Raw genomic sequence first — 134,751 nt, 5'->3', positions numbered from 1 at the left:
TTACTATAGCATTTGAGTGAATGCAGCCATTAGAATAATTTCCAATAAATAGGGCAATCCATGTCTTTTTAGCACTTTCTCCTAGTGCTTTGGTTGCACACAGCTCAGGTTAATATAAAAGGAATAAAAAGCTTCATTTCAGAACATCAGAATGCTTGTCTGCTCTTGCCTTTGTGAGCAAGTTAGCTACCTTAACTTAATTACAAGTCAGTTCAGCTTCTTAAACAAGCCAGACATGACCACAACTGGATTAGCCAAGCTCCCTTGCTCTGAAATGACAATAATGAATTTATGTCCCTGAAGATGAGGAAATGTGTTTTACCTCTCAGAGATTTCCTTCACAATGGGAAGAGCTGACCAGTTATCAGCATGTACCTCTCATGGCAGACCTGTGTGCCCTTCACCTTGTGCTCTGAACAGCCAGTTATTGAAAACAAAATTCAGGGGGGAAATGACTGGTTTTGTGTATCTAGGTGTTCATATTATATAGCTGCTTAACTACAGCTGTGGTGGCCTTTCCACTGGCCTGGACCTCTTGCTGCACTGTGATGTGACACTACAGCCTCTGAGTGTCAGCAGGGTCCCTGTCACTCGGGAGGCAGAAGAACATCACGACCAAGCTGCCCTGTGTATTCAGCAGGACAGAGGAGATGCTCCTCGGGACTCCTCTTACCTGCATCGTAGGCAACTGCCCTACTCTGCAAACAGAGCTGGCCCTGCCTTAGTCAGACTTCTGTCACTTGCAGGTGGCCTTGCAGTAACACATTTATTTTGTGTGCCATTTCTAAAATCAGTGTCAGTATCCAAGTCATTGCCAGAGCCTGGCTTCTGCAGCTGCTGTTGTACTGGTAGCTGGACTCCAGCTGCTGCATTTTGGAAGTAGGAGGAGGGGGGATGTCTCAAAGCACTGAGATGTCTCAAAGCACTGATGTCTCAAAGCACTAAACCCTGTGGCACATCCCTTCCTGAGTGTGGGAAGCTGGCCTCCAGCCTTGCATGAGCTGTGAGTTATTAGCAAGCAAAAGAATAGCTATTGCTGCCTTTCTGGTTATGAAGTGAATGAGTGACATGTCTGTCTCAGGTCTTTCACAACCACCCTGCACAAGGCTGGCAGGGGCATTTCTGTCGTTGCTCCTCTCAGCCTGGTATGATTCATAGAGGGCGGAGCAGCAGGGCACGGGCTATGTGTGGTGCTGTGGCTGTTTCTGTCTCTGGGAAAGAGGAAGGAAACGACGATTGGTGTCTTCACTTGGTGTGAGGTGCTCACTCGCCGTGTCTGCAGTGTTTCTGAGAAGTCTCCAGTGGGCACTGGCTCCCACTGGCACCCCAGCAGCTCTGGACAGTGCCTCAGAGGACACAAGCTGAGCTAGGACAACTCTCATGCCAAGACCTGGGTGTCTCCCTTCACTCCCTTGGCTGTCTTCCCAAAATGCTCCATTGCTGTTCAGTTACCACAGAAGGGTGAGACTTTCAAAAGAGATGGCTTTGCTTTGAAAAGCAAGATCCCAGCTGCTCAGGATGTGGCTGTGTCTGCTAGCTGTCTGCTAGCTACAGTCAGGGCAGTGGTGGCCAAAGCTGCACAGCCACTCTCAGGGTGCAAGGGGAGAGATCCAAGGCTGATACTTCTCAGCTTAGCCAATGAATTAAGTAGAAGCAGCTGGAAGGAGAGGTGTCTTATATGCCAAACCTCTTCTAATCCATAAGCACTGCTGATTTTTCTCTTTCTTAGAAAGCTCCATTTTTAAAATATATGAAATGCTAAGTGTCTTTCTGGCTATTTCCTTATCACTTTCATTTATCTTTCACTGTGACACCAGATCTGATGCTTAAAGGCCAGTCATGCAGTGTTCTACACAGCATGTGTCTGAGGAAGCGTTAAAGGTCACAGGATTCCACAAGAGACTAATTTAGAAATTCTTATGTATCTTGGGCATTGAAATGTACACAGGTATTTTAAATTATTCTCTTGTGTGTGGAATTAGTGCTGGTATCTGATCCATCATAGAATTATTGATCAACTAAACCAGAGCTGCAACCTTGGCTCATAATTAGGGCATTGGCTTAGACAATGATCTTTGCTGTTCAGTCCCTCCCCCATTGTGCAGAGCTTGTCCCAAGCTCAGTCAGGTCAGGTGGGGAGCTTTTGAATTTAACCAGGCTCTGGGCCAGGCCTGTGTAAGCCTGCACAATTAACTTTTAGCTACACAACTCCAAACTGACTGGTGGCATGACTGACCAGTTTAGGATCAGCTTGACCCGAATGAGTTCCTTTGGCCTGAGCCTGCTCCCCGTGGCTGTCTGGTGGATTGCAGGAGATGGACTGCAAGCATGAAATGCTACTACACAGACCCACTGGGTGTCTCTGGCCCCACTTCTGCAGCTGGGTGACACCAGGCAAGCGACAGCTCTAGTGGCCCTCCACATGAGATGGACACGTGGCAGCGACCTTTTTAAAGTACTTTCATTTGGCCATGAAAGATCTTGGTGTTCATGGGTACTTTTGCATTTGTCAGGCCTGTCTGTTGTTCCTTCTGACAGGTTTGACCTGCAGAGTTTGCTCTGAATGGGTCTGTAGCACACATATTGGAATAGGACTTTCCAGAATTTCAACTCACTGAAGCCACAGGGAGTGAGTAAGCATAAGGGACAGAAAGAGAAGGGACAAGATACAACAAAAAATTAATTGCTTTACTACTTCAACAGTTTGTAATTAACATAATGCCCTTTTTGATTTTACAGAACATCAGTATGGGTTGAGCTAACATCTCATTCATCAGTGATATGTTTAGAAATCAAATTCTTCCTGAGAGAGTTGTGCTGAATGCTGGGAAGGTAGAGAGAATGTCCCTCTATGGTTATTCCTATCCCTCTTTTTGGAGCATGCTCTTCCATTCCCTGTAATTACTGGGCTCTGGGCTAGAGTGATCTCAGTGTGTGCATCGTGAACATTCTTACAGCCCTTTGTGATGGTAAAGATTTATTTTCTGCAGAGGGAGCAGTCAAGGGTACTAATTTAAAGTCTCAGGCTCACAATGAGGTACAAGACACAATTTGAGGAGATTGATTCAAGGGGAGGAGCATCTGACTCTGCTCCACATCTTCCACAACTTTCCACCTGGCTGCCAAGAAAACCAATGCAGTGCCCTTGATTTGGAGCATTCTTAAGTTTTTGTCTCCCTATTGTGCAGGGATATATCTCTGTTATTTTTCCCTGAATATCCAGAGACATTTAAAGAAAATGAGGCATCCTTACTGGAGATATTTCCTTCTTTCAAAGCTGTCATGTGCTTCTGGCTCCCACTACAGATAGGTCACAATTTAACTTTTAGTTTACAGATGAAAGAAAACCCATGAGTCTTGCTTGGCAAAAAATTGCATCTTCCCAACCACACCCTACAAAGAATAGCTAGTTCTGGTGCAGCTGATCTCTGCAATAGGTGACAGCCAATGCTGGTGGAGTTGAGTCTTGTGAAACTTCACAGAAGAGACTGGAGGAATACCACTACATTTATTAAATACATGAGGGATATGGCTTTGAGCTAAGAGCACAAATATCATATGTATAGCATTTGCTATACAAATAGCAAATACACAAATGAGTTTAAGAAAGATCCAAGCCAGAAGGGGTTGGTAAACTGGGTTAAAAGACTAAGTCCTGATTGGGATCTGGGACAAATCACTCAGGGATGCTATTGAAGAATCCAGAATTAACAGGGCATTCACCAAGCATAGAATCTTAGATGTGTGCAGGGTAGTGATCTGGTGTGGTGCCTATGATAGAAGAATCAAAACAATGAGAAAACTGAAAGCTAAGGCAGGGTGAAAAAAAAACTGCCTTTAACTTCACAAAATCAGTCTGCTGAGCTGTGTGTACCATGATGAACGTGACAAGCTATAGGAGTGCCAGGCACGATGAGTGAAATACAGAAACAGCAGTGAATCATGTATTTACATCATGAAATTGGAGTCTGCAAGCACCAAGAGAGGACACCTGGCATGGGAAGAGGAGAAGGAAAAAGCCTGGGAGCTCAGAGGTGCTTTTCACAAGAGCAGTGAACAAAGCTGCAGCAGGAGATGGGCCAAGTCAGCATGAATGTGAATGGAAATTACATTCATTTCTGTACAGTGCAGAGGTATGAAAGCAACTGTAGTGCTAAGGTAACCCCTGAAAAAATCCCTAGGCTGTGGAAAAAAAGTTATACAGGGCCTCTGAGGACTTGCAGGTGCATAAGAAAATAGGGAAATAGAAGTCTTTGAATGGAGCAGGGGGTCCCAAAGCTGTTAGTGCTCTGTGGAGGTGATGCTGTGATTTTCTGGTGGGAACTATGGACAGTGAGATTCTGAAGCACAAGCCTGTGCTGGTGTTCCCTGGCAGACACAGGTTACAGAGAAATGAGCCACACTTTCTCTGGAGCCCAATGGGAAAGAGGTGAGGAATCAGCCATTTTGCTGCAAAGGTCTCCAGATGCAGCAGCCTGAGAAACCCAAGCTATGACCAAAACAAAAGAGAGGAGCTGTCTCAATATCCAGGCTGGCAGCAATGGGTCCACAAGGCCCTGTGGACATCCCAGGGCCTGTGGCAGGACCGTGTCTGACAACTGACTGAGTCTAACACATCTCATTCTCTGTCTTGGCTTGGCTGAGGTGGGGGGGTGTGGAATAGAGCCCTTTGAGGGACACCTATAGCCCATGCAGGCAGAGGTGCCTGAGCTAAAGCCACTGGTCCCTGAGGCAGGCAGCTTGTGCCACTGTTGATATGGCACTGAGGGATGGGCTCACCTCAGTAACAGGTCCCACTCACACCTATTTTTAACAGGGTGCAATGGGCTTTGGGACTGGGCTGAAAGACACTACGTGTGGCTGGAGCACCAAAATTTTCAAGAGAAGCTTGCCAGAATAATACAGCAATCACAATAAGAGGTACAAAAAAAGAAACGAAGTAAAATAATGACAAGTTCATTGTGTGCCTCCAGTGTGTGCAGAGCTTTACATGACAGTGAGCAGCTGTGAGGAACTTTGCATCCCTGCAAGCATCTTATGATTTGGTGCTCCCATTAGGGTGTGAGTGAAGGAGCCACACTGGATCAGGCAGTGACTGTGGTGGACAGAAGTCTGCTCATCCTTGACCTCACAGATATTGTGCAGGACAGAGGGAAAACAGGAGGCAGAATCAGAGACCAGCACAGTTAGCCTCAAGTCTGCAAAAATAGGTTTTCTGTCAGTACTTTTTATTCACTGGCAATGTAAATGAAGGGATCTGGTAACAGCTTTAAAACATCAGCTAGGTAGATAGGATTGTCACTTATGGAGGGTAGTGCAAGGACTCCATTTTTCTCCATGGATGGAGGATCAGGGTGCGAAGCTGGTTCCAGATGTATTTGTACTCAACTAAGAGGCAGGAGATGTGCAAAGTCCAGTTGTCATGTGCCTCATCACACCAGCTGGAGGTGTAACACACCCATTGTGCTGGACAACACAGTCAGTCCTATTTTCTGCTTCTCTGTGAGGAACAGAGCGTGGCCTGGGGAGCCAGCCTGTAGTACCATGGCCCCATTGACCATGTTAAATGCTTGGGGAGCAAAACTCCCTTGTGAATTCCTTTGCATTCAGTTACTGAAGGTTGTTTGGGACAAGATGTACAGGATTGAGCCGCATTCTGCTGATATGGTGGCCACATTCTTGGGCTTGAACCCATTGGCAACACGATGTTCAAAAGAGCAATATGCCTTTCTTCTTGCTCCCTGTGTGGCCAGTTTAGCACAGCAGATTCCCATCTATTTCAGTCCAGAGGCCTCCACTGCTGATCTTCCAACATGTGCAGTACAACCTTTGCAAAAATCTTTTCCCTTCACAGGCTGAATGCACGTGTGAATCACTAAGAGTCAGGCCTGCATCTTGTGACTACAGGGTGCTCCAGGTCAATGAGAAAGTTCCCTCTTCATGTTGCAGATATTGATCAGATTGCAAAACCAATTAATTCTGTCAGAGGTGCTGCTTGGACACAGCAGTGCAACTCTCTTAAGACAAATATAAAGTCAGACTTTTCTACTGTGCAAAAACAGTGAGGGTCACAGAATGAAAAATACCATCAAGCTGAAGGATAGAGATGATGCAGTCTGCAAAAGCTGACACAAGCTGGATTTTGTGATCACTTCTCCATGCCCTTTGTAGGAAAGAACAATCGCTGCTGGTGGTGTGATGAGAATTCAGTCATGTACCTGTGCTTTAGGGAGCTCAAGTCTGAGTAATCCCTGGATGATCCAAGAATTCACAAATTTAGCATCAATGGCCACAAAATTAAGCCCAGAGTAAATGGCACAAACAGGAATAATCCTTTTTCTTTCACTGAAGTGTCCAGCAGTTTGATACTTGCTGTGTCCAAACAGCAGTTTGTTTAGCCAACTATTTTTACTGGACCACAAACCTGCACTGAGTTTCAAATTCATGGACAGCTTGAACTTATTGCAAGGAATAATTTTACAATTTTGAGGTGTATATGGCATTGTTAAGGAGAACATAGTTCAAACATATGTAAAATAAGCTTACTGGGATAGTCTGCACACCTGCAGATGAGAACATCTGAAGAGCACTTAGGTTCATAGCTGTGCTGAGACCACTTTATCAAAAAGTAATGAAGAACCATAACAGCAGCAGAGCTCTAACAATGAGAAGACTGTAAGGATGTGGTTTGCTCTCAAGAAGGTCTTCAAAGAAGCTAGGAGGGGGAAAGAGAGGAGAGAGGTGGGCTGCTGTAAGCAGAACGGTAGGAGCTAGAGAGTAGCAAAAGGAAATAGCTGAGGCTGTAAGAACTGAAAAAGTTGCTGAGAACTGAAGAAAGCTGAGAAGAGACCATGTTGCTGAAGGGATCTTTTTGTCAGCCCTGCACTCCTGTTTTCAAAACTGTTCATTATGTGGTTTGCAGCACAAGAATTGATTTGAACAATTTTTTCTGATGTTCCTACTAGGAGAAAACCAATGTGATATCTCAACTAGGAATTCCTTGGGAAAAAAGAAGGCAACATGAGGAATGACCTGCATTTGGTGGTCCATATGAAGGTCTCCTCAGTGAGGTCAGTCTGCCATGCAGGAGAGTGCAGAAAGACATCTAAGGCCAGCCCCAACCCAGCACTCTCAGGCAGAGTTAAAGGCAATGTTTAATATACACCCTTAAAAAAGCAAATTTGCTTTGTACCTGCACTGCAGCAAGCTGAGACACTCATGCATGGCCCTGTGTTCACCTCCCCACCTGCTCCTCTCCCAGACCTTGTCTAGGCCTCAGGGCACGTGTCCTTGGCTCTGGGGACTGGCAGAGGGAAGGCTCCCCTTGGCCTGTGCAGCTCTGCCCAGGGCCAGGAGCTTGGACCTGTGCCCACAAGAGGAAGTCTGAGCTCAGGAGCAGGTAAGGTGGCTGTTTTGGTGGTGCTGGGTCAGGGGGGCTGTGGAGAAGGGACAGAACAACACCTGTGAATGCCCTGGGGTGTGGAATGGCACAAGAACTATGACAGCCAGTGACACCAAGTGGTAGCAGCCAGGGTGCAGTTGTGTTTGTGGCAGTGAAATTGCTGATATTTTCCTTGGTGCTTTGGAGCCTGCATATTTAATACAAGCATTATAGAACTGGTAGGGAAACCCAAGGCTTAGTGGCCTTGTGTTGCTAAATGAAAGGTTTCCAAGACACAGCCTCACCCAAAGCAAGTTTTGCATCTTATGTAGAAGCTTTTCACTCTTCTGGGACTGGAGCTATGGGTTTGCTGCCTGGGTTTGCTGACAAGCAGCCTGACAGGCATGCAAAGGTCTCATTTGCCAGTTGAGTGATTGGAGTAAAAATCACCCTGTGCCTAAGGTAAAGGGACACAGAAAGCAAGCCTTCAGAGCATGTGCTGAGGGACTGGCATTCTCCTAAGATGTTAGGTGGCTTCTGGTGGCAAAGGGTCTCCTTGGAATATGAGCTCTACATACCAATGGTTTTTTGCAGGGTTTGCTTTCAGCACAGCATCACTCTGAGCACAGCTTAGAGCAGAGCTGCTGGCCCAACAGGTGGCATTTCAACATGCTTCAGATCCACATCCCTGTAACACTGCAGAAGCATTGTCAGGAAAGAAGCATTTGCAGAATTGAAGAAATGTGGGGTTAGCAATCAGCAGCTGTTGGCAGTGTGGCCATGGGCTGTGCTTTGTCCTCTCCTTGCAGAAGCGTTCTCAGGGGCTCCATCAGCACCAGCCGTTTGCAGATGTGCTGCAGTGTGGGCAGGAGTCTGCTTCTGCCTCCCACCCACTCTCCCAAAGAGCAAACCCAGAAGCAGAGCAGACATAAATAGGAACCTCTGACATGTGATTCCCTCCATCTGTTCCAGACATTGGTAAGGTGAACCATGCACCTGAAAAATGTGTTGCTCAGTCTCAACTGTAAAAGGAGTCTAAACAACATGCTCAGCCTTAGGCGTCCATACTGTGACATCTGAAGGTGGGGAGATTCATTCCACCCTTGTCTACAGACACTGCCACAGACCACAGCACAGCTGTGGGACCCTCCCTGCCTTTTCTGACATGGGTCTGGTGAGTCCTGACACAGCTACTGCTGCTGTGGTGCCTCTACGTCACAGCAGAATGGGTGAAGTTGTGTTTCCCAGGGATCTGTGTCTCAAAAGTGGATGAGTCCAACTCAGATGACAGCTTTTTCACATTTCCATGACATTTTTAATACCTGAGAATCTCTGAGGTTTTTGCTTCTCCACTGAATTTAATTGAAATTTGCCAATGCATGAACAGGTTATTGAAAAGAAAACAAGCAGAAAGCAACAACATCAGCCTTGTTTTCTTAGGAATTAAGGGGAGGAGAGTGATCATCTTATTTTTGTGCTTAGTCTGATCCCTAGGGAAAAATCTTTCCAAACACCATATTCCACAACATAATACACAATTGAGACACTGCTGTTGAAACTGTGAACACACATATAACGGATTTCTACTTGCTTTTACACCTTATTTTATATTACAATGCCATCAAGAAGGATAGAAGCACTTGTCACAGCTATTGTTTGTCTTTCTGAAGTTAATTGAACTTAAGTGTTCTTTTTTCCCCACCAAAAGCAGAACTATAAACTGCCAGGAATGACTGTGCAAGAAAGCAGCATAAAGGTATGATCATGTACATTTGATGTAGGATCAAATAAAACTCAGAGGAATTAGAGACAGAGATAGGTGGAGCGGTGGCCGGTGGAAAGTGAAACGCCCAGGCTAGATAAATGTCCAGCCAACCTCCAGCCAGTAAGGCACTTCCCCAACCCGGAGTCAGGAGCTTGTGCCTAAGGCGATGTAAAGCCTTGCGGACGTGTGGCCGCAGTAAAGAGCTCCGAAGTCGCAGGATGAAATGAAGAGGCGACCCTCAGTTTCTTCGGGGGGGCGGTTTTATTGGTAGGGAAACGTGCAGGTTCAGGTAGAAGGAGCTGAGAACCCCGAGGCAGGGAAAGCCTTGGTTTTATAGAGGGTGGGAGGGGTGAAAGATAGCAAATCAGAGAGGGATACATTAAGGATTGGCATGATCGGAGAACCCATCAAACACAGTTGCGGGAGGGACCCTGGCCCCTAACCCAATCACTCGACACCCTGGCCCGAACTCTCTAGAAAAAGAGGCAGGGGTGTCGAGTGACAGGCAGGCTGCCAGGGGTGGGGAACAAGAAAGATACATTTGGTAACCAAGACAACTGGGGAGGGGTTTGGGGATTGACACAAACTGGTAACAGGGCAGGACCTTCTGAGAGAACAATGAGGGGAAAACTGAACAAGCATAAAACACACTACAACAGATAGGTATATGGGACTAAGTCTTTGGGGTTCAAATTCTGCATCAAGATCAAGATGGACATTCTGCCCTGTAGATTTGAGGCATTTAATCTCACAGCAGCCACTTCAGAGCTTTCCTGTTAGTGGGGCATAAAGTCAGTTGTGATGACTTGATGTCAGATTTAGGATTTATTGAGACAGGGATGGACATAGATGGGGTGTGAGAGATGTGCAATGTGAAGGAACAGCCTGATGCTAATACAATGGGTGAGCCCTCCCTCTTTAGCTATCTTTTCTCATAAAAGAGTCCCTGTTAACTTTGCAGGTGGAATTACATCCAGAGAGAAATACAGAGTTCATTTTAACACTGAGTTAACAGTGAAATTTGTCGGCTCTTGGATTTTTAGCAGATGTGTTATAAGTCTAACCATTTAAATGAAGAATTGTTTACCACTTACTCATTAAGGTTAAGACTTGAAAATCTTTCACACCATGGTGCACAGTGTTTGGGCAATCACCCAGCTCAAGTATGTCCCTCAGTCCTGAAGGGAATGGAAATTATTAAACTTGGCACAGGTTTAGTGATCTGCAGCATGGAGAGAGGTTCTGGCTCATCTACTCTGCAAACAACCACATGAGGCTGCAGTTTTACTTTTTGATGTGGTCTCATTGCAGAAGAGTATGCCAGCTGAATTATCAAAATGAAATACTATTCCTCTTACCTGGCTAAGCACTTGGTAATTTTACTTGAGGTTTTGGGGGAGGAGAGCTGAAACTGCTGGAGTGGGCATCATACCCACAATTCAAGCAATAATTTAGTCCATAGTACCTCATGGAGGAGCTGAGGTCTCACAACTGGTGTCACTCCTGATCCCCTTCATGGGGAGAAAAGGAGGACAAGACCTAGATCTAGAAGGGATTAGGTCTTGTCCTCTGAGGTCCACACACATAAGAAACTGCAGTGAAATAGGGAGGCCTCTGCTGCCTGCATGCCAGACAATGTTTGCTGTATAAAATCTTTGGTGAGATTAGGGTGTGCTCCTGTTCTTTTATCAGAAGGCTGTAATGAGAGAAGGGGCAGCTCTCAGAATCAGAGTCCCTCCTTTGATAGCAGATGAACTTCCCTCTCTCTTAACTGCATGCACCTGTAGATCACTGTGCTGAGCTGCTGCTTGGATGTGGGAATGGTTTTTATTATAAGCATGCCTGGTATGTACTTATAAATTATATTTATTTTGGCAGCTTTCTTACCTATACCAAGAGTTACTAACAGCAGTCACAGGCTCTGGCTACTGAACACCTTCCCTGTTCTGTGGTCTCCAGCAGATCCTCCTACTGCAAATAGTATTCCCCCAATTTAACATTCACTAGTCCTTACATTAATCTTCTCCTGGAGTATTTCCTGGGTGATGATTTCAGAACAAAAAGTATTTCACTGAAAAGTTTGTCACTGGCATTCTCAGCATTTGTCAACCCTCCTTCAGAGATAAATGCTATTGGGGCAGTGGTGAGATGCCTCTGGGTTCAGTGGTGAAAATTGTCTGTTTGACATAAAAGTGACCTGGAAGTTTCTGACTCAGCCTGATCAATTGCAAGTGTACATCTCCAAGTCTGAAGATAAGATTCTTGACTCAAGATAAGAGCTCGTGCCTGTGTAATCTTACTCCTCTTTTGAATTTTAAGTGCTGGTTCTTACCTAGGATGAGAAGACACACCATCACATAAATGAAACCACTGGACAGCTCTGGGAAAGTCTGAGTTCTGTACTAACAAATATTTGGTTGTTTGGCCCTTTTATCTCCCACTTAACAGGAGATGATAGATCCTATTCAGTGGGAGCCTGACCATTTAAAAAGGAATTGAAGTCTTTTTTATCCTATACCACAGAGCAGAAATATGGCACCCCAAAATAGAGACAGATAATTCGATTAGAGGATGTGTGAAAGCTTTAGCTTTGCCAGGGAGCTAATTCCCTGAAAGGACACAATCTGGACTGGATTAGAGGCAAAGTTTACGTGGAGTAAACTGCATGGTTACAAACCTCTGGGTGAATGCTCTTGCTCTTTGATGAAGTGTGAAGTCATTTACACCTTTTTGCCATATGTTTTGCTGAGTAGGAGTGTGTATGCAAGGGTAGTTACCATGGAATAAATGACATGCTGTAAAGTCACACTGTCAATTAAATTTATTTATGTGCCCGTGCTTTAAGCCAGAGGAACACCCTGTTTCTAGATGGTGGGTGAGGAGCAGTGTGAGGAAAATGCACTGTCAAAATAAAGCTGCCTCTCTGCACATGTAGTAGGAAAACCAAGTGTTTTTGAAACATTATGGTCACAAATAGTGTGCCTACAGGCTTCCCCGTGTTCTTGACTGTCTCAGTCTGACTCACAGGTAGCACATGGGGTCAGTCCTGGAGAGCTGGAAAGGGAAGAGACTGCTGGCAGAAATGGGAGACCGAGTGTTTGAGATGATACCTTCAATTCATGTGCCAATTAAAATTGATGGGCACCCAGATCCCTTCTTCAGGATTTGTAGACACAAAAAGAACAATAAAAATATTATTCCTGGCTTCTGCAGGACAAGGTAGGGAAATTTCGTGAAAAAAAGAAAAATTCTGGACTTGCATCAGTGCTTACTGTATGGTTAGAGGTGTAATGGCAGGCATGCTCCTGAATCTTTGGCCCAAGAAGCCTTCCTTTGTTCTCTGCACTCACACTGGGCTTGGCTGCACTCTGCCTGTGGGAGTATTACCATGTGTTGCATCACTGGATTTTTCAGCTTAATTTTGCTGCTTAGTTTTCCTCCCTTGGAAGTCTCTGGAGCTCTTTATTTTTGCTGTCTCCCTGATGGAAAGGAGATAGGTAGCGACACTTCCACTCAGGTTAGGATGAGCAAGTCCAGCAATGGGGATGTGCTCAAGGGGCTGGGGAAGGCTGGGAAGCTTTTCCTGGCTCATTACAGCTGCTGGCAGCTCTTGATCCACCACTGCCCTTGCCCAGCTTTTGCAGCCACTGTCACAAAAAAAAAAAGTAAATTAATTGTGGGTTTGGGTTTTTCTCAGCTACCTTCTTTGGGTGATATTAAGTACAGAGGCTAGTGGTGGGTGTTAAAATACTCTCATGGTTCTGGAGCTTTTTCACAGGGGCTCAGATAAGGTGGGGGAGTTTCTTGTGTTCGGTGCCGATTGGAGAATAAACTCAAGTATGCTATGTGGCTTAACCACAGGGACCTGTTTTCTTTCTCTGCCGGAAACACCTGCCAAAAAAGCTGTGTTCACTTGGGCTCTATAAAGAAAAGCCCCAAATGAAACTTCCAGCCTTATAGCAACAAATCAGGAGGTGATACTCACAGTACACTTGTTTAAATTCAAAGCATCACTGTGCCAACTGGATATGAAAAAATTATGGCTGTTAATTAAAATGGAATGTCAATATAAAGGAGCTAACAATGCTTTCCCTCTCATAATTACCAAAGAAATACCTTTTATTCTTACTGAATTGGCTAAATTACAAGAAGAATATGGTTGCACTCAGAAAGAGTCAAACTAAATATGTGTGGAGAGTCTCCCTTACATGGGGAGAGTGGTTTATGCTGACAGAAACAGAAGCTGAGGGCGAGTGGGGACCTGGGGTTTTCTTAACCACAGGAAGTAAGAGCTCCCTGGTCCCTCACCCAAAGAGCCACGTATTGGGCTGTGGGGCTGAGTTCCCCTGGAGACAGGCGATCCAATTGCTGCAGTAACTTCTATGGATCAGTTGACTGAAAGAGTCCAAAAGGCTGCCAGCCCCCAGGTAATGCATTGATGCATACTGGAACCTCATCAGGGCTCCCTGATGAGCATGCCAGGGGATCCAGATTCACATTCACAAATATGAGCAAGATGATTGGGACTACAGCTTGTAGTAAAGCTGCAGAAAGAGAGCTACCTTGTGTGCCAGGGAATTAACAGATTGTTGTCTACTATCACAGCTGTTTTTGCAGAGTGAGCCTCCTCTAACTAAAGATCCTCTTGGAAACTAGCTGCAGGGCTGTGGAGTGCAATATGATGCTGGCTGTTTCCTGAACAGCCAGCAGTCACCCTGTTCAGCTGTGCCCTGAACACTCTGATGTGAAGCACTACCCAGGATGCCCTTTCTTCAAACACCCTTAGGTATGAAAGGTGACACTCAACCTTGTTATGATCATGCTTGTCAGACACTACTTGTGTAATCTGTGCTAAAAGTCTAACAAGTGCACCAATTACAGAGTATTATTATTTATGTTAGCTATCTCTTTTATGTCCTCTGCTGCTTTTGAACTGAGCAGGGCCAACTTTGATGTGTCAGCCAGGCTTCAATTAAAGGCTACTTTTGAACGGCATGTATCCAGGTTTGATACATCCTTTCAAGAGGGATCAGTGAAGGATGCTAAGAATTGTCAAGGGGACGGCTTCTCTAGGTAAGGAGACTGAGACTGCAGCAGCGACAGGTGAGGTTGGGTGCAGCTGTGATGGAACTGCAATTTGGACAATGGAGTAACTCCACTGCTGGTGTCACATTATCACCAGCTCTCAGTTAGCTTCACTAAACAGTAAAAAGTGCAGGTTTGTATCAAGTTACATGTCACCACTGCAAGGAATGGCCTTTGACAGGGTGTAAAAAAAAAAAAACCAACAACCTAGAGAAGTTCTTTAAAGAAAACACCATTTAATTAAGATTACACAAGGTCAAAGTGCAATTAAAACAGACATGCTGAATACCACGTGCACTGCCCCACAAGTCCCCATTTTAAAACCATGACACTTCATTTTCAAAACCACCACAGGTGTGAAGTCACCTTCCACTTGTTCCTCCTGTTCTCTCTAGCTTTACGTAGCACTAAAAATTTAGCCTGTATGAAGTATAAAATTTGTGCATTGCAGAAGATACCCTCTACTAAGAAAGTGCATCAGAGACAGAAGTGTGTCTTTTTCAGAGTCTTCACCACCACCTTGCCATTCTGTTAATCACTTTGTGGGAATACCCATGAGAAACTCCTGTTAGGGTTCCTCAGCCAGAAGGAATGCACTGCATACTGGTTTGGAGGAAGTCCAGCAAACCTAAGGCCAGCGCGGAAGACAGTGAGGAATTCCCTCTTGGTCACAGCCCTGCTGTCTGAGTGCACAAAGAGAGGGCCCTCCCCTGGTGGCCGTGCTCTCACGTAGGTACGGAGAGCCTCAACAGGACAGACCCACACCTCTTTGCGTAGTCTCAGTCGGATCAAACACCTCTGTCGGCCCATATGCGATGGATGCAGAAAAAGGGTCGCACTTCCTTCTGTCAGCTGGAGGTCACTCAAGTACAAGAGGTCTGGCTGTGCCATATTTTGGTGATTTGCCACCATATCTCCTATATGGAGTACACCAAAATAAGCTACAGTAAAAATGGCACGAAACAACATACACTCATAAGGAGAGCTGCACACAGATTCCAGAGTTCCCAGGAGAGATCTTAACACTTCAATTGTTACAGGAGAGTAGTCATCATTTGAACGGCTAGTCCTCTGTTTCAGCCTTGACATCATGTAACAGACAAGAGGATCTGGAAGAGGATCAGGATGATTTACCATTCTGGAGATGAAGGACAGTCCTTCCATATACATTATTATTTTCGTGGGAGGCAGATCCTGGGACTCCATGGCGACCAGAAACTTTCTAATTTGTTCAACTGGAATTGGCCAGACTGCAGACAGAGACATGCCTTCTCTAAAGGAAAGAAAGTTTTTCAGGCCTTCATGGTAGACTTGCCATAAATGTCCCTCTCTTGAGTCCTCCAGTAACAGCAGAGCCTTCAGGGGCCAAGGGCCCAAGGAATTCTTCTCAGGAACCTGGCTGAGCTTATCTGCTGAAAGAAAACCATATTAGTAATGGTAAACAAAAGCAGGTAGAAGTTCCCTCCCTTTCAACATGCTTCAGCCTTTACTTGAACTTTTTTGAAAAAAAAAAGGCCTGCCCAATGCATTCTTATGACTCTCATCTGCAGAGTTTTCAACAGCCAGAGCACAGGAGGAGGATTACATTCTCAAAACCCATAAACCCCCAACTATTTGTCTCTTTAAAACAATATCTCAAGCCTGGTGACAGATCTGACACCATATTGCAAGGTTTCTGTGACCTCAGACCCCAACTAATGGGCACGAGTGGCCGGGAGTGCCAAAGGCACCACAAAGTAACAATATATTGAGGAGTTCAAAGTCTTCCAACAGTGTGGTCAGACCTCATGGAAGAACCTGGCAGGACTCTACCCACATCTCCCACCACTCAGCTGCCCTCTGCCCCCCAAGGGCACAGTTACCTGCTCCTTCCTCGCTGCCAGCCTCTAGTCCCCCGGTGCCACCCGATCCGGAGCAGCCATCGGGACCGCACGGCAGCCACTCCATGCCGGGCTCCCGCCGCAGCAGCGCCAGCAGGGACCAGAAGGGTGAAGGGGCAGCCAGCAGCTCAGCTGTTCTCTCCATCACCAACAAAACAGCAGCCTCGCAGCGAGAAGCACGAAACAACTCCTCGATGGTGCCACCGTGCTGCCCTTTTGTACCCTGGCCCTCCAGTGCCAACTGGAACGCCCCCTTTACGCGCCCTTCTGCGGCCCAATCCGAGCCTGGGCCTGAGGGTCCCTGCGGGCTCCCCCATCCTGCCTCCTCCCCCCTCTTCCCGCTTCTCTTCCCTCTTCTCCCTCTGCGGGGGAGTTACCTGGAAGGCGACACTTCCAGCGCCCAGGAACTGCTAATAGGCCCATTATCGCCTCCATTGTGCTGCAGCTGAGGGCCAAGAAAGGAGCAGAGAAGGTGTCCGCGGGTGGCTTAATCGGTCCCTGGCCCTGTTGTTCTGCCCTGCCACAAACCTGTGCCATTTTGTTAGTAAAAGGAGAGAGCCAGCAGCAGGGGGACTTACAGAGGCAGTACAAGTCTCTAGGACGGCCAGGAGTAATAGTCAGATCTTGAGGGGTTGGAAACTCCTAGGGAAGGCGGCCGCCGCCGCCCCTGGACAGCTTTCTTCAAAGGGAGACCAAAAGCTTGAGTTGTCGGCTGAGGAGCCTGGTAGCTTTGGTTTTTTCTTAGGATTTTTCTGGGATAGCTACTGTGGGGAGGCAGCTGTCTCGTTGAACTGTGCAAAAGCATCTCAGCCTGTACTTTACAGCGGAGGAAGGCTGTGGGGTAATTCAGAACAGAGCCAGCTGCCCTCAGCGATTCTCTGCCAAACCTGGAAACCACGTCTTGCAGAGCCCAGGAGAATTACTGGGAGGTAACACAAGTATATTTCTCTCCTTTTTAACCTCGTCACCAAATCCAGACTCATATTTCAGACTCTGGCAGAGTCCTGGCCGTTTCACACCTTCCAGTTCTCAGGCCGCGCCCGGCTTCCCATCCTCCACCCAATCACCCAGGGCAGCGCTCGGACCCCACCGGGGCTGTTCCGAGGAAGGCTCCCGATAAAAAGGCCCCCAGGGCTCGCCTCCGGCAGTCTCCGTCGGGCGCTCCGGCCGCCGCTGCTCGTCCCGCTGCCCGTCCCGCTGCCATGGCCTGCCCTGCCGGCGCTGCTGCTGTCGCTTCGCCTTTCTGGGACATGCTGGCGCTGCTGGCCCGGGAGCCGGGCATGGAGTGGCTGGAGCCGAGCCTCGCCGGGCACGGAGTCACCTCCCCGCCTCGCAGCCGGGAAGCACCGCGGAGCGGTAAGTGCGGGCCGGGGCTGGGGGCACCGCACCGCTGGCGGCCGTGCCTCCTGCCGGGCAGCGCCTTGGTTCTGCTCGGGCTCTTGTGTGAGGCTGGAGGGTTGGGAGGGATGGATGGGCTGGGAGAGTTCTTCCTCCTGGGCTGGGAAATAATGTTACTTACTGGAGGGAGCGGGCTGTGTGACCTTTGTTGTTGTTACTTCTGTAGCCGTCCCTTGGTTTAAAAATTGCTTTCTATTTGTCTTTCCCATTACCGCTCTGCAACCGGAGTGTTACCACATCCAGTGCCTGAAACGGGCCTGATATGTTGCTTGTTTCTTATTTGAAAAATATCTCCGGTGCTCCTGTGTGAGAGCTGCCTATCAGATAAACTCTGAGTTATCTGGAGGTTTAGTGCGCTCAGGAGTGCTGAAGTCTTTATTGCCGCTTAAGCAGTATGCTTATGTCTCTTGTCACCGTGTGCTAATGTGGATCTTCTCTTGCAGGAGGCGAGATCAGTTATCATCAGAAGCATTTCTTGGGACCTTGGCCTCTGAAGACTTTGTCGTTGCTGGAGCACTCAGGGGATAGTAGGCTTTGGCAAGCCTACCTCGAAGGACTGAAGAAATTCCTTGTCTTCAGGGAAAGCATGGGAATGTCTGCAGCCTGGCCAATTCCAGTGAAGCAAATTAGAGGGTTTTTGGCTGTGGAATCTAATTATTCCTCCTCGAAGACACTCGTATACATGGCAGCACTTTCTTATTTATCAAAATTGACTGGTAACTCTGATCCTCTGGAAGATCCTATAACCTGTTGCTTGGTGACAGGGTTGAAACGTCGAGCGGGTATCCTGAGGGATAAATACTTGCCTGTAACAATTGAGATGTTGCGGTCTCTCCTAGGAGTCCTGGAGACTGCATGCATAACTCACTATGAATGCTTGTTGTTTCGTGCATTATTTACTGTGGCTTTTTTTGGGGCACTTCGAATAAGAGAGATTGTGGCAAAGCACCGTAATGTACTGCAGCCCGAGCTGCTGTACCTGAGTGATCTCCAGCTGATGGAGAGGAAGGTGCTGCTTTTCCTGCCTTATTCTCCTGTGGATCACGAGAGACATGTCATCAGCCTGGCGCTGTCTGGAGAGCCGTGGGTGTGCCCTGTGCTGGCCCTCCGGAGCTATCTGGCAGCCCGTCCACGGCAGGAAGGGCCGCTCTTCGTGCACTCGGACTCCAGGCCTGTGACGAGGAGGGAGTTCCAGGCGGTTCTCAGGCGTGCCCTGTGCCTGCTGGGGCTCTCTCCGGAGCACTACGGCGTGCATTCCTTCTGGCTGGGCACTGCCCTCACCGCTGCGCGCTGCGGCTATCCAAGGGAAGATGTCACTCGCCTGGCAAGATGGCCCTGTGTGATCCCAGGAAGATTCTTGCCAAGGAGACCAACAGGAGAATAGAAGCTAAGGAATCATCTTCTTTATGTAGAGTCAAATTTAGCTGTATAGTTTATAGTTTTTGACAGGAATTTAGTATTAACACCTGAAATTAATTTTCTACCTCACAGTGGGGTGATCCTAAATTAACACAGAACTTGTTTGTTCTGTCTGTGTTTTAAGGTAGGGGGAATGTTAAACCCTTGTGCATGGATTGCATTTTTATCTTGTATAGTATCTTTATTATCTTGAGATAATAAATATTGCCTTTTTAAAAACAGTTTCTGCCTACTAGTACTATTGCTGGTATTTACTCAGAAATCATAATCTTGGCTTTGAGAGCAAAGAATGACAAACTGACTTTTCTCAGTTTGTCGTTCTTTGCTCTCAAAGGAAAACGGAACTTTTAAGGTACTCGTTCAAAAGAAGGAAGTTGTTAAATGGTATTACATTTTGGCATAGCTCTACATGTTTTGACACTAACATTTCACTAAGGTCAAAAGGAAAGTATAAGCTACATTATTAGCCAAATAACAGAGACCAAAGGATGATCTTCTTAAAATGTTGATCATCATAAAATGTTCAAAATGATACCTTTTACTGTTTAAATGGATGATAGTAACTTTTCATCAGACTCTGCCTCTGAAAAGATTAAATTAAATCTTCTAGACTCAATTCCCTGTGAGCATAATTAGCTTAATCAGTATTTTAAATAACAAAAATAGCACATGGTTCACCTAACAGTTAATGATTTCCTTAGGATGTGCTACATGCTGGCCTTAATTTAACCTGCTTTTTTCCTGAATTTTAAGTTACTTTTTTAAATTGAGTTTTCAACCGTAACCATAAAGTACAATGGCTTGAATATTTCTAATTTTGGTGCTAATAGCATTTGTAGCACTTTGATAGCCTCTGGTGGAAAATATTTTTCATTATATGGCTGGATAGGGATAGGAGTTGGTGAGTCAGACAGTCCTCTGTCAGAGAACTGTGGTGAGCAAGCCTTTTAGATCACCCTTATTACTATCACTGCTTCAATCCTGTGCTATGATTATAGCTCAACAGGGTGGCTTTGTATCTTGCTCTGCACTACACCCTTCTCTAACAAAATTATGGGGAACAGAAAGATGGTAGCTAGCTGAAATTTAATGCTGGCTTCATCACCACGTGAGTGATCATCTGTGATTTCTGAGACTTTTTGGTTTTAGTTGAAATACACTCTGCCCATGCAGGGCATCCCCTCCATCTCTACTGTGCACGGTGTTGAGCTCACTGTGGGAGTTACCTACAACAGAACACCACTTCTGTGGTTAGGCTGATATCAGAGACAGCAGCTAAAAGCTGTCTTTTTCACTTCTTTCCTTTGTTCACCTGAACAAAGGTGCACAGTAATTTCCATTTCTGTGCATGAAATCTTAAGTGTAAATAAAGCTAAGCAAATGTAGCATCTCCCCAGGAATTATTCTGAGGTGCCCACCAGCTGCTGCTGCTGCTCTTTAGGCCGAGCAGATACTTAGAACACACCTGCCTAAGGAAGTGGTTTGTGCTCTGTGGAAGCTTTGGGTTTTTGCTGTCCCCTGTGTATGTGATGTGTCCGCTCACTGGCTGATGCTCCATCTAGGCAGGCTGGTTTCTGGTATTGTCTGCTCACCTTGCTGTGAAAGGTCTGTGTATTGGCCTTATGTTGCACGGCTTTAGTCGTGGTGGGAGGGGGGACTGCAGGGGTGGCTCTGCAGGAAGAGGTAAGAGGAGCTGCCCCATTCATACTTTGTTTCCCAGTACCTAAATATTTGAACAGCCAGACAATTTAACTAACTGCCAGGACTCTTCCATTTAATTGATTTCAGCAATAAATTGTGTTTCCCAAATGGGGATACAGGAGAGTTTTTTGCAAGCATTTTAGTGGTACGAATAGTTGTCCTAGCAGACAGGAATGGCTGTATTAATGCTCGCACCTTTAATATAGGTGCTGTTATGAAAGCTTTTAGGTAAGTCTGTCTTCTGGGGAACCTGGTATTTGGCAAGCAAATGTCATGATGATTGCTCAGGAATACTTGGAAAATGGATGTCTGCCTTATCTGTAATTTCTATGTCTCTGATACATGAAGCAGAAAAGAGGATTATCTTTGTTCTTATTTCTGCCTACATTTTATACCTATAGCCAGAGTTTTGATCTTGTACCACTCCCAAGTGGAAGTAAAACCTCAGAAGCAGCACCTCCTGCCCCTCCTTCTCCACTGACCTGGGTGTCTGCAGAGTTGTTCCTTTTGCATATTCTCACCCTTGTCTTGCCACACTTATATCTGCACAATAACTTTCTTTCTTCCTCCTTAGATATGTTATCACAGAGTCACTATCACCATTTCTAACTGGCCCAGGCTTGGCCAGCAGCACGGCTGTCCTGGAGCCATCTGGCATTGGCTCTGCTGGACACAGGGGAAGCTTCTGGCAGCTTCTCACAGAAGCCACAGCTTTACCACCCTGCTACCAAAACCTGCCCATGCAAACCCAATACACTAGTTCTTTTCATTTAGCAGTTCTAAAGTATAGAAAAAGAATAGGCAATAAGAAGGGTATTTACTTCAAGGTGTAAAGTAAGGAACTATTTCAACGCACATTTTTCCCTACCATGTCAATTAATGGTTTCATGCATTTTTATCATGTGCAGGATGAAAAGCTAAGTGTACTGACTCTAGAAAAAAAGCTGAAAAACCCTTTGTCTTAGGTTGCAATGCAAGATGTAACCAAAAGTATGCATTCTATCACCATCAGTTAAAACCAGGTAGAGCAGTGTTCTTTATCTCTTCCATGACCCATAACTCCAAGGGGGATGTCCTCTGTGAATAGGCCAGTTATCAAACCCAGGTAGGGTAGTTTTCTTTATCTCTTCCATGACTCATCCTTTGTTTAAGGAAATATCTTCTATTAATAGGCCATTAAGTCTCACTGCATCTACACCACCACTAGACCTTCAGAAGAAAACTACAGCCTTCAACCAGGCCACTGCTTCAACAAAACTACATCTGTCACCCCAAAAACACTACAGCCACCATTTCAATTGGACTGCTACCAATACCTCGACCAACAGGGTGCCAGGTTGTATTCTGACTCTGTCAGTGTTGTTTTGTATTACTGCATTTTTATTTTAATTTTCCTAATAAAAACCTGTTATTCCTATTCCCATAACTTTGCCTGCAAGCCCCTTAATTTCAAAATTATAATAATTCAGAAAGAGGGGGTTTACATTTTCTATTTCAAGAGAAGCTCCTGCCTTCCTTAACAGACACCTGTCTTTTCAAACCAAGACACTCTTGTATTACTGATGGCTCTTCTGTGGGATTTCACTGTATTATGTGCAGATACTGGTGAATCATTCATGTGAAAGTTCAAACTCTTAAAATTTCTAGAATTTTTAATTGTTAATTTAAGTAGCTAGACTCTTCAAGAATAAAGGGGAAGTAATAGAATAATAGAATCACAGAAATTTTTGTGTTGAGATCTTTAAGACCATCCAGTTGCAGCCTCCCTGCCATAGACAGGGACACCTTTACTAACTTACTCAGTTACTCAGAGCTCCATCCAGCCTGGCCTTGAATGCCTCCAGGGATGGGGCATCCACAAGTTCTCTGGGGAAACTCTGGGAATACCTTATCCCTCACAAAGAAAAAAAAAATCCTGATATCTAATCTAAACCTACTGTCTTTTAGTTGGATCCATTTCCCATTGTCCTGACATGATCCTGTAAAAAATCCCTCTCAATCTTTCTTTTAGGCTCCATCCAATTACATCATTGTTAAGCCTTCTCTTTTCCAGGCTGAACAACCCAAATCTTTAGCCTTTCCTCATAGGAGAGGTGCTCCATCCCTCTAATCAACTTTTTGGCCCTCCTCTAACAGGTCCATGTCCTTCCTGTGCTGGAACCCCAGAGCTGGCTGCAGCCCTGCAGGTGGGGTCTCACCAGAGCAGAGCAGAGCAGAGGGGCAGAATCCCCTCCCTCCCCTGCTGCCCACGGGGCTCTGGATGCAGCCCAGGACACCTTTGGCTCTCTGGGCTGGGAGTGCCCATGGCTGGGTCATGTCCAGCCTCTCACCCACCAGCATCACCAAATCCTCCCTGGCAGGGCTGCTCTGGATCTGTGCATCCCCCAGATGGGGCTGATACCAGAGGCTGTCCTGACTGAGGTGCAGCACCCTGTATTGGTCTTGTTAGACCACAAGGGCTCACTTCTCAAGCTTGTCCAGGCCCTTCTGGATGGCACCAGGTCCCTTGGGAGTGTCAACAGCACCACTCAGCCTGGTGTCATCTGCAAATTTGCTGAGGCTGCACTTAATCCCTTCATCTATGTCCTTAATGATGATATTAAGTAACCCTGTCCCCAGTACAGATCCCTGAGGGGCACCACTGATGTCCATCAGGACTCTGAGCCATTGACCACTACCCTCTGGATGTGACCTTTCTACCAATTTCTTATCCATCTAGCAGTCCACCTATCAAATCCATCCATCTCTTTCCAATTTAGAGAGAAAGATGTTGTGGGGTACTCTATCAAAGTCTTTGCAGAAATCCAGAGAAATGATGTCTGTAGCCCTTCCCTTGTACCCTGAGGCAGTCACTCCATTGTAGAAGGCCCCTGGCTTGGTCAGGCAGGACTTGCCCTTGGTGAAGTTGTGCTGGCTCCTCAAATCACCTCCCTGCTCTCCACATGCTTCTAAGAGGATCTGTTCCACGATTTTCCCTAGCTCAGAGGTGAGGCTGACAGGTTGGCAGTTTCCCCTTTCTACCCTCTTTAAAGATGGATACAATGTTTCCCTTTTCCCAGTCATGTGGGAAAGGGAACTTCACCTGACTGCCATGACTTTTCAAACATCACAGAACGCGGTTTAGCAACTCTATCAGCCAATTCTCTCAAGACTCTGGGGTGCGTTTCATCACAGACTTCTGTGAGTGCAGGTTCTTCAGGTGGTCATAAACCTGACCTTCTCTTACAGGTGCTCCCCACTCTCCATCCTGCTGCCCACCTGCTCGAGAGGTGTGGGAAGAAAGGCTGATATTAGAGACTGAAGCAAAAAATTAGTTGAGTATCTCAGCCTTTTCCTCATCCATTTTTACCAATTTTCTAACGTTGTTTTTCAGGGAGGCTACACCTTCTTGGAGGCTCCTTTCCTGGTTTACATATCTGTGCCTAGGGTTTTTCTTTCATTAAAAAGATCAAAAATTTTTTCTTCTACACCTGGTTGGTATGCATTTGATTCCATTCTGATTGTGATGCTTATATCAAATACATATTCCCTAGGATGACAGAACTAATGTCACCTGCCCATTACTCCAGTATTAATCAAACACGTGTAAATCTTACGTCCTTATACACAATGTTAATTTTAATTTTTTAAATTGTTTAAATTTTAAATTAAAAAAAAAATTTAAATTTTTAATTTCTTTTTTTAAATTTAATTTTTTAATTGTTTAGAAAGGCTGTATCCATACTGTTGATTTTCATCTGCAAAATTCCAAGCAATCATCCAAAAACATTATATTGTTTTCTTCTTTTCAACCCATAACAAATGTATTGAAATGAGCCACTCTGCTTACAGATACTTCAGAAAAGTGATGCTGTCTTCAGCTGAAATGGTGGTACTTTGTTCACGAGATACAAATGACTCTCTTGTGCCAGAATGAGTATAGCTGCAGAGTTTGAATAAATCAGCAGGTTTACTACAATGTTTTGCTCAAGAGGAAATATTTTTGCTTAAACCACAGCATAATGTAGGTTGTTCATGCTAGGACATTTTAAAGAATGTCAGTGCCTGTGTATACCACAAGATGTTTCAGTAACTAAACCCATGGTTTATCAAAAGTTCTTTTCCCTCAGAGATGAGTAGCTGCTGCTTGCTTTATCCCACAGGGAGATTTGTTTGGGCCTAAATGCATTGTGGTAATTTAGAGTTGTGTCCTCCCTATGAGGTTGTGCCATATTTTGTGTTGCAAGGTGGATGAGAGTTTACCAGGAAGGCATATGTTTTCAGGGAATGCTAAACCCTCTATGCAGGTACTCCTGTGGCCATGATGAGTTTTGGTAGTGTTTTAAAGGGGTGTTCCTATCAACCTCTAAATTTTGGAGAGAGTGAAACTTCAGTTTTGAATTAGTGTCTAAAATGTTGCCTCTTCAGACATTGGTTTAATGTCTGGGGGTTTTTGTGATGTGCATACAAGCTGGGACACCTAGAGCTGTCTTCAGCCTGCAATGGGAGCTGGGAGACTTCCTTCTGCTCCAAAGGCTGAGGTGGTGTGCTGCCTTCTATGGCTCGAGAGTGACCATCAGGAGGAAGATGTTCAGCACACTTGTAACAGCCTAGAATTTTTTCCCTAATTCAGCTTGGTTTGGAGCATCAGGCTGCCTGTCGGAGCAAACTTGTGATTTGTGTCTAAGCCCAGAGGTTACCTTTGTGTAGGGCTCAGATTCTGCAATTGGCCATTCAAAGGCATGTTCCAAGCTGGAAATTATCCCAATGAGAAAGAGCTGTGTATAAAATAGCTTTCTGATACCTTAAATTATAAACTAGCTTTGTCCTTAACCCTGCCAGATACTGATGGACAAAATACTGCTGAGCATGTAAGCATTGTGCTGGAAAAGGGGTAACCTGCTGCATATCAGATCACATTAAGTAATACCAGATTTCTAGGTTCAGAAAGTTTCTCTTCAGGGGCTGGGAGGTGGTTGGCAGAGCTCCCTGTGTAAGTGCACCAAAAAAATTTATATTCAGAAAACCCCAGAACTGTAACATGCAAATGAGGATTTCCCACCTCTGGAAAATGTGGCTAATATTCTTCATTATCTCATGAGCTAGAATTGTGAACTCTCCTAATGTATTTCCTATCTTCTGTGTGTACAGCAGGGTGGAAGAAAATATGAATGAGTGTGTTGGTTTCGGGTGGTAGGGGATTTTTAGAGAGAAGGAAGGAGGAGGCAGTAGGTGGGTGAGAAAAAATGAGGTGGAGAGGAACATGTTGCATCTAAATGAAGTGCTGTGTGCTCTCAGCTGTTGTTACCCTTGCTGTTAAAACCAGTTAGTCTAAGGAGAGAAGTCTGACTCTGAACAGTTAGTGTGCTGCTTGACCCCATCACAAGATAATATTCAGTAGCAAATGCTGTGAAGAAAGTGAATGCAACAGCTTCTGTGGGGAAAAATTGGCAGGAAGGCAAGTAGAAGCAGACTGTGAGACATTTCTTACAAACTGTGCTTAGAAACCAATCTGTTCTTCTTTATTGTTCTCTGATGAAGGGATGGATTATAAATGGTACAGGCAGCCTTGAGGCCTGTACAGTATCTGCAGCTTTTCCAGTTGAAGGCTGAAAACTCTTAATGGTTTTTATGCAAAAAAGGGTAAGAATCCATTAAAAAATTCTGAAAATGTACATGTAAAAACCTTAGGCTCAAGAGCAAATTATCATTTTATGCAGGAGAAGGATTGAAAGAACAAAATTCTAAATATGTTTTTACACTTCTTACCTACATTGCTTATAGTTTGGCTAAGATAAATATCTAACTTTGGAAGTTTTAATATGAAAGAGATCTCTTTTATGTCATCTCCAGTCTGTCCTATTTCTATTTTTTGATGCTGTCTACATAACATTATACGTGTGTCTAGAAGCACAAAAAGTTTCAGGTGTTTTGTGAGTGGTGCACAAGCTCAGTGCACCAATGAATGCTCCATTCTCGTCCCACTGAGTGTTAATTGCTCTGTTAATAGCCCAGACTCATTCCCACGAAGTCAAATGTTGGAACAAAATACGTGGGAGCGAGCGGGGCTGGCTCTCGTGCCATGTGCCTCAGTCGCTCTCCGCATGGGCAGAAGCAGCACAGCTGTGCCCAGCTTGGTGCCGGCTCCCGGGCATGGCACGGCTGGAATTCCCTCCCCTGGAGCCCCCCGTGGCTGGGCTCAGCCCTGCCAAGCCCGGATTCAGCCACCGAACGGTTTGGTTCCTTCTGCTCGTCTTTCTCTTAAAAGAACGCCTTGGCTCACCGTGGCTTACATCAAATGTAAGGCAAAGGGTCCGCGAAGCCGATGGAAGCAGGCTGAAAGGCGATGGGATTTTTGGGTGATCGGTAGGCTGGGTGACAGGGCCATCTGCTGGCACAGGACTCTGACAGCATCCCGGGGAGCTCTGCTGGGAGCGACTCTCCCTCTGGGAGTGCTTGATGGCTTCATTCTAACCTCCCAACACCCGGCACTCCTCTTAAATTATCTTTGTAAGCGGCTTCGTATCTTGTATTCATTTCTGATTTGATAGCAGAACTTTCTACAGTAAAGAATGACAACTCTTTATAAATTTAAGCTTCATTGAAAAGTTAAATGGGATGTTTGATCTGGGGCTAGTATTGCCTTATAAAATGCCAAAACTTAAAAACTATGTTTTGAGGAAGTGTAGGTTTGTAGAAGAATCTCTCAGATCAACGAGAAATTAATGTTAATGCTCGACATTCATACAAAATATACACATTAGGGATATTTTGATTAAAAATACAAATCAGATGTCTTGTGAACAAACATAAAGAAGCCAGATGGTCTGTCATACTAACATTGTTAAATTTCTTGTGTCTTCAATATTGAAAAGGCTTTTGGAGATGTTTTGGCTTACTTTTGCAAGCACTGTGCAATCAATGCAGCATCTCAAATGTAACAAACATGTCTGATATATGTGTGTGCTTGTGTTTACCTGTCTGTATGTTTGATTGAAGTACATCAGTCCACACTGCTTGACATGTGTGTATTGCTGGTGTAACAGGTCACACTGTTGTCTCAAGCCTGTGGCAGAGCAAGGCTAGTCCTGTTTCCAGCAGTGTTTGTAGCAACTCTCTTCAAGCAGTACCCCTCATCACCCTTGTGATTACAGTAAGAGATGTTGTGCAGTAGCTCCTTGCTGACAGAATGGCAATTTATTGTAGACTAAAATTATCCCCTGAGAAGGCACTTCTCTGACTGTACCCAAAAATCTTTCTTCTGTCCACAACATTTGTTGTCTCTAGCTTCACATACCTTCATCCCACAGAGAATGCAAGTTATTACATACTGCCTAGGGGCTGTTCTGACCTTTTTGACTTCTAAATAGTTTTCTACTTTTTTACTCCTTTGACAATTCTTCAAATTAAATGACAGAGATGGATTTCATTACAGGAGCTTTGACCAAAATTATTTATCGCTTACCTAGTAAACCTGGCCATAAATGTAATTGATTTATAAATCCCACAAAAGCACAAACATTAGCCAGTGACTGCCTGTAGTGCTGCTATACAGAAATTATGTGTATGGAGGGATAACTTTTCTTCTGGCCAAAAGACCGTGCAAGAGTAAAACAACAATATTTTATGACCTCTGTGGATCAGGACTAGTCTGGACCAATTTTTTCCCTGGTAGCTCATTCTATATTTTCACTTTCTGTTTTAGTGACTGTTTTCTGTTATCTGCTCTAAAAGGATGGTAGAATGGACTGCAGTATATCATGAAAGATGGATTGGACTGTGGAGAGGAGAAAGTAATCTCCTCTTGTCTGAGAAACTTGGAAGAAAATGTCTGTGGTACTAGAAAGATAACCTGACAACATGAGTAATACAGACAGAGCTGTTGAAGTTCTGACCATCAGGGTGAGATGGAAAGCCAGGTGAGGTATTGTTTCATGTTCATATTTTTTTCCTGAAACTCTTTTGACTAAATGTAAGTGTGGTCCAGTAAATGTAATTGTTTTTTGTCAAGTTCGCCCGTGAAAAATTGTACTGTATAAGGGAAAGGGCATTTTACCTGCAAAGTCCAGTTTTGCTTCTGATTTACTGTGCTGAGTACTGGTCTCCAAGTTGTCTAGACCTGTTAAAGTTCTTGTTTGCACAGTGATATTGGGCTACTGCAAATATTAAATGTGTTTTCTGACTTTGGTGCAACTGCCTCTCTTCCATGTGGCAACACCTTGGTAATGAAAACTTGGTTTTATCAGCATGGGAGTGGCCGTGGGCATTGGGGTTTTTTTCTGTGTGGCATTGGATGTGTGATGTACACTGTTACTATTCCTATTAAAGTACTGAGATCACTTTCTTGTGAAGGTCCACAAGTTCCATAGAACTGGTTCTGAGAGGGCTATTGCAGAATATAAGTGCAATAAAACAAAGCCCTCCAAAGAACTATAAAAGGATTTGTCATAAATGGGATGAAATCTTGCATTTGTAGTAAAATGGCTATGGAAGACAGTTTTTGCACTGATACCCAATGTGTTGGTTTTCTGTCTCAGCCCCAGCTTGGGAGCAGGCAGCGCTCAGGTTACTCGGAGAGGGAGGGTTCAGCAGAGCCCCAGAGCCCACGATCGCTGCGCGACTCTGACAGCTGCGAGGGACGAACGAGCTGCTTCTGGAGCCGCATCCGTGTATCAGCACCTGGATGCTGCTGTACAGCTTCATTTACTTCGTTGGGTAGTTTTGGACGGTGGTAAACACTTCGGTGCCCTTGGGTGAACAGTTTTATTTAAGGTCCAGAAATGAAGATGGGGAGCCTCTCCTCCTTTTACGTCTCTCTGTGGTTGCTGTTCGCAGCAGTGATACTCAAAGGTGAGAATACTGCTTGCTAGTTAAATGTTGCACTGAAGTTTATCTTATTCACATAGGATCTTGTGACCTGATCTACCCTACCTGGCTGAGCCCCAGAAGTGTTTGATCTGTTTAGTTTAACTCTGTGTTTGATGCATAGACAAAACGATCACGTACGACCAGAATTGCAGCGCTCTTCGGGAAGTTTTGATTTGTTGGGATACCTTTTTAGTCAGGAAGATTTGCTTTGAACTCGTAATTAGTCCGGGAAGTAGGTGTGAATGACCAGAGATGTGCTCCAAAGCACTTGTTCCCTACGAATTGCCACCTGGCATTTGCTCGAGTCCCGCAGGAGCGCTGAAGTGATAACGACTCCAACAATTGGCCATTTGCAAAAGCAGCGGGTGCTCCGGGGAGCCGGATTGCAAAGGGGAGGAAGGTGGGCACAAAGCGGGTGAGCACCCATCACCAGAGATCACCAGGACAAATTAACCCTTGTTTGGCAACAAGCTGGGCTTTGAACCAGATAATGGAGAACATCGATAAAAAGCAGGTCTTGTGAGACGGGATAATGCTTCTTATCATGTATGGTGATATCGGCCCTCTCCATTATCTACTCTCATCCTTTCTTTTTCTTTCTTCTGTATTTTCTTAAGTGTAATTTTTATGCTTTTATATTGTTTCATTTCTATAGCTAATAACCGATACGCCTATGTACCTCTTTCCCATTACTGGAATTGAGGCAACTTTTAAGATTGTTTTTTGTAACTTTAGTCAGGGCTTTGCTCGCCTTTGCCCGGGGGAGGGGAATTGAAGTTAGTCTTCAAAAGACTAACTTCAGCGGGTGAGGTCTGATGGGTTTAACATCTACAGCTGGGGAGTAGCCAGGAGGTACCCAGGAAATAAAGGAACATTAACGGGCATTACTGCCCCGGAGACACTTGGTCTGGGAAAAGGTTGATAAGAGAACCAAGGAATGAGAGCCGAATTTGTATCGGTAGGCAAAGGGATCAATAACCAATAAAATATTGAACTCTAAGAACTGTGTAATTTAAAACTAGTAAACGTGAATTACTTTGGGGTTTTTATGTGTAAATAGGTGAAAAGTCTGGTAAAGAACCATGTAGGATGGAATGATTTTCACTGCACAACCCGGGCATGTGTGGATGAAGTAATTTCCATTGCATGTCCTGCTCAGAATAACATCCAGAATAAAGTAATGTCTAGTTCTCCAACATGGAAAAGACGTTGTTGGAGAGTTTCTGTTTTCCCTGTAGTGACAGCATTGCATCAAATTGTTCTAAAATAAACCTGCCACACATAAATATGTGCATTTATACACAACCAGTTGTTTAGTGTTGTTTCACTCTTACCCATCCCAAGGGATCTACGATGAAGAACCTCAGTTACCCCACCTTCGGGGGTGGCTTGTTACAGAGTGGTTCTGTTGTCCTTGCCCTTTGCTTGCAGAAATTTGTGTATCTATGTAAAGAGGCTACCTAGAGAAACTGCGATGTACAAAACAGTATGAAACAGCAAAAGTATAATTTAAAACCACAAGTTTCAGTCAATTATCTTTAGTATCTAAGTTTGGATAGCAAGCAGCATCTCCAAATACACGGTTTGGAAAAGATGTTGGTGCACAGATGTATTCACACATTAAGCAATTGCCAGCTTGTGAAGAAAAGCAGCTCAGACATTTTGCAGGTGGTAGTTTAAAAAGAAAAATACTAAATTCTGGAAGTAGCAGGAATCTTACCAGTGCTGCATTTGGGGACATACCAAAAACCATTAGCCTGTGAGTAAGTGTCATTTCAGACCTTGCTGACTGGAAGTCAGTAATATCTGCCTGTGAGAGTAGTTCATAAAATGAATTATATTTACTTTCAAAAAATGTAAGGATTGCTATATCCAGTATTTTTCAGTGGGTGTGAAAAGCTCAAGTTAGCTATTCACTTGCTCCAGGTGAACGCTGTCTTTATTTGAATAACTCCATCAGGTACTCTTCTGTATCTGAACTAACGATATTCTACCATATATGAATGATAAATATGGTTATAGCAAATACTGCTTGAAGCAGTAGAAAGAAGGTGTTTTCTGATGCTGTTCAGTGCTTAATCTCATGTACTGAACAAGTCCATGTTTTATAGCTGTAGAATCAGCCAAAGGGAAATACGCTCACATGCTGTTTAATGAACTGTTTGAAGACTACTCCAATGCTCTGAGACCAGTGGAAGACACAGATAAAGTACTGAATGTCACCCTTCAGATCACGTTGTCCCAAATTAAAGACATGGTGAGTAAAAGTAGAGTTCTGTTTTTCTAAAAATATGCAGGAATATACTAGATGGAAGTCTTTCATTTGGAGTAGGAAAAGCAGCCTTCAGTTTGTTGGGACAACTTCAGGAATGCTTCCTCAGGGGCAGGGGAGAGGGCTGAGGGCTTGGGGGTGTGTTCTGTTCTCCAGATTTTGTACATTCTTCTCTGGTTGCATCACTTAAGGCCTCCATTATGAGTCTGGAAACTTGGAGCTGCTGAATTTTTAAGACTTTTGTAGTTAGGTGTTGGTATCACACCCTCCAGGCAACTTTTGCTGAGTTTTAAATATAGCAAATGCTTTTTCTAAGTGGCAATAATTTCTACATAAAATCCCTAAAATTAGCCTTCAGTAATTTTTATAAATATGTTTTTTTTTTTTTAGATACACTTTTAAGGCAAAAGAAAATGTATCTGGAAGGAGAAGGAAAGATTATTTTTGTGACTTCTGAATTATAATTTCAAGGCCTTGCCAAGCTCTCAAAGAATTTCTGAGCCTGGATCTGTTAGCTATTTGCTATTCTGAAGCTTGCAAATGGAAATTAGGAAGAATTGGGAGCATTAGATACTGTGATTATAATTAGGGAGGGTGCTGAGAGGTGAAGGTTTGCACAAGTGAAAGTCCAGACCAGTGATTTTCCTGTACAGTGTACGGGCCTAGATTCCTGTCTGAGAATTATTTTGTGTCCTGTTAGTATTCTGGCCTGTTTTGAGCTCTACATCAAAGGCACATCACAAATGCTGTCTGTGTCTAAGATGTGATTTTGTCACCTTCAGCTAGAAATATTTCTCCATTTTTATGCAGGATGAAAGGAACCAAATTTTGTCAGCTTACTTATGGATTCGACAGAGCTGGTATGATGCATACCTCAGATGGGACAAAGATAAATATGATGGGTTGGATTCCATCAGGATTCCAAGCAATTTGGTTTGGAGACCAGATATTGTCCTATATAACAAGTGAGTGTGGCTGGAGAAAATCAGCTTGCATATTTGAGGGAGGGAGGGAGGGGGTTAAAGGAGAAACTGGCCTACAGACTCTGAACTTTCCTCTCTACCTTACCTTAGCAAGGGGTATGTTTGTTGTCTTAACATTTGTTGTTGACAATCTAAATATTTTGCAATAAAGCTATAGACAAGATCTGAAAATTATGCTATACACCAAAGCTTTTCTGAATTTCTCTGCACTGGGAATTGAATACCCTGGCTGTCTGAGGTGCTTTCTGCTAAGGTTCCTAGAGAACTCTGGAGGATTGTCCACAAAAAGATGATACATAAAGGCTGCACTTCTGTCTGCTCTCCCAGGCCAATACCAACCTGCAGACTGTTTTCATCTTTTAATGGACTCTTATCCTACTGTGTTCTGTTTGAGGTCAAGTTTGAAGGAACTATGGCCAACAAATGCAACATAACTCAGCAGCATTGACGTTTGGCATTCATGGGCATTCATACCTGTAAATAATGGTTATTAGTAAGTTCCTACTAAAATTCAGTGTAAATATGATTTCAGAAACATGCTTTTAATGTTGTAAAAGGAGGGTCTTCCCCATTGCCCACCTTCTCTGGCCCTCACCCTTAAGTTTTTGTCTGTCAATCCTGACTGCCATTTTTCTGTCTTTTAGGGCTGATGATGACTTTTCAGAACCAGTAAATACTAACGTAGTGCTGAGATATGATGGAAAAATCACTTGGGATGCACCTGCTATCACAAAGAGCTCTTGTGTAGTGGATGTGTCTTATTTTCCTTTTGACAGCCAGCAGTGCAACCTTACCTTTGGGTCCTGGACCTATAATGGTAATCAGGTAGACCTCATCAATTCTCTTGATAGTGGTGACCTCTCTGACTTCATAGAAGATGTGGAATGGGAGATTCATGGAATGCCAGCAGTTAAGAATGTCATCACTTATGGCTGCTGCTCTGAGCCTTATCCAGATGTGACCTTCACGCTGATTTTGAAAAGGAAGTCCTCTTTCTACATATTTAATCTGTTGCTTCCCTGCATTTTGATCTCTTTCCTGGCCCCACTGGGATTCTATCTCCCTGCAGACTCTGGTGAGAAAGTGTCTCTGGGTGTTACAGTTCTTCTTGCTCTGACTGTGTTCCAGCTGATGGTTGCAGAGATCATGCCCCCATCTGAAAATGTACCTTTGATAGGTGAGCTTTACACACTTTGTCTTTAAGCATGACTTATTAATAGCAGAGTTGTATGTCAGGGAATCTTCATGTAATTTGTGATTTCTGGGAAGATAAATTTGCTACATTTTTGAAACATAGTGAAGTACTTAAAATATGTGTGGAATCTGTATAGGTATGCTGCAGTTTTTAGAAGTTATTTTGTGTTTATTTTAAATTATACATTAGCTAGCTGTTTTATATTTATTAAATATAGTTAGAGATTTCAAATTATGCTATCACATCTTGAAATAAAGCTGGTAATGGAAAACAATTTTAGAACTAACACATGAGGTATAATCAAAAGCTATAAGCACGAGGTCAGACTGTTTCAAGATATGTTTCTGTCAGATCCAGACGGTTGGATGGCCTGGCTGGCACACTCACAGTTGACTTAATATCTGACAATTGCTACATTGGATTATAGTTCCTGGGAATTCATTATGCTGAAATTTAATTTCAGTCTGGGAGTTCAGGAAAGTTCATGTGCAGAGAAAGGAACCTAGTTCAGTCTGTTGTCTCTATTCCCACTCTCTCCCTTGCCATCCGTCCCAACCCCTTTGGAACTGGGCTCAGTCACCCTTGTCTGTGGCACACTTGTCTGTGCTGCTGCTGTCAGCTCTGCTTCTCCTGCAGAGCTGCAGGGCTGGGAGCTGCTTCTCTGCACAGGTTGGTTGGGTGCTCAGCTGTGTGCTTCAGCTGCCAAAAGCAAGGGCAGAGGAGCACAGCTTGTGTTCTCCCCAGCTCTGTGCTCTGACCTCGGGGCTGGCAGCACACGGGCTGGGGATGCCAGCAAGGTCTGCCTATTCACATGTTTGAGTGTGAGAGCATGGATCTGCTGCTGTGGGCTCCATCAATAGCTCAAACAAAGTGTGGTCATCACTGTTGTTAATACCTGAGGAAATGGGATCTCCAAGGTGCTGTTTGAAGCCATTGGCATGGGGATTTTGCAGATACTATGAAAAGAACAAGGCTCTTGAGAAACATTTTTGAGCTGCTTTCTGAATGGATGTGTTTCAAGTAGTCAGAGATTTTAGCTCACAAATATTTACCATGCTAATACAGTAGTCATACACTCATCTGATAAAGACATGCCAGTAATGAGTATGAGATTTTATTTTAATGGCTTTTATCTTTGTTTTTAAATGGTGAATCATGATCTAAGAGAATTAGGGTGATTAAAATTTTATTTCTCTTGCATTTATGCTTAGCACCTGTTATCACACTGTTGTGTCTCATTGAATTTTTTTTAATTAGAGTAATATCTTTAATATAATTTTATTTTGTGTTCTAGGGAAGTACTACATAGCAACGATGACCATGATCACAGCTTCCACTGCATTGACAATCATTATAATGAATCTCCATCATTGTGGCTCAGAAGCAAAGCCTGTTCCACAGTGGGCCAAGGTGGTTATTTTGGACTATATGTCAAAAATCTTTTTTGTTTATGATGTGGGTGAAAATTGCACAAGTCCGAAAAGAGAGAAGGAAGAAGAATGTAGGTTAGAGGGGGATGATGGGGGTCAGAGGAGGCACAAAGAGGTAAGGAGTCCTCTTTCCACTAGGAATGATGACTGCAATCTCAAGGAGAAGCTCAATGGAAATTGGAATAAAAGCTATGGAGTCCATGGTGAAAATGCTAATTGCTGTTCTTGTTACAAAATGCTGATTAAAAATATTGAGTATATTGCTAATTGTGTTAGAGATCATAAAGCAAACCGGGCCAAAGGAATTGAGTGGAAAAAAGTTGCAAAAGTGATGGACAGGTTTTTCATGTGGATTTTCTTTATCATGGTGTTTTTTATGAGTGTGCTGATCATTGGGAAAGCTGCTTAACTGAAAATGAATATGTTCCTTTTGTAAATCTGAATATTCTATGTTACTTTGTTTAGGAGGAGTTCAGTGATAGGGGTGCTTTTGAGATCTCTGTCTTGCATTCTGTAACAATAAACAAATAGATTCTGTAGGCTGTGACAGTGAGTTGAGACACAGCATAACTGAGGACTTTGCTGGTGACTGAGCTTGCCTTTCAGTATGTGTGTGTTGATGAGGCTGCAGGATAAGCAGTCAGTGTTCCACCTTGGTGGGTGGTGGCCATGACTTCAGGCTGTCTGGGCCAGAGTATTGCAGCAGTGGAGCAAACAGCCTAGCAGGGAGCTCTGTGTTCACAGGGCTGCATCTCTGCACCTTGCAATTTGATCAGCCCTTTCTCTCTTCCAGGGAAGAAAAAAGTGTATTTGTGATATGGTGACATTTTCTGGAGATCATCCCTTCATGGCATTGCCTTTTTCCCTTTTATTTTAGCCTGACTTGAAAACTTATGGTTTTTGTTCCAGCTCACTGATCACTGTTCATTTCATAGGCTCTGCATCCTGTGCCTTTAGTTTCTAATATGGTTGAGCTTACTGAATATGATCTTCCTCTTTATCATTTTCTGCTGCAGAATATTCCTGTGTTGTCACCATGGCTCAAGTAAGCCAGATTCCCAGGGTTTCTTCCTCACTGAGTCAGAGAGCATTTTTTCAATTCTTTCTCTTGAGCCTAATAATAGGAAGAACTTCTCCTGTCCTTCCTACATGTCTCATTGCCCTGGGCACTTGTTCAAGATGTGCCTTTAAATGTTACTTGAGACTGCTAAAATAGGAGGCTGTGACTTCTGTCTTCTCTCACTGTATTTACCTGCCAGTGTTCACCCTTTGTGTCCCTTGTTCACTCTTACAAGCTCTTTAATACTTAAATTTTAAACAGTTTACAGGAATGCCAAGGTTGCTCTGTGCATTACTTAGCACAAAATTATGATTTACAGATTCTTTAAAGTAGTGCCATAATCAACACTCCTTGGTCAACATCTTAGTTCTTGCATATATGGGGAAATGTTTGTTGCTGACAACACCAAAACCCCCTGTTCTGTGCATTAATTTCTGTTAACCCTCTCAGACTGATAGAGCTCTGGAGGATGTCTCTTGTAGTAAAGTAAGAAACCAGTACCTCGGGCATGCCCATGGCAAATAAATTGCTTTTGCAAAGCACCCTGAACTTTGAAACCATGATATACTAGATGCAGTGGGAGAGGCAGAATGGCATTGTAATGGATCCCAGTCAAAAGTTCATGTGATAGAACTAATTTTCATAATTGTTGCAGTTAATAGGAGCATACCTGCAAATCAGTAACTTAAAAGCAAGGAGCTAAACTGGTAAAGTGATGCAGTTGTTATGCCCAAATTTATTAGAAGAAAGGGAATTGTTCTTTTTATTTTGATGATGTAAATGATGCATTGAATTGCTAATGGCAGGTTTTCTTTTGTGTGGAATAATTAGCACTGTAAACTTATCTGGATTCTCATACATAATGCAAGCCCAAAGTCCAGGTTTTAATGTAAAGCTAAACTGGGTGTCTAGCCAAGAATAAACTCAGTATGTGGAAAAAGTCTCAAGTGTGTTCCCTGTGTATTATCAGTTCCCACTCAACCAGGGTAACTTTGAGTGGCTCCTTTAGAAGACAAGCTGTTCATTTTCGTTCACTGTGCAGAAAAACAATTGCATCCCTTTGCCACACAGTTCAGGGTCTGGCACTTACACTGCCTGCTTGAGGAAACTGGTTTGCTCTTCCTTGTGTAAAAAATTATTGTCTGGAAACCTGAGGGAGTAAGGTATTTAAAGATAAGGGTAAAATATTCAGAACAGGAGCCTTCAGCATGGAAAACTGATGACCAAGGGTTTATTTAAGGCTTATGGGTGGCATAAAGAGCTACTATTCACAGTCTCTTACAATATAGGAACAGGGTACATGAAATGTACACAGTGTGTGGCAGTGGAAGAGTCTGTACAACGTGATAAGGCTGAAGAATTCTTTGCAACAGGATGGGTGGATGCCAAAAGATTACAAGGATTTCAAGATTTAAGGGAAAAAATAAAAGAAAAATCTTCTGGCATACTTCTAAATAGAGTCACCAAGCATTTAAGGAAGGAGCAATATTTTAGGGATTCATGACTACATGTTCTTCAATGCTCTTCATCCCACTGATGACATCCACTGGAGGCAGCTTCAAGATTTTGACAGCTCTTTAGTCTGACTCAGAATATCTTTCTTAGAAATTCAGATTTTGTCTATGTCACTCTGCTCAAAACAAGCTGCTGCAGTTGTGGGCTTTCCATGTGTAAGGGAAAGTTTGCAATCACAGGTGGATTGTGGGCCTCCCTCATGCTGGTGCTTTTCAGTACTCTGCATGCTTGGATGATGCTGTTGAAATCATGCTTTGCAATTCCCTAATACTTGTTATGTGAAGATGTGATGGTATAAGAAATACCTTCCTTGCAAGAATATGATTTGAAAAATAGTTCTAATTATTCAAACTTATTAACTATTAAATTTGCTTTTAAATTTTTATCCTTTTCTTTGGATCATCAGACATTGTCAAGTGTTTCTTTCACCCTTTATTTACATAAGGTGATTTTTCTTGATCTTGTCAGAAAGACTTTTCCATTTTTAGTTCATAAGAGCTCTGGATTTGATAGATTGTGAGCAGCAGATGATGAGTGCCAGTAGAAGCTGGTCCCTGAATTTTTGTGATGCTATGACCCTTGACTCATGTCCCTGGACTTGATCATCATTCAGGGTAAAAAACATGATGTGACACTGCATGCCATGATTCTGGTGACAAGGCTGACCCAAGGCCATGACCCATGCTGCTGCCATGCAAGGGCTGCCTGCTTTAAAGCTAGCTCAGGAGTTTCTGACTAAACTGTAGGGACAGTAGCTTAGATCTTAAAGTTTGCAGAATCACAGAATCATTTAAGTTGGAAAAGACCTCTGAGATCATCATATAATGTCCAGTCATTTCTGGAACACCTCCAGAGATTGTGACTGCACCACCTCCCTGGGCAGTTCATGCCAACCCTTTCCATGAAGAAATTTCATCAAGAAGAAACCTGTTCTAAATCAGTCTTGTGTGTGACTAGGCAGAACTGTACATGGGAGCTGTAGTGCTGAGTGAGACAGGACTGTTTAATCTAATTCTATCTGTCTTGGTCTCTTCCTCTTTCCTTTGTGTGCCTCATGCTCAGAACCAGTAATCTTAGAGGAAGATGAAATCCAGAAATTATTAATAACTATGATTCTAGTAAAAGAAAATTAGCTATTTATGCACTGAGTAATCATTTTTCTGTTTACCATGAAGGCAGCAGGGTGACTATATTTACTGAGGAGAACAATGATGCTGTAAAAATACTGTTTTAGGTCTGTGCGCTGCAGAGGCCTTCGAGGGATGAGCTGACAGATTCTTTTGCTGCACCATCTCTTGCCAGAGAGATCAACTCTCCTTTCGTGTACTGAGTCACTGCAGTGTTGAAATGAGGAAAAATAGAAACTGTCTCTTGTAATGCCTTCACTGCTCTTTTCACAAGCAGAATTACAGAGCTCAAGTGTAATGGGATGTTGGGGTGTTGAATTTTCAATGGTGCAGAAAGGCAGATGGTCTTTCCTAACCTAAGAAATCTGTTTGTGTTCATGGAAATTGAAGCAAGAGGGTTCAGACTAAACCAAAAAGGATCATCCTGAACAATAAATGACATTCTGAGAGAGAAAAGGTTTTTCCCATGCTTCAGGAATTCAGATGTCACATTCTAAGTATCTACATCTTTTGTCCACTGGTTAGCAAAGCTTGGTTCTCTGACACTGCCAGGATTATGATACATGTCTCACAGTCATTTCTCAAGAAATGCAGGACTGTGCAAGAATTCCTGATTGTGCACCAGTCCCAGTTTGAGGAGCTGGTGACCTGAGTATGATTCTTTTGGAGACAGGAAAAGGAGACTATGGGGTGAAAGGTAACTCCTCTCATTCTGTTTAAAAAAAGTATGAAGAATCCATCTTTTCTTACAAACTTCTGTTATTCATTGAAGAAAAGAATATATTGACTCTTGTTTTCTTTCTTAACATGTTTTCATCAGTGGCAATATATAGGACCAAAGGTGACCTCTGTAGTTTGTGTGCAGCCACCTCCTTTGTACCTGCAGGCACAGTGGGTGACCTAGAGCTCAATTAAAGGCTGAACATCTCTTTTCTCACTGTTCTCTGAAGTCTACTAAAAAGGAGAAATCTTTCTCCATTGTTAGAAACAAGTCCAACTCTGCGGAAGGGACACAGAAGGTAGTGAAGGTGTTTGTATCTATTTGTGCTGTGCAAATTAGGGCTTCATTGTCTCCAGACACTTTTTAAAAACTCCATTTCACCTTTGCAGTAAGGAGTAACAGAAGTAGTGAGTACCTAGCTCACTTTTGTTCTTATGTCTGTCTTTCTAAACACTTTTGTGCATGTGATTCCTAGTCTGCAGGCCACAGACCACTAAAGATCTGCAAGGCCACCTGGAGGCCACTGCAGCACAAAGGTGAGCACCAGGCGGTGCCTTCTGGTTACCTGGGATGCAGGTCTCTTCTTGGGTATTCCTGCTTCAGGGTAGAAGTCCATCTACTGAACATCCAGAAAATGCAAACTGAGATTTAAAAAGGGCATCTGCAATTTCAAGTAGGGTTTCTATTTTACTTTCTGAAAACATTTATTTAAAAAGTGGTCCAGTACTACCCTTTAAGTAACCCATCTAGGACCATGGATTTTTCTGGGGAGCAGGTATTTTTGTTTTTTCCTCTGCCATTATCATGTTCAGTGTCTTGGCATTCACACAGCTACTCACAACAAAACTTTATTTTAAAAGAACTTGAAACAGATTTTCATAGGTCATTATTTTTATTCATATCACTTTTCACTGAACAAGATTTTATCTATGGTGTTGTGAGTGCTGGGGAGACTGCACACCACAGTCCTTCCTACATTTCACTTTTGTTTGAAGAATGCACTAAATTTGATTAATTTAAATGCAATGCCAGAGATGTCAAAAGAAGAGTGGAGCAAAAAAATCATATGCTTTAAAAAAATGACTTAAATCTAACCCAGATTACTGTAGCAAAGTGTTTCACTGGATAGAATTATTAAACTGGATTCACTGGGAATTTGCTTTCTATGTGTTTGTCATCACTAACAGACAACTTGATTAATAGCAGTCTTAAATGCTGAATAATCACATCATACTCTGGTTTTGTTTGCTTTTGAATTCTCCATTAGCATGCTTAACAACAAGTTAGCAGGAAATTTTTTTGGGGCAATATAATATGAACAAATAAAGAATGATAGCATCATTTATGCACTCCTCTGCATGCTTCTGTTGTTAGTGTGCCATAGATAAGTCATAGATCTGGCTGTTTTATTCATTCTGTGTTTTCAGTTCTAGCTGAGCTCTACCAAGCTGCTCAGGACATTTCAGTGACAAGAGTGCCATTTGTTAATGTTACACTGGAGCAAAAGCATACCCTAACAATAAAGGTAAATAGATGGTAAAGTCATCTGGAGCAGTCTCCAGTAGTTAGAAAAGACCTTTACAGAGAAAGCATTTGGCTAGAATGTGGAATCCATGTTCCATGGGGATGGAAGTGTTGGTTTGGCTTCCACAGGGCCACAATTGCTTAGGGGAGGGTAGCAGACACAGCTGTGCTGCAAAATAATGCCACAGAATGTTAGCAAAATGAAGAGGAGGAAAGAGATGGGAAAAGCTGACTAAACATGAAGTGAAAAATGTAAAATTACTGAGACTATTGCTCAGCACCTGTGGGTTCACTAAAGCTGTTCAGGCTGTGGGATAGCTCCTTTAATTCTACATGTGCCATTCACTGGGCAGCCTGTGTGCAGGGGTGGGCTGTGGCAACCCTGGGGCTGCATCACAGCAGGGGCTCTGTTGTGGGGTAAGGGGTGACTGTCTCAGTCAAGGACAAGGCAAGGGTGCCAGCTTACCCCAAATCATGATGATGTGTCCAAGCCTTCACTGGCTTATGGATTGGTGGGACCCTGAGGACCCACAGTCATCACCTACTGGTGAAGCACATCTACTTCATCTCTCTGCTTAGTTCCCAAAAGTGTCTGGTGGCCTTCAGCAGGAAAATGGTCACTTCTACAGTCTGGAAGGTTGGCTTTCTCTGGGTTACTTGATGGCACTAAGTTCCTTCTGGCACCATGATTATTCAAATAATTTTCTGTCCAGCTCACCCACATTTTCACAGGAACCTGGTAGCTTCCTCCACAGGAGGCCTGACATGGTTCATAGCTGTTATAGGTGTATTTTCTTGTCCTGCAGGTTGTGCCTACTTTTGATTAGCATTTTAATATTCTAGGTGAATGCCAGCAAGATATCTGTGGTAAATTAAACTTCTGTTGCTTTTATCTACTGTTTTTAACATAGCTGCAAACAGAATGGTGGTCACAAGATAATCTCTTTCCTCATAGTTAAAGGATGAGAATTTATGAAAACCTTTATGAAAAAGGCTTACCACTAACATCCCAAGCCCAAGGGTGAACTGGCTTCTTACTCCCTCACTCTGAAACAGTAGTGGAGTGCAAATGACCTCAGGGGTATGCTGCTCAGTATGGGTATGGGCGAAACTTGGTCACATTCAGGTACAGTGTCTCAGTTCTGCTTTGGAGTGCCATGTCCACTACCCTGCAGAGGCTGTTTCACCTTCAGCAAAGAGCATTCTCAACACCTTGGTTCAAAGTGGACTGGGCTGGATAAGTGAGTTATTTGGGACAGCACCCTTGAGCTGCATGAATCCTCAGCAGTGCTTCAAGCCAGCAAGTTTTGTGTCTCCAGGAGCATTATGCTGGGACCCTAGATTGCTGAGGCACCAGCAGCAAACCAGTCTGGGGGTCCTGCCCTCAGGGGAATGGTAGAGAGGTGAAGGGTGTTGGAAAGAACAAGTCCGGGGCCCAAGTGTCTGCTGTGAAAGTTCCTTCTGAGGAGTTAGTTCCTCATCTGAATCCTGAGACCTCTAGGGGTCATACAAGTACTGTTCTAGTTGCTGGGGTGCCTCAAGGCCATGCTTGAAGGCAATTAAAAAAAACAAAAAACAACAAACCACCAAAAAAAACTGGCTCTTTTTTTTAACCCTAAATGTGCTGTTTTCTCCAAGATGCAACAAGTGATGCAGGCTTGCTAGCCCAGCTGCTCCTGTTAATCCTTTATTAAGGACTAAGTAAATGAAGAATTCTATTCTATGGTTAAGAGCAAAGATTGCTATTCTGAAAGGCTCCTTCATTACTTCCTCAGAAGCCATGCTTTAATTTATAGTGTGATTCAGGGGCCAACAGTCTCAGGAAGAGATCTGATTTGAGGTAGGCTGTTAGTCCTTGAAGTACTGCAGGTTGGAGGCTCCTCGAGCAGTGGAGGTTGATCCCTACACTTGGTCAGAATAGTCTGGTATATTGCTGGGACCAAGAGAAAATGCCTGCTGGAGGCCATTGGAGCTATGACAGGAGAAACCTGAGCCCTTGACCAGGTTGTGGAGGTAATTTTCTCCATAAGAGCCCTCACAAAGCTGTGTTTTGCATTGGTAGCTAGAAAAGTGTGGCTAACACCCCAGAGCTTCACTGAGCAGTGCTGCACTGCATCGAGTTGGTCTCCCCAACATTCCCCTTGCCAAGGAGGCCAGAGCTGGGCATGATTTTGGGAAAGGACACACCCAGGACAGCTGACCTACTGATCAAAGGGTATTTCATAACACAAGACATCTGCTCATCTATAAAAGCTATGAGAAAAGAGGAAAGGAGGGTGGTGGTAGGGAGGGGGTGGGGAATTTTTCTTCCATGGCAACTGCTGTGTGTAGTGAAGCCCTACTCCCCAGGCAGGAGCTGGATATCATGTCCTGATGGGAAATAGAGAATAAATCTTTTTGTTCCCTTTGCTTCCATGCACAGCCTTTGCTTTTGCTTTATTAATCTGCCTTTATCCTTATCCATGAGGGTTTTTTTTCCCCAGTTTATTTTCTCCCTCCCTGTTCTGCTGAGGAGGGGAATGGTAAGAGTGACTTAGTGGGTACCTGGTGTCCAGTGAGGGTCAACCCACCATACCAACTTAAACTTTCATTGTTGCCCCAGGTTACCATCCTCTGGAGAATTCCTGAAGTGTAGAGACTGTGCAACTGCTCCTGTGAGGTAACAGATGTAATAAGACCGTGTTGGAGGTAATCTGGTCCAGCTCAAGAGACCCAGAGCACTCTAACTGCTGCCTGGGCCTGGTTTATGCTCTAACCTTCCCCCATGACACTGTTTCCACTTTACCTGCTGATGTGCTTTGCAGGTGGTGCTCTTGAGCCCAGCCAGGCAGGTGACTCCTTCCCCTTCCCTCTCCATCCCAGAGGAGTCACACCTGGAGCTCTCTGTGCACATGGCAGAGGGGAGAGGCAGTGCTGCTGAGCAGGCAGAGTGGCTGCAGACACTGCCAGACCCCGTCACCAGTCCAGCTGTATTTGTTGGCATGGTGATATGACCAGCCTGGGGGCAAGGACTTCATCTTCTGCAGCAGCAAAACATCGGTCACTGTTCACTCCCACTGTGCTGCTGCTGTGACTGCTACATTGCTCTTCTGTAACTTGTATTTTCTTTAAAAAACCCACAAACAGAAAAAAATAGTGGGAATAAGAAGGTAAACATTAATCAGACCTGTATCAAAATTGTCTTAAATCCATTAAACACACAAAGCCTTCCCTATAGAGAAGGAACATGGCACAATTACTGATTTCAGAAATTCCTGACATCAGAAAAGCAATTAACTCAAAAAAAGGAAACCTTGTGAGAATGCTGTAGGACATAAAAATTGCAGGTTCTGCACACAGGTGATGGGGCTTTATCACAGACTGGAGAGAACCAGTGGGCAGATCTGCAGTGGTGTGGCATCTAGTTTTAATGAGATGCTTGTTTAAAGATGAGGCAGCAAAGTATTATAGCTCTGGGCCATGGTCCTGCTGCTGCTTGTCTTGCTGTGACTGAGGCCTGCTCTTGTGGCTTGTACATCAGCAAGCAACCTATGTTTTTTTCTTTGGCAGGATGTATGAATAAATTGCTCTAGATGGGGGTGAATGCAAGACAAAACAGAATGATATTGGTTTTTTTTTCATTGCCTACTTCACTGTGTTTAGTGGGGGTGCTTAGCTAGGACACTGTGTATTGGTAGTGATTTCCCAATTCCTTTTACTTAATGACTGTAGCTGTTTTTTCTTTCAAAATTAAGTGTCTCTTGACAAGTTTAGAGATGGCACTGTGCTAGAATAGCTGCTTTGGTTAAGTTCTGGGTCCTGCTGAGGTGCTTCATGCCTTGGTAGTGGGAATTATCTCAAAAGTGTGGCAGGCTTTCCTACAGCTCTGTAGCTCTCAGTGTCGACCCTTCAGGTGCACCCAGACATTACGGATGAATAAACAAACATAGGCAATTTCTATTAAAGAGATAAAGATTTCTCTTAAAAGAGATTAAATCTGTAGGGAAAGGGAATAGGGACTTCATTTAGTCCAGGAAGAGCTGTGGTGGGGAGCGGGTGTTGAACAAAACAGAGCTTTGTAAGAGTTTTCTGGTAAGACTTTTCTTTGTAAGACTTTTTACCTGGTATGTGAGCCTCCCCTCTTTTTATTGCTCCTGTGGCTCATGCTGTCTCACTGTAAGTAAGATCTCTCCAAAGAGCAGCTTTATCTATACCAGGTAATTCACCTAATTGCATGCTATTGAAAGAAAAGGGTTTTACTCTGGTAGGGAGCTAGAAGTTCCAAGGTTCATGGCAAAACTAAGAGAAAAAGTATCTTATCAAGGATCTATACAATCACTTGTAGTTTACTTTTGTTCTCTTAAATACTGTCCAGCAGCTCTGGATCCCATGTGAAATAAGTTTACTTTTATGACCTCAGTATACTGCAAGTGGTGTTTTGGATACTTCTTCTGACACTAATGCTAATTCCTTTTGCTGCTCTTGGTGGATGTTGCACAGCCTAACTTCTGTCTTGCCTTCTTTGCTTTCAACCTTGCTGACTTAAATGCCAGAGGTTTATTACATGCTCTCTGTCTGAGTTAATTTTTTTGGCCTCTGAATCTACTAATTGCCATTTGTAAATTTTCCTGGTGGTAAAGGTCACAGAGATAAAGATTGGCCTCCATAGCTCAACCTCTTGGCACATCTCAGGTTATGAAAGGCAGTGTTGAAGTCTGCTGGTTAAATTAATTACTCTTCTGAGGTTTCATCATAAAGAACAACTCTTTTGCCTTTGTAGTTCACTTCCATAAAATTTTTGCATCATATCTCAGAGCTGGGTTAGAAACCTCTTATTTTACTGGAGCACAATCAGATGGTAGAAAGAGTTTGTTTGTCAAACATAAACCTGATCCTGAACTGGGTGTTGCATAGATGCCTTCCTCTGCTTCACAGGACTGGAAGGCATGCTGCTGCTTTTGCTTTCCCTCTAAACTTTCTGCCTTTGCTAGGAACATCTCTGGGCTGGAAAAGCCTGAGAATAACACTGGAAAAAAAAAAACCTGAGAATAAAACAACAGTGCTTTATTGTCTAAAGCCATACAAACCAGCATTCATTGTTCACTCTATCCCCTGCAGAAAACTCACCCATGAAAGTGTGTGCTTCTGAGCATAAGATACGCTTTCCAAAGTTATGCCTGAGTGCCAAGAGGGGATCTGGTGCCCTAAATTAACCTATTCCTATTTGAGGGGGCCAGGAGCAAGCTAGTACCAGAATGTTGTCATAGAAAGCTGGTGTCTGGCAGTTCCTTACATCCAGCACTCCTAGTTAGCCTTTGCTCCCTTCACTGGAATGCCATCGCCACTGCTGTTCCTGACAGCCAGAGTCCAGCAGGGTGGGGACAGCTGAGTTAATACCAGATCATGCAGAATAGCCCTTGATGTGAGCTGTTGGGGAGGATGTGCAAAAGCAAGTGCCCCTGTCCCTTCTGCAGGCTGTCCCCTCCTGCCGTTCTTTGCTGGGGTGGTTCTTACTGTGCTTATTCACTGGGTACAGCATTGCAAAGCTGGCATTGCAGCTCTTTGGAGCTGTTGGAGTATAGCTGATTGTGATGTGCTGACACTTACTGAAGCTTAGAAAGCTCCCCAGAGCCACTGCAGCAGAGAAGGCCACTGCCTGCAGAGGTAATCAACCCAGGGACATCTCAAATATCTCCTTGCTGTATTCTCGTGTCCCTATGGACCAGCACTGCAGCCTTGCCCTTCCTACCAAGATCATCTCCAAGACAGTTGCAGCAGAGCTATTGTGGTACCTCTGAAATGTAGATTATAATTTTTAAAATAAGCAATACAGTACACGTGTGGCTATATAAACCACAAGGCAAGATACAATCATTGCATTTATAGAATTATAGAATGGTTTGGGTTGGAAAGGACATAAAAGATCATCTACTTCCAAGCCCCTTCCACAGGTAGAGGCGCCTCCCACTAGACTAAGCTGCTGAAGTCCCTATCCAGCCTGGCCTTCAACATTTCCAGGGATGGGCCATTCACAATTTCTCTGGGCAACCTGTTTCAGTGCCTCACCACCCTCATAGGGAAGAATTTCTTCCTAATACCTAATTTAAATTAAGCCTTTCTCAGTTCAAAGCCATTTCCCCTTTTCCTGTCACTACATACCCTTATAAAAAGTCCCTTTACAGCTCTCTCGCTCATCCAGTTCCCAGTGCTGAACCCCAGCTCAGGCAGAGGGGCTGGGGCCAGAGTGTTGCAGCTGCCTGGCCACCCCTGGCTGCTCTTCTCCATGCAAGTCCAAGCCTTTGGGGGTTTTGCAGAGCATTTGGAGAAGAAACATACCCTATAACATCTGTGTCCTGTTGTACTGGGGAAAAACTGACTTCAGCTGTTTCCAGGGTCTTTGCTGGACTATGTTTTAGCACAGAATTTATGAATACAATAAATTAAATGTACTTTTGAAGCAGCTTTTCTGGCACTTCACTGTAGTGAAAATAAGGGCAGCTTTAGAAAAAAAAGGCCCTCCAAGCAAGATCTAAAGGCAACATTCAAAATTATCCTTAAGATGCAACTGCCTTCTCTTTCCAGAACATCCAATCCTCATGTCTCCTCCTTTTTTACTTAGTCACTGAACTTAATTTTTCCAAAGCCCAGCTTCACAGTTCCTCTGCTCTATCATTTCCCAGCTTGGAAATCATTTGCAGCATTTCCTTGATCCTGGATATGTGAGATTCCCAGCTGGAGCCAGACTTTGTTGGCCCTTGTGCACAGGACATACTTGATACATTAGCAGTACTCTGCCCAGTCTGTCCATTACATTTGCTGTATTTCTGCCAGATGTCAGGCTATGTTCCTCACCAGTACAGTGTTTGGGCATGATCTGAACAGCCTGAGCACCTATGGCAACCTCTGGCACTGAAGTTGCCACCTGCCTGCCAACACAAATTGCTTTTTGCAATATTGGGGCTGTTGTAAGCTTTATTTGCTCCTGTGGACTGTCTGCTGTTTCTCAATTTGAATTGCCTTGTGGAAAGTAGCTCTTTCATCCATAACTCCTTCCTTAAAATCAGTGATAGCAAATACCAACATGTTCAGAAATGCTCAAGATGAGATTTTTAAGGGCACATTGCTCTAAACTGAGTTTAGTGCCCCAAAAGCCAAGACAGAATGGGGGTTAAATCTTCAGAACTGCAGAGGAAATGCTGCTGGGTCAGAGTAACTGCCACAGTCTCCAAAGGTGAATGTCCCTTCCCACCTTCCCACAATGAAACATTATTCTCCTTCTGTGTTTCAGGCCCAGGAAAGTCATGTATAGTTTAAATGGAAGTAATGACAGAAGGTAGAGGGAGTGTACTAAGTACCTATGCAAAATAAAAAGGAACAATATCTGGTTGAGCTTCCATCTGTTTTATTTGAGAGGGAGAGTACTTGTGTGTTACAATTACTAAATAAACAGAACACACGTTCATCTGCAGAAATTCCCCAAGCTGGAACTGCCTGGAGGTAGAAGGGATGCTGGGGAACAGTAGATAAACTTGTCCTGTTCCTTCAGTTCTCTGGTTATTGACTTCTGACAGTGGTGGACACTAAATCTTGGGCTAAATGGATCCTGCATCAGGCTCAGCACAAATGCCCATAAATTCTAACTGTGCAGCTGCTAAAGAGATGGAAATACTTTCCTGGAGAGTTAATATATTTCCTCCTATGTTGTAAAAGGTGTGGAAGCAAATCCATCACTCCTGCTTCTTCTCCACAATTTATCTTGGGCTACTCTGAAATACCATCTCCTCTCTTAGCATTCCTTTTAGTAGCAAGCAAGATGAGTAAATTCAAACTGCTTTGCAGTTTGGACTTAGCAAATGTAGAAATAAGAGTTCAAGGTAGTCACAGTTGTCTCTGTTCTGGCAGAGAGTACACTGGACCAGAACAGCCATTGCATGAGGCTCCTTATAATGGGAATGTCCAACCAAAAATCAAAATTTCACACTAACAGTTGCTTTGGCAACAGCCTGTTAGCAAGCTGTCATCTAGCAAGCTGCCAGGGTAGCTCTTTACCAAGTGGGGAGGTGTTGGCAGCTTAAGCCCATGGGAGCAGAAGTGATGGGTCAGGGCTGCAGCACGGGGGCCGATGCTGTGGCTGCCCAGTGCAGCACTGCTCACTCAATGTGTCTGTCCTGATTGGGATGCAGCTCAAGTGGATGCCTCTGAACAGCTTTTTGTCAGAAATTTTACAATGATTTGCCCAGCTTTATCATTTGTATCATAGTTCCTGTATCAGTTTATCCTTGTTATTGAGACTTTAATGTCAATTTAAATATATCTATTTCTAGCTTTCATCAGTTTGAGCCTCTTATGCCATCTGCTAGATGTCCAAAAGTTGCTTTCTTACTAGAAAATTGTGATCTGCTATATTTACTCGTCAATCAGATATTAGCTCATTTGGACTTGGTTTTTGTCTTTGATCAATAGATCCTATAAGAGTCATCAAAAGCTTTTGTTCCTCCTGATCAAAGTGAAAAAGTAAAACGTAGAGAATCACCTCCATTTTCCTTAGCATTCCTCTGCTTTTTGAGAAGAAGAGCAAGAGCCTTATTCCTTGTCTATTTTCTCTCTTCTCCACCTTCTTTAGCTTCATCACTATTAAATCTTATATTTTGGGTTGCCATTATCTTCTTGGATCAAGCAAAGCCCTAATTACATTGAATTTCTATATTAAAAACACTGGGTAGCAGCTCCTTAGCCTGCTCTGCCATTTCTGGAGTGAAATTGCTTCATAAAGCTGTCCTTTGTTTTCATTGTTGACCTCTTGCAGGTTTTTCCACTCTGCCTTCACTTTTTTCCTTCCCCTTTCTGATTTCATTAAAAGAGTAGCTTTCATCTTTTGTTTTGGGAGGTGTGTGTTTCCATGGGCACTCATGTGCTGGCTCTTTTGTGCTGCTTTCCCATCAAACTCAACAACAGCAGAAAACTTGCAGGGGACAAGACCTGAGACCTCTAAGCCCTGTCCAACCCTGTGACATTGTCCTGCTCATTACACTGAGGTTGTAATGTCAGACTGCAAGGAAAAGCATTCTGGAAGAGCACATAGACAGAATTTTGTCAGATGATGACTATACTTCCACCCCTTCTACTCATTTTGGGGCTTATCGATTGGCCAATTAAGAAATAGCCAGGTAACAACTAATTAAAAGAAAAAAGAAAAAGGACTCTACTGGTAAGACTGGAATTGACAATGGGGAAACAGGAAAGACCCTAAGAAAGCCTGTCAAGATTAATTTATAACAATGCTTTTAAATTTATAATTGAAGTATCAGAAAAGCTCTTCTGAACATCTTTTTGGCAGGCATGTTCTCCTTTTTCCCCAGCATAACATGTGGTGCTAGGATGTCTTAGTAATCTCTTCTTAAAGACTTGTCATGAAATACACAAAGTCATTGAGTTATGTGTATATAAGACTATTACATGTGATCCCTTATCTTATACAATCTGTTCCAGGGTGTTCCTAAGTTCTGCCAAAGTCAAATCCTGAAATGCTTCTTGGTAGGAATTTTCCACGGTTGTGGTAAGATGAGAAGGATGTAGCTGTGCGCAGGTGCAGTCTGATATCCCAGTCAAGTCAGACCCACGGAGGAGCGATGCCCCAGGAGGCCAGCTCATCCTTTGCTTTTCATTAATATTTTTGTCTGTTCCCTATTACAGGCAATGTAGCCTCTGTGGATCACAACAGCCAGGCCAGGTCTCCCCACAGCTTCCCCTGTTTGCAGACATGAAAATCCATTTCTCAAGTGAACTGGGGGCGAACCCCTCGCAGGTGAGCGGTGGTCGCGGTGTGTGTGAGCGCTGCCATCGCTCGGGTGCTGACACCATGGCAGGAGCCGTGGGGGCAGCAGCCGCCGGGGCAGCGCCCACGTGTGAAAAGCTATTGGTGCTCGATCTTTCTCTCACCGGTGGCTGCTGCTGTGGCCCCTCCTAAGCCCTGGGGAGATGTGTAATGCCATTGTGCAAGCAGCGGGCGAGCCAGCAGAAGAGATGAGAGGAGCCTGGTGGAGTAAGTTGTCGGGGAACGGGGGCTGTGTTGGGCCCAAGAATTATCCTAGCAATAAACCTACTCACAAGAATAAATGGGAGCAGGAAAGCTGCCAGTTCATAAAAAAGGCTCATAGCAGAAAATATTGGGCTGAGCACCAGAAGCAACCTGGCAGGCAGAGTCACAGTGCGTTGTGGCGTTGCCCAATTTTATGTACAAGATGTTTTCTGTGCCAAAGGTGGGGCTTTCACACTGCTCTGCCGTGCCATGCCTACCTGCCAGGGCATTGCTCGGTGTGCTGCTGCTGCTGCCGCTGCCGTGCCCTCAGCATCGCCCTGTGGATGCAGGCAGGCTGAGACGGGAGCAGACGCTGGGCTGATCCTGCACAACTCCCTTGGGCTGCACAGCTCAGCCCTCTGCCTCCTGCAGTGGCTCCTGTGGGGACGTGGCATCGGGGAGCTGAGCCTGGTTAAACACAAGCCCTCGCTCCTCCCCTTGGGTCCTGCTGGCCGGTGGGAGCTGGGGCAGCCACACCGGGGCTAGCAGAAGGGGTTCCCGGGGCTGGTCACAGGCACTTGGAGTGTGGGGCTCACCTGCCACTGCTCTGGGCTGGTCAAAGCTGAGCCAGCTCCAGTCTGGAAACCTGGATGTCATTCTCTCATAACACCTGAGATGAAAAGCCCTGCTTAGCCTGTATGGGTGTCCAGCTGGCAGGTCCCAGGAGATTGCAGCAGTGCCTTTACAAAGGTACATTTCATCTTTAGCTGTTATCACGCTTGGGCCAACATTTCCATGGATTGAGTGGACTGCAACAAAAAGCTGTTTAAATAATATGATGAGACCAAGGTTGTCCTAAAGAAGATGTGAGCATGTGTTAGCATGTGGGAGTGAAGCCAAACAAAACCCACCAAAAGCGAAAAGCCACAGTCAGAAATCACATCACCCTAGGTGCTGAAGAAGACAATCTCCAGTGCCCAGCACTCTGACAGCTGCCATTGCACCCCTCAGTCATTTGAGGTCTGTTCTTTGTGCTAACAGGAAAATCAGAGCATACCCTCCAGACTGCACCAGGGCAAGTCATGGGCACAGTCTGCAGAGTTTCTTGAACATCTTTTGTCCCCATTAAGGTTTCCCCAGCCTGCGTCCTCATCTCAGCTGACAATGCTGACTAAACATTGCCTTGCCAAGGGCTCATAACCACACCTACTGTGTCTCAGGGGCCAAGACTGCCCTTGTCCCTTCAGAGCTGCATGCTGGTCCCTGGGGATGCTCCATTAGGAAGGAGTTGCTGAGTATACCCTGGCATCTCCACACATTCTTGGAGCATGCTCCTGATCCAGGGTGGTGACAGACCTGTGCCTCTGGTTGGTCTGAACTGGATATCCCTGTCACAGTATAGCAGAGTGTGCAGCTCACCAAACACCCCGCTGTCATTTCAACAGTTTATGATGTTCTGGAGATGAAGCAGAAGTTATAGTAGTTGTGGCTGCTCTATCTCAAAACATAATTGGCTTTTGGGAAGTTGGAAATGGTGGGCAATCCTCACCTGTGACGAGCTGACATGTCCCTAAATGCCACAGCCAGGGAGAAATAGTGAAGCTCATTGAGAGTTTTCAAGGTAAGAAAGAGTATTTGGTCACAAACAGATGCCCAGTCCCAGCCTTACCTATGTTAACCAATTCTGTAATATTTTTTTTCTCTCTTGTGGGCAAATAATTTATTGTAATTTAACAACAACCTCATGAAATTCACTTCCTTCTGTTGAAAAAAAAAAGACAAGAAAAATAGGATTAAATATCTCAGTTTATCTTTCCACATAGGTCGCATGGCCAAAGTTGATTGTAAAATGTTGAAATACCAGTTTGAGGTGTAGCCAGTGCCAAGTGTTGTACATTTCCGTGTTCTCCCTCCCCTCCTATTGCTCACAAAGATGTCACAGAAAGACAAGGAAGTTCATTTTCTCAGGAGGCAGATTTTTTTTTAGTGTAAATTTAAAACACCATTTATTATCCTTAAATCTAATCCTTTTAGACCTTGTTGTTGTCCTAGTCCCAAATTCAAAAGGAACAGACTGAAAAAAACTCATACAAAAGCTAAAGTGTGTAATGAAGTCACTTCATCTAAGTGTGTCTCAAAACCCCAGATGAGCTGCAAGGAGTGGGCCCAGAAATGTGAGGTGAGACCCTCATGCACCATGTAGCCTTTTGTGAAAGAGCAGTGCAGGTCCCTGTGTTGTTGGGGTGTCTACAGACCCAGGCAGGGGGTCAGGCAAAGGCGAGCTGGCTGAACCTGGTGAACACCTGCCTGGCAGAACACTGAGGAGATTGGGGCTTTGAATCAGCATTTGGGAATTTGGCTCCTGAGGGTCATGGATGTGGAGGAGTTTGGGACTCAGAGACAGTACAGTGCCATACAAGACTTGATTTTTCTTCCCAGCTACAAATTCCAGCAGACTTCCATGACTTATTTATCCATGAGCAGCAGCTTATGTTCACTATGGTGGAAGCAGCTTTGGTGCTTCAGTGCTCTGCCAAGCTCTCCTTAGCTGCCTAATTGCTGCCTGGATGCTAGCATTGCAGCTCCTGACTAGGATTGTGTCCCTCTGCATCCTGCACAAAGGCTGATGAGCCAAGGGATCCATCTATTGGAGTGAAGCCAAGCTTTGAGGGAATTCTTAGCTTATCCACATGGCCAGAAAGCCTCCTGCAAGGGACAGTATCTGAAATGTCAAAGACTCAAGAAGTTAAGGATGCCCTGTGTGCAGCCAATGCAGGCATAACAAATTTAATAAGTAATCCCTTGTCATTACATGCCCTTTGGAGTGACTGTAAGACACCTTGGTCCATAACCTATGGATTTGTTACGGGAGTGAGAATTGCTTATTGTAGTTATTGCTTCAAAGATTTGGAACAAAGGACCTGCTTTAAGGGTAGGGTGTTTTGCCTCTGACTGACTTAAGTACATTTTTCTCTCTACTAGTTAGCTTAGGTCACTTCTGTGGGTTGTGTAGGCTGTTTGCAGGGGTTTATTTCATGCTTCATGAAGATCTTTGGGCTTACCTGTGGCTTCCTGCTTCCCACCAGTGCACAGATTGCAGGCAGTGGCTGACCAAATGAAGAGCTTCTGTGACATTGCAAAAACATGCAAGGATGGGCCCAAAGTGCAACCTAGCTTGCAGAAGTTATGTGTGTGTGTTTGGAAAGAGGTGAAAAAAAAAAAAAAGAACACAAACATATTTTTCTTCACAGTAAAAGTATGATTGTGTCAGCCAAAACATGAAAAGTGACCCAGCTCCCTCCAGGGCAGCCACCACCCCACAAACCAGCTGCATGCAGAAGCACAGGAACAGTCAGGGTGAGCACCAGGTTTGTGATGGTGTGTCTCCAAATGCCCTGGGGAAAGGTGGCTGTGGGGAGCCCTGGTCAGGGGAGGTGAAGCCCCAGGGCCCACTGTGGGGCAGAGTTTTAACTTTCAGAGTCTGTCAGATGGAAATGTCTGACAACTGACACAGCCTGCTTAGACAAAGACATCTGACACTATGTTGGGAAGACACAGGCATGGTACATGTGGGACAAAGCTGAGCACACCTGAGCATTTTTCCCTGTACAGTTTTCTGGTGCAGACAGTCCTTGACTGGTCATCTCCCACTTGCAGGATTTACAGTTTTGCCTGAGTGAGGACTGTGAGACAGAACTTCTGTCTTCTTTGATTAGGAACAAAGTGAACTCCAGTTCTTGTCTTCTGGCTGGAGGAAAAAAAAATCTGGTCTAATTCATCAGCTTGACAGAAAATGTTTCATGTAGAAGTACTTCTACAGTTCCAAATTTCTAAAACTTTCCATTGTCTCTTTCCTCTTTGGCAACTTGAACAATCATAATTGCATGGCACAGTCTGTCTTTGTGCCAAAAGGGAGGGACTTGGGGCCACAAAACTACCTTTTTTTTTACTCCCTAGCTTGCAGCTTCTCCCTGCAACACCATCCTGACCATTTTGCTGCCAGGCAGGACTTGGCTCTAAAACTCAGTCAAGTGTGATTCAGCATTTAATTGACACACTGGAGCATAAAACCTGAATATTGCTGGCTTTTAGATGCACAGCAGAGGTAGTTTCTCTTGTTACAATGTAGGTCCTGGGTTTATTTATTTTACAGGTCAGCATGATGGGCCAGTTTTGTGGCTGATTGGCATCCAGGGAGCAGAGAGTCCTGTAAGTGCTCAGGACTCATTCAGACCAGAAGTGTTAGGGGTGTAACACCAGCCACAGAGAAGGAGATGAAGTACTGCCTCCACCTTTTTGTATGTATGAAAAATGCATTTTACATGTACTCTGAGTGTTTTTATAGATGAGATGTTTCCATATCAGAGTGGTGAACTTGGATTTCTTCTAAATCTGTCCATGTAATAGTTGTATCACAGTTGTGCTATGGAATGGTGTTTCCTGAAGAAAGCCAAAGCTGGTTTTTAGCATGGTTTTTAGGATGATACTGGCCAGGGAAGAGCACATCTGTTCTTCAAGACCATGAAGAAAGACATTGAAAAAGGGAACGGGATCACCTTGATACCAGCATTCTGAGTTGTCACAGTGCCCAAGGCCTCAGCAGAGCTCCTGACATTCCCAAGGGAGCAAGGTCATCTTGAAAGCACAATTGCATTTCTCTGGCGTTGTTTATGTTAATATCCTGAGAATGACTTGCGTATTTCAACCTTACGATGAGTTAATAATTAATTAAGATCTTACAAAACTGAAGACAGAAACCAGCAGTCTAGAAAAATAAAGAAATAATCTTGTAAAGTGTATGTTTAGAAAAAGTTGTGTAGATTAATTTTCTTGGGTAGCTTGGGTAAAGGGAAAAAGGAAAGAGCAGAAACATTTCAATGTGGCAGAGTTCATCTCATTTGGAAAACTGCTTTTTGTGAAGGTCATGCCTCATGTTTAAACTATAAAGGGCTGGGTTTTGCTGGTAGTTTTTTTCTCATCCAAGTGAATTATTGAATCATTAAGGCAGGAAAATACCTTTGAAATAATTGAATCCTGCTAACCTAGTACTGTCATGATCCCTAGTAAACCATGTCCCCTGGTGCCACATCCATATGCTCTGTTATGCTGATTCCACCACTTCCTTGGGCAGCCTTTCCAATGCCTGACCACCCTTTCAGTGAAGAAGTTTTTCCTACTATCCAATCTAAATCTCACCTGGCACATCTTCAGGCCATTTCCCCTTGCCCTGTCACTTGTTACTTGGGAGAAGAGAACAACCCCCACCTGGTTACAATCTCCTTTCAGGCAGTTGTAGAGTGATCAGGTCTCCTGTGAGCCTCCTTTTCTCCAGGTGCTTCTCACTGGGAGCACCCCCAGCTCCCTCAGCTGCTCCCCACAAGCCTTGTGCTCCAGACCCTTCCCCAGCTCTGTTGCCCTTCTCTGGACTCCCTCCAGCCACTCCTCAATGTCCTTCCTGTGGTGAGGGGTCCAGAACTGGACAGGATTTAAGATGTGTCGGTGTTGGGTATTGGGGGAACAATCACTGCCCTGGTCCTGCTGGCCCCGCTATTTCTGACACTGGCCAGGATGCCATTGGCCTCCTTGGCCACCTGGGCACACTCTGGCTCATGTTCAGCAGCTCTCAGCCAGTGCTCCCAGCTCCTTTTCCACTGAGCCACATTCCAGCCACTCTGCCCCAGCCTGTAGCACTGTCTGGGGTTGTTGTGACCCAAGTGCAGGACCTGGCAGGGAGCCTTGTTGATCTTCATAGCGTGGGCCTTGGCCCATTGATCCAGCCTGTGCAGGTCCTTCTGCAGAGCCTTTGGCCCTCCAGCAGATCAACACTCCCACCTGACTTGGTGTCATCTGTGAACTGACTGATGGGCACTCAGTCTCTTTGCTCAGGTCATCAACAAAGACATTTAGCAGGACTTGCCCCAGTACTGAGCCCCAGAGAACACTGCTCTTGGCTGGCTGTCAGCTGGATGTAACTCCATCCATGGGTCTAACTCTGGGCTTGGCCATTCAGACAGTTTTTTACCTAGTGAACAGCATGCTCCTTCATGCCATGGGAAGCCAATTTCTCCAGGAGAATTGTGAGAGACAGTGTCAAAGGCTTTACTAAAATAAAGTTAGACAACTTCCACAGCCTTTGCCTCACCAACTAAGTGGGTCACTTCTGATAGTTCTCTTTTGGAAGGTTTCTCCTTCCACTCCTTCTTGTAGATAGTTGTCAGATTTGATATCTTCCAGCAAATGGGACCTCTCTGGTTAGCCAGGACTAGTGTCTCAGACTTCTCCACAGACTTGGTATTTGCAGCAAATTTTCTCCAGGTGTATTTACACCAAGGAAACAGCCAAGGAGTGTAGAACACTGCAAATGAGGTGCAGCTTAGCTTTCTGTGTGTTTGAACCATGCTGAAATGAAAAGGATGGATGAACCAGTTCCCAGTGCTCCTGCCTGGCCGCGAGGACATACAAGGAGATACAGGAATTTGTGCACTGGGTGGATGGAAAGCACAGAGAGATATTAGATCCAGCTCCATCCACATCTAGGCACTGACTCTAAACTGCATACAAGGAGAGATTTAGGTTGTTCAGAGGATGCTGGAAGAATGGAGAAATGCCCAGTGGGCATGCTGGGAAGGTCACTGTCCTCTGCAGGTGGTGGGACAGAGGAGTCAGTGGGACAGTTCATCTCCCCTCCCTGCAGGAGCCTGCAGGGATGCTGGCTGCAGTGCCCTGCTTCCCTCCTGCCCTAAAACCCTCTTCCCAGCTTGGAGGGGAGCACAGCCTTGGCAGAGTGGGATGTTGCAATGAAGTAACAGTCTCTGTTTTTAAAGAATGCTTTATTCACTACATCCTAGAAATGTACCATAAATGGAGCAAGAACTAAATAAACTCAGAGGCTTCTGACAATACAGAGAAGAGAGATACAATAAAATATCTAAAATATCAGCTTTTTTGAGAATAAGGCACACTAGCTTTGTTTTTTTTTATATATACTTTTTTTCTTAGAATAGTTTGTTCTTAACCTAAAGATGTTCACATTTCAAGTTAATAGACTTACCTCAGTAGTAGTGTACATGAAATGGTTTAAAAGTAAATGTCAAGACAGGCATGGGCAGGAGGCTCAGCATGACCTGGCTGCCTGCATGCCTGGGTCCTGCCTCCATCCCTGGGTACTGCCTGCTTCTACCCTGGCATGGGCAGCATCCACTGTTGGCTAGGGACACCTCACGGTTTTCCCTCATTGGCTCCTTTCTCTTCCTGCCATCTCTGTGAGCAGCAGGTCCCTTGTCCTGTTGGCAGGGAGAGGATTAGTGGGAAGGGAGCCATCACCCTTCCCCTCTCCTCTGGGGGTCAGCCATGGCGTGGGGCTGGAAGGGCCAGCAGAGCCAGACCACTGGAGTGCCTTGTCCTGGCCCCAGGGCTGTTTGTGCATGGCCCAAGGACCCACGCTGGTGTTTAGTGTTGAGCCACGTAAGACCTTAGACTGGAGGAGGCAGTGCTGGACTCTGGCCGGGGGCTTGGCCCTTGGGCTTTGCCCAGATCTCCTCCTCTCTCACCCTACACAAGGGCAGGACCTTGGGGCTGAGGTCTGGGTGTGCTTTCAGATGTGCAGGTACAGACAATAAAACTTTCCTGGGAAGGGGCGTGGAGGGGCAGAGTCCAACCTAATGGGTAACCTCACAGTGCTTTTGTGAATGGGTTGGCAGGGTCAAGGGGAGCTCAGATTGTCTGAGCAAGAGCACCTAAAATACAACTGCTCAATTTTGAGGCAAGCAAAAGCAGTGTATTAAAAAGGTCACTTAACTGAGCTCAACGTGGTCTGGAAGTGGTTCAGTTGTCAAAATATGGCCAATGTGAAACTCCTTTGGTATGTACTTATACCTCAAAAAGTAAAGGAATATTGTTTACTGACTCCCTGCTTCTCACCTTTTGTCACCAGACTTGTGTTTGTAGAGCTGATGCACTTCATACAAAGGGCAAGATATTTTTTACCATTTTACTCTATTTTACATTCACTGTACTACTAAATAAAAGCCTTTAAACAGGCCACAAAACACTGCAAGAATATATTTACTTCTTAATAAAACAAACTTTTTTATAACATTGCAATAAAAGGTTTTTGTTTTGTGGCAAACCACATACCATGTAAATTTGCAACATAAAATGACTTTAAAAATGTATATTAAAAGATATTTACAAGGTCTATGTCTTAAAATCATTGGGTCTAATCACTCCCAGCCCTGATGTGCATGTACAACTCCAGTTGTGGAGAAGGGGAATTAAGAGTGGAAGGGAAGCTGGGAGGGAGGCTAGCCCTGTTTCACTAATTCCAGTATCACTACCACCCCTAGTACCTTTGAAATTTCTCATGGAGCATGATGGAGCAATGAGTAAGTAATGCTGCACATCCTCTTGGCGAGAGCGTGGCTACTCTTGCTAACAGCAACACAAAGTGTTCTCAGTCACTACAACATATACTTCAAAGAATAAAATGAAGAGCATTGAGAAAAAGCCTTGGCTTTATACTGGATGAAGATCTAAGTCAAGACACCTCGCGTGAAATGTCAGCTACTCGTTTCTGTACGTGCTGCAACTACAAGTAGCTTCAATAAATAGAAAATCCAGTTGCTAAGGAAAACCTGGAGCCTTTCTTTAGCTAAAAACAAGCCTGCAAATCACACTGTGAAGAGGTATGTGTGAAGAGGCTTTTTTTCTTTTCTCTTTCTTCCAAACAGGCAATATTAGTTACTTGTGATTTCAAATGAGAATGAGCAGATTGTATTAATGCCAGCAAAAAATGCAGAGGTCTTGCACATTTTTCAAATTGCACTTTCCAGTATAACTTTTAAATAAGATACTCGTTGTTTTCTTCTTAAAAAACAAAAAACAAAACAAAACACTAAGGTATGTATTTAAATATTGAATATACTCTTCAAAATATATTGTTAAAACTTTCCCTAGCTGCTCAGGTGTGCTTTTTAATATATAGCTGATATATTATTAAAGGCACTACAAAATAGACATCTCTGGAGTGCAGAAATTACTAAAAAAAAACCTTCATACCACAAATATATTGAAAATATAACTGCTAAAAAAAAAAGACCCTGTGCAACCCTACTGCAGTGCATATAAATGCGTGTCAGTGGTGGGCTGGATGCACCGAGGTCCTTTGGAAATGTATGAATACAGGCATGTTAAATTTTTAAAAATAGCCTAAAAAAGTTAGTGAAAACTTCAAGCATAGAAAATATTTCAAACACGTTTTTCTATGACATTCTTCACTTCCTGCATTGTTTTACCAAGCCCAAACGTTTACTCTTTCGCAGACAGTTCTTTCTTCATAAATAGTAAAGTATTCCTTCAGTGTGTGTTTCTCCAGCACCCTCCTCTGCCGACAGTTTCAGTACGTCTGGTAGACGTCGTGGATGGGCACCTGGATGGCGGCGGCCGGGAATGCGGGCGGGATGTAGCCGGCGTACCCGCCATAGGCCGCGGCGGCGGCAGCGTTCTTCTGTAGCGTGGCTATTGTCGCTGTGGCCGCCGCCGGCGCCGCAAAGGGCACGTAACTTGTCCCGTAAATGCCGGCGGCAGGGATCCGCTGCACGCTGGGAGTCATGGTGTACACCGGTGTGATGGGGCGGCCCTGGAAGGAAAGGGTTCAGACCTCACAAAATGCGCTTTGTTGTGGCGCCCCATTTCCATGCCCTGAATGGCAAACGCCCAGAAGGGAAGGGGGTAATGGAGGTGGTAGGCAGTGTGTGCCCTGTTGATTGAGAGTTATGCTGCCATGGGAGGCTGCTCCCCCCTCACAGCTTGGGTCCCCACAGCAGGGAAAGCAACAGCCCAATGTGCAGATGTCTGACAGGTCAGATGGACTTCAGGGCTCTTGGGCACTGTGACATCCTCAAGAGCCTTCCTGAATGGAACAGGGCAAGAGACCAGGCTTTCCCCCACCCTGGGTATGCATAGCAGGATACATGGGAAGCAGGATTTCTGTGCTGAGCTCACCTGGAAGGGAGGAGGCGTTGACACAGCTGGTATTACAGCTGCGGCTGCGGCTGCTGCAGCAGCTGCTGCACTAGCTGGGTCCTGCTGGACAGCTATGGGGTTGATGATGTGCTCAACAGTGTGGATTTTGCCATCTTCCATCATCTTGGCTGGTGGTGCGGCCTGAAACATGGAGTACTGGGCACCAATGGCAGGGATGGCCACTAGGAGAGACCAGACATATCAGATACATTGGGAGAGAGTTTCCAGGACCTCTTGTCAAAGACTCTCCCTCCCAGCTGTGCCAACTCTCCAGCAGTGATCCTGGGCTGCTCTTATCAGGGGAGGTAGCCTTTTATGCAGGCAGGGGAGCTGGGGCACCTCTTCCCTCCCATGTATGGGAGCACCATAGCTGCTGCACAGTGCACAGGCTCAGTGCTGCTTGGTCCAGCATTTTTCCCCATGCTCCTGCTATGAGTATCCTAGGGCCAGAGTCCTCCTGGGGACTGGGAGCTGTGACCCAGATTTACACAACCCCTTCTGACCACTGCTGTCCTTCTCTCTGGCTGAGAGTGGCCTGAGCACAGGCAGTAAGAGTGTGTAATGTCCCAGTGAGTTCCTGCTCCAGCTGTTGACATCAAGGAATATGTAGCTGCCATAGGAAGAGCTGCTCCAGGACAGAAAGTTGTGGTTTCTACTGCAGAAAATACAGGCAGCAATGGGTCTGCTTTACATGCCATCCTTTGGCCAACCCTGTGAAAATATCAGCTCTTTTACCAGCATTTCCCAGGACTAGCTTGGCTAAATATGTTTTATCCCATCTGTCTGCTACTGGAGTGCTGTGTCCAGTTCTGGAGCCCCCAATAAAAGAAGGATGTGAACCTGATGGAGCAGGTTCAGAAGATGTTAAACAAGATGGAGCACGTCTGCTGTTAAGTCAAGCTGGGAGAGCTGGGGTTGTTTAGCCCGGAGAAAAGATGCCTCTGGGATAAAGACCTCTGCTGGAGCTTTTCAGTACTTAAAGGGGTCCTATAAGAAAGACTTTATGGTAAGGCCTGTAGTGATAGGACAAGGGGTAACAGGGTTAAACTGAAAAAGGGTTGGGCATGAGAAAGAAATACTCTATAATAAAGGTGATGAGACACTGGACTGGTTGTCCGGAGAAGTTTTGTGTGGCTCATTATTGGAAGTGTTCAAGTTCAGGTTGGATGGGCCTTTGAGCAACCTGATCTAGTTTAAGACATCTCTGCCCATGACAGGGGCATTGGATTAGACGATCTTTAAAGTCCCTTCCAATGGAAACCATTCTATGATGCTGTGATTTCCATCATTGCCTCATATTACACACTTCAGCATTCAGCTTGTTAGCTTTTTAGCAGTAAGGCTATCCACAAGGAAAACAAAGAAATCCATAAATAATGGATTATGGACTAAGAGGTGGCATTGGCATTTATGGGAGGTGCAGCCACTAAGCCAGAATGAAGCCTAATACGTACACAGGTTTATTTCTGTGCAATGAAACTTTGCAATGTTAAAGTGTGCAGTTATGCCTGGTGGAAGGAGGTGACAGCAAGCAGTACTCTTGCTCTGATCCTGGAGACTGCAGCAAGGAAGCTGATCAGATATCTTTTAGGCAGAAATGTGTTCTCCACCAGTGGTGTTCTCCACCACTGTTTCCTCAAGCAGAGACCCCCAACACATGAGGTTTTCCAGTTCTCCTTTTACACAGAGTCCACCTGGTCAGGTCAAACCGGTTTTATCTCTAGTTTAAATATCCTGGATAATTTCTCACCAAGCCAAAGAGCTCACATGCTCCATTCTGCAATAATTTCTGGCAGAAAAACCGTAGCAGGCATCTGGGGTATTGGGGTGACCTCCCAGGAGTATTCCAACAAGGTGCAAAGAAATGAGCTTTAAGGTTGGTCTAAACAGTAGGCAGGAAACTTTGCAGTCAGTACATTTCTACTCCTCTGTTCTGGTAACGTGCTTTCAAAGTCATACCCTCTTAATAACAGTGGTAACTCTTGCATGAGGTACCTCTTATTAGATCAGCTGATGTGACTGGGGAAAACAGACCAGGTGCTTCTGTGCTCAGAGGCTGTGCTGGAACCATACCACAGGGGAAGGTCTGATAAAAAAACCCTGAATCTCAACATGCTTCAAGTGTAGAAACACTTTGACTTGAGCTTCAATCTTTTGTTTGGCAGACGAATGAAGTATAGACACCACTAATTAGCATGCATTTCCAAGCTCACTTTTCAAGCATCCTTTAGTAATACCTGGAATTCCTAAAGTATCTTTGCAAACACACGTAGCAGTAATATTTTCTGGTGGTGAGTGGGTAGTTTTCCCAGGATCTTTCCTGATCTTTCTCCAACTCTAATCTTAACAGCCTTCCTTTGTCTCTAGACTTCTCATATTATCTCATCCAGCTGTTATGAGGAACTCTTCACAGACTTCATTAGATGCAAGCTGTAATTTTCACTGACATAAATGAAACATGTTTTGGGAAACCACAGTAGCTCTATTATTAAGCAATCTTGCCATTTACAGTTTACTTGGAAAGAAAAATGAAGGAGAAGACATCAGGACTTCAGGATGGGGTCCCCATCCCCTTTAAGGACCTTCTTCCTCAGGCTACTTTTCCAAATAAAAGTCTTTCCAAACAGGATCTTGAGGAATTGCAGAGCTTCAGCTTTCCTCTTGTTCACTTGGGAACGGCAAGGGCTGGGTTCTCAGCTGATAAAGCAGCAGAAGGGGGCAATCCCTGCCCCAGCCCTTGGACTGGCCCAGCAGAGCCCAGCAGAGATGAGAGCACTCCTGTAGGCACTGCACACCTGCAAAGATGGACCCCGAGGGCTCCCTGCCTTGCTCCTTCCCCATGCCACTGATGGAGATGGAGGAGCTTGCCTCACCCAGGGACTTTCCTGCAATGGGAAAGCCCCAGATCCTTTTCTCAGCCTCATACCATTGGAGTAAGATGGACTAAACAGGGCAGGGCTCCAGCCTGGCTGGAAATCTAGGCTAGGAATCTCCCAGGGTGAAATTAGCATTGAAGACCTTAAAAGAGAGGAAGATTGATCTTAGTCACCACGTTCTGGTTCCCAGGACTAGAAGGAGAGGAAAGTCTGCTTCCTCATAAACAAATGCAAAAGGGGAGAGGAGGAGTGAGAGTTGCTTTAGTCCTTTTTACTTTGGCTTGAAGAACTCCCAGATATTTGTGTCCCCTATTAGTCCTTTTTACTTTGGTCTGAAGAACTCCCAAAAATTTGTGTCCCCCTATCCTGCTGTGTGCCTCTTGTGTGAAGAAAGTCTGGCCATGGCCAGGAGGCACTCAGCACAAGGGAGCACTGAGCCCCAGCCCTGGGGCCACCCCCACTGGGGCAGCTGCAGTTGTGGAGTGGCCCTGGAGGGGTTCTCACATGCTTGAGACAGGGCTTGGAGTGGGGGCTGCCCTTTCCTCTTCTCCTTACACATACTAACCTGCACCAGGCTTAATGGCCACTGGATTGACTGCAGGTAACTCCAAGTTGGGAACCAGTTCAAATCCTTTCTCTTGCTGTTTTCCTTTGCCTTCATGGTACCTGCTGTAGATTCCACGGCCGGCGGAGTATCCCCCCAGGTAGGAGCCCCTGGGACCTGGAGCTCTGTTGCCAGCTGCACCTCGCCCTCTGCCTCGTATGCTGCCTGCTTATGATAACAACACAGAAGATGGTGAGTAATGGAGAGTGACAGCCCCATGGGGAGCACGAGTGACCCCAGGCTGAAACACGGAGGCTTGCACTCAGAAATGTGGCTGCTTTAGTCAGCATGGTTGAGTCTCAGTGACCCTGCTGAGGAAAATAGAAGTGCCTAAGAACCATCCAGTAAACCTGTGCTTGTTTAGCTTTTGAAATTTGTGAGCATATATTAACTGCTCATTTATATTGATGGAACTCTTGTGGCAAGTGTTACAGGTTCAATGCAGTCAGTAGAGAGTGAGGGGATCCTCTGGCTGATTTCTGAGCATTAGGAACAGCTTCTGCTTTCAGATGTCCTCCAGAGGAGACCAAACTTGTCAACTGGCTGCAATGGGACTCAGCCAAGATGGCACAGCATCACATCTGCCCTTTAATCAACTTTGTCCCATGACTGCATATATTTTCACTCACGTTGTTTAATTGTTTTCTCTGCTATTTTATTAGGTGCATATAACCCATTTCCAATAATATTGCCTTTATTCATCTTAGTGACTCCACATCTGTTCTGACAGTACTTTGAACACTGCAGTATTGATGTACTTTATGATGATCTAATTGAATATTTAGACTGTTACTCAACTCTGCCATAGTTCATTGCAAGTACAAACCTGGAAATTGAGAAGAAGCTGACATTCTTGAATGACTACTCTTAAAAATACTTCTTGGTTTATGTGGGTGTTTTAAGAATATATTTATGCTAAATTGCTTCTTCTATGGAAATACACATCAAATGTCAGGAAACTCTAATTCCTGTAAGTACAGGATAATTGTAATTATAATACCAGTTATAGCTGTTAGAGTTTTTTTATGAATAAGTGATTTTTGGTTAATTTTTAATGACTGTAACTGATAACTAATTAAGGTATACATAATAAAATAATTATTTTTCACTCACGTGATTCCTTCTGCTTGTAGTTCTCAAATGACTTTATGAAGGACAGCATTGCTGTCATTTTAATGTGGAAGGTAAATGACACCTAGAGAGCTCCTAATTAAGGCTTTCCCTAACCTCCTTGCCTTTGGATAGGTCACCATACCCATGCCTCCAGAGATCTCTGTCACAGGATCCAGCTCTTTGAAAGGAGACATCAGACAATGGAAGACTTGCTCCTTAGACTTGCTCAGACTTAGTACATCACTCAAAAAACCCAGATCCATCTGTTCCCCATCTTGGTTTTTACCTCTTCTCAACCCTATATTTGATACCTCTCTCATACTATCTTGCACATTTGCAATTATTTATAGATAAATACACTTTGTGTAGTCATAAACTAAAGTAAGACCCAACAGAAATATGACATAAAGGCCTATACAAGAGTATTAAGAAAAAATTGCGTGGCCCTAGCTGTCCTTTGGCTGAGGCAGACCTCTGGCATCAGCCTAAGATCAAACCTGCCCATCACATCCCCTAATTGTGCTTACTAACCTTTCACAAAGTAATCTCTGTTGGGCCCGATCAAGGCATTGTATGGATATCCATAGTATGCTAGTGTGTATGGATCACAAGAGTAAACATAGTTAGGTTGCTGCGTTGCTTCGGAGGTTGCTGCAGCCCCTCCTTTTGCTGCTTTCTGGTAGCGAGTGTACTGCTCCTTGTCTACCGGCTTGGCCAAGGTAACCTCCAGGCACGAGCCCTCTAGTTCAACACCATTAAGGTTGTTCATGGCATGAATGGCATCTTCCCTGGTTGTAAAGTGCACAAAGGCGTAATCACGTATTTTTTTCACTCTCTCTACACAGCCAGGGTTAAACTGACCGAACACCTTTTTAATGGTGTCCTCTGTGGTCTCAATCATTAAATTCCTCACATATAAGATTTTAACAGTCTCCATGACATCTTCATCCACATCTATCTCTGGTTCTGCCCAGTCAACAGCAATTTGATGTCCCCACAGCTGGATCCTTCCTGGCATGAGTTTTCTCCTGGCCATGGCTGCTGCTCGATGGCTCTCATACTCCACAAAGGCAAAGCCTCTGTTCTTCATCTTGTCTGCAGCGCTGGCATACACGATGACATCCAGCACGCCTTCTGTCACCTTGGAAATCTCTTCCAGGATCTCCTCTCTCTTCTTCATCTTGGGAATGCCTCCGATGAAGAGCCGGCAGTTATCCACGCTGCAGCAGACACCCAGCAGCCTGCCGGGGCGGATTTCGTAGTTGTTCAGCTCCCTGACGGCGCGCTTCGCCTCGTGCTTCTGGGTGTACATCACGAAGGCGTAGCCACGGTTCTTCCCATCGAAGTCCATCATCAGGCGCATCTCGTAGATGCGGCCCACAGACTCGAAGACGGGGACGAGCTCATCCTCGTAGACATCGCGGGGGATTTTGCCCACAAAGACTTCGCAGCCCCGCGGAGGGTGCAGGCCCTCCCAGCCGGGAGGAGGCCCTCCGTACTTGCGCTGCCCATTCTCCTGGATCATGCTGTATCCAGTGCGGGCCATGAGGGCCAGCAGAGCTGCCTCGTTGGGCGCACCAGCAACACCTTCGGGCACTTTTGTGGTGGCCACATTAGTGGAATCATTGCTCATCCTTGCAGTGGAATCCTCAGCAGTCATGGTGTCAAACTCATTCACAGCGTGATAAAACCTGGGCAAATGAAGAAGGAGGACACTCGTTAAAATCTATTAGCTACCATGAGAATTTCACCTCTCTCTCTCATTTTCCTGTAGTTGTTCTGCAAGTTTGTTTTTCAAACTGGGACTAAGGCTGCAGAAAAACAGAGGAACAAGTGACACCAGCCTGAAGAGTGATACTGCAGCGACAGTGCACCCTGGACATAGGCAAAGTTCCTCTTTGAGGGAATGGTCGAGGATGACCTGCTCACACATCCCAGGCATCAAGAGCTGCTGTCACAGGACACCAAAGGCACATGAATGGATGCCACCAAGTATCTCAAAATCTCAAGACCTCTTTGAAATGGTAAGAAGGAGATTACACAGAATTGGGAGAAAGAAGATACTGACAGGAAGACAGAGGTACTCTACAGAGCCTTCTCTTCCCTCTCAGTCACTCATCAATGAATCCATTTACTCCTGAACAGCACAAGCACCAGGTGCCATATTCCATGGCGAAAGGTGGCAAATGCATGAGAAGCACCAGACAGTTTCCATTTGATAACAACCCCTTGCTCCTCTAGACCTCTGCAGCAAGAGTCAAGTAGGAAATAATAAATACACTTTAGCAGTGGGGTTAGGGGACAATTCTTGTTCTTTTGTGCAAAGAGTGATCTGACAAGCTTCTGTGTTGCCTACTGCTTGTGTTACAATGTCTGATGTGTTTGTCTCTTCCATTATTGCAGCAGGACTTGACAAAAACTGAAGAGAATCACTCCTTTATGAGAGGCTGTGCTTTAAACCAAGCACGGCACTGCAAGCCTGCAAGAGGCAGGCAAATCTCAGAAACCTTATTCTGCATTTGAACACAGGCAGAGAGCAGGAAATGTAGACATACAGGAAATGACCATGCTAACAGCCAAAACTGCAAGACAGCGAGCTTTCTTTCTGAGCACAATTAAATAAGACACCTTGGACTCTGAGAGTACTTAGTTCCTTGACTTTTAAAGCTGCACTGGTCCACCAGACAATTTAATGCAAGTGATTGTATATGACATGGACCATTACATTTTAGTGTTATTTGCACATTGGGTGCTATAGCATTTATCTGAGTAAATTGTATCTTCCACAAAGACCTTGGCTGTAAGGAATCAGAGAGCTGTGGACCACACATCCCTGTATGGCTTGTTTGCTAACCACTCCATCATACAAGTAAGTGTGCAATATTTCTCATGAGAATTTCTCTGGCTTTTGCTTCCAGACAGGATTAGATAGACTAAACAATCTTTCAAAACCTCTGCTGATGCCTTCTAGTGATATTTAAGTCACTTAATCACAACACAAGTCTGTCTTTTGAATAGAACTTGCAGGCTAAGTTCACAATTAGTCACTTTCACCTAGAATTATTGGGTTTTGGTCTTTTGACAGTTCTCTAGAGCTTCAGCCTTTTTCACTCTTGCTATATACAGGGATGAGGATCATCCCTCCTTCTTCTCCCCGTGTCTGTCTTGCCAAAGCCTGCTTCTTCACACCTTCTCACTAGTAAATCCCATGGAGTTGGGTGGGGTTTTTTCAATTCTAACCTCATATCCTCTATAGAAGCACCACGTGCTCTGGTTATGACTTGTGTTTACTACTCTGAATACCACAGCCTTGCATTCAGCCCTATCCCAACTGCATTTTGAATAGGTCCCACCTATTGAATGTTACACAATTGGCTCCTTCCCATGGTGTTTTACAACTCCATCAGTCTTTCCTTCACTGATTTATTTGTCATGACTTGCATTCATCACCAGTCTGTTGATGGACCTGTCAAAATACACTCACCCTTGTAGGACACTGCAAGCCGCTGTAAGAAATGTTCCCAATATATGGGTTTGACAGGGTTATTTTTTATTTTAAATAAAACAGGATGAAGCTTCAGAGAGATTTATTTATTCGATACAGTTTTCTTATTCAGTGAGACATAGGTTTCTCTCTGTCCCATAATTGCATTGGTGACCACCAAGGAAGATTTTTCATTAGTGCAGCAAGCCCAAGTTCACAAAAATACCAGCATAAATTTTAGGCACCAAAGTCTGATTTGTATGGTTCACAAAATCTATTAAAATCCTAGTAACCTCAGCACCTCAGATTGTTTTCAGTAAAGCTCTTGAGCTGTCCAGAATTGTGCTGGTCTATACACAGAGGTGCCTCTGCACAAGGCAGGGCAAACACTGTTGAGCCTGGTTCATCTCTTAAATGTATTTGGGATTGGGAAACCAGACCTCTGAGCTTTGGTCTGTGGTAGGACCTGATCCTGCACGTGTTTTTTGGCTATGAGTGTTGCATGCTGATGCTTCTGAGCCATTTTAATTTAAAAATATGGAGAGCAGAGGAGAAGATAAAGAAAGTGGAGGGCAGTAAAAGTGATGCTGATGCTCAGGCAATACTTTACTAAACACGATTCCTTTGAAGCCAGATCTGTCATGGATAGCTTCTTGAACTGTTGATACACATTTCTCTCAGATTCAAACATTACCCTTTAACAGTTATTTAACAGACACCCTTTAACAGACATTTTAATTTTATTCCTGGGAATTATTTGAAATAATTAAGAAACTTAAGACAGAGTAAAACAGCTTCATTTTTCACTTGACAGTTTGCTCCTAGAAGTGTAACTTCACCTTTCTTGGAATAAAAGCAAAGCTGGTTATACAAACACTTTGGTGGGAAATAATCATTACCTTTACATGAGCCAGCTGTTGGCAAGTCAAGTACTTATCACCCCAAGTTTGGCTAAGTTTAAAAATTAGCAATTCCATTCAAACCATCTGTTTTAGGTCAACTTACAAAATAGGTCTCTATATCTCTGTTATCTGCAGGGTTCTGTGTCTGGGGCTATAGTCTGGAAAGCTACAGATGGCGACTGGGTTTGTGGAGTGAGGGGAGATGAAACAATTTCCCTTGACCCCCAGAAACCAGTTGGTGATTCAATGGCCATGCAGGTGATTGCATGTTCTCCAGCACTTTGCATTGTGCCAGCAAGATGATTTCTCATATTGCAAGTTGTACCTGAAGCTGCTTCTAAGTGCTGCTGGCCACCTTTGCTGCAGACACTGCCACACACCATTTGTGATAGTGCATCATTAAAAATTCTTTATGAACCGAAAATGCATTTATCCCTATGTAATTTGTTTTGAATCAAGATTCATGATCAAATGTGGTTTGGGTTTTTTTTCCTGTGCAGCTACATACAATACGTATGGGCTACCAACACAATTTAACCCTTTTCAGACTGAAATGCAATCCCTCTCAAGAAAACATTTGAAAATACCAGTTTCCAAAGTGTTCAAATCTGCTGGCACATTTTTTAAGTCAACAATAAACTGGTCATGAAAACCAGCTACCCTGTGTTGTGGGTCTACACAAGGCACAGGCTGGTAATATGGGTCTAGTGGCCTTAATAAAGCCAAACTGATTTCCAGCATCCAATAAGTGAGATTAATGCTAGAAAAGGCAAAAATTTAATCTCCATTAATATGCAGTGTCTTGTGAAATATAAGTGCTTGGTTTCTGGACTCTTAGGAGGAAGGCACACTTGATCTTGATAACATAGATTCAAAAAAAGAGAGACAGACATAAGTATTTTTAACAAGAAAGGTTGTGTTTTGGAGACAGACAAGTTTTAAATTACTCACTATCAGGACTGAGATGAGTCCTTTGCTTCTTTTTAGAAAAAGGTAAATCCTGCTTGATTGTTCACACCAGGTTAAATGGATGCTAACATCTGCTAGCCTACCAGGAGTGAGGCTTACCAGCCTCTCAAGAGTGAGGCATGAGTGAGCCCCTCAGTCCTCTGTTCCAAGGACTTCTTTGCACAGATGAACTAGCAGCCATACATGTTGCACTGAAACCATTCAAATTTCACTTCACCTTGCTTGAGAAACTCCTCTGCTGCCGGTAGGAAGAGTGTAAATAGTTGTTCCCCTAAACATTAATTACCTTCTCTTTAAAGGCACTTTTTTCCCACATCCCAGAATATTAAATGGCAAGCTTACTGCGTTGGCAGTGACTGGCCTAAAGCACACTGTGAGCAGGCTGATTAACTGAGGCAGGTATTTTATTAAGTAGAAATACCACACCTTGATCAACAACAATGCAGGGCCAAATGGTGATGTCCCTTGTCCCAGGGCAAAGGCAGCTTGGGGCCCCATTGAGAAAGCAATGCCCAAAGTCCCCAAAGGAACTTATCCCTGGGTTAGTCCAGCACTGGGCAGTGCCCTGTGAAGTTAGGCAGGCATGTTCTCCTCTGTTGATCCTAGTGTGGTCAAACAGGCTTTTACAAACACAGGGACACAGCCAGTGTCCTTGTGGCAGTAACTGTGTGTCCACTTCACTCACGTGCTCCTATAAAATGAGGTTGTTTATGTCTGGACTTAATTCACGCCTCCAGTTTTGTGTTACATGGATTTAGTGGCATCATCTGTGGGTGACACAACTGCTGGCAGTCCCAAAGCCTAGGGACAGGTGCCAGCATCACCACAGGCAACAGGAGAGACCAGGGAGATGTGCTGTCTCTGTGATAACTGTCCAGGGGAGGGATGGGGACACCTGTGCCCCACCTGCAGACCCTGTACTGCACAAACTCCCACTGAGCTGACAGGGTGTGTCCTCATGGACTCTGCACAGCTACTGCTCCCTTCAAGAAACTGCCACAGTTTTGCATTTTAAACCACAGAGGGAAAGACAGTTGTTGAAATTTCAAATACACCCAGTTGACAGAGGAAAATAACAGCTACTGGTTTAAATGTGACCTTCCTGGTATTTTACTTGAAATAATAAGGGAAAATGTTGACCCTGATGATGACGATGATAGACATCAGCTCTAAAAGCATGTCTGTCATTAAAGTTCTTTATTTTCAAATCCTGACTCTATTCCCCTGACAACTTTATATTCATAAAATGCATACAAAACCAACAGCTTACTAAGAACAACTGTGTAATTTTATCACAAACATCAGACACCCCAGAAATGCTCCTGCAGAAAACACAGTTTGCCTGTTTAGAGATCTATTGGCTGGAGAGAAAAAGTCAACAGCCTCATCAATTCTAAATAAGGTAGTGATTGTGCATTGCTTCAAGTGTCCTGTGCAAGTTACCTCCCTGCTTAAAGATGATTACAGTATCATTATACCTCACTTTTCTCTTTCTTGACAAGACTGTCACTCTTTTCCTCCTCATTAATTTCATAAATGAGCTGAACAAAGCAGGTGTCTTTGTTGCCAAAGCTGAGCCATGGCATGCCCAGCTGCAGGATCTGGGGCCAGTGTGGGGATCAACAGGAACTGGATCACACCTGGTTTCCTGCGTTCTGCCATTAATGAAATTCAGGTGTCCAAAGCTGAAATTTGTGGTGGGTCAGTGCAAGAGAGGTACAGCATTTCAGGACAGCTTTTTGGCCAAGGCCCTTTTCTGAAGGTCTTTTGGGCAGGAAAAGAAAGGTTGGATGGGATGGATGATGCCTTCACCCTTTTACAAAAAAGCCATACCTGAGGCCAACAGGCTGTGACAATGTCTGCAGTGCGTCAGACACATCTTCACCTGCAGCTGAACTGAGTGAAGAAGTTGCCCCAGGCTAGGTGAAACATTTTGAAAAGGTGAATTTTCGTAATCTAGATCATTTTGGCAAAACTCAGTGGAAAAAGTGGTGAACTGAGTCAGCAGACCTGAAGGGGCAGGAACAACGGCTGGCGAGAGGCTTGATGAGTAGCTTGTGATGAACGGCTTGGAAGAAAGTAACCTCAGAGATCATTGACAATGACATGTCTGTCTGCTGTGCAATTTATCCTCCTGCCAGCACTGCTAAAGGATTGCTTATTCTCATCATCATCTGCATGCCTCAGCTGGGTCATTGAACTTGTCCCTCTCCAGCCAGGGTCAGGAACATTTTGGCTCAGGTGCTGCACAAACACAATGAGATGTGCATGGAGCAGCATTTGCTGCACCATGAATTTCCCATGTATGTTCAGACAAGAACATGCACAAGCAGAGGCTCTCTGCCCACTAGAAGTACTATGCTTAAATAGAGAGAACAACAATGCCTGAGAGGTAGGATAAACCAGACTACTAAATCCTGAGGGTAGCTGCTGAAATTAGGACAAAAGGAAACAGCCGCAAGTTGCACCAGGGAAGGAAAGATTTCTTCATCGAAAGGGCTGTCAAGCATTGGAACAGGCTGCTCAGGGAAGTGGTTAAATACCAACTCCAGAGGTACTTAAAAGATATGCAGATGTGGCACTTAGGGACCTGGTTTAGCGGTGGGCTTTGCAGTGTTCAGCTAATGGTTGGATTCAACAATCTTAGAGGTCTTTTCCAAAATAAAGATTCTATGATTTTATGAAATTCCCACTTCTACTATGGTGACAATTAGCATTCTAATCTAGAGCCTATCATCAGAGTTCTGATTGATTGCAAGAGTTTGTATTTCATGCTTAAACTTCAGTTTTATTCTGGTCAGTTATGTTCACTTTGTATGGGGCAAGTAAATGTTCAAGGCCTGAAAAACAGTCTTCACGGTGGATTTACTGCAGGAAGGGTCTGTGCATGGTTTTCAGTTGCTTAAATTTGTCTTAAGTGGCTAAACGTGTTAAAAATTATTTGTTCCATTTAAAACTCACCAAAATCTGTTCACTGTGACTTTTGATTGTATTAGGTTCAAAGAAAGAAACAGAAAATAAAGTGTGATATTTCTGACAGTACTCACATGTAGCATGACTCCCCTGACATCAGTTACAAGACTCTAATGGCTGCAAGAGGCTGCAAGATATTTAAGATAGGGATGAGCACTACAGAAAATCCTGCTTTAAAGGTCCTGCAGAGACAGGTTATATTCTCCAGACACCAATCAAAAGCAATGTATTTCGCTTTAAAAATTGTGACAAAATTACTAGAAATTTGGTCTTTTACTTCTTGCTCCTTTTTAGTAGGAAAACACCTGAAATTATTCTGTAATTTAATATCCTGGAATTTCCCAGGATAAAACTTGAATGCTAATCAGATAATTCAACAAGGAATTTGTACAGTAAACAATTGGCTACAGCTTCAAACTAAAATTTGAAGGTTAAACTTCTTATTTTCACCTTTATCATTAGAAAAATAACAAGGATCTAATTCCCCTAAACTTATTATATCAGTTCCCATAGTGTATTAATCTGGCCTCACAGAAATTTTATGTACAATTTAAAAAATGGAGCTAAAATTATGATTCCCATACAAAATAAAGGCACCTTGTGTTGTGCAAACGTCTTGCCTATCCTGTTACCAACCCTCTCTGCATCTTTCTATGGTGTATTTAATCTTGTGTGTGATCCACTTGCGTTTTATGTAAGCACTATCCATGCCTAGCAGTGAACATTCCCAGGAGGAAGGTCCCTCAATGACCTGACCTCCTGCTTAAAAACTGCAAAAATCATATTCAATGAGATATGAGTAATAAGTTTGGGTAAGCAAAACCTAGTCCCCCCCTTATTTTATAATGCACTTTTCTGCAAGTCATTCAGAACTTTGTCCAACAAGTTGTGTAACCCCTGTGTTATCCTGGTTGCCCCAGCTCCATTACCCACTCCAATTGATGCTAATTCATAAGCCTCCCCTATTTTGATAGGACTTGTTACTGGCTGAGGCTGAAGTTATTACCCTGCAATGTATTGAAGCCACACGTTGAGGAAGGCCAAGAAGATGAGACATGGTTTGTGTAATCATATTATCAGTGGTCTAAATCAGGAAACAGCATAACCATCCCCTTCTCCCCAAATTCCCATATTTCAGTCTAGTCAATAAAATCCATCATTACCATGATCAGACAGGAAAATGCGTGATATATAAATTTCAGTGTACTCTTTCCTATTCTGGATAAGCTGTACTTGATGGGAAACTTTTTGCAGCATTTCTTTATCAAAAATGAAATTCAGCACTGTTCTCTGCAGAAATGCTGATACAGGTAAGTGTGTCCTCGCCATTAACTATCTGCATTGGAAAGCATTCTGCTTGGAAAGGGAGAAAGTTTCATTCAGGATCGACTAGAAGCTTGCAAGCTTTTGCCATAAGAAGGACAGGAGAAGCAATATTCTGCAACTGAAAAACAAAACCACAACTAGACTCATCTGTTAATCATTACATGGGAAAGATAACACATTCACTTATTTCGCTTCTTGTTCTTCTGAAGAAAAATCTTATATATGAACACGGTGATTTAATTCAATAATTGAAAATGTCTGTCAAAGTCTTTGCTGAACTCTGAGATACAGGAATTTATAACACAGTATCTATCTGTCTGTCTACATAAATTTACAGGAGTATGCTCCACTCTGCAGTGAGACCAATAGTATCTTAAAAAGTTCATCATCTACAGCTTTTCTGAGCAAACTTTTTCCTCTAACTCTCCTGGAGATTTCAGAGTGAAACATAACACATTCTGCCTGTTCATATAAAGTCTACTTGCTTATCAAATTTATTACAATAAAAATAGCGTCAGAATTTTGAGTTTACCCTAATCCCATGCACTACTTTCATTGCAACATTCTAAGCTCTGTGTATACCACGTGAACTCTGCAACAACAGGGGGCCCAACCTGCAACCCTGCTTTCAGCAGGAGGCAGAGATTCCAGGAAAAGCCGAAAGTGGCTCAACATGTTCCCTCCCCCTCAGGTCACCGAAATGAAAATCAACATATAGCAAACCACAGTTGGGATGTGAATATGTGAATGTTCACTGCTGAAAGTACATTAAACTTAAAGCATTTGGCTTAGTCAGTGGCTGGGGTTTTGTCCTTTTTTTTTTTTTTTCCTTTGTGCACTGACATTTGACCCTTTTTATAATATGCACCTTGCACTGCTGAAACCCAGTTAGTTATTAATTAAACTGAGGTACCAATGGCTGACTTGTGCATATCACCATTTTAACTGCCTGTGCACAGGAGTGGGGGCTGGAAGGCAATCGTCCCTCCTGTGAAATTCTGTCATATCGGCAGAAAGGAGCTGCAAAGTGCAGCAATTTGTACCTGACCTCTGAGCTAAGGAGTTTGTACAGACCTTTGAACGTTGGGTTGGAGAATTGAGAAACAAGGTTTACAAGTACAAGGAAGAGATTTTCAGCACTTGTTACCCATGCCCAGTGTTAATATTATAAATTTAAAAAAATGTTTAACCAAGGCAGGAAATCTTTCAGAGGCAACTCTCCTGTGCCGGGTTAATTCAAGACAATTTAAGTCTACTGAAATTACAGCTCACTTGGAAATATCTATGGTTTTGAAATGAAATTTCTGTTCCCTCCAGAAAATGAGTGGGGTTTAAGGCACATATAATTTGAAATTCACCTTTTGCTGACCTTAAGTGAGATTATTTCTCTTTTAATTAGAAGCTGAAGAAAGAAGACAAGTATCATTTGATTCAATATATTTTTTTTCAGCAAAGACTGGAGGTAAAATGCAGAATTGAATGGAAATCATTAAAAAGTGTAGCAAAATGGTGACTCCTTTGTTAATTTTATTTTTATGCAACATATTATCTAAACTTGATTATACAGTGCAAAGCTTTATGAGAAACCCATGGAAAAATAATCAGACCAACAACATTACAACAAGTTCCTGACAGACAGTCATGTGGCCTTGCCTTGACAAACACAAAGGGCACGTTTCGATGTTCTGTTGGATTAACCATGTCAATTTAATTAGAAACCTCTCTCAACTCTTACACACACTGGCAAGGTCTTTTGTGCAACACCATCAGCTAACACCAACTGCAGACTGCACTGGGTGTGAAGGCCTTCAGAGATCAGCTGTGATAACACTGCAAAGGATGTCCTTTCTGCAGCCCAGTCTGCCAGGCCATGGAGCACTGCAGGGCACGGCAGTAACATTTGCCATGACATCCTTCAAATGTTCTGAGCACAGGCTGTCATCCATGGCAACCTTGGATGTGCAAGGGGAGAGGGGGTGCTTTACAGATATATTTTGAATCATGGTTTCAATCCCACCAAGCTCAGGACAGGACACCATTATGTACAGCTGCTGCATCTGATCTACATGTAAATTGACATTTTTGTCATTGGTTTTAATTGAACCTTACTTTCAGTAACTGCATTTATTCTTTTCCTGGTTTAAGTTCAAACTTTGCTATTGTTATCAGCACTGACCCCAATAAAGCAATAAATTAATAATGAAATAAATAAGGGTGAACAGATTAGCATCATGTGTCCAATGTCACATACAAGTCTTACACATTTCACATGCTGCTTAAGTAGAATATGAATATCAAAGCTGACTTTCTTTAATGCTTTCAAATTTTCAGTATGCACATTGAGCTATATAGATTAATTTGTATTAATAATACTTGCATATATACCCTGTTTACTTAAACCTTCCTATCCACCTTCAATCTACAAACCCCAAATTCTGCACAGAAACTGATAATCCACTTTTAAAGTTTGATTTTTTATGCCAATCTTTTGAAAAAGCAGAACAAAATACCAGGCGGCACAGACAATGGCAGAGACAGACTGACTGAAAACACAATGTCAATTGGCTACCTTTTGCTTCATTAATTTAATATAGCAGAAAAGATATCTCAGAAACATGATTTTGTTTTCTTCTGTCTAAAATATCTGTGGTTCAGTGTTCATTGTTCTGACATTTGTTTTGGTATTTGCTATGCAAATTCTTTCAGATATTCACATGTTGATCTCACAGTCTTACAAGCACTTGCTTAATTCTCAAACAACCCCTTAGGACCCTCTAAAGGATGGCAAACCACTGAACCCAAACCTTGATGATGACATAGTTTTGGTCTCAACTCCCTGATAAATGAAAACCAGATAAAAAGCCCTACAGAGCAAACAAGATTTCCCTTACCTCTCCGCTCCCGCGATCGAAGTGCAACAGGTTAAGGGGACTCGCGCCTTTGCCCGAGCAACCTTTCTTCCTAATGGCAAGAGCTGTGCAACCAGGTTATAGAGTTTATGCATCTCTTTATTGGCCAGCGAGCGTTAGCCATTTAAATTCCTTGGGAGTCATTTGTTAAGGGCTCTTAGGCTGAGGCTAAGTGGGTGGGACGGGAGGGAGAGGGGGTGTTAGTGCTGCCAGACGTGGCGAGCTCTCCGAAGTGGTTTGAAGATTAATAGAAAACTATCTGCAGCAAAGGGATCTTTGGAGGGAGGGCTGGGTCCAACCTTCAGGGAAGTACAGGAACGAGAAATTGTAACATTTTCACAGGTAAAAAGAGTTTGAGAAGAAAGATTTCATTCAAAATTCAATACTTGGAAAAAGAGGAGTGAAACATGTACAAACAACTCCTTCCTAGCACAAGGCGTTGTGCAAATAGCTTGGGTTACTCACAACAGATAAGATAAGAAAAGGGCATATTTTGCTTGACTGCATGAGGCTTTTTCAGTGAAATATTTCTTTTTCTTCATGTGTGTCTGGCAAAATTATTTCAGGCTGTGCTGAATCAATTTACCTTTGGTTGTAGGAAAAACAAAGGGTCTGCAGCTCCTGGAGCGAGAAGCAGATTTACTGAACATGTCGGCGGTGGGACGGTAGGAATAACTCAGCCTGTGCCGTGTACCCGACATGCACTGTGTCAGCAGTAAACACGGAAACTCCAATGTGTTTGCTCAAAAGGAAAAAAAGCACCTGGTGCAGAAGTAAAAGCACAGGGGTGGTAAAACATGATTCATGACAGTAGAAATGGTCTGTACATAACAACGGAGCATTAGGCCCTGGGAGCACTTAGGCAAAGCAAACAACACACCTTCTCGAGCAGCCAAGAGGAGGAACTGCTCCCAAACACTCTCTGGATGATAGATTTGCCCAGTTGGCAAGCAGTGTGCACAGCCAGCCGGCGGGAGAAGAGGGAGCAGGGCAAACCTTGGGAGATGGCTCATTTCGGGGAAGGGAGACAGCCTGGAGAAGGTGAAAAGCAAACAGCATATTGCAGTAGCAAAACAACTACAGTCTTCAGTCCTTTCCCAGGTGTTTTTTACAGGCATAACCATTTCTTTCTTATTTCTCTCCTTTTTTACTGTTTTTTCCTACCCCAAAAAGAAAGCTTGATCCAAACCTCTATCCAAAGCACACAAGCAACAACCTCAGGGCATCCACATGTGCAAGGAAAAGTGTCCTAAGCTCTCAGTGACAAATCATAAATACAAGTATATTCTGCAGAATCAGTTTGTTTGAGATGGTCCTACATAATAATTTATTCTTGTCCTCTGAGTCCTTTAGTCTGGGCATGTAAAACTTAAGAAATAACCTCAAAATGCCAAGTCGGAGGCTGGTCAATAGGGAAGAGGGGCAAGGGAGTCAGTGGGTGTAGAGATAAGCACTCTAATATTAGAAAGCTCCAAGTTAGAAAAATGTGGAGGATGGCAAAGACTGGCAAAAGAAGCATCTTTGTGGTGGTTTGTGAAAGCAAACAGGAAGGAGACCTGTTCTACTTACACTGCAAACCAATGGGTGATTACAATCACTCTGTTCTGGATTTTTATTCTTGTTTATCCACTGTGCTGGGCTGTGGTGTGTTAGGCACTGTACAAACACACCTGGAGCCTGGATCCTGGTCCCAGAGTGCTGGCAGCCCAAGTCTACTGTGCAAGTTTTTCATCTTCAGAATTCATCCCTGCAAATGTTAAGCTGTAAGAGCTGCAGAGAAGCAGGTACTGCCCTGCAGGCAGGGAAGCTGCAGCATGGAAATTTAAATGGTTTACCCAAGACTATGGAAAAAATCAGTGTCAAAACTGGGGAAAAAAATCTAGGAGATTCTGCCAAAATAAGATCCATGCCTCAATGCTACTGATCTCCACAAGAAAGTGAATAAAAGTGAATCAGAAGTTATGAATTTGCAAAACTGCAAATTAATTGATTTTTAAAATTCAGTATCTTTCTCTTACTTCATATTTTTCTGTTGGAAAACAAATCAAACAAATCAAGCTAAAAATATTGTAAAGTGAATTCTATCAGCTACAATTGTGTGTGTACTTGAATGGCCAGAGAAGAGTCCTCTGATGTAAGTGAGAAAGCACTGATGCTAGTGAGCTGATGGGCTCATTTTCAGAAGGCTGTTCAATGTCAATTAGGATCATGTAGGGAGGCCTCTCAAACCCATGGCTTTCATTTCATATGTTCACTTTTAGCTGCATCCTGTTGTTAGTTTCCAAGTTATTTTCCTATTATTGTTTAAGGCAAGGATCATCAAACAGATTATCTGAGGGTATTCTGAGGTGTTACCATTCCCAGTGGCAGAATTTAAAAATGTACTAGTTTTTCCTGCAGGCTGTGCTTTTATAAGAAACTTCAGAAGTTAGGGCAGAACTCCACAGTGTGTCTCCCAGCTTTCCCTGACATTAGACACCTGGTTTCCTTTGACTTCAAAACCACTGTGTTCATAATGATTGCACAACTCTTCATACACCTCTTTATGATGGCATGTAAGGAAGAGTGGAAAGTATTAAGGGCAGAGCCATGCAAGCAGCAGGGAGAATGGTTTGTATGTACACCACATGTTCCTCTCTTTGTACAGCATCCATTGCTCTGGACTAAAATTATAAGCACTTCTTTCCTAATGTACAGCTGACTACAATGAATATAAACCCACCCACTGTTACAATAGTAACATATGTATTTAGTTGTTTTGTCATTTTAATTATTGACAGTGAAGCAGGGGCTAAATCTTAAGAGATGTGAAAGGGAACAGTCCAGACCAGTCCATGCTCATGTTTCCCTCAAACCTCCCATTTCCTTTTATTCTTTCCTAGTGGGATTGCAGGTGAAAGATTTTTCCTAAATAATTATTCGACTGAACACAGTGATAGAAAAGAAATGTAAAGGAGAAAAGTGATATTCATTGGAATATGGTAATGCCTGTGAATGGGGACCTTCTTCCTGATGCAGAAAAGACTTCCAAGGAGTTGGTGTGCTCCCCTCAGCTGTCTCTCTTCTGCAAGTACACACATAAACTGGCCTTTACAGATGCAGTGCACTGGGCTCCTCAGTGTGATGACAACCTCTAATGAAGCATTTGGATCTGCTTCTGACATTTTTAGAAAGATCAAACCCAAATGCTTTGGGAGATCCAGAGGCTGAGCACAGGCTCATCATTTTATTGGTGGGATGTCATTGTCCAGATAAGAGTGAATATTTCTGATGATTATGGTAGTAAACAGGTTTTCAGGAGTGAACAATGGGTTGGCCTTTATGATTTTATTTGCTCTTCAAAAACTACTGAGAGACTGCAGTAGAAAGAGAAGGGAATGTACCAAGTAAAATATTTCACTGAAAGGACACGTGAATCTAAGAGTGACCGGCAAGGTCTCTAATCTCAGTCTCAGAAAGTCTTGATCACTATATTCACACATAAATGAGTCACAATACTGCTACAAAAAATGGGATCTCATAATGTAACAAACAGCATTTTTTTCCCTTTTCTATAATTTCCTTCTCTTTTTAACAAAGCCACTCTGTATTTGGTGGAACAGGTTCCCACATGTTTATAGAACCATTTTATTGCCGATTTGAATGTTTAAAGGGACAACACCACTTTATTTAAATTAATAACATGTTATTTTACACGTGTTCTTATACAATGTGAGTTAATACAGCAGATTTTGTCATTTCCTGACTTCCCTAAACTATTGCAGACCAAAACCTGGGAAGATCCTTCAGAGAACATAAAGTCTGTAACAGGCACAGCTTTCCAAGTTCTCTCACACCCAAGCTTCTTCTATGCATAACCTATGTCAGTGTTTTGATCTTTACCTTGCCACATCACAAAGAATGACCCTTTGAAAGATGGACTCCCCATCTGCTCTGCCAGCAGCCACATGCCTTATCCCACCATGGAGATGACAAAGTCACAGACCTGAATGTGGAGTACCAATAGGGGGAAATGGGCTTTCCCATTTTGTTTTTTACTCTTAGGCTTTTCTAGTTCATGGGCAGCAGGATTTGCTCTGATAACCTTTGTGGTCACTAGGCAAAGGTTTTTATTCTATTTTTAGCAAAAATCTATTTTATTGTCAATCTGCAATGAAAGTCAGCACAGAGGATCACTGCAGCAGTCAGGCTCAGTTTCCCCATGTAGAATTTTGTGCTTTCATTTAAACTTGAAAGCAGGCTTTAGGTTCCAAAATGTAAGACAGATACTGAATAAACCCATTGAGTGTAATAGCTTTTTAATTAGCACACAAAACATAAGGAAACCAGCAAAACACAAAGTAGGTTTTTTTGTTTTTATATAGCCATAGCCATTACATTTCTGTGGCATGTTTGCTTTCCATTAAAATAAATACAGGGTGGGTTCTGGATAGACATATCTACAAGGGAGGTTAATACAATAATTGCCTTTCAGTCCTAGGGTAAATAAAACACTCCACAGGAAAAAGGTTTTGCCCTTGCTAGCCTGATGTGGCTGCAGCAGACCACTCTGTCACACCACAGCTTCACCAACATGCTAAACTGGTGCTGGCTGCACAGGCTCCCTCTCCATCCTTACTGCAGCCTCTGCTTGTGCTGCCACAAGGGTTTGTGCAGCTGCACCATGCACCCACCCACACCACCTGAGCACCTGTGCTGGCAGAGGGGTAAAAGAGGGTGGGACCTGTCCCTGTGCCAGCACTGCTGGCTTAATGCATTTATCAAGTCACCAGCATTGAGCAAATTCATGGGAAAACAGGGGAAGGGTTTCTTTTAAAACTTGCTGAATCAAGTTTCAGAGCACAGCTCCTCCTCTGAGGAGGCCAATGAGATTCCACCGTGAGGTAAATGACAGCCTTTCTGTAACACCAAGGAGCTCACTGAATCATTCAGGGAGACCAGAGGGTAGAATAGCAAATTGCAACTCTTTATAGGTCTGTATGCAGCTGTGAATTTTGGTACTGTAGCTATTGAGGGGCTGAAGGTCCTGGAGGAACCAAGGAAGGAGGGGCAGCACAGCAGTGTGAGCTCAATAGGTCACCAAAAGGTACCCAGTGGCCACCTCCTGTGGCTAGTGGGGATATCCAACCAGCACAAGCCAACCAAGTACCAACCAATTTTGATAATTAAAAGGTTCCTGGCAAACAACATTCTTGCTGGTTCCTTGCAGGGCCTTTTTGCAAAGAAAACCACAGGGTTATGTGATACATGTTCACAAGAAGGATAATAAAGACCTCCAAACATATATTTACAGGAGCTTTCAGAATCAGGGTATGAAAATGAGTGTGGTTAGCACACACAGTCTCTTCTAGTATTTGCTCTGCTTTTTTACAGCTCACAGTAGAATATAAGGATATTACGGGAAAACCTCTTCCTCCAACCAACAGACATCATCTTTGGTCAGGGCATAAGCTTTCCTATTTTCATTCTTAATGTCTTATTGAAAATGAAACAATAAGCATCACATGGGAATTGCGTGTAAAAAAAGGTTACCCAATAAGGAAACTGACAGACTTTCCTTTAGGAAGGCAAATTTATTTTTCTGCTTCCCAGTAACATGAAGGAAAAGTTTAGACTACAGGAGACTGAATGATCTGCTGGAGACTGAATGATCTGCTGGGGAATTTAAAATATCCATTAACTCCAGCATCTCTAATATTTTATTTTATTACATGTCCACACTTCCATTTTTCAGAAAACTGGTTTACTATCAGGATTAGAAAAAGCAGCTTTTGATGACATTGGCAGAGTCTGCACTGGCATGCACAGCAAAGGCACCATTACCAGAGAAGTCTGTGTTGAGCAGGCTGTGATAGGACTCCACAAGGAAGGAATTTGCTGTGACTCAGTCACCCATCAGTGGTGGGTGCTGCCATGAGGCCAGAGTGGGGTCACTCCTCTTGGTCCATGGCACAGCAGATTTTGTCCATGCAGTCCAGCAGAGATTTACCCATGCTGTCACATGCTTTACCTAAGCTCAGCCCAGCACTCTGGCTCCTCCTCTGCCAGCCCCTCTATCCTGTCTGCTCCTCTCCACTGCTGACCTTCCCTAGGGCAGGCAGGACTGGGGCTGCAAACCTCTCTCCAGCTGAGCTTTCTTCTCTGCAGCCAGCATTGTACCAGAAACAAGCTGCAGGCATGCTGTTCCTGAGCCACACTTTGGGGTGCCTTCAGCTATGTTGCCAGTCTAAGGTGTGCTTCTGCAGTGTAGGAAACAGGATGGATTTGCCTGTTTTTCCACCAAATGTCATCTACAGCACAGGCAAGTGTCTACATCTATCCCCAGCCACCTGCTTGGCACACAAACAGAAGTGGAACGTGAGCGACTCTTGATAGAAACTTTGCAACCTTGTGGTAAAAGCTCTCATTTTCACCTCTGCAGCTGCACCTGGGCCAGGGCCCACTGCTGGGGTGGGACCCTCAGGCATCATCCCCCTGACTGCCAGAGCTGCCCAGGTCACCCCGTGGGGCAGAGCCAGTCTAATTAAACTTGAAAATGCTCAAAGGCTGTGTTAATGGGCAGCTCTCCATAACCACAGTGAGGTGATTTTTTTACAGAACTACACTTCTGCTATTAAAATGCTTCTTTCTCAAAGAAAAATCTCTGAGTGCTGGTGACATACCTCAATAGATATTTGACAAGATAAACCAGGCAAAATGTCTGGGTTTTCAAGGACCATAATAGCTGAAATAGTTAGGAATGAAAAGAATGGTCTGAATGGCAGTAATTATTAAATCCACTAGCCAAATTGCTCTTTCCCTTTCTCAGTAAAGAAAATATCCCTACAATGACCCAGGATCTGCCACTCTTGAGCCATTGACAACACCTAAGCAGGAGATATGTCTCATTCAGGAAGAACCTAAGCCCCATACTTCCTATCTTCGAGAGAAGGTTTGTATTTTCAAGAGGACATTTCCAAACTAGCAGTAAGACTTAAGTCAGACTTGGAAGCTGCATGAAATGGTCCTGAGACAGGGAGACACTTTTACTTTGGTTAAAGGAGGGGCAGGAGCCACACAATGAGATGCTCTGAGCAGTATCTGCACTCTCAGTTCTGCTATGTTTCTCTCTCAGATTTCTTCTCTTCTGCAGGATGGATGCAGACACTTGGACTTCCCAAGCTTGACCCTGTGGTTGAGGCCACCTTGTTTTGGGGGGGAAGGAGAAGGCTTCATCTAAAAGATTGTCTGCTGTGCTGTCTTTGGGTTCAGGGAAGACACCCCAGCATGTTTTATTTGTTAGCAAAGATATAACTCATGTTATATCAACTGTTCTGCTGTGGGGCAGAAATAATGCTCACCATGCACCTGAGATATGAGTGGTTTGCAAGGATGCATCTGCAATTAAGTAGGAAATTGCAGCTTGTCAGTGTGTTAAATGAGTGACAAATGGCTGTTAATACGCAGATACTCCATTTCTTTGGAAAAAAATTAAAAATCTTCTCAGGAACTTTAAAAGTGACTTTGCCCTTCCTAAAGATAAGCAAGATAAACTCACTCCTAAAGGAAGCACATTTAATTGGAGGGAATATTTATAGGTTACATCTTCAAAGTAACCATTTTACCAAATATCCAGAGAAGGAGCTGTCTCTATGCAAGCTAAAATGGTTGAAATGTGACCTTTGTATGGCTGTGAGCTGTCCTCAGAGAACTAAAGGAGGTAGGCAGAGACTTATGCATGAGGACATTGTCCTTCCTGCTGCCTCACCGGTGAGTATTCCATAAGATTAGCACAGAATGTCTGAATATGAATATGTAATATATTGCTATCTAGCACATAGATTAATGTGCCAACAACCAGGTTGTCATCTGTCCAAATACTTAGATTTTCATGTCACCTCTGAGGTCTGAATTTTCTATCTGTAGGAGAAAGTATTTGTTCTGTTTATGTTTAGAGGTGTTAATGAAGAGGTGGTTGAAATTTTGTTGATGTATTAAGTTTATTTGAATGAAACCAATACACTCTTGGTGCCACATCATCATGGTTGACATGAACTATGTCATATCAGGACTTCAACTTGACTTCTCGTGTGTTTCATGGTATGAAACTGGTCATATGTAAAAGAGAACACATTCCAGAAAAAGCAAATAAAACTATCAGGTGGTGGTGAGGTTTGCCTTGTTCTAATCTCTGGCCTTTGAAAAGTGAAGCAAAATTATTTTCTGAAGATGCACCACAAGACCAATGAAGGTAGTAAGGTTATTCTGAGGCTTTAAACTGTTTTTCTTTGAAAACTCTCAATACTTTTGGGAGCAGTTATCGCTAGAAATGAAATCTAAGTGGATTAAAATTGTCTTGATGATGCCAACAAAAGAAAAGTAATTTCTTTATGCAGTTACTGAGCTGTATCATTTCAGAGAGGAAAAAAATTAATATTTACTCCAGAAAAGACCATTTTATACACTTGAAAAGTGTATAAAAACTTTTGTTCTGTTATTGATCACCTTAGAACATAAAACATAACACTAAAAGAGCACTTGAAGAGGACAGCATGGGAGGTTGCTGTACGTGCTGTGGCACTGGTGACCTGGAAGAACAGGAGCCTCCACAATGCCTGCCTGTTTCTACCAGGGATTCTCAGTCATGCTCATAGCATAGTCAGCTTCACAAAAGGATCAACTTTCCCATCTAAAGCATGAGACAGTCTCTTGCATTTAGTAGCTAAGAAGACAGATTTCTGAACCAAGATTTTCCATAATCCCCTCCTCAATGAACATTGCATTTTAGGGCATCTACTGCAACACCAAGAGACTGAAACATGTCTCTCACTGTCCAAGCTCCCTTTGACACAGCCTGAACCCCTTCTAAATACCACAGGAAATACAACCATGACCACAATACTGCCATGGGTTATGGTGACTAACCTACAGGTCGTTCCTCACCTGGCTGCCAGAAGGAGGTTCGTGCCCTGCTAAGCTGTCACACACCTGGTGCCTCTGTCAGCAGGGTGTCCCCAGCACCCAGCCATCCACTGCTTCAAGACCTCAGCCAGGGACTTTGGAGGTCACAGAGAAGCAGCAGGACAGACCTTGTGCTTTCAGATGCTCTTTTACTGAAACTATCAACGAAACCTAAATCATTACAACCCCTAACAATGACTGGAACTGATTAAAGGGCATTTTACAAAAGGTTCCTCCCTGGGTACACTGTGATCATGTTTTGCCAGGAGCAGCCAGCTTCTCTGCTACTTCAGCTGGCCAAAGGTTAGTGCGTCAAAGCGGACAAAGTCCAGCAGTAGTTCATGGTTAAAAGGCTAAAGCCACTCTGGCTTATGGCAGGTGCTCTAGCAGTAAAGCTGCTGTGACACTGAAAACACACACATAGAAACTACTGTAAAATTTGGAAGAGGAGAGAGTGCATTTCGGCACAGAAGACAAACAACGTTTGCTGCCGTAGCTGTGCAAACGGGCAATAATAGACTCATTGTCTTTGCCTGAGTTAATTTCCCTGTTTGCACATCCTAACACTTGCATGCCCTTCCTGGTTTTGCTGAATGTGTGGTGCTCCCATCCTGGTTTCCTAAAAATGGTCCCACACCCTGCCCTTGCAGGGCCTACAAACTTGTGACATATCTTCCAGTCTTTCATCTCCTCATTCGCACATGTCTGCACCAGATGCAGTCAAGCCACTCATGGGTGGGGAGAGGTCTTAGGGAGTTCATGCAGCCTTGGAAAAGCCAGGACTAACTCTGAAATTACATTTATATGAAGCTGAGGGAGAAGCAGTCAGAGCTGAGCTTTCCCCCAGTGCTATCTGGGGAAGCAGTGGCCAGCAGGGCTGTACAACGTGCAGGTGATGGCACCCATGGCCCTCAGCAGCCACACAGCCTGCAGGACAGGGGAGAGGTTGGGAGGATGGGAATTGCTGGGAACCTGGACTAAAGCTGGAATTGCTCTGTAATCCTACAGTGGTATTGTAGAAAAGCAGACTTAATAAGTTGTGTTAGTCATAGATCAGCCTGCTATAATAATTTTAAATCCTCCAGTCCTTGTCTGTCAAATACACACTGAGATAAGGAGAAACTAAGCATGCTCAGAAGCCTCAGTACTGGGCTTGGGAGGTCTGACTTTAATTATTCATGTCTTAAAACAGCAACATATAAAAAACCTGTTCTGTTTTTCAAACACAAACTTGAACCACTCACATATTGCCCAGGTCACAGAAACTTTATCGAAAAAAGTACACAGTAATATTCTAACCCTGAGTAAAAATCAATTTTTTTAGACTATGATGTACTTTATTTCATTAGGCATAATTTTTAAATTAACCTAGGCTTAAAGAAACATATTCTGGATGAGCTGACCTTATAATGAAACAAGGAAGAAACACTGAGGACAGGTAGAAATCTGGAGAGCAGAGGATATCTTCTGATAAGGATGTATAAGGGAAAAATCCCATTGCTTTTCTGCCTGTTGGTTTGGAAACCTCTGACAGCTAATGTACTGCATGCTACTGTGCCTTTATTTCAGCGAAGGGAAAACACACTTTATTTATTATCCCATTATAGGGCTTTGTTTCTGATGTCCTTACACTCAAAAGCAGTAAAAGCACCAAAACAACATACTGTTTAATATCAACAGTGCTCTTGTTTCTCATCAGAACAGGGAAGTCAATGCTTCCTCAGCTGCACAGCCAGAATGAATATAATTATATGTTTAGACTGGGATTATCAAAGAAAATAAGGAACAGTGTGAAAGCAGGGCAAATTTATGATAGCAGCAAAACCTGTTAAGAGTTTCTCTAAGTGCCTGTCAAGCCACAAGCACAATGTTTTATAAAACTCAGTGTCAGTTCTTAGCTCAGAAAAAGGAACCAACAGCTGCAGATGTGGCATGGGGAAAAGGAATACTTTGCATTTCAGTGTAGAGGGGCACACAAGAGCCCCAACTTTTGTAGCTGGGACAGAGGTTACTGCTGGCATCTCACAACTCAGATAGATTCTCTGCCCTGCTTTCCAGCAGTTCTTTCTCTTGGTTGGCCCATAAATAACATTCTGGACATGAAAGTTCAATCAAAACTTATTTCTTAAAAGGACATTTTTGGTTCTAATCATGTATGCTCTGCACCAAAACTGTGTTTTGCTTAAAAAAATTCTCAACTGGCCATAACATAGGCACATCACCTGGACTTTACCTTTCATATCTTGAGGGAGACCTGCAGAAATTCCCTTCTGAACAAGGATCACTTTTACTCCTAGGAGGAGATTCCTGATGAAGGATGGACTTGCCCACTGCCTGTGCTGCACCTCCATTTGACCTGTGAGACACCAAGGCAATGGTACATGTGTCCTGTCCACTCCCAGCCAACGGACCCCTCTGCTCTCTTTTAGATCCTCTTTTAGAGAGAATCAGCCAATTCTTCCTGACCAAAGTCTAAATGTGGCTCCAGGGACAGACAATGGATCAGCTAGTGCCAGGAATGGCTGCCTGGGCTGATGCAGCAGAATCTTCTAAGATTGTTGCACTCCCAGGTGACCCTGTGTGACCCTATGCTCTGGTCAAATGCACATCTCCAGTTTCATGACACCTCTCTGCTATACTTCAGGAGCTGACAGCAAGCAAAAAGCATATGAGAAATTATAATTATGCTTAGAACTAGGAGGGTCATCACATGTACTAGAGAAGACCTGGGATACCTGTTACACAGATAAGCCAGCCTGCTCCAGAGAGGTTAGTAGGCCACCCCCAGCTTCTGACACAAATACTACATTGATAGTAATTTAAATTAATAAACTGTCTGCTACCTACTTTTATTTTCCTTAAGCAACACAGCATAGTTAGTAAATATCAGTGAAAACTGTTGGTTACAAAAGTTACTCTAAACAAGAACCATATCTAGAAGGCAAAATAAATTTGGAAGTCTGAGGTGCAAGCTGCACATGTTTGGTGTCATACCTCCAAATGACTTTCTGTGATTCTGCTGAAACCTGCCAGGAAAAACCTACCCTGGGGCCAGGTGAGGCAAAATTTATTTTCCTCCTGGTTTCTCAGAAGTGGAGTAGTTGTATGAAATGTGGGCCTATAACTAAAAGGTTATTTCATTTATAAATGTGCAGAAACTTGCATCTAGCATTGGACCAGTTAGAGGATGCAAACACTCCTGTCTGCCCCCCTCTCATAGCCATTTGTAGGGCAAGTGGTTAAAAAACCCCCACACAAATGGAAATGGCATCTTCCCCTGGGAAGAGACAGGCAAGCAGAGGAGAGAGAGGCACATCATGGCACAGCCTGTGCTGACAGCCTTAAATCACCAACCAGGAATGAAATACGGTGCCATTACACCCAGCTTGCACAGAAAGCATCCCACTGCTAGCAGGTGAATGGGAAAGTCATATTTCACAACCAGATTTCAGCAAGAAGGTCATGCTTTGAAGATGAGAGGCTGTGCAAAAGAAACAGGCTATTTTTAAAAGTGAAGCCCAATGCTTGGAGAAAACCTGTTAAAAGGTAGCCACCAGCACAGCTGTGTTTATGGGTCTATTCAACCAGAGAGCTGGCTCATAGAACTTGAGTGCAAGCAATGATTCAACATCATGACCCAAGCAAGAAACTGGAACACTCCAGAAACAATCTTGGCAAGGGTTCATTTAATGAGTCAGAGTGTCCTGTTATCTGATGGCATGCTTTTACATGGGGGGAGCTATTTTAATTGCTGTGTAATAATCTGAGAAGCTGCAAAGGGTTGAAAGCTTCCCCCTTCAGTACCTGCCCAGTCAACATCCATCATGGTTGTGCATTGTGTCCTCCTCAGCAAGGCAAAACTGCTCCCTCTGCACTGGACCTATCTGGTCATGGGCCAGGGCTTGGAGTCACCCTGCACATGCCCTCCGGACAGCTGGGACTGTGACCTGGGCTGCAGCTCTCCTGTCCTTTCCCATGAACTTTCCTTGCTTTTATGGCTGGGGAAGGGGTCCCATATTCCTGGTATTTGTGTCTGTTCTTTTTCACATGAGCAGCAAGAAGAATAAATGAGAAAGAGAGCACATTCAGGAATCAGAAATAAATCCTGTTTGAAAGCAGAAGAGATGATTCAGATGGGTACATTTGTGCTGGTGATGATTTTCATAAAAAAAACACCTCCCAGACTCTTTACTCAGCCCCACACTAATTTTCCAAAAAGCCCCCAGCAAAACCCAAATATTTGACCCTTTTGATCTGTTACTGGTAGAGCTGACAGGAGACTTATGGACAATATGAATTAACTGTATGACTAAAAACTGCCAGTCCCAGATATTTTTGTAAGCAAACAGGAAAATCTATTTCATGTAAGAAAACCACCAATGTAATATGCTAGTCTGAGGTGTCAAAAAGCTGCCCTCACAGCTAAAAATATTTAACATTTGTGAAGTTGCTTAATTAAAAAAAAATAGTGTGGGTTTTTGGGTTTTTTTTCTTTTTTGATCAGGAGAAAGTTAGATCTGGAATGGTCAAATGCCAATTGCTGAACTATGTGCAATCACTTTTCTGTCAGGAACTGCCATAATCTCTAATACCAAAACTCTGCCTGCAGATATAGGAATATTGAATATTAACTGCCTTCCAGAGTCAAGGTGATCAGAGGGTTTAAAGAAGAGGAGCAGAAGAGGGACTTGCTTGCACATGTGTTTGTCAGGTCCTTGCATATGCCCCCCTCACACAAACTCAGAGATCTAACTTGCTAACAGCCTGAAGGACACAAAGCAGAGAGGTTTCCAGTGTCTGCTGTCTTGACACAGAAACTAATCCACAAGATAGAATAACCCTTTTTAAAATTGCTTGCAGTTCACTCACAGAAGCATAATATTAACATTAAATAATTTACATAATTTCAACTCTGGAAAACCTGAGTTTAAACAAAACAGCAAATACCCTGGAACTGGATTGGACAAGCAGGAAAAAGAGAAGACACAGATTCTATCTTCCATAGCCTGGCATATTAACACAACTCTATTCCAAAAAATTTACTTCCTAAAAAACCTGTAAAAATCTGTCCTCTTGAGAATAACCTTCCTGCCCCCTTCCCCCCTGCCCCCACCTTTTTGTTTCATGTACCTTTATGGCATATTCAAGAACAAAACAATCAGGCCTCAAAGTTCAGCACCATTATAAAATTAAGTGCCAGTTAATAACTTGCCAAGGAGAGCAATCGTGGACTCTGGACACAAAGTCTAGTGAGGTCACTGGAGTGTCCTACATACCCAGGGCTAATGGAGATCTGCACCATGAAGCTCTGTTACCTGGTGCTAGCACAGAGTCCCTTCACTTCATCAGGTTTAAGAAGGCTGCTCATCACCATAAGGAAAGAGAGGGAAGAATTATTGAAAGCATGAGTTTATCAGTTTTGCTATTGTCCATCAGAAATTCTAAAATTTGACTAAAAATGATTATTTTGTGTGTGTTTCTAAGTAATTCCTTCTTGACCTGTTTTTAACCTAGTTCTTTAGTTTTCCACAAAACAAAGATCTAATTAGACTCCTGATGCAGCAAAATATCTAAGCAAGCGCAAACAGTTTAAATTTCATCACATTAACACAATTATGCTGTGTCTAGAACTACACATGTGCTGTTGGGGGTGGATCCTCCCTGCATCTTCCAGAATGTATCCAGAAGTCTCAGTAAACTTCCTACCACTGTGGTAAATGAACAGAAGAGTTTCACTGTCTTTTCACACTGCCCTAAAGACACTCCCAAGTAATTCAACAATTTCTTTATTGACACTTCCTTGTTTAAATGCAAATGAAGAGCAGAGCTGAGCCTACAGTGTTGAATGAACATAAATTGAAATGCCTTAACCGGATTTAATTTCCATGCCTTCCCTCTTCTGTTAGGAAGATGTGTCATCACAAAGTTTAAAAGAAATCTCTCTATGTATCCTCTTTCTATTTACAGAGGGTGGCTCGCCTTTCCATTTGCCATTTTTAAGATGAACTAAAAAGAAACACATTCTTCATTGAAACATGTCCTTTACACCTGTGCAGAAAGTAGTCACTTTGAAAAATGCTCAGTTGCAGACATGTACATATTCCACTTAGTGAAAGTCATAGCATTTGTATCCAACATCAACATTAACTTCCCATTTACATCAAAATATTCTGCAGCACAAAATGTAGTACTCTTAGAGGGAAAAACTTAGCATATAGAACAGTACCATATTCAACAGCTGTGCATGACTGTAGCTTTAATGTGGGCTATCTGTTATTATGGTGGTAGTATAGAATAATAGTGGTGGTTTTCACTGTGGCTGATCAGAAAGAAATTTTCTTCAGCCTCATTGGAGCAACTGCACAACACAAAATGGATCAGGAGGGTCTGTGCTGACTTTTGTTTAGGGAGAAACCCCATCAGGGCTTTGAGGAAGAGGACTGTAGCCTGTTGAGCCTGCCAGAATAGATTTGCACTGGATGTACTGACCATTCCCCTTATCTCTGGATTGTGAAAAGGAGGAGCCTGCTGCCTGTTGTCCAGAAGACAGGCTTGTTTAGGCCCTTTATATTGCTCCTCAGCACTCTAGTCCTGGATTTCCAGCCAAATGACAACTTTCTGCTATGAGGTGTGAGACATCCCTGAAGCAGGCAGCTCTTCTGAAGTCCAGGCAGCTGGTCATCAGCCCATCTTGCTGCTCCCCCACTCCCTTCTCCCACCATTCTCCCTGCTTGTTTCTGTGACATTGCTCCCTTCCATGGAATTTTTCTCAATGTTTTCCTGGCACAGGACAGGCGTCCAGAGCCCTTTTCCTGCCTTTTAGCCTTCTCTCAACCAAGGGCAGCAGGGTTCCCCAGGCCCACCACCATATCAAGTCCTCTCCACAGAGATCTCTGGGATCAGTAGTGCTCATTTGGATAGATGTACTTGATCATCTCCCACTCTCCCCTATGATATTGGTTTTGCAGGCACTGTGGTATGATAATGACACCATTACTTGATTTCAAACAGTGTCCCCTCTGCTGAGAAATTCCCACCTGACTGCTGACACAGAGCTAAGCTTTGCACTTCTATACTGATTGACAAGAAAATGTAATAAAAATGTCAAGATGAAAATATAGGAATTTATAGAATGGAGTCCATAGGCCCATCCTATGAATTTTTTGGTCCTGTTTTTCCCTGGCAATCCATTCAGAGCTATCCTTGATGTTACATCCATATAATGACCCAGGCATGCATTGCTGTTTCAGATTCACTCATGAGCACAGTCCCTTCAGTATGTGGAATGTAATTGCAATGTTGGCCCCCAGAATAAAGTTAACAGGTATAAACCTGCCACCAGATAGAAGAGGGTTTGCAGAATCAAGATTTTATCTATTATTCCAATTGATTAACATCAATGGAGCAAGTAGTCCTGTTAAATTCATCCTGAAGAAGCCTATCCACACATTTTCTATTGTCAAGTCCTTAGTTTCAGGTTTATAAAGTTGTCTGCCCATACAGAGCTAATTACAGATGTGGTTTGATCATTTCTGGGAACCATTCAAGGAAGAGCTTCATGATAGAGTGGCTGTGACTTGGAGAAGCACGAACAAAAGTGCCATAAACAAGGGTAGAAAAAGCTGTTTCTGTGCATTACACTATACTTACATAGCAATGTTCCTTTTAAAGCATCCCAAAATTTTCAGGTGAAAGTATTCTGTTCAGTAAAGCTTAGCATGATCCCAGCTAACAGTTTGATTAAGGGCTGTTGTGGGGGCTGTTTCCAGTTGCAGTAACAGAGACTTCCCAGAGGAAAGAAGATAAGAGGAGGATGTGCAATTTTTCTGGTCTCCATTATAAACTACAGTGCTGCTATAGTACCACAGCATTTTGTCTGATAATATCTTCACAGGAGGAAGGAAAGACTGGAATAATGACTGTTTTCTGCAGTTCTTCAAGAGGGATGAGAAGTTGGTAGAGGCTGATTCTTCACTCAAAGACCAAAAAGATTTGGTTTGAGCAATGCATTTAATTTTTAATCCAAATACTCATTAGATCAAGAGAGACAACCTGATGACCTCTCAAAGTTGCTTCTTTCAAAATATAAAGGTTCAATGGCACTATGGCACTTTTGCTCAGTGTCTTTTTGCTTTTCACCCTTACAGCCTGGGAGCTGCAGGGAGTCAGAATACTGTGCTATGAGTGGTAAGCCTTGCTTTAGTTCAGCCATTAAAAAACATCTATGCACAATTATTTGTTATTGCTTCTACTTCTGCCTTCTAATGTGCAAGCAAATGGTGTTTGATACTGACAGTTGTTTAATGCTGGAATTAAAGGGGAACATTGTGGCCCAGCTTCAGGGAGGGGAAGGCAGAACTGCCATTCATCTGGATGGATATGCTTGATCATCAACTCTGTACTGCACTCTGATCTGTGCAGCACCTGACTTTGGAGGAAATAAAAGTTCTGAAAGTTATTACAGGAAGCAAAAATTGCATAAAGAAATATCACTGAAAGCACAGATTGCAAAGAAGGAAAAACTAAATCAAGATCTAAGCACTCATTCCTCTTTGGCACCACTGGGAACCATATATACATGCATGCAGCACAAAATAATTTTTGTAATTAAAATAATTAAAGTTACTTCATTTTATGCAAATTGTATTTCACATTCAGCTGCAATTCATAGGTTAACTTTGTGTTATTTTAGCAAAATTGAAAAGCTGGGGTTTTAATGCATCACTAGTACTTCTGCTCAGCTAGAAATGTGCAAAGCTAAGTTTGCTTGTCTCTAATCACTGTCTTCTAATGTTTGCATTTTACCTGATAATTTCATTCACTGCAACAGAAAGAGGAAAGTCAGCTTATTGTCTCAAAATATGCTTCTTCAATTGGCTCTGAAAAAATAAATAGCTTCCCCCAGAAAACTCTTACTCCTATAAAAGAAAGTGCCCCCAAGTAAGATTTAAACTTCTGCCTTAAGGAAATAAACTACTGAAATGTCAGTGTTTTAAATTGCTCCCAGAGTGACACCCCCACTTTTTCTGGTCGTGTGGGTCATGTACAAGTGGATTTCTATAGAAAAGATTGTCCAATATTTAGAAAGAAAAGCCAGTAGCTTTTTTTTATAGAAGGAATGAGTCTTCTGCCAGAGACTGCAGAGCTCTTGCTCTTCTGCCCCAAGCCCAAAGCATCTGCAGTGGCCATAATCAGCTGCCACATGGCTGTCAGGGGGGAAAAAAGTAACTACAAAGTTGTCATTTGGGGTAGGCTCTTAAACAAAGAGGTCCAGCACAGAAAGACACAAGTGACCCATCTGATCCAGGTGGTTTGTTAACATCTTTGTAAGGGGGAATCTCACCAGAGGTGTGATAGCTGCTACACAAACAAGTGCAGTAAGGAAATGCAAGCCACCAGAACGAGTGCTCGAGTGCAGGAGGTCACTGAAAACAGGGTCTGGGTGCTCCTCTTGGCACCCTCCCAGTGACAGCCCTGTCACTCACCCACAGAGAGCAGGGACTGAGGCTATGCCAGCCTCCAGAGGGGCACTGCTCGCCTTGGGGGGCCCTGGCAAGCATGGGCAAGCTGGGAGATCCTGACACTTTCTGGGGAGGAGACAGCAGAGTTTTGCAATGCCCATGCTGCAATCCTGGCTGCATGAGGGTTTTTGTTAGGCAGGGTTTCTTTTTTTGCCATTCGAATATCTGGCCCTAACATCGGGAGCATCACTCCCAAAGTAACTGAAGAGATCATCTCCACTTAATATACCCCTTTACCATGGTAATTTCTGGTTCAAATATAAATTAGAAATTTAAAATAGCAGCATTATGTGAACTTTGTGAGATCCAGGACATTTTATTTCATATAGGTTTAGCATTAATGCCTGTGTCACAGGAACTGCCTTCAAGGGTAGAGATAGAGACAGTTGTTTTTAACTAGCAACTCTATAACTAGCCCAGTCTAAACTCTAGTCTCAGTCTTTTTTGCCTTGTATATCCAGAAAAAGTTTTTGCAGGCCAGATTGTCCTCGTGATCCTGTGCAGCCCTGCTCCTTTCAGTCTATGTACACAAGTTCAACCAACTGAAACTTGGTAAACAGCTGAGCTGAAAATCAAGCACAGGGGATGAAACCGGTTTGCTTCATTGATATGTTACTATTTACTGAAACAATTTAAATTGTTCACAATTTACAGATTGTCATGGTTCCCTTATCCTGAATGTTGTCTCAAACAGGACTTAAAGACTGAACAGATTTTGCCTGTGAACTGTCAGATAAGATTTTACCTTTTTTTTTCTTTTTTTTCTTTTTTTTTTTTGTTACTGCAAAAGAAACTTTTACATCAGTCCAAATTTACTGTCAAATACTGTTCCTGGGAGGAAAGGGCAAAAATCCCACAACACCATGACACAGATGAAAATCCCAGGTTTTAATCATAGTCATGCTCTTTGTCTACAAATTCACCAACAGACTGAAACCATGATGCAGCCTTTACCAAAATTTTTATTGAATCATATTTCAGTCCTTTAAAGCAGCCGGCAACCTTTCCTAGCACTTCTCTCTAGGAGTTTTAGTACTGCTAAGAGTTAGAGCCATACTTAGACTACTTTTAATAAAGTAAATGTGTTACCACACTCTACTACAACTTTACACCACAGAGCATGTACTGAGCATAAATATCATGTAGTGTGCAAGCACAGTTAGCAAACACATCAAGAAAATCTCTGTCACATCAGGAAGGATCTAGACATGAAGCAAGCACAGCCAGGGCCAGACATGGATAAACTGGAAGAAACAGGTTATTTTTTTAAAATATTTTGCATTTTGTTTGGCACACAAAACATACTGATGATAAATCATGAATACAAACAACATATCATTCACTTCACACTGAGCCCTCTTCAGGATTATTTGACAGTTGCCTGGGGTGTAAAAAGTAATTTCTGAGGAGTCACGATATGTACTTTTATAAAAGTACATCCAGATCAGCAAAGCACACATGGAGGATGGCTCCTGCGTGAATGAGTCAGTTTCCACTGCCTGGCAGAAACCTTCAGTCACTGAGCAAAATTAAAACAATTATTCGAATCCATTCATCTAAACCTGTCTGAGTGGCATATGCATACTAGGAACTTAAATCCTGGCATTTTTTCTGTGCCCAGCGTCCATGTTCCATGTTCCAAGGAACATGGAAATAATCTTGAAAAAATTAGTCACTTTGCCTATTTTTGCAGAGCTTGGTCAAACACCAGCAAGTGTTTTTCAGCATGAGTCACTGCCCACATCTCAGTTGAAATAATTGGATTACACATTATCATTAAAATCTCTGACTATTATTCCTGCTCTTCAGTTAGAAGATGAGCAGAAGGCAGCTTTGGGTTTTATTAGAAGACCATGACATTTTCAAACACGATTATGCACTAATTTTGTTTGTTTGAAGACACTACAAAATCCAAACAACCAGCTAATCAAGCGTGAGTTAATCAACCCATGCTCTAGACGACCCCGTTCAGCCAACTACAGCTGAAAAAAGCAAACTGCAAAATAACAAGGCTAACTCCTCTTACTACTTCCAAGCTTTGGCAAACCCCATAACCCAGCGCTATTGTCCTTCTGCCTTTCAAATAATGGAAATAATGAAAGTGGAAAAGGTACCTGGGGAGAAGCTGCAGAGTTCCCGTGGGCACTGCTGCCGTGGGCTCTCGCTGCCTGCCTGGGCAGCGCTGCGCTCCCAGCGCCTCGCCTGCCGCTGGTCAATGTTTTACCAGGCTGGGAGCAGCCCGTGTGTGTCCCACCCTCCTGGCAAACATCTGGGCGAGAAGGCAGCGCTGGGGCCACGGGGCAGAGCCAGGGCTGGAAAGGTCGCTGCTCTTCTACCTGCCCTGTTCTCCACGGGGAAAACAAAGCACTCAAGAAAACGAAAGCTTGCTAAGAGGGAGATCTAGGGAAAGCATGTCGTGAAGGGTAAAAAAAAGGTACATAAGTGGTGCTATTAATAGATAATTTGTGGCAGGTAAGTCATGATAACCTTTCTCTGTATTGTTCTGAGGTTGCAGGCAAGCCTAGGCGTGCCTTGCTGAGGGCTGAGTGAATGCTTGATTTGTGGGAGCACATAAATTTCCAAGTAGATCTTTTGCATAAGAGAGCACTCAGACAAATGACAGCTAAAACTCCAAAATTATAACAAAAAGACCAGAACTTCATGATGAAATAACGCAAAGGGAGTCTAAACACAAAGATGGGGGAAAGAAATGGCCAAAGCAATCTGCAACACCTCGCTCTACTCCTGTGTCGTGGCTTTTCAGGAGTGCCTCAGAGTTAAAGCTCCACCTGTGCTAAACAGAAGTTTCCTGTTCTCAGGAAGTTAACAATTACAAGCAGAGGGCAGACGAAATGGGCTGGCAACTGAGCACAGTGCTGATAAGGTGACACTGCTGCTCCCTGAGGAGGAAAGGGTAGCTGCTGAACTTGGGAAGCGCCCAGAGGCTGGGACTCAACATGGAGAGGCTGCTCCCAGCATGGGAGACATTTTCTGGACCTGGTACACAGATGTTTGCTCATGTAGGAACAATGGGAAAATCTAGGCTACGTTGTATCTTCCGGTTTTATGATATTGCCTTGTCTGTCATGAGATTTCAATCCTGGTTTGGGGAAGAGCAATTAATTTAATCTCATTTGGATCCCCAGGCTAAACAGTATGTATTTTAATGTATATGTTTAAGGAGAAAGTCTACACCACAGTTGCTCCAGCTAGTCAGATTAGCTGCTAAGACTAATTGTTGTAGCTGCTAAGACACATGGTGCAACAATGATTACTATAATGGGGTCCATGTGATGGGGCTGCTGTTGATCTGGATCTTGTACAGCCTTGCAAAGGGTTGGGGATGTCCATACCCGGTGCTGCTGGGCTGAGGGACACCATCTGGGTCGAGTCAGGTTGGAGAGGCACTCTCTGCCTGCTGGGTACACTGCTGTGTGGGTATCACAGGTGGCCAGCAGCACAGCTCCATCCAGCTCAACAGCTTGCACACATGTGTGACACCGCTGCTTCAGCAATGGGCTGTGGCTTGACTGGAGCAGATGTGTCACTGGAATCAGGAGTGCCTTCCCTGAGCCAGGACTGCCCAGAGCCCAGGGCACACCTGCAGGGGCTGAGGCATAGCCACTTGCTGCAGTAACACAAGCCTTGTGGCTACAGCCTATACCAGATGCCCAGTGTACCCAGCACACAAAAGTCTGCTCAGCTCTCCAAGGTCCATTTGCTCTGTGTGTTTCCAGGTGTGTTGCTTCCTCCTGCATTCACTTCCCCTCCCCTTTAACCTGGAAAAGGAGAGGCAGAAGGGGAATGTCTCATGCGTTTTGTCCTATGCCACCATGGCAGCAGCCTGTGACTGCCTGCTAGGATGGTTCTTTACTGGGAATGGGCAGGATGCTGGCACGATTAGAAAAGGCATGTGGAATTTCCTACAGCTGCTAGACACAATCCTGCTGCTGTAGGGCAATCTGCAAGACTGATCAATACCTTTTGAATGAACCTCATGAATTCCCAACACCAATTTTTATACCCTCTGGATGAAAATCCCTCCCAGCTGCTTTACAGCATCTGCTCCCAACCTGTGAGGAAAAGTGCAATAATTGTGCAGGGGAGGGAGAGATCCATTTTCTTCTGCCAGTTTCGCAGCCTTGTAAGCCACATCCTGATAACCTCTTTGTGCCTTGCTGATACTGCAGTAGGAGTAAAAACACCCTGCTATTCCACGGAGCTCCCTGGAGTCTCAGCTGTGGCTATCAACTCCAAGACCCCCAGGCAGAAGGAGGGGATTTATCTGAAAGAGTTTATCTAGGCTTAAGACCCTGACTAACCAGATTTGGGGAGCAGGAACTTCTCATGGCAGTCTTGCTCCACCTGGTAACCAATGCTGCTCTCAGAGAGGTGCACTAGATAGGCAAGGGAGAAGGTCCAGCCAAGCAGTTTCTCTCTTCAGTTTGGATAAGGGGCCCATTCAAGATCTCTCAGATTTTCCCAACAAAACCTAGTTGGAAAAGACCATGTTTCTGTGAAAAGATTTACTTTTGGAAGTTTAACATTTTCTGGTTGCAGTAGTATTTCACAGAAGACTCTGGAGGAGACCTGGCCACACATCTCCATCAGATAAGGTTTTTGTCTCTGCTGTATTCCAGGTCATGGTCTGGACTTTGGCCAGTTGAAGACTGAGGCTGCAGTGGTGAGATTTGGGAGTAGAAGAGCAGCACACTGGTACCTGGGTTATGGAGCCAGCTCAAATTTAGTTTGCCTGGCAGCATAGACAAGGTTACTGCCTGTTATGGGAAGGTTGTACAGATACTCAATTTTCCACAGTGCTAACATTTCTACAAATCATGTTAGCCTGGTACAAGCCTAAGAAAGTCAAATAGTGTGTTGTATTTACACTCTGAGGCCAGAGGACTTTGAAGAAACTCAGTGATCAGTTGTAGCTGCCAGGTATAGCTACCACAGAAAAATGATGGCTCTACTACAGCACACCTAAAGTTGTATCATGTCCCCCATGGCAAATAGAGCAGTGAGAAATTGGATGGGTCCTCTCTCTGAATCTGCCCTTGTAGATTGGCTAGATAGATATAAAGCAACAGAAACCAAACCTTTTTTTCATTGTTGCACAAGAAATAAAAAAAAAGAGTCTTCCCTGTATAGCCATCACCTTGAGAAAACTCAGTCTGTTATTCACACATTTTCCTCTCTCAGAGATGAGGTTTCCACAGGGCTCAGAGAGAGGAGGATGCTTCTGAGGAGGCCAAGTCTGCCCTGGTCCCAAGTGTGCCACACCAGGCTTCTGCAGGTCTGTGGGGTGGGCTTCTGATTAACACACGGCTCACAGAAGGGACTGGGGCTCATGGAAACTTGGCATTTCAGTCTCCTTTCAGCCTGCAACCTTTGTCACAGAGCACAGGTTTCAAGGGCAATGTAACACTTGCATATTTACTCACTGTGGATGGAGGAGGTGCCGGGTTGGACAGCATACAGACGGTAAAGTCAAACATTAATTTGATACAGACATCGTATAACTTCTACTGGCTTGGAAGCAACTAATACACAGGGATATTAAAAGTGAGAAAGCACCTAAAATTCACAAAGCTCCTTCAATGAAACACCAATTTACTTACAAATTGTTAACAACCTGAACAACACAGAGACCAAATAACAAAACTAAAACGTGGGTATCAGGTAACAGAGGGGAAATTTCTGTGATTCTTAAATAGGGCTTAATTTTGTTCTAGTTCTCTTTCAACAGATGCATTTGTATTTCATCCTGCAGGGCCACACTTGCTTTGGAAAAGAGTACAGGTAGATCCAGAGGCTTTGAAAATTTTCCATTCCCAGTAAAGAGCCTGTATCTGAGCACATGGGGCTATTAGGAATATGTTTAGACCCATCCCTAAGCAACGTGTCGAAACCACCTCCCCAGGAAATACAGGTACAGCACTGATCTCCTCCAACAGGAGCTACATCCCCCTCTCTGGAGCAGAAGGATTAACAACTACCTGCTACTGCTAAAAAGCAGGTGGGAGGGAGAAAATAATGGCTGTGAGCTGTGGAAGATCTTTATCACAGTAAAACAGCAGAGACCTGAAGTATGAATTGAGAGCACTATTTCAACAGTGGCCTGAATGCTGCACACGTGAGGACACCTCTCCAGCTGTGGGTCTGATTGGGTGTCTGGGCTCTTGGAAATCTTACCTGGACGTACCAGCAGTGCAAGATCTACAGTCCTGCCATACCTACTCATCCTTTTTGTCCATAATTTAGTATCTTGTGCTAAGCTTTCAGATCAAAATGCCCTGTAGATATTCATCTATCAGAGAATGAGTCCTCAGCACTTGACAAAATACTCCTCTGGATGACAAAAGAGATGGTAAGGAAACTGAAACATTGCTGCTAGCTGATCCCAGAGCTGTTTGGCTTGTGGTTTCACTGGATAGGAGTTGAAGTCATCACTATTCCCTTAGAGGGAGCAGACCTTGCAAAATACACAAGATACGTAAGAAAAGTTGCTCATGATTCACAGAGAAACCAAATGTTGATAGGAAAGAACATTTGCAAGCAGTTTCTGTAGAGCTGCTAACAAAGAATGGGCAACACTGATACAAAATTATATATCAGGCTAGAAAACACCCTACAAAAAGAGGCCTTTTTTCAAGAAAAAAAACAACATATCCCACCTTTCTTGTTCACTCCCTTATTTGTAGGGTTTTTTTCAAAAATATTATTGCGAAACATTATCATCCAAAGCTTTCAGGCAGTATTGCCTATTTTTACTCTATCTTGTTTTGTAAGACCACACTACACTTGTGATTTGGCAACTTCACACTGTGGACAAGTATTTCAAAACATTCCCTTCTTCTGAACACACAGCTGTTAAACCACTTTTACATGTATTGCTGCATTTTGTGATGCCACCCACAGTCACTCTTAGGAAAGGACCTGGGAAACTGAGTGCTTTAAAATCAGGGATGTACATACTCCATGGGTTTGATTTTAATGCAAAAGTCTAAGCTGCTTCTGGGATTTGCTGATGGGACAATTTTATGTAAAAAGGGTGAAGCTCAGGCTTTGGTGGTGCTGATTTAGTCAGGATCCTCACTGGACAGCTGGGAAGGGTATTTGTGATCTGGATGCTCTAACAGTGTCCTCATCTTATCCCTGGACCCTTGTATCCAGTTGTGGAGACCAGGTGCAGAGGACAAATGGACAGGTCTGGGAGGAGATGCCTTCAGGAGCACCTGTGCCACCACAACTGCCTGGCAGGCACACCTGCCCTGGCAGCCACTGGGATGGCACTGGCTGCAGATAGCAGTGTCTGTGGGGTTTGGTGTGTAGGGACATGACATTAATTTATTTATTATCTATTATCCATTATCTAGCCTTATGCCAAGATACATTAGGTTTCAAAATGCTTTGTAAGAGCTGACTAGACATGTGGAGCTCTAAAAAATGTAGAGTTATTCTAATAAAAGAGAATACATGTATTGCTAACAATATTTTAATTCTACTTTCTTGGGCATTAACATTGGAACTGAAACTAGCCTGTAGCCATTTCAGCATTGAGCATTCTTCTTACACTGTCCTTAGCACCTTATGTTAAATTTGGGCAAATATTTGCTCTCAAATTCAGTTCCTGACATTTGATGACATAAAGAACCTTCATTAGACTCCACAAGTGCAGCTAGTTGCTTTGAATGAATCCCAGGAGACAAATAATGTTTCTAATTTAAAATAACACTTAAGAAGATAATACATACAGAGATTTTACAGCAGAATGGAAAAGAATGGGTCTGAATCAGCCTTTCCAGAACATACTGCCAAGATGATGAATGAAATATTTTTATTCTTATTTGCTTTTCTCAAAATCTCAGAGGAGATACTGATATGGATCTCTGTGAGGCCAGTTCCTAAGAACTGTACTTACGTACTTGGAAGGTATTATTTACTTAATTATCTCCATGCAGCCCAAAACATCCCAAAGATTCAGTACACAGATGCCTTTTACAGCACATCCACCTCATCACCAAATTCGAGGCACAAGGAAAAACATTTGTAGAGGAATGGGATGAAGATCTGAAGGCTGGACCCACACGTGGACCTCTTGCTTTGTGGTTTTCCTATCAGCTGCTGGTAAGAGGTGTCTGGCTGCCTCTCACTTCTCTCTTTTGGTGGAACCCAAATATTTCCTGCCTAGAAATAGCAGAATGGCTAAGACACAGCTGGAGGTAGATGGGTTGCCACAAAAACACAAGTTAGTTGAGGATGCCAAGGATAGAGTGAGACACTTGATAATTGTCTGAAAGGAAGTTAAGAGAAAATCATGGAGATTAACAGACATATGGTTCAGGAGGAGCAGGATATTTGGAACTGCTTACAGGGTGAGTGATAGATGCAGAGGAAAGTGGGATAGAGCTGGAAGGCATCTTGTGAGTAGACAAAGAAATTACTATATCAAGAGATCAGAGGAAATCCACAGTTTCTGAAAGGAAAAAAATAGGATGGGGCAACATGGCTGCTGAAGTGAAGTTGTTTTGGAGGGACAGCTGATGAGACACAGTAATGCTTGTGAGAAGGGAGAAAATGAGGGTTGGATTGGAAAGAGGAGGTAGCAAATACAGGATGTGCAGATGGTGGCTCTGAAGGAGTGTCTGTGAGTCAGGTAAAATAATGGTGTATTGGAAGAACATACCCAAAAGGACATCTAGTCCCGGGGTGAAGGGAGAACTGGTGGGTAGTGTGCTTCCAAGCCATGCATCCTGCACCACTGCACTGGGTGCTGGAAGCCACACTGCTCAAAAGCTGAAGAAATGGAGTCCATCTAGAGAGAGAAATGGGAAAGGGTCAGAGGGGACAGTGCAATGGAGCCTGACCACATTAAAAAAGGGATATTAGGGACAAAATTCTTCATGTGGTGAAGCTGTAAGGATGCAAACTATTCAAGAGGGACTTGAATTCGATGGGAAAACCAAAGTGATGAGAGCTCAGAGATTTGAAGATCAGAAAATAAACTGCCTATGGGGATCTGATCAGTTAGGGAGCATTTTTGTGACCAGGGTAAAGTCTTGCTTCACTTTCAAGAAATCAAGCAAAGCCATGAGGCTGAGAAGGTAGAAAGCTAACAGGGACATGGGACATTGAATGACAGTCACTGTAGAGATCTTTGGGGCAGTAGGAGAGAGCCTGAGGTGCAACATTTTGGGAGGCAAACAATGGGGAGCAGTGTGTCGGCAGGTGGCTGAGCAGAGGGAGGAAGGAGAGGCAGTGCTGGGTGCCGTCTGCAGGGACTCTAGCTTGTTAAATTAACCCTTGCTGGCAGTCGGTGGAGCAGTGTCAGAAATGGGTGGGCACTGTGGCTGGGGATGGGGATGGGCCCCTGCAGGGCAGCAGGGAGGGCTGGGGAGGGCAGGGCCAGGCTGGGACAGGGTGAAAGGAGGAGCAGGAACTGCAGCGGTAACGGGTGAGGAAGAAAAATGCCAAATGAATCTTTTTCCTGTTTATAATGAAAATACCCCCAAGCAGATTTTCATACTAATTAAAAATATTCATATAAAAGGCTCCTAGGAGAACCAGTGATACCCTCTCTACAATAGCTACATCACATGTGCGAACAAAATTTGTTGTTAAACTTGTTTTTTTTCTATGTAAGGACTAAAAGCAGGTATCATTTGCTCCTATGCACACACAACCAGTAATAGTTTATGCTTGTAGAGTTCCCATCTATTGTATGAAAACTAGAGAGCTGAGTAACACAATGTTCTGTACCAGAAAACTGCAGCATTTAGCCATTCTATCAGCTCCCCAGAGTAATTTTATGGTATTTCTATTTTTTAAACCTTCTAGTAACAGTGAAAGTAGATTTATTTTTCCATGCAAAGAAATTATTTGAGAGCAAATCTGTAATGCCTACTCTGGCAAACACATTGATGCATTTTCTGAGCTCAGTGGCAAATTGATCTTCAATCTGGCTGTTGTGAGGCAAGCAGCATGGCTAGTGAGAAAATCATGATTCGAACTCCCAAGTTGCAAAATTAATCTTGCTCCCTCTTAAGATTTTAGAATTTAAAAACCTTTCACCAGATTATGCAGAATTCACTTTATAACATTTCATCTTAGGCAGACAATGTATTTTGAGAGCTGATATATAGAACCCTGCTCTACTCACCACTATGAAATCAGAAGCTATTCTATACATGTATTTCAGTGAAAAAAAAAGTGCTATCTACTTACAAGCACAGTCACAGATATTTGTGGTTGGCTGGGTCTCAGTCTGGCTTAGCTGCAGGCTACAATCCAGATTTGAGGCTTGGACTTAATTTATGTTAGAGCTGGAGTTACACATTATGCTTTCACTAATCTTTGCACAAGATGGAGGGACTCTCAGGACCAGCTTGTTCTTGCAAGTCTTCTGCTTAGAGCAAATCTTCTCAGAGAACAAGAGTTTGCATTTGAGGTTAGCTTCATCTGTACTAGAGCAAGATCTTATAATACTAGAATTATAGAATTATAGAATTATAGAATAATTTGGGTTGGAAGGGACCTTTAAAGGACACCTAGTCCAGCCCCTTCAGTGAATAGATATTTCAACTTGATCAGGTTAGTCAGATTCCTGTCCAATCTGAACTTGAACACTTGCAGGGATGAAGCATCTCACATCTCTCTGGGTAACATCTTCCAGCATTTTATCACCATCATCATAAAATGTTTTTTCCTTATATCTAGTCTGCATATTTTATCTATAGATATAGATATTTTATATATAGATATATATATCTATAGATACAGATATATCTATTTACCCTCTTTTACTTTAAAAGCATGACCCTTGTCCTATTGCAACAGGCCCTGCTAAAGAGCTGTCCCCATCTTTCTCCCTTTAGCTACTGGAAGGTGCTATAAGACCTCCCCAGAGCCGTTTCTTCTCCTGGCTGCACAACCTGAACTCAGATTTTCCTCATAGGAGAGGTGATCCAACCCTCTGATCATCTTCATGGCCTTCCTCTGGACTTGCTCCAACAGGTCCATGTCCTTCATGTGCCGAGACCTCCAGAACTGAATGCGGCACTCCAGGTGTGGTTTCACAGGAGTGGAGAGGGAGAATCACCTCCCTTGGCCTGTTGGCCACATTTCTCCTGATACAGCCCAGCCTGTGGTTGGCTTACTGGTCTTTGAGAGGACATTGCTCATGTGCAGCCTGTCATCCACCAGCACCCCCATGTCCTTCTCCTCAGAGCCATTCTCAATTTCTTCATCCCCCAGCCTGTCTTGATGCCAGGGGCTTCCCTTACCCAGGTGCAGCACTTGCACTCAGCCTTGTGCCTCGTGAGGTTCCTCTGGACCCGCTTCTTGGTCCCCAGGGATGGCATTGCATCCCAGCTTGGCACCATCTGCAAATGTGCTGAGAGTGCACTTTTTGTCTTCAAAACAGTCCCCTGAGCAGTGAGGACTTAAACACTTGAAAGTACTTCATTTGATTCAACACAACTCCATTTGTTCCATAAGGACTTTGAAGAGCACTGAAATTTTGCCTATGTTGTGGACCCCTAGCTGGGTCATTTTTATGGTACTGAACATCAGTCATGGAAAGCTACATTTTTTTCCTGTTTTTTAAACAACAGAGTAGATGTATGAAAACAGCCATTCAGAAATAACATACAAGGAGTCCTAAATGGATATCATGGACCACTGTGAAGGGAGATGATGAATCGTATTTAATGATTACCAAGACTCCAAGCATCACCAGCTTATGAGAAAGGTCTTAGATGATACCTTAGTAAAGGTTTCTAGGCAGAGTCTATGTCACTCAATTTATCACCATCAAAATACCAAATTCTGAACCCAAACTGTTAGTGTCCTGTCCCAGTGCTACAAACCTGTTAGTAGGGTGTTTTCATGATTGATTACTTTACTTTTTTTTTTTTACAATTTATCACCTGAATCTAGACTGAAACTTGATTGGTAGTTTGAAACTTGATTGGTAGTATTCTGCAGTGATAATTGGTATTTCATGTTACACCTATGTTCTCGTGGGCTTTCAAATCCTCTTAACGGTGTACATTTCCTTAGCCTTTCCCTTGAAGGAATCCCTGCTCACTCGTTCTTCACACGATGCTTTCACCTCCTTTGACATACAGTCAGCTCTGAAGGAGAACATTGGAATGATTAAAATCAGAAATTTAAAAATAATACTTGGTTTCACTAAGCTTCCTGTGACCATTTTGAGTGATAGGAGAGCCATTTGCCTGATCTCACACATTAGTCAGATACTGGTTAAAAATGTAGGGATGGAAAACCAACTGTCTTGGCCACTTCTAAAGATTTTTCTTCTTATTAAAGGGCAATAGTGTCTCCAGACAAAACACACCAGCAGCAAGCACCATTCATCACAGGAAAAGTCAGAATGCTGTCATATATTTAATTATTAAAATTGAAGTGGTTCCAGATCATGAAAAGCTTTTCCATACCTTCACCCATTGCTTGGGCTGGCAGTGGGGACACCAGATTTCTCAAAAGCAAAGAACTGCAGAGAACAAGAACAGGTCCAGCACAAAAAAGAGCAATGACTCTGCCGTGTTTTGTCTGGGGCCAGCCAAGGCTGCTAAAAATTTCCTATTTGCCACTTATACTTGCTTCATTAGAAGAAGTATATTGTCTCCTGCTAGCCATTGGGCCTGTTTCAGCCCAGGTAAGAATTGCCATTGCAGCATCTTTTGCAGAGATATGGCACATAGCTGGTGTGAGCCTGCCCTCCCAGCTGAGCTCTGACAGCCTCACTCCTCTCTCAAGCTCACTTCCAGGCTGGGGCACCTTCCAGAGCTGGACCTGCAAGCCTGCCACCAGGCAGGTGTCCTGGGATCCTCCCCCCAGCCTGGCACTCCCTCCCAGCATGGCCACGAGGAGGCTGGGAGAGCAGCCAGGGCTGGGGAGGTGTAACCCCAGCACACCCAGGACAAAGGTGAAGGTGTTTCTTCACCAGAGGCCACTCTCAGGAGTGATGGCAATGCATGTTGGAACACCCTCACTCCTTGGCACAAACAAGTGAGGGCAACTCAGACAATATAAATAAACAAATAGAAGCACAGAGGGAGGAAAAAAATACACCTTTTGGATTTGCTGCTATTCTTCACATGTACATTTGACACTTAGATGTTATTACAATGGATGCCAGGGTTCAGTTATTGATTGAATCCAAGTTGCTGAGCCCATTTCTTGTTCCTTACTGATGTCACTTTATTGATAGGTTGAATATAATTTCATTTGCTTGTGGTTAAGTAAATCATGAGTGAAATTCTTTATTTTCTTGCAATGCTAAACCCACTAAAAACATGAAGAAGGCAGAGCATCAATGAATATAAGCTTGTGGGATCACACTGTGTATGAGCCTGAAATTCCAGACTCTGAATCAGCCTGTGGGGCAGAGCATTTAGTGAGCCTTTGAACTAAAATGGAGTAAGCCTTGTTGAAACTTCATTCTCATCAGTGTGTTAGTCAATGTTTTGGGTGTTAGCATCTTGCTGATTGCTTGATTTGTTAAGGAACAGTAAATAAAATGGTAGTGTGTATCTCCTTTGCTGTGCAGATCTCTCACCTGTGATGCTGTATCTCTGAGGGGAGAAGCAAAGGAGAGATGGATTTATAAGCCCAGAGTTGTACCAAGGAATTACTACTATTAAAACAAAGTTCACTCCATCCCTGTTCCTTCTATATGATAACTGGAAATGGAGGCAAGGGGCTGTATTTTCTTAGCTCTGCTAAAATCCCTCCCTTGCCACCTGTAGACCTATGTGAAGTAGTATATGCAAGGAAGGAAAGAAGATAAATTATGTTCCAGAGAAGGTGAAAAGAATTCTCATAGCCTCATTAAAAACACATTCCTGGGAAACTGGTTTCTAGAAAATAAATTGTCTATTGATTTCATTCCAGTTGAGTGAAGAAGGAAAGGGTGGGACTATGGCAGTCACTGAAAAAGAGGATTCAGCCCTATCATATTTTGGACATTCTTTAGAAACCTGTGTCCTTTTTGCCTTGTAAATAAGATGCTGAAGGAATATCCAAGCTAAATGTCTGCATTTCTAACCTAAAGAAAAATACCATGCTCAGTCATGAAAATTCATGTGTCAGTCAGAACCCACTGACATCCCTGGGATACCAGATCTACTTCTTTTAACCTAATGAGTCTGCATTCTTCATTTAAAAAATTAGCACAGTTGCACTAGAGTCAAGGTAGAGTTCCTGTTTCAGAGGGGTTCACAGCAGAGCTTCAGGCAACGTGACTAATATCAGGAATAAGTTGCTTTATCCCCTCTGAAACAAAACCTAGAAGCACTATAGCAATTAATGCTTATATAGAACCTTAAATAATGCATATACCATTTATAAAACTTTTATAAAAGCCTGTATTCCAGGCAGTAAAGATATGTACATATCTCAAAAAAAGCCCATGTGAAAACATGCCTTAGCTCCCTGCAGCCCAACAGAAAAGCTCACAGCTTATGCCTACATGCATCTCTGCATGCATTTGACACAATTCTCACGATTTTGTGTATATATGTGCACAAAACCTGCAGTATTCCTTTTTGAAAAAGTATTTGTAAATAAAAATATTTATTATATTTTTTAAAGTTTAGCATATTTCTTTAAATAATTTTTACCATTACTAAGCTATAGGAGTATCAGAGTGGGGCTTTTTTTCATAACACATATTGCATGTACTTTGCCACATTTTCACTCAGATGATAAACCCACAAAACACAGTGGGCCAGAAACAGCTTGTCAGAGCTTCCCCTCCTCACAGCTTTAGACTTTAAGGCAATGGAATTGCACTGATGTTTTTAACTAAGTGCTTATCCTTCTGCTGTATAAGAGAGGGGGATAAATAATACTTTTTTTTCTGGTAGTCTGAAGATAAGCAAGTTCATTTAAACTACTGAGTATGTTTCTTGCTATATATTCTCAAGTACAAGGGCAATCCAAGTTTTGCTGTATTGCTGTGACCCATGTTTTACTTATTTGGAGGACTAAGGAAGAACTTGGGGTCATTTGTTAATCCACAAACATTTAAAAATTATTTTAGTTTCATAAAAGAAAGCATAGATCTCAGTTCTGTCTTCCTATGCTCAAAAAGAGGGACAAAGTGCCTAGGGCAATCTTGTCAGGCTAGTTTAACAGGGTTAAAAAACCATCCTAGTGTAAAGAAATGGGAGCACTATAGCACGTGGCTTCACAAAGCGTAGCCTGCAATTTACTGGACCTCAGACAAAATACACTATCATGCAATGCTGCCCTTGCCACTGAGCCCTACTGCTATGTCTCCCCATGCATCTGGAACCTATGGCCAGATGGTGTAGCTGACAGAATGGTCTGCTTCACAGAGGTACTGTGGCACCACTGCTCCCTGCAGTGCTCTCCCCTCCAGCTCAGGCATAGATGGGAAGTCAGAGCACCTTAAATGAATCTACACATCAGAAAACTGATATACAATTGGCTCACAATTAAAATAAAAATTAAGAACAGTGTTACTATTCAGATTTTTGGGGCTCATGTAGCCCAGTAACCTGTCTGTAGCAGTGCCAAAAATTGACCCCTGAAAAATAGCAACAATAGGATGAACATAATTGGTCTTTTCTGCAAGTTGTCTCCCAGCCTCCAACTATTTTCAGCTCAGGGGTCTCCTCCAGCCTGGTCTAGATTGCCCAGTGGTGGACCACTCTTACAAGTAGTTGCCCAATCTTCCCTTGAGTGTCTAAAAAAAATTGCTGCAACTGTCATAACCTTCAGTAAAGAGTTTCAAAAATCCAGTATTTGCTGCGTGAAGAAATATCTCCTTTTATTCTGAAAATGGCTCCTAGATCTTTGTCTGACAGCCACTACCTCTTGCATTGGGAGAGAATGTGAACAGCTCACCCCAAACCACCCACTTTACACCACCCTGGATTTTATAGACCCGAATCAAAGAAACCCCCGTGGTGATCTCTGCCTGAGCCTGAGCCTACTCAGCCAGAGGCTGACTATCACATGTGTTTTGGCTGCTTTTTTCCAAGGGATTAGGGAATTTACTAAAATGTTCTTATTGCCCAGGGTGTCAGCACATCCTTGTGGCAAAACTTCAGCCCTCACCCACTTGCTGGACATTAAGTGCGCTGAGCACAACAGCCACGCAAAGCTTGGTGTGGGCCACTGGTCTCAAATATTTAATTGCCAGAGTGTGAGTGCTGAATTGCTCTCTTCATGGTACTTTGCAAAGTACCAAAGATTTTGCTTTACCTAGTGTATTAAGTTTTGGATATTATAGGTAAGATCCCCTCATTACTTAGGTGCCCTCAGTAGCTTTTCATTGTATTGCCTGACATCATGTTTCCCTTCTATCACATCATTCTGCCACATTTTAATTTGCCTTATGGTTTGCTTTCAGTTAGTTGTAAGTAAGCCAGAAACCAGAACTTTTAATGGTCATCAGCACTGCAAGCACTCATATATTTATTGCTTCCTGCAAATATTTGCATGGGTTGCTACTGAGTAAGATTTTCAGTTGCCTTCTAAAAGTAAAAAATTCATGAGCTCAGTCAGCAGACTTCTTTAAAAGCTGGCTTCCTAAGGAATGATTTCTAATGCTCTGTGGTTTTGCTATTTTAATATCTCTAAGTAAGTGGGCTGGAATGGAAATCCTGCCTGATCAAGCAGATCTTGTTCAGGCAACATACCTTCAATTGATTTTACATGCATTCATCAGAATAATTTGCTTTAAAAATTTGATTTTATGTCTAGCTAGAACACAAGCAAATATGTTTAAAGTGGGTACCCCGTGTTTACATGTGCACCATATGGCTACCTGGTTTACCTCCCACACTGGGCCAGGAGGGCATTTTTAATTATTTACAGCAAGGGCAGCTCATCAAAACCACATCTGTAAAAAGCAGCTTGGCCAATCATATTCCTCACAGATCTGTGAAGCATCCCAAAAGCATATCCTGCCCTGTTCTCTATGCAGACCTTCCAGACATCTTCCCCTCTGCTGAGGCAGCAGAGGGCAGGCAGGGCTCCCCATCTGGAAGAACAGCAGCTGGAGTTGGGAATGAATATGTGCAGAATGGTGGGACAAATGTATCAAATACCTCAGGTTAATTGATGATCAATTAAAGCTAATGCCAGGAAAGCTCTCATGATATTGCAAACTCAGGGCTGAAAGTGGTGGATATAGAAGGCTTACATCTCCACAACTTTAAACAGAAGATGCAGATATTTTTTCTCACTTTTTTACTTATTCTTACTATGTTTAGCAATTTTCCAAAGCAAATTTAAGATGACAGTATAGATCAGAAATAACTCCATGGCAGCACACTCAATGGGGTGACTTGATCAGCATCACTTTTACTGACACAGGTGTTTCCAAAACACCACAGTGGCAGCAGACACAGCAGAGAAAGACAATACTGCTGTAAAAGTGCAGTGAAGTGATACCCCTGTGAGTCACCACTCATGGTCTTTCCCTCCATTCTCAATGATCACAATATTGCTCTGGTTTCCCCAAGGACCTGCTGGAGGAGCACTCTTAAATACTTTACATAGCCCCCAGGACTCCTCTGAGAGAGACTGCTGGAGAAACAGCTTGGACCTGAGAATCATTTATGGGTGGGTTTTGTACAGCCAGGGCCCTGGCTCTGTGGCAGAACTAGTCTCAAGTTAGTAATTGCACATTTAGCATATTATGCAAGCATTTATTCCTGCTTTTTCACAAGTATCAATTCTGCTTTGTGATAGCCACTCCTTTTCTCACTGATTTCACACGCCACAGGAGCCCAGGTCCTGTTGGCATCAGCGTTCTCCCCCCAGCCTTGCCTGCCCTGCAGCAGTGACCCTGTGCTTCCTGGGTTGGGGCTCGTGTACTGCTCATGCCGTGTTTCTCCTGGATTCAAATTACTAAGATCAAAAGTTCAGCAGGTTCTATGCTCAGTCAGTCTGTTTATGTGTTTATGTGTTCCAGTAACCTGCCAGGTCTTCACAGGTCTTAACCATCCCGTGAGAAGATCCCTGCCTTTCTGCAGGGCTGGCTTGACTTGTGCAAGCACAAACTGAGGGGCTGCTTTGGAGGGAGAGCAGAGATGAGGGGTTAGTGAAGGATCATGAAATGCTGTTTGGAGCCAGCAAATTGCCATTAAAGAATGCTGCCCACTTATGTAGAAAAACTGGGTGCCAGCCGCTCACCAACCCTGTTATTCAAGTTCTGCAGCCTGCAGCAAAAGGCTCCTAGAATTAGCTCTCCCAATCTGGTGGTGAGACACTTCTGATGTCTGAAATGGGCTTGCCTTGGGGTTGTTAAATACCTGCTCCATGTGATTGGGCTAATTAAAAGTTTTTAGCCAAACAAACCCCTGTTTGTGAGGGTATAAGAGCTAAGAAGATTAGATGTTAGTTAAACTAGACATAACTGAGAAAACAAAGTTGCTGCTGTTAATTCTTAAAAATGCTACCCCACTGTGTGCGGGTGAAGGAGTGGATAACAAAATTAATAGGTGAAAGAGAAGTCTCAGATGACAGGTATATCCCATCAGAAAAAGTGCTTCCTTGAATTGAATATTGCCATGTAACAGGGCAATATATTTATTCTACATAGAGATGGCAAAACCAGCTTTAGTAAAAATTAGTCATGATCTCCTGTATTCATCTTGTAAAGGACATGTAGGTACTATCTATTATTCCATAGGTTTACTACTATAGCTCATTGACTAAACAGGTATATATAAATAGCCCCAGAAGCTGGCTAAGCACAACTCAATTCCACACTTTGGTCAGAAAGATTGTCTTCTACTGCACTGAGAAACTGGATGAGTCTCATTGTTGTACTGACCAGCTGGGAAGTCAGTGCCTCTCCAAGACTTTCTACCCTGTCCTTTCAGGGGGGTCTCGGTTAAAAAGAATCAGCTTCTTTTACATTTTCATAGGAATCAGAAGTCAACTGTTTTCTTCTTCCAGTAGGGAACTGCTTGCAATTGCATCCCCAGTAAGAATAGGTTAGGGAAAATTGAACTTTGATCCACAGCATATTTGTGCTGAATTTGTTTCCTCCCTACAAAAAAAAAAAAAAAAACCAAGAAAACACAAAAAACCAAACAAACCTAAAAAACCCCACAAAATCCAGGCCATTGGTGCCTCCAGATTCCTCCTTCTCCCCCTCTGCAAATAGACTCATGTCTTATGCTTGCTTAGAAATTCTTGACTTTATTCCCAGTGAAACTGTTCAGTTCAGCAGCAGCCAGCAGCCCTCTCCATCAGCATCTGCTGCTACCTGTCATTTTGCCTTGTTTCACTCCTTCCTGGGCAGACATCCCATGGATCCCAGGTTTTTATCTTGATGGCTTCATTCTCTCCTACCAGCCTCATTCTAGAACACCTGCTGAAGCTGCTAGCACTAATTATACTTTTATTTGAATGCAAATACTTTGCTTGGGGACATAATAAGTATTCACCTGATTTTGGAGCCTCTGAAAGAAGGCTGTTGAGCTGATCAGTGCCAATGAGGAAGAGAGAGATGTAAGAACTACCTCCACAGGATTAAGTGAAGTCAAACCATGTCAGTGAGCATTCTTAGGTGCTGGAATGGAAACCAATTGCACATTTTAAGGTCCAGAACAGCTGACACACTTTGGACCCATGTCATTTAAATACCAGTTGCCCAGACCAGAGGGCAGATCATCACTCTCCCAAGCACAGACCGAGGCTTAGGGTGAGCTCTGCACTGTACCTTACACACAGCGTGGGTGTTGCAGCCATTGGGTTTTGACAGGTGACACAGCATCCTCCTCTGGAGGCAGCCAGCCTCTGTGCCAGAGAGCAATTCTGGGCACATCTGATTTACTAGCACAGATGTAGCTAATGGGGAACAGAGATAGAAAACCAAACTCCTTATTTAACAAGTAAAATAAAGAAATCTTTTACATCTGGAAATACTGAGGCGGATGATCAAATAATTAGCACTGCAAGTTTGTACTGCCTGCAGCTAGAAGAACTGCTCTCTGTGGAAGCAGGAATGTGGTTGAGCCTGCAAAAACGTGATAAGGGATCTGTACCTAAGATTTTTGGATGGTCTGCATATGTCACAGGTAAGTTTCCACAGAGTTGAAGGAGCATTAAGGACTGGACTCCCATGGAAAAACTGCCTGCTCTACCCAGCTGAGGATGGCTTGGCAAGCAAGTGCCAGTGCCACATTTTTACTCCTTCTGAGGAGGTGCAGCAAAACTAAAGGTGTGGAAACAACCTTAATTTTTTTTGTTGACCCCAGAAACAGCAATAAGAAAAATTCTTTTTACTTGCTTTTCTCAACCAAATAAAAAGTCTATTTCAGTTTAATTTTTTCCCCAGCACTTTAGAAGTTCCTTCAATTTCCACATAAAGTGCTCACAATTGAAAATTGGAAATATTTTCCTTGGAATTTTAATTTTTATACAGATAGTCGGTTTTGCAAACTTGCCCCAGATTGTTTTATTTTTACAAAATCTTCATTTTTGCTAAATATGTAAGCTGTTTACACATATTTTTATCCTATCTGGAATCCTGATGAGCCTGCATATTGTAAAGAAAAAAGCACGGGTATGGATTTCTATGCTGATGTTTCATCACATGTGTGGGCTGAGGCTGGCTGTAGCTATGAAATACAAATGTAGTATATACAGATCTTGCTGATCTAGTAGAAGTATTAAATAACAAACCTCCTGGCTCTTTTACAGAAGATGATTCAAGCAATCCATAGGTTCCTAGGCTGCTGCACAAGATCACAGCCTGATCACACGTGTATGATGGCATAAACAGATGAATAATAGCAACTGCATTTTCAGTCCCACCCACATTTCATCTTATTTTTTTAAATCACATTACACCTACACACAATGCTTGGCTAAGATTGACAAACACAGACTACAAGAAAACCAATATGTTGTTTTCTGTAGGTGTGTATCTCAGAAGGAAATAATACTTGGGATTTTTCCCCTATTTTTCTTGGTTTTATTTTCAAGGAAATAAATCCAAGAAAACAAACAATGGAAGTCATTAGTTGTCATGGGATTTCAAATGCTGAGTCCTAACACAAGTGCAGGACTAGAGTAGGAGACAGCTGACCCATTCCAAAGTGTTGCTGCCTGGCTTCCCCATTGGGCTGCTGTCAGCTCCAGCACATTCCGTGACCTTGTCTCTGCTGGGAACTGGAAGAGTTCTGGCCTTGACTTGAATGGCAGCAGGACCAAGCCCTGCTCAGCCAGTTTCACACTCTGCGTGCCGGGTGTGCGTGCCAGTGTTATGCAACGGGGCGAAAAATGAAAACCTGTCAGGCACAGAACTGGTGCACTCAAGGACATACTGTTATTTGTCTTGCAGCTTTGCCACTCTACACTCTGCTTTGCCACAGGGATTAACCACATGCCATTGATAGCTGCCATGATAAAGTCAACCAAAACACTTCATTTTTTTAACTTTCAGAACATGATCTAAACTTTTGAGGGAAATGGCTTGCTTGGCCTCAAGTTTTTATTAGAAAAAAAATTAAACTGGGAAAACATTTACTTTTTCCAGTCATCTTTTCCCAATTCTCCCCTCCTTTGTCCCTCAGCGAACAAAGCAGCAGATTGAATTCACATCCCAATTCCTTTATTAATTATTTTTTCAACCAAGTGAGTAGGTATTGTAAGTTGCCAACCTCTGCTTTCTGGAAATTCTTTGGTGTATTACTGCATAGCAGAGTGGTGTGACAAGGATAAAGAGATTAGAAGTAATTTCATATAACTCCTTCTGTCAAAATCTGCAGAGGGCTTTTACTGGTAACTCTGAGTGTTGCTGAAATTCTTCATTAAAAACTTTCAATATATGGGCAGGAAATCTCTAAGCTCTAAGACACAAAGTGACCAAATCAGAGGGAGAGAAGGAATATTAAATCAAAGTCTGAATAGAGAAGGAATACAAAGGAAAAAAAAAACCAAACTCACCCCACTCAAGTACTACAGTAATAATGCATGCTATCTCCAGGGGGTTTGACAGCAATTTAGCTTTGAAAGCCAGAAAGCCACATGCTGATTTTCACCAGTTTCAAATAAGTGGGCATAACCTGTGCAGACACAGGCTCTCCTTACTAGCCCAGGTGGCTGTGACCTGCTTGATGGTCACTACTGCAAGCTGCCTTGGCTCACACAAAACTCAGGCTGTGCTTTCCCTGTTTGTTGTATCAGTACACTTCACATACAGCCTAGACAGGTGAAATCTGGCCAGTAGACAGAGAATGTTTCCTAATATGGTGGTCAGGTATGGCCCCTAGCACTGTCAGTGTGAGAAAACAGAGGTGAAGCACACAGAGAAGAAGAAACTAAATATGATCTGGCCAACACAGCTGGGCCAGCCTACAGACCTGATAAAAAAGCTTTGGAGATAAAAAGAGGGTGGTTTTCATTCTCTGTGGTTGCTCTATAAAATGAACAGAGGAATGGACAGACATTAAATGATAATGTCAGTCCTGCATCTTTTCAAAAGCTATTGTGTTATAAAGCAATCACCAGGTATTGCAGGTCCTCCTCAGAGCCTGTGGCCTTGCAGAAGAACAGAGAAAGTGCAGATAAGCATGAGCACAGGTGCATGAAAGGGAATGTACTGCTACCACCATGGATTAGGAGAGGAGTATCATTGCTTTGTCCCCTGCTTGAGGTGCATGCTCTTCTATTTTTTTGGGAGGTCCTTTTCTCTCTTTGTGAATCATTCACCCATTAGTTTCCACAAACATGTTCACACCTCAGGTTTGCTCAATGAAGGCTGTAGCATAATCTGCTGTGTTGCAGCCCATCCAGGAACAGTTTTCATCCTTATCTTCGCCATTTGCTATGGATGAGGGAGATTGCTCTGTGTGCTTCATTTCTGATCCTGGATTTCAAGCTGGTTGATCAAGGGATATTTTTCCTCTGCTATCTGCAGCACCCAGTGCAACAAGTGTTTCTCAGTTGTCCATTTCTGCTTGAAAAAGAACCAAAGCTTTGCCAATATGCACTGTTTAGGAAATGTAATGCATTCAGGTTTTGATCCTGCACCTTTCTTGAGTCACAGTTGCTTTTGGCATGGGAGGGAAAGCAGCCCCATTGTATAGCTGTGCCTCAGCCCTAGGCTGCCTGAAGGCAAAGTGCAAAGGAGAAACACAGCCCTGTGTGGTGGGCAACCCTGAGTGCACAGTCCCATCACCTCAGCCTCTGACCAACCTCCTGTTCCTCTCCTGAAAACAGCTTAACTTCAGGCAGCTATCACTTGAAACTCTCATCCACCAGGAAAAGGAGAGTAAAATATCACAACAGCACAGGGTGAATTGCTACATTTGACTTCTGCCACTTTACAGGACACTTTAATAAACAGATCTCTAGAAGAGGCGCACTGTGGTGGCCAGAGCCATGCTGAACATATTTCCTAAGCAAGGGAATGTCTAACCCTAGTACACCTAGCATGGGTAATATCCCAGTCCTCAGCACACTGCTTACTGTACGTCTTCCTTCTTTACCCCCCTATCTTTTCTTACTGTGCAGAGGACACCAGCCTCATTTATGTTTTCATCTGTTTTTTCAGCTGCAATGCTGTCAGCAAAAGAGGCTTGCCCTGCAAGGTTTTGGTCACCTGTCCTGCTTGGCCAGTCTCATCAGATGTCCAGCTGACCAGCAGGGATGCATGGTCCCAATGTGGGACCACTGCATCCTCAAACCAGCCCCTAAGTCAGCACAATTCAGACTGTGAGTGACTCCCACCATGAGAAGCCATGGTTCACTCCTCCCTCTTTTACCACAACATGGAGGGATGGGGATAAAACACAGAAAGGGGCCATGGCACAGAAATGACAACCCAGGCTCTCCCCTTCCCAGCCCAATACCTAATCAACCATTGGTGATGAAGATGTCTCTACTTGTGAGTTCTCCTTCTGGCCCCACTAGGCAGTGGCAGGGGGCTGGCATCTCCTCACCCCAGCCACTTATTTCTGGTGTACCCCAACACAGCTCTAAAGCCCAAGAGGGACAAAAGCATTGCAGGGCTTTCCCTGGGTACCCTCCAGCCTGACAAGTGCCAGGTACCATTGCCCTCACTCCCATGTTTCACCAAGTGAAGGTGCCAGCCTGGGTCTGGGTGGATCTTGCAGATGTGTGCATGGGTGGGTGAGTGGTGCAATGTGCTGCTCCCCTGGAGCACCTCATGTTTGGAACCTGCAAATTTGATCTCACACTGCTCTGGACCCTCATGGCAGACAGGGGCCTCCTTTGCTTGACATGCAGTAGAGAAGGTGGCCTTGTTCCTGCAGAGAAGCTGGGCTCAGACACCAACAGTGGCTGCTGTCCCCAACATTCTGCCAGAGACAACAGAGGTGACAGCACCTGATGCACTGCAGGAAAGGGGAATCCACGGCTAAGGCAAATGAAAAGGCTCTTGATTACAGCTTCCTCCCTTTGCTCTGCACATGGATCTTGTGTATCACTGGACAAGTCACTTAAACCAAGCTTTGTACAGCTGGTGACCAGTGGCATGTTCCTTGTTTCCAGATGGGAACATTTTCTGGACTGCAATTTGCTTGCAGGAGCACTTAGAGCTGTGAGGGAACTGTTTGGGAAATGCATTTTGCAAATGTGGATCTTAAGCAAAACTAAGTTTTCTGGAAAGTAGAGTCATGAGGTGAGCAGTGTGACTGACTTATACTAGTAGCTGAAGTACAAATAAAACAAGAAAAGAGGACAATTTGTTTTGCCTTGAGGCAAATATTAAATTTCTGAACTCTTTACCCCATTTTTATTGTTAAATTTGGTGATATTTTCTAAATGAAATTCCACTCTAAAGCAAAAAAAAAAAAAAAGTGATTGCACAATTTTGAAAACATGGAAATAACACATCAACTTATTTGTGTACCTGTATTTGTGACCATCCAAAACAACCTCTTAGTTTGACACGAGCCTATAGCTAGAGCTTGTTTACCCTTAAGAACACTGTTCAGTGAAGATGACCTTTATCTAAGCAAGTTCACCTGTGCCTGGCCCTAGCATCCTAAACTGTATAATCAAAACTATGGCAAACTTCTTCATTTATATCTTGTATCCCTATTTTTTAGTAAATAAATATCAAATGGTTGTTTTGCAGATTATCTCATTACTGTTTGTAAGTATTTAAATGTTATAGTAATGAGCACTACTAAAAAGCCAAAGAGTAATAAATCTCTCTTCAGAGCAAAGGAATTCAAGAGCATGAACCATTTACATCCCAAACAGCAGGACAAAAAAATTTAAATATTTAAAGTTTATTGTCCACCCTCATTTTCATGGATGGCATATGGCAAGGCTCCTTCAAAAAACCTCATCAGCACTGAATGTGTCAAAAAGCCATGATCATACTATAATAATATACATAACAGAAGGCAAACTAGGATTGTGCAGACTATAAATCTGGCACTTCACATTTTTATGAGCAGGATATAGCTGTGCATGGTTTCCTAAGGTTCCCTCTTTTTTTTTTCATGCAAACTGAAACCCAACCCCAAATTCCATCATGAGGCATCCTACTGATGCGTGTGTCACCAGAGGGGTAGCACATGATATTTACTGCTTGGACTTCTGTTTCACAAAGGAACAGTAAATGACAAAGGCAGGGCAGCAGCAGAGAAAGAAGAGGCATGAGTGGGGGACTCCTTACAGCTTCTTGAGGGAAAGTTGGAGTGGTGAAAACCCCTGAATTCACATCCCAAAGTGCTTTGGCTTGGGCTGCATCCAGTCACCTTGGATGACTTGCCCTTTCTTCTGCTCCTGCCCTTGCCCAATAGCAGTGCCTCAAACTCCCACATTTCCTTCCTCCTGTCGTTGTCTCTAGCCCTGAGAACCCCTGCCTGGCTGGCTCTGAGTGCAGCCCCCCCATGTCAGACCTTGCTCCCAAATGTGCTGTCTCCCTGCCCAGCCACCTCTTCTCAGTCATTTCTGAGTTATCAAATCCCCTTTTCCATCAGCCTTCTGACTCTGCATCAGCTTTTCAAGGCAGACAGTGCTCTTCTCTCTCCTGCCTCTTTGTCTCTCTTCTCTCTCTTCCCTTCCCACTAGGTTCAGCCTGCTCTTCAGGAGCCCCACGGCCCAGTACCTGTTTCTTTGCTTTCTTTATCTTTAGATGCCCTATAGCTGCTCTTGAACACAGGGCAGAGAGCCCAGCAGGCTCATGCTAGAACTCTGACTCAAGTTTTCTCAGAGCATAGGCAGTGTCAACAGTGGGTTCGGGGACTTGGACGTTAAAAGTTGAAGTTTCCAGTAAACACATGGAAACTCAGTTTTCAAAGGTTCACATCCTGCTTTGACCCCTCCACAAGAGCTACTTCCCTGCTTGAGGTCAAGTACTTAGGAAACCTTAGGAAGAAGTTGCAAAAGTTTGAAAAAAAGCAAATTCTCTAGTTTTGATTTTCAGAAATTGTCAAACACTTTTAGGCTAAGTGACTCTTGGGTCTCTATACAGGTAAATGCAGAACAATTCACAGGCCTCAGGTATCTTGCCATGCAATGCAAACCTTTGCAAAATCATGAACAAATAAACATGGTTTCCTAATAGAAAATGAAGGACATTCTTATTAACCAGAGTTGCTCTGTCTTCTTCCTTTTACATCTGCTTGTAGAATGGAAACTTTTGGATGGTAAATGTCATGCACTTGGAGCAGTTACAGTTCCAGATCTCTGTAGGTTATATTGTGTGGACACTTTTTTCCACAGAGTTCTAGAGTGGGCTACAACAGTTATATCTATTCATCAACACTAAAGCTACAGGCCCTTTAGCAGTACATTTCAAACTGCTTTTCCAAAACCAGTGATCTGAAGCGGAAACCTGGGACTTGTCCCACCAGTATCCTGGGGACTCCTGGCTCTCCTCTGTCCCTGGAGCTTCACAGCAGGTGCTGCTCACTGCTCCATCAGCAGGACCTTGCTCTCACTTCACAGGGACACAGCTGGATCATGAAATGCTGGTGGTGCCCCCTTCCCATCCCTTGGCAGCCGGAGCCATTGCAGTGCTCCATGGAGTCCCCCTCACCCCAGGGCTGTGGGACTGAAGAAAGGGGAGCTGAGGCCAGGAGCCCAGGGGCTGCCAGATGTTTGGGTTAGTGTCCAGCTGGGACTGGCACCTTCCCTCATCCTTCCCCAGCACTTGCACAGCGCAACGACCCAACCCTATCAAAACGAAGGCATAATCAAATGCAGAAAAATCCCTGAGATTTGCTGAAGTTCCCCACAGTGTGGCCATAGCAGACCTCACAACCTGGTGGGATGTTCAGCTATACCAGCAAGCACAAGACAGATATCCACAAAAACCACTGGATTGTACCATTGTTAACTCATGCGTGTTATTTTCTATGGCAAGGCAGGGAGGTGAACCCAGGTTTCCTAAGTTTTCTACTGGTGCTTTTCCTGCAAAACCAGTCATTTGTATACTTTTTGCTTCTTGCCTGGCTTGTTCTACACCCTGTTGCACACACGTGTACAATAGTACTTGTGAACTCAGAAGAAACCTTTATTTAATAGTGATTGACATTTGCAGAAGCTTTAAGAATGCAATGATTTTGGCATCAGTTCCTTTCCAGGTAAGGATTAATGAACCAATGTGTCAAATACCACCTGATGTTCTTTGTTTGAAAAAGGCCACGTTTCAAAATGGCAGCAGCTTTCAGATTTATTTTTTTTCAGAAAGATTGTGCTTTGGTTTGGAAAAAGGGAAGCACAGCAAGGATTGCAACACAAAACAGATAAGATTAGATGAAGAGGAAATGTAATATAAGTGGTTTGGATCTACAGAAGGACAAACAAAATTATGCTCATTTCACACTGTTCATGTTACAGTGCTTGATTTAGAGACACTCTGACCCCTCATCAGAGCTCAGGCAGAAGCTAAGCCCTCTCTGTGTCTTGGTACTGTGGCTGAAACCCACATTCAAACAATGTAGAAAAGCAGTGAAAAGGAAAGTCTGGTTCATCCACCTTGCCTGTCACTCAAAGATCCTGATGTTGGCCAGAGGGGGGATCACCCCTTTTGCTTTTCCATGGTTCCAACACCTCTACACCCAGCTGTCTAGTGTTTGCAAGGATGCAGAGTGGGTGGTCCGTGGGGCACCAGGGTACACACAAACCAGTTCAGAGCACATATGCTGTGCCAGGATCCCTGGCCACAGTGCCAGACTCACTGACTGACACAGACAGAGCATGCAGAGAGCATGGAGACCCAGAAATTGCCACCAGTGCCAGAACCTCTGAAGATGGGGAAGCAGTGAGCCAGCTTTGAACACAGAACTCTGAAAGAAACTTGCACAGCAGCAACAACAACTACAAGTTTATCTAATCCTCTTTGCACCAGCCTCAGCTCTGCAAAGGGTTTGTCTGACCCATTTGTGGGTATTCCTGGGGCACAAGGGACAGGTAACCTTGTATCCACAATTCCAACACAATTACAGCTCCCAAACTGCAGCAGGATCCTTTGTGATTGCTTTGGAGTACAGCAAAAAAGAGAGCATACAGTTAGTTGCCTATGTATTAAAAACATGAAGGTACATCCAAAGATACCCCAGCTTACAAACCCCCTGTTCAGTCCATGTCTTGTGTACTGGCAGCATGCACTGAGAGTTGAGGTCTTTAACTGATTTTCACTATTACCATTATGAAGTTTTATTGAGAACTTAACCTTCTAGGCTTACAGATGCACGGCATTTTCCATAAAATTAAGTTTCTTACACTGCCCACGGGAAAGTAGACCTCACTGTCAGCAATTTTGCTTAAACTTCCTTTGGATAACCTGTATTTTTTTACACAACTTATTTATTTAGAAAAAAACACCCTGCTGTATCTGTTGGAAAATACAGAGGCAGAGATGCTTCATGCTTCACCACTTTTATATTTGTAGTATAATCTTTAACAGCTCATCTCTTGTGGCACTCCTCAAGAGTGTATTTCTGGCATACAGAAGAGAAAAAAAAATATGACACAGTGGGCAAAATGATCCCATAAGATCATCTCCCTGAAACAGAGATAAAAATGGTAACTGACAGTGCTTTAGGAGTAGAAAATCCAGCACTGAGACTGATTTGTGTTGATACCTCTAGTGCACATGCTGTTTGTATAAAAGTACAAATATACAAATATAAATACTATATTTTCCTTTTAAAAACACACAAACAACCCAAAACCTCAGTGATCTACAGATTGAAATGCTAGGATTTGACTCAGATTTCAGTCTCCTTGGTAAAGGCCAATGAGATGGACACCACAACCTGCTCTCAGCAGCCCCACAGCCCAGGGACTAGCAGAATCATCGCTAACACCTCTCAAATCCCTGAGTTTTTTTAAAGGTGCCTCTCTTCCCACTGGCACACCACTATAAACCCATCTTTGGGAGATGACAGGAATCAAAAAGCCACTGTTGAAACTCCAGATAATGCTCTAGATAGAGGAGGGGGAAAAAGCCCCGAAACTCTTCTGTAAGCAAAATGCTTGCCCTGGGCTTTTCTCATTCTGATGCAAAAGCCAACAGACAGGACCACCAGTGCCTCTGGTTTAGCAATACTTGCTGTATTTACTCAGGGCTTCTGGCAGTTCATTCCACATTCCTCAGAGCTGTAGGATTTATACAGTGCCCTGTATATCAACCAGACAGTGTACCTGATAAACTTCCCCCGAGGCAGGTGGCCATGGGAATGGCCAGGAATTTGTGCAGGAATTTGCACAGGAATTTTCTTACTTAGACTCATAAGGTTAGCAAACAGTAAAAACTAAAATTGTTCACCAGTCTTGCTGCTTGCCAAAAGTGTAAGCTTGCAGACAACTCCCTGCAGAAAGCCAGAGCTTTCCAAGAGAAATAGTGACCACAGGAAGACACCTTCTCACCACCTCCAGCAAGGACCTGCAAACACCTGTGGTGAAACACAGGTCAGAGAACAGACCTTAAAATATCAGGAAGGGCTCCCAGTTGGCACGGCAGAGAGGGGCAGAGCAGCACAGACACAGCTGTGTTCCAGAGCTGTCTCAGACCCTCTTCCCACTGATCACACACCATGGAAGGAAGGGCACTGTGCTGACATCCCAGATACCTCTTGCCACCCCTGTGGTGCTTAGGAAGATTTATTCTGTACACGTACAGTCTGACCTGTGACTCACATTGGTAAGTTGAGACTTGGGACTCCAGTATGTGGAAGAAGCATGTAAAAGCCTTTTTGTTTATTGTTGCTCAATACAATTATCCTCTATGAAAATCACATTTTTTCCTTCCGTGCAGGACAACTGTGGCCTGTTTGAGCCCTGCCCAGGTTGAAGCTTGCATCTGGGCCCCGGGGTTGTGCAAGGCTGCTGGGTACATCTGCAGCCACCCTTGGCCTGGGTGCTTAGGGTGAGCAGACAACTTTGTCAGTATCATCTACTCATCCCATTTACTTTGTAAACACTGACTAAGACACCACAAATGGCAGCAATAGCAAGCACGTTCAGATCTCCTTGACCCAGCCAGAGGCACCTCCATGTTCACCAAAAGTGTGCACTCAGTATGTCAGGTAAGTTGTGTCTTTTCTTGCCAACTTCATGAGGCCAAGAAGCTAAAGGCAGAATCCATCTTCAAGAGCCACAGATTATAGTGCAGTCCCAAAAGTTTGAATGAATTCACCAATTAAGTTTAGATCTGCTTTTAGCCTTACCTGCGACTATGCTCCTGTGAGTCTCCAGCACTGTATTAGTGCTACCTTTAATGAAAATGCTAATGACAGTGAAATGCTTCCTGTGAGGACTAACACTCACATTAGGATGTGGATAGTAGTGTATGAACTCTGGTGAAATTTCAGCATACAGTCAACAGAAATTTTACTGCCAGAAACATGGCCTTAAGTCATGGTAATAATGTTAATATTTAATTGAGGTGAGTTGAACGTGCTCTTTTGTTGCAAAAACATCTAGAGGACATGTCCCTGCGTGCATGATCGTGTTTGACTCCATCTTCCCTCCTTGCCTTTCATGCTTTTTTCCCCACGCCGGCTCTTCCTCCCTCCCCAGCCACAAGAGCTCCCACAGTTGCACCCTGCATACTGCTCACACCTCATACCCTCTGCTTGTTACCCCGGCACAACTTCCAGCGTTAAAGACCTATTAGCCACAGTCTCTTCATAATTCCACCCCTACAGGTCCTGAAATCTTGAGCATAGCTTTCAAACCCTAATAAAGCACCTCTGTCTCAGCTTTTCTGATCCCATTTGGGGATCAGACTCAGTGAACTGACCTTTTCCTCCCCTGTCTCCTTCCTCCTCCACCTCTTCCTCCTCCTCCTCTTTTCAAGGATTGCTCATTTGTCATTTTCTCCCTTCCCTTCTCTTCCGAGCCCTGCAAATGCCTCCCCTTCACCCAAGTCCATCACCTTCCTCCTTGGGTTTTGATTCCCCATTTTTCTCTTCTTATTGCTGCTGATTTATGCTGATGACCCATATCACTCTCTGTCATGCTACGTCCATTTTAACAATTCTGTTCCTCTTCTGCCCCGATCCTTTTCTTTTCCTCATTAAAAAAGACTGTTTATTTGGCATGCACTGTCCAGAGGCTATCTACTGCTGGGTTTTTCCTGCACTAAACTACAAGTGGTCCCATTCAGCACCACCCATTAGCCTCCCCCATTATGTCCACTATTCAGCCTTTTTGCAATTTCCATTCCATCAACCCTCATGACCTCTCTTTTGCTTTTAGCCCTTACCTCTATAGCAAGTTAAATTGCAAAATTCTCCCTACATTTCAATTCTCTTCGATTTTCTTCCCTATAATATCCAGCCCAACCAACACCCCTCAGTTGTTTCTCTTCTGCTAGAAAGGTTGAAACACTGTCTGCTGAAAACCCAGCCATCGCTTCCAGCTACATGTGGATAAAGCAGAGCCTCTAATACTGCCCCCCTCTCAAGGAATACCCAAAGTTTCTTTTCTCTCCTTTCCGCAGTGACCATTACTGCTCTGTTTGCAGGCAGGGCACAATTTTTATTGGGGCAGCCTTTCTTTCAAGGTACAGCTAAGACCTGTTGATTCTTTCTGTGTGCATGTCAAAGACATTGGCTATTCTATCTGCCCTCAAAACCTAAATGCTTCCCTGGAGTCTCACCCTCACATTAGCTCATTAATGGTTTCATTCCTTTTTGCCCTGTCGTAATTTGATCCACTGTTGCTCTACAATCTTGATCCACTGTTTTACCTTCCAAATATTATTTCAAGAGTCATTTTCATAGCTTTGAATGTGCCACTCATTTTCTGTGCTCCTGTTGATCCTCTTTCCGTCTTCTAACAAATAAAATAGAAGGTCCTTACGCACAATACTTGCCTAGGCAGGCAGAGCTGAATAGTACAACCAGGTGTCTTTTGCAGCTTATGAACACCTACTTTATGCTTCTCATCATATGCCCTTCTGTTTTCCTTCATGATTCCTCACTGGGACTGCCTCCCTGATCACAGCTGCAGAGGAACTTTGCTCACCTCTCCTAAATTCTTTCTAAAATCTCTCCCTTGCTGCTGAGGTAGCCCAACAGCAGCCAGCCTGCTGGCATGCTGCTCTGGCTCTGTACCCAGCTGACCCCTCACCATTTCCTTGTGCTCCACCTGCATCCATCCCATCCCTTGCCTCTCAGCAGCTATTTTGTGCACAAACCCCACATGGCAGTGGCAGCCCTTCCGCTCCGCCTGTGTGAGCAGGTCCCCGCAGCAGAAACACCCAGGTCAGGAATCCCAGCTCTGTGACACAGCAATCATAAATGACATCTTGAATGTTACTGGGAACTCAACTTGCTGAAACTCAGCCTACACCCTGACTTGTGGTGGAGCTAAGTTTCTCTGGTAAAAGACAAAAAGGCAGAAGCAGTACCTCAGTTTATTTCTACGGCGCAGCTCCAGCCCATCCATTGGGTACTCAAAAGGCCAAAACACGAAAGCAAACTCTGAGCTACATCATTTGGGGTGCTGCTTTTCCAGAGTAAACTTTCCAATGGCTCTCCCATTGGCAAATAAGATAGAAAGCCTCTCAGTTGTTGGAGGCTGGTTAAGCTGTTCTCCCTTTGAAAATACGTGAGAGTTACTGTTGTCGCATTATTATTGGTTGAGGATTTTCACGCCTTTGTAATTTCTTTCCATCTCATGGCAAATAAGCCCATCTGTGCTGACTCAGTCTCAGCTTTATGACCTACCTAAGCAAAAGATAATATCCAAACTCTAAGCATATTTTATAAAACACACTTTAAAAATATCAGAAACCTCTTTCTTCTTTTCAAATAAAATCTTACTTGGGATCAGGGCAAATGAAAGCCTGGAAAGGACAAAAATGCCCTCAAGTATCAGGTAGTCAGCTCTGCAGTTACTAAAAAGTTGCTTTTCTCTGTTGAGTTTACTGTGTCACCAAAGCCCTACCAGCCATAGCTATACAATGCCTGCATTGTCTCAGCAAGGCTACTGAGATGTTCCTGATCTTGGCAAGAGCTAGGTGTACCCAGAAGCATTTTATTGAAAAAAAATTCCTACAGCAGAAAGAAATATTATTTTAGGCCTCATAATGGAAAGATAAAGGTCAGAGTCCTTCCCTCTGCTAAGGGAGCAGACAAAAATATCCTGTTCACGGGATCCATTTTACGAACTTGAAAATTACACCTAAAAATCCCCTTATGAAACAAATTTCAAAGTGACTACAATATAAGGAAGGATTTGTTGGTTTAAGTCATTAGTAATTTGGAGATTTCAACTTCATGACAAGAGAGGCAACTATATGCACAAGCATGGAGATGGTCTCTTTAAACTCTTTATGTTAGATCTGCTTCCTTGCTACAAAGCAAACCTGAACTTTATGTTCACCTTTGTGTTCATCATTGACTTTTTTTTTAAACAGGAACAGGATCTGCCCATGTTTCTTCACAAAGAGCACATACTTGCCCCTGCTAAATTTCTCAGTAAATCACAGCAATATTGGTTCAGGAAACTACACACAAGTGATCAGGGCCATTTGAATGAAAAAGCCAAGATCACCGTTTTGTTTTACCCATAAATGTGGTGTCATCTCTGCTGGAGTTTGTCACCCTAGAAGTGCAGTGGGCCCCTATGGTAATCCAACAGGTACTCACACCAGTCCAGGGTAACCCCTGGTCTTCTCTAGCTGTCAGATGCTCCCACAGCTTTCACAGAAGATGGTGTAGCATTTCATAGAGTGGTAGCAAAATGAGGGGGCTCTGCCATGTGGAGGAGGCCAAGACTCCAAAACGTGGGAAGCTGCAAAAGCAGACCCCGGTGCCAGGGATAGCTTTGCTGAAGCCGGCCAGGTGAGGGCTACGCAAGATCAAGGGTTCAGACCACACTGACATAGAAGCAGTATTCCCTGAAGACTCTACCATCTCCACTGCCTATATTAAATATTTTTATTACAATGTTTTCAACTTTTAAAAAATCTATGGTATTGAAGGCAGCACGTTCTTTTATTTTCTAAAACGTCAAAGAAAGATTTTGCATCCTCAGCTGCAGCAGGGACCCTCAGAAATTATTAGCAACCCTATTTACATGCCAGTCCAAAACCTCCAAATATTTCCTTAACATCACTGAGGGCCCGGAGCCTGTGTCTCAGAAGAGGTCAGACCCCAAAAGCAGAAGAGGGTGCTGGGCTCTCCCCAGGCTACGAGGAGAGGTGGGAACAGCTGCCCTCAGCTCTCGGTAGGATGCACAGCTCTGAAACAAGCCCGGAGAACAACCTCTCTCAGGACGGGAATATGCAGGGGAGTGGCGGGAGGGAGAACGAATGTGCAGGAGGAGTGTTTGTCTCGGTTTATCTCGCAGCCCGCAGTCTGTTAGCTTCGAGCCTGCCGGACACCAGCAGCGGCCCATTCCTGGCGTTATCTCCCCCTCCTCTCGGAGAGCGCACGCTGCCTCCCAGCTTCCCAGCTCTATACCAGGCTCCGCTTAACACCGCGGGCCACCTCTGCCCCGGCCTGGCAGCTCCGCGGGCGCGCACTCCGCGCTCCCCCCGCCCCCGCCGCCGTGCGGAACGCGCGGCTCCCCCCGCACCACGGCAGCTCGGCCGCACTGGGAGGGAGTAATTGCAGGCTTGTCCAAATTATCAACTGCACAGTCTGGGAGACACATCAGGGCACCGATACTCAGCTTGCGTTAGCCTCGGGCGGCTCATTTCAGCCCCGTCTGATGCTGCTCCTGCCTTCTGCCAGGTCAGCCCAGTTGAGCCGATAGAATTTGGTAGGGATTTTGCGACCTGTAAGGTCCCAGCCCATCTTTATCCATTACAATAGATTGGCTTTAGCTCAAAGTTTTATTTCAAGTTCCTGAGAAGAAATGAGCTGCGCAGCCTTACCTCTAAAAAAACTTTAAAATCTGCTGCTTCTTTTAACATGAGCCCTAGTATTTCTCATCTACTCACGCATATCTCAGCGTGAAGAAGATGCCTGATCTCCTGATGGATACATGTGTTCTAAATGGTCTTCAGAAACCTTTCACAGATAAGGTCCCATTCTTATGCTAATGTCTGTAACAGATTGGCAGACAGCAGACTCAGAGCCCTCTTGTCACCTCCCTGTCACTTGTGCCACGGCTCTCTGGTCTGTACAAATTACAGCATTTTAAGTGTTCAAAAAGAAAAAACAGCCATAAAACGAAACACTACTTCCGAAATTGACTCCAAAGACATTAGGCAAGTCACGCTGTGCTTTATCTTTGACTTGGAGAAATATATATTTTAAATTAAAACTCTCAGATCTTGCAAATCACTTCTCAATCTGTCCTTTTTTAGTACCTGCGTGTGCCTCTCGCCTGTCATCTTTCTTCAGAATCACCAGAAATCTGTCAATTGGAAAGAGGCACCAAAACTCCACCGAAAACCTCTGCAGTTCTCTCCATTTGCCTTTCCCCCGTAAAAATACTTTAAAATGTATTTTCTGAGTGAACTTCTGGTCGCTTACATTGTCAACCCAATCACAGAGGAGTAAGTACAATCCAATTCACAGCTAAGGACGGATGAAGCGCAGAGCAAACCGAGAAGCGGCGGTACCTACCTGGAGCCCACCTCAGCGCCCAGCACCATTCGCAGCAGCGGCGGCGTTTTGGGGTAGCGACCTTAATGCATTGTCCTTCCTACCGCGCTGCTAAGTGAGAGTTGAGCAACTCCTTGCACTGCTGCTTGGAGCAACAGCTCTCCCAGTCTTAACCCCCTCTCTTGGCTCTTTGCTTCTTTGCTCGGGTTTTTTTTTTTGTTTTTTTTTTTTTTTTTTTTTTGGTTTTTGTTTTTTGGTTGTATTTTTTTTTTAAACCAGAATTTTTGAGCACTAAAACTTGCAATTAGTACCAGCTAAGCCAAAGCCCCTGCTCGCCCCTGCCCTAAGCCGCACATTCCAGGGCGCTGAGCTGAGCTCTTTGCCGGCACCGCGCAGCTCTTGCACCCCCAGACCCGGCTTTCTGCCTGCAAGCTCGATAAGGCTGCAGGAGCTCAGCAACAGGCACTGAAACTCGGACAGGGGAAAAATTGGTCTCTAATCTCCAGCCTGGGTGGTTTTTATTATCCTCCTCCCCCCCTCCTCTCTTTCTCTCCACACTCACAGTAGCAAGGTTGTCTCCGGACTACTCCCTGCCTTAAACTCACCAAACCAGATTTTTACTCCCAACACCTTCCCGTAAATCTGAACTGAAATTTTACCCTGCTTGCTGAGTTCTGGCTGGCTGAGGGCCAGCCAGCATTCCTGTTGTTTTAAGAGGGCAGATTAAAAAAAAAAAACAAACCAAACAAATAAAACCCCCCAAAAACACCAACAGCAAACCCCTCCCCCAACAAACAAACAAAAAACCCAACCCAAACCCCAAAACCAAAAACAAAACAACAACAACAACAAAAAAACCAAAACAAAAAACAAACAACACCCCCCCCCCCAAAAAAAAAGTCAAACCCCCCAAAACCAGAGAAGAAAACCTTGAGAGATGCAAGGGCTTGAAGCAAACTTTTAGAGCAGCTTTACTAAAAATACTGTGGGATGGAGTGATTCGCATTTATCTCTAAAGGGCTAAACCAGTGAGTTGTTTTTTGGTTTTTTTTTTTTTGGCAGTGTCAGTCGTGAGAAAATACCCTTCTCAGCCGTCTGCCTCCTTCAGGTGGATGGATATTTGAAAAGAAAATAAACCTCTGGTACTCACCTGAAGGACGGCAGCAGGCATCAGCACAGCAGGGAGAGGAGCCTGCACCTTTGCCTGATCGAGTTACCCCAGGGCAGCGGTAATGCTGGTTTAAGAAGTGCCACATTTTACACTTTTTGACCTAAAGTTACATGTGGTTTCTAGAAAAGGAACAAAAGAGAAACCAGTTTACATAGACAGAAACACAGCAACCAAGCCTTCTTTTAAACTCCGTGTGATCCCTCTGACCGTTGTCTGGAACGCTTAAAGAAACAATGAAGCAAGACTGTAAACTTTCTTACCCCCTTTTACCTTACCTGTCTGCGCCTGGCTAAGGGCTTTGATGTAGTGAAACAAAGCACAAGACCTGTTTATAGTAAACGAAACCAACCAACAGAGATCTAATTCAGACTTGTGACTAAACAAACTGGAACAGGAAGCACCAGCAGATTTTTTTTAAAGTAGTAATTCCTGCTAGCATTGTCATGAAATAGAAAAAAAAGTTTTGCTTCTCTCTTCAATCCCTTTTGTTCAAATGCAGGAGTCTTTGGTGGTGGGTTTTGTTTTGTTTTTTTGGTTTTTTCTGGCGTGCAAAAGCACAACCAACCAACCAACCAAAATCCCAAAACAAACAAGCAATGTTCCATCTGTATATGTAAATATTT

At 43.6% G+C, this 134,751-nt stretch overlaps 2 protein-coding genes across 5 annotated transcripts; one reads left to right on the top strand and one right to left on the bottom strand.

The window, feature by feature from the left end:
- Window positions 1-29,388: 29,388 nt before the first annotated feature.
- CHRNA9 (cholinergic receptor nicotinic alpha 9 subunit) lies at window positions 29,389-35,945 on the top strand. Its single transcript, XM_071432715.1, has 5 exons — window positions 29,389-29,458; window positions 31,588-31,733; window positions 32,559-32,713; window positions 33,376-33,908; window positions 35,221-35,945. The coding sequence occupies exons 1-5, from the start codon at window positions 29,389-29,391 to the stop codon at window positions 35,763-35,765; spliced, it is 1,449 nt and encodes a 482-aa protein (XP_071288816.1). The 3' UTR covers window positions 35,766-35,945.
- Window positions 35,946-58,111: 22,166 nt separating this feature from the next.
- RBM47 (RNA binding motif protein 47) lies at window positions 58,112-134,517 on the bottom strand. Of its 4 annotated transcripts, XM_071432504.1 has the most exons (6): window positions 134,404-134,517; window positions 134,108-134,247; window positions 66,448-67,607; window positions 64,765-64,971; window positions 61,303-61,505; window positions 58,112-60,937 (listed from the first exon to the last, which is right to left on the bottom strand). In XM_071432504.1, the coding sequence occupies exons 3-6, from the start codon at window positions 67,574-67,576 to the stop codon at window positions 60,695-60,697; spliced, it is 1,782 nt and encodes a 593-aa protein (XP_071288605.1). In that variant the 5' UTR covers window positions 67,577-67,607; window positions 134,108-134,247; window positions 134,404-134,517; the 3' UTR covers window positions 58,112-60,694. The 4 variants fall into 4 exon arrangements, with proteins under 4 accessions (XP_071288605.1, XP_071288607.1, XP_071288603.1 ...); XM_071432506.1 differs by lacking the exon at window positions 134,404-134,517 and having other exon boundaries at window positions 134,108-134,387; XM_071432502.1 differs by lacking the exons at window positions 134,108-134,247; window positions 134,404-134,517 and adding an exon at window positions 132,979-133,849.
- Between the last annotated feature and the right edge of the window lie 234 nt (window positions 134,518-134,751).

Source organism: Agelaius tricolor, unplaced genomic scaffold (genome assembly GCF_023055355.1).
Source record: "Agelaius tricolor isolate 1412-34295 unplaced genomic scaffold, bAgeTri1.0.p SCAF_8, whole genome shotgun sequence".
Taxonomy (NCBI): domain Eukaryota; kingdom Metazoa; phylum Chordata; class Aves; order Passeriformes; family Icteridae; genus Agelaius; species Agelaius tricolor.
Note: the sequence above shows the minus strand (reverse complement) of the source record. Positions and strands in the feature narration are given on the sequence as shown.

Bases quoted from the DNA above. Each gene is read 5' to 3' on its own strand.
- CHRNA9 (XM_071432715.1), top strand. From the start codon at position 29,389: ATGAAGATGGGGAGCCTCTCCTCCTTTTACGTCTCTCTGTGGTTGCTG. The intron at 31,734-32,558 runs GTGAGTAAAAGT...ATTTTTATGCAG, and splicing joins TGTCCCAAATTAAAGACATG to GATGAAAGGAACCAAATTTT. The intron at 33,909-35,220 runs GTGAGCTTTACA...TTTGTGTTCTAG, and splicing joins TGAAAATGTACCTTTGATAG to GGAAGTACTACATAGCAACG.
- RBM47 (XM_071432502.1), bottom strand. From the start codon at position 133,007: ATGGTGCTGGGCGCTGAGGTGGGCTCCAG. The intron at 61,506-64,764 runs GTTAGTATGTGT...GGTCTCTCCTAG, and splicing joins GGCCATTAAGCCTGGTGCAG to TGGCCATCCCTGCCATTGGT. The intron at 60,938-61,302 runs GTGAGCTCAGCA...CTTTCCTTCCAG, and splicing joins CAACGCCTCCTCCCTTCCAG to GGCCGCCCCATCACACCGGT.